At 45.7% G+C, this 129,182-nt stretch overlaps 6 protein-coding genes across 16 annotated transcripts; 3 read left to right on the forward strand and 3 right to left on the reverse strand.

Annotated features, from left to right (window-relative positions):
• The first annotated feature begins 5,884 nt into the window (after nt 1-5,884).
• Nucleotides 5,885-18,503, forward strand: JOSD1 (Josephin domain containing 1). 3 transcript variants are annotated; one of them, XM_037160261.2, is made up of 5 exons: nt 5,885-6,218; nt 6,522-7,353; nt 15,395-15,523; nt 15,659-15,853; nt 16,457-18,503. In XM_037160261.2, exons 2-5 carry the CDS (start codon nt 7,169-7,171, stop codon nt 16,554-16,556), a joined length of 609 nt encoding a protein of 202 aa, XP_037016156.1. In that variant the 5' UTR covers nt 5,885-6,218; nt 6,522-7,168; the 3' UTR covers nt 16,557-18,503. The 3 variants fall into 3 exon arrangements, with proteins under 3 accessions (XP_037016156.1, XP_037016158.1, XP_037016159.1); XM_037160263.2 differs by having other exon boundaries at nt 5,885-6,202; XM_037160264.2 differs by having other exon boundaries at nt 5,885-6,153.
• A 200-nt stretch (nt 18,504-18,703) lies between these two features.
• On the reverse strand, nt 18,704-20,719 carry TOMM22 (translocase of outer mitochondrial membrane 22). Its single transcript, XM_037160269.2, has 4 exons — nt 20,568-20,719; nt 20,169-20,287; nt 19,594-19,711; nt 18,704-19,365 (listed from the first exon to the last, which is right to left on the reverse strand). Exons 1-4 carry the CDS (start codon nt 20,682-20,684, stop codon nt 19,291-19,293), a joined length of 429 nt encoding a protein of 142 aa, XP_037016164.1. The 5' UTR covers nt 20,685-20,719; the 3' UTR covers nt 18,704-19,290.
• A 382-nt stretch (nt 20,720-21,101) lies between these two features.
• CBY1 (chibby family member 1, beta catenin antagonist) lies at nt 21,102-26,759 on the reverse strand. 4 transcript variants are annotated; one of them, XM_037160265.2, is made up of 6 exons: nt 26,627-26,759; nt 25,674-25,747; nt 25,040-25,154; nt 23,905-24,010; nt 23,703-23,821; nt 21,102-21,933 (listed from the first exon to the last, which is right to left on the reverse strand). In XM_037160265.2, exons 2-6 carry the CDS (start codon nt 25,739-25,741, stop codon nt 21,853-21,855), a joined length of 489 nt encoding a protein of 162 aa, XP_037016160.1. In that variant the 5' UTR covers nt 25,742-25,747; nt 26,627-26,759; the 3' UTR covers nt 21,102-21,852. The 4 variants fall into 4 exon arrangements, with proteins under 4 accessions (XP_037016160.1, XP_037016163.1, XP_037016162.1 ...); XM_037160268.2 differs by lacking the exon at nt 25,674-25,747 and having other exon boundaries at nt 25,040-25,149; XM_037160267.2 differs by lacking the exon at nt 25,674-25,747.
• Nucleotides 26,760-27,028: 269 nt separating this feature from the next.
• FAM227A (family with sequence similarity 227 member A) lies at nt 27,029-77,458 on the forward strand. Of its 3 annotated transcripts, XM_053661877.1 has the most exons (19): nt 27,029-27,317; nt 31,118-31,353; nt 33,146-33,228; nt 38,227-38,296; nt 39,693-39,769; nt 41,577-41,723; nt 43,503-43,604; nt 44,078-44,182; nt 46,339-46,462; nt 51,922-52,029; nt 52,556-52,635; nt 54,761-54,848; nt 55,482-55,576; nt 60,777-60,933; nt 62,132-62,285; nt 63,855-63,992; nt 67,976-68,101; nt 71,530-71,588; nt 73,759-77,458. In XM_053661877.1, the coding sequence occupies exons 2-18, from the start codon at nt 31,230-31,232 to the stop codon at nt 71,567-71,569; spliced, it is 1,818 nt and encodes a 605-aa protein (XP_053517852.1). In that variant the 5' UTR covers nt 27,029-27,317; nt 31,118-31,229; the 3' UTR covers nt 71,570-71,588; nt 73,759-77,458. The 3 variants fall into 3 exon arrangements, with proteins under 3 accessions (XP_053517852.1, XP_053517853.1, XP_053517854.1); XM_053661879.1 differs by lacking the exons at nt 27,029-27,317; nt 31,118-31,353; nt 33,146-33,228; nt 71,530-71,588; nt 73,759-77,458 and adding exons at nt 37,394-37,548; nt 65,535-65,741 and having other exon boundaries at nt 67,976-68,064; XM_053661878.1 differs by lacking the exons at nt 31,118-31,353; nt 33,146-33,228; nt 38,227-38,296; nt 71,530-71,588; nt 73,759-77,458 and adding an exon at nt 65,535-65,741 and having other exon boundaries at nt 67,976-68,064.
• Nucleotides 77,459-81,260: 3,802 nt separating this feature from the next.
• On the forward strand, nt 81,261-113,397 carry DMC1 (DNA meiotic recombinase 1). 4 transcript variants are annotated; one of them, XM_037160764.2, is made up of 14 exons: nt 81,261-81,435; nt 83,230-83,313; nt 84,561-84,605; nt 85,515-85,661; nt 86,701-86,783; nt 87,661-87,713; nt 88,932-88,973; nt 91,277-91,349; nt 96,786-96,877; nt 97,258-97,331; nt 97,454-97,568; nt 98,406-98,466; nt 106,983-107,099; nt 112,510-113,397. In XM_037160764.2, the coding sequence occupies exons 2-14, from the start codon at nt 83,263-83,265 to the stop codon at nt 112,577-112,579; spliced, it is 1,023 nt and encodes a 340-aa protein (XP_037016659.1). In that variant the 5' UTR covers nt 81,261-81,435; nt 83,230-83,262; the 3' UTR covers nt 112,580-113,397. The 4 variants fall into 4 exon arrangements, with proteins under 4 accessions (XP_037016659.1, XP_037016660.1, XP_053518133.1 ...); XM_037160765.2 differs by having other exon boundaries at nt 81,261-81,376; XM_053662158.1 differs by having other exon boundaries at nt 81,271-81,282.
• On the reverse strand, nt 111,310-114,742 carry LOC119060570 (protein FAM50A-like). Its single transcript, XM_037160766.2, has one exon. The coding sequence runs from the start codon at nt 114,623-114,625 to the stop codon at nt 113,606-113,608; it is 1,020 nt and encodes a 339-aa protein (XP_037016661.2). The 5' UTR covers nt 114,626-114,742; the 3' UTR covers nt 111,310-113,605.
• Between the last annotated feature and the right edge of the window lie 14,440 nt (nt 114,743-129,182).

Genomic DNA, 129,182 nt, shown 5'->3' on the forward strand with positions numbered 1-129,182 from the left:
TATTTTAGCTGGCAGAAATGACTCCACTTTACTTTGTATACTTCATGCTATCTTAATCGGACCGATGCCATTTTATTGGTCCTGCTCTGCACACAATCCCTGGAAGACCGAGGTCAGATCTGCTGGCAATCTCCAGGAAATTTTTTTTTTTAAGATTTTATTTATCTTTAGAGGGGAAGGGAAGGAGAAAAGGAGAAAAATATCAATGTATGGTTGCCTCTCAAGAGTCCCCTGCTGGGAACTGGCCTGCAACCCAGGCATGTGCCCTGACTGGGAATTAAACCGTGATCGTGTGGTTCTCAGGCCCGTGCTAAATCCACTGAGCTACACCAGCCAGGGCTAATCTCCAGGAAATTTTGATAGTAGAATCGTATTGATGCCTAGAATATTACAGCAGCCAGAACAGGGCAATTAATTAAATGCTGACCTTAAGGAAAATTCTCCATTCACTACCTCTGCAGAGAGAAATTACACAACCAAAAAGAGGCAATCAGCTGAAATATTAATAGGAGCAAGAAGCACCTGCTAAAAAGAAAGACCCCAAATGGAGTCACGGTGGGAAGCCCCACCAAGGCTCAATACCTAACTTTTTTAAAAAAGATTTTTTTAATTTATTTTTAGAGTGTGGGGAGAGAGAAGAAAGAGAGGGAGAGAAACATCAATGGGTGGTTCCCTCTTGCATGCCCCCTGCTGGGGACCTGGTCCCCAACCCGGGCATGTGTCCGGACCTGGAATCCAACCAGCAACCCCCTGGTTCTCAGGCCAGTACTCAATCCACCGAGCCACACCAGCCAGGGCTCAATACCTAACTTAATTGCAGTTTCATTCTCTCTCAGGAGTGTAATCTTAAATCTATCAATCTGCAATTTCCTGATCACTTATGAGGTAAACTGCCTGAAAAGACCTCATGCCGTCTCCTAAAGGAAGGTGACCTTGCCTGAAATGAACCACTCTCTTAACCTCCTTGGCCCACCCTCTTTCTGCCCATGAAAACCTACCATCTTGTACAACTCCTTGGACCTCCCCTCTATTTGCTGGGTTGGTTGCTTCGGCCAACTCATGAATCATTAACAAAGCCAATTAGATCATCAAAGTTACTTGAATTTTTGTTCTTTAACTGACGCATCCCCATGTTTGTTAACTGTGGAGCTGAGATCCAGCGAGGGTCCGTTAAGGCAGTTTCCTGCTGATGATTCTTTCGAGTGGCATCTGTTGTGGAAGGTCCTAATCTAAAACACCATCAGCCCAAGTTTTAGTATCTTGAACTCCCGTTTCAAAAATCCGAAGAGCTTGATGAAATTAGGGATTGGCCACTCATCTCAGGTAGCAAGAAAGAAAGCCATTTGAGAAGGTGACATGCCTAAGATTTAGGGTTTGGAACACAGGATTTAGTGAACAAAAGGCAGGGATCTACCTGACAGGAAAGAGGCAACCTTCTTTTGGTCCTGTTTTCAACTACAGTCAAGTCTTATGTAAAAAAAAAAAAAGCTGGGAACCCTGGACAAGAAGACATCCAACTCCAAATAGCTTTTTTAAAAAAGATTTTATTTATTTATTTCTAGAGACAGGGGAAGGAAAGAAGAAAGAGAGAGAGAGAGAGAGAGAGAGAAAGAAACACCAGTATGTGGTTGCCTTTCACATGCCCCCAACTGGGGACCTGACCCATAACCCAGACATGGGCCTTGAGTGAGAATCAAACCAGTGACCCTTCGGTTTGCAGGGGGGCGCTCAATCCACTGAGCTACACCAGTCAGGGCCAACCCCAACTATCTTTCTCTTTTAATTGTTATTCAAGTACAGTTTTCTGTCTTTTACTCCCATCCCAGCCCACCCCCAACCCTCCCCACCTCCCTCCCATTTTCACCCCACCTTTTTTTCCCCATGTGTCCTTTATACTTGTTCCTGTAAACCCATCCCCTTTTCCCCTGAAATCCCCTCCCCTCTCCCCTCTGGTCACTGTCCAACTCCAACTATCTTGATAATAGTTCTTCAAATGTGTTTTTTTTTTCCTTTTTTACTGACTAAATTGCTCACCACTATCTTATATTTCTCTATGAGGCAGTTACAAATATTAACATCTTGATTTGTCAGAAAAACCAAATATCAAGGCATTGTACTCCAGAATAACAATTGATATTTAGTATTTTACTAACACAGAGGCTGGCTTTTCTAGAAGGAGTTAAAGTTCAGAATGTCTGACACTTGATGAGATACCAAAAAGCATACTCTTCTCACCATAGGGCTTTGTCCAGAATAAATATTCTGAGTAAGAGCTTCTTGAATAGAGAAGTCTTAAAATCACATTTTATAAAGGGAATTCCCTACCCATCTTCACATCCTCTTTCCAAAGACACATCAGAGCCTGCGTTTCAAACCCCAAGTCCACTGCTTACTAGCTATGTGACCTAGAGCAACTTAATTAACCTGAGTGTCAGTTTTCACCTCCAAAAAAAAGTATCCACCATATCGGAAAGCAGTAAATAAGTTGGTCTTTGTAAAGCACTTAGAACAACACTTGCAAAGCCTCAGTAACTAATCTTACATAAATAGAACTGTAACCCTTAGCAAGCTTACAAATTACAAAAATTTAAGGTAATTCAAAAGTTGTCTGGATTATCCCAGAGGACTCCAAACCATGCCATGGGCACTCAAACATGTGTTAAGTGATGATAACTCTGTTGAGCGTATGGGTGTTAAGAATACTGTTGAAGCAGAGTTAAAGACCTGACAGGGACTTCCGGTCAAGATGGTGGGTAGGTAAACATGGCTTGCCTCCTCCCACAAGCACATCAAAATTACAACTAAATTATAGAACAACCATCACTAGAACCAGCAGAAATCAGGTGGAATGGAAGTCTGACAACTACGGAATTGAAGAAACCACATCCATCCAGATTCGTAGGAGAGGCAGAGAGGCAGAGACGCAGAATGGTCTGGTCCCACAACCACATGTGATGGATAAAAATTAGGGATGGATATCTCAGGAGCGAGGAGTCCCAGCCCCACCCCAGGGTTCCAGTACCAGGAAGGTAAGTCCCTGTAACTCCTGGCTGCAGAAACCAGCAGGGATTGAGTCAGTGGAAGAAACTGCTGTGGTCCCAAGCAGTTCCACTTAACAAACCTACACACAGACTTACTCAGACTCATTCTCTCTGAGCTAAGTTTGAAAGACACCAGTGGCACACAGAAAGGAACTGAAGTGTCTGGCATCAAGGTGAGAGCTGGGGGGACAGCTTTCTCCCAGACAGAGGCAGGCAGAGCAACAGAACCAGCAGGGCAGTGCCACATCTGAGACTCCATCAACCTGTTTGCCCTGCCCTCGAGGTTCCCTAAGACTCAATCCCACCCAATTTACAGCTGTTGACAGTAGCTTTTCCATATGACTGGCTAATCTTGGCTCATACTTCACAACTTCCTAAATCCTCTCAAACAAGCAATAGCTGGCATAATTGAGCCCCCAGTCCCCATACCTCTTGCTAGGTGGCCCCTGGCAGGGCACTAGCAGCAGCAAGTCTAGATTCACAGCTTGGCTTTTGCCTGTGCATCTCCAAGCCCAGCACAAGTAGTAGCCAACTCAGATTGCTTTATATAGTTCAGGCAGAGTGGTCCCACGAAAAACACAGGTGGGGGCTGACCTTGGCCTGCACCACTGGGAAACCCAGGGCTTGCACACCCAGTAGACAACTACAGACCGCCCTGGAGCACCACCACCCTGCCCCTGCACAGCTAATCTTCCACAGAGGTGGTCAGTGGTCACAGCCAATCCTTGCAACCGACTGGCTTGGATAAATCCCTCCCATTCACTTGCCAACAGCAACCAAGGCTCAACTGCAAGAGGAGGGTGTATTCAGTTGACACAAAGGGCACACCTGAAGTACCCAGCCTGGGTTATAGGGGAGGCTGTGCCACTAGACCCTACAGGACACCTACTTCATTAGGCCATACTACCAAGACATGGAGTCAAAGCAGCTCTACCTAATGCATAGAAACAAACACATGGAGGCTGCCAAAATAAGGAGACAAAGAAACAGCCCAAATGAAAGAAGAGATCAAAACTCCAGAAAAAGAACCAAAAGAAATGGAGATAAGCAATCTATCGGATTCGGAGTTCAAAACACTGGTTATACGGATGAGCAAGGAACTTAGTGACGACCTCAACAGCACAAAAAAGATCCAGTCAGAAAGAAGGACACACTAACTGAAATAAAGAACAATTTACAGGGAAACAACAATAGAGTGGATGAAGCTGAGAATCAAATCAATGATTTTGCACATAAGGAACAAAAGACCAATTAGAACAAGTAGAAAAAAGAGTCCAAGAAAATGAAGATTGTATAAGCAGCTTCTGGGACAATTTCAAGCATCCCAAAATTTGCATCACAAGGATGACAGAGGAGAAGAGAACAAGAAAGAAATTGGACACCTATTTGAAAAAAATAAGGAAAGAAAACTTCCCTAATTTGGTGAAGGAAATAGACATGCAAGACCAAGAAGCATAGAGTCCCAAACAGGAAGGATGCAGAGAGGCCCACTCCAAGACACTTAATTAAAATTTGAAAGGTTCAAAATAAAGAGAGAATCTTAAAAGCAGCAAGAGAAAAAGCAGTTAGCTACCCACAGGAGAATGTCCTTAAGACTGTCAGCTGACTTCTCAAAAGAAACTTTGCAGTCTAGAAGGGACTGGCAAAAACTATTCAAACTCATGAAAAGCAGGGACCTACAGCCAAGGTTACTCTATCCAGCAAAGCTATCATTTAGAATTAAAAGGCAGATAAAGAGCTTCACAAAACAAACAAACAAAAAAATGAATGGAGTTCATCATCACCAAACCATTACTATATGAAATATTAAAGGGGTTTATTTAAGAAAAAGATCAAAACTATGAATAATGGCAATAAAATCTATCAACAATTGAATATATGAAACAAACTAAGCAAACAAGAACAGAGACAGAATCATGGATATGGAGAATGTTTTGATGGTTGCCAGGTGGGAGGAGGGTGTAGGGGAAAGGGTAAAAAGGTGAGGGGATTAAGAAGTACAAATAGTTATGGTAGTACAAACAACAGCTAGGGGGATGTAAAGTACAGTATAGGAAATGGAGGAGCCAAAGAACTTATATACCTGACCTATAGATGTGAACAGTGGTGTGGGGATTGCCTGTGGGGGTGCTCGGTGGAGGGGGGTAAAGGGTGAAAATCAAGACAACTAATAGCATAACCAATAAAATATAACTTAAAATTTAAAAAAAGGAAGTGACAGAATTGTAAGCATGATCTCGTTTTTTCCATTTTTCTGAATAAAAATCCACAAGGAGGGCAGCTAAAGTGAATAGTGAATATTTGTTGATGCCTTCCATATGCAGAATGGGTAAAGCGGAGGGGAGGTCCACTCGGGACCAACACACTGCGCTTAGGTAGATCTTAAGAAAACCCGGAGGAAAGGTCCATAGGCAGTCACCCTAAGGGCGAGAGGACAGTAGTTCGTGTATAGTAAATAGAAATACGACTCCAAGGAACTGAAATAGGGCTCTTCACCCTGCTTGAAAAGAGGCTCAGCCTCAGTGCTTCGGCAGAGCGCGGAGCCGTCGGGCCCACTAACCAAAAGAATGTGCGCCCGACCGAGTCGGTCAGGTGTTTTGAAATCATCTGGTGAACAGCATGCTAGACTAACAAGAAACGGTGAACGCAAGAGCGGCTGGTCCAGGTTAGCGAAAGCCCTCAGCTGGAGTAACACAGCCCAGAGCAAGGGGCAGGGTGGGGAGGGCCGCTAACTGCAGCCGCAGGCAGGGTCACCGCCCGAAACGGCGGCGACGCCCAGAGGAGGGGTGGGCGTGGCGGGCATGGAGGCGGGACTCCCGCTGGCCGCTCCGCCCCGCGCAACCTGGGGAGGAGCAGAGCCGGGGTCCCGGGCTCCAGCTCTACTCCTGGCCGCTGCCGGGCTCCGCAGCCGGGCACGCGGAGGCCCTCTGGCCCGCACCCAAAGCTATCAGAACCCAGCCAACAGACGCGCGGCAGCCGAGGCCCCCGAAGCCGGCGCCGTTGACGTCAGGCCGACCTCAGACGTGACGCCGCGGCGGGGCGGGAGCCCAGGCGGTGCTGGAGGGCGTTTCCGGAGCACGCGCTGGGCGAGGGCCGCTGACGTCGGGCTCAGGTGCGCGCGCTTGGTGGAGCACGGCCCAGGTGGTGGCCCACATCTCCAGGTAGCACCCTGCCGCGGTAAGGGGGTGACCTGGGGCGCGGACGCGGGGCGCTATGGGGGCCGGGTTTAGGGAGCGACGGGAGGGCTCTCCGGCTTGCACTCACATGACTGGCGGGGAGGTTTGAGTGGGGGCGGCGAGACGGGTGGGCCCTCGAGGGCGAGGCGGATTGTGCGGCCCCATACCTCGTGAGTCTGCCGTCGCATCGATGGGTCTTCCCTCGGGCTGGGGCCGAACTTGCAGCGCCACTTCCCCGGCCAGCCTGGTTTTCTGCGGTGGTCCGTCTGACCGCCAGAGCTGACTGGGGTTGTCTTCCCCGCAGGGCCGCGACAAGAAGGTGAGAGTCCACGCTTTCCGAGGGAGCTGTGCCCACCTCGGTCCGCTCGCTGCTGGGCCCCACCGCACCCGAGGGGATGGAGAGCCGCCTGGGAGGCCCCAGCGCTACCTGTGATCCCACGCTGGTCGGCCCTCGCTAGCTGCTCGAATTATCCGTTTTATCCACCACCGAGGCCTTGTCTCCTGAGTCAGTGGCGTTGTGGTTCGAAAGAAATGGAAGAAAAGGAGCGATGTGACCGATTCTGTTCGGTCCTCCTGCATTGAGGCCTGGTTGGCTTTTGCAGAGAGGAAAATATAGCAAGAAAATCGTGATTTTTTTTTTTTTTTTTTGGTTCTTGGAGGGGAGTGGGAGGGTAGGGTAGGAAAAGGGAGCACGGTTTTAGATTTTTTTCAAAATCTGCACTTTGACAGTGGTGGTGAACTACGCTAATCCAAAAGTTATTTTTTTTTAAGAAGAGATGGATTGTGTTTCCTTTTGATTCCAATTGTTTTTCCCCATGACAAAGCGTTAATCATGGACACCAGAAAATAAGGTGGACCTCAGGAATCCTGCAAAGACTGAGAAGGTCGCATTCTTCCTCTGGAGGGAAGGGTGGGGTGTTTTTAGCCCTCTCTGGAACCTAAAACGAAAACATGAGTTGCGTGCCATGGAAAGGAGACAAGGCCAAATCTGAATCACTGGAGCTGCCCCAGGCAGCTCCCGCACAAATCTACCATGAGAAACAGCGCAGGGAGCTTTGTGCCCTGCATGCCCTCAATAACGTCTTCCAGGACAGCAATGCATTCACCCGGGAAACGCTGCAGGAGATTTTCCAGAGGTAGGGGGCCCCTTCTTGGTTTCTTGATACTTTGTGCTATATCTGAATTTCTGTGGGTGGGGCAATGTCTCAGTTCTGTACACCTTCACACTAACAGGTATGATCATCTAGATGATGTTCTGAGCAGGTATGAGGGACACAGAATTGGAAAGATAGTCACTACCATTTATTGAGCACCTGCTATGGGCGAGGCACAGTGCTAAGAGCCTTGGTGCTGTCATGTCATGAGGATTTGGAGTGTTCCCATGGAATACGTGTTGTTACTTCCATTAAGGGATAAAGACAGGGCTCAGAGAAGTTCGGTAGTACTCCCAGGTAACATAGCAAGTGATGGAGCTGAGTTAGAATTCAGGCTTGTATCTGTGCTATTGACCACGATGCTATAGTGCCCTCAGGACTTTGTGGCCTAGGAGGGAACGAGGGACAAGATAAGTGCACACTCAGTCACCTGACATCGGAGGTGGAGTGGTGGCCTTGGTGCTTTTCATGCATTGTCTGGTGTAGCCTCCCAGCTGTTGTGCTGTCTCTGTTGTACTGACAGAGACACAGGCAGAAAGCTCGGGTAATTTGTCCCAAGAGCTTCGAAGTAGCTAGAAGTAGCAAAGCCGTGTTGGAAAGCGGACTCTTGGCCCCCTCCCTTTTCTACTTCATTCTAGATACCCTTTCTTACCCACTCGGCCGGGTGCTACCCACTCAGCCAGGTGCTACCTGACAGGTGGATGGAAGTTCAGTATTTTTCTCTCTGCTCTGATGCTCTAAAATTCTTTTTTCAATGGCTTGAGAAATTAATTCTGCGGGAACTAGTCCCCTTCAGCAAATGGAGCCCTGGCAGGTGAGGTGATTTGTCTCAGATCACCGAGTCATGTCAGCACGTCTGCAGCCCGTAGTGGCTTTGGCAGTGAGCCCGTCGGGTTCCTCCAGCCAGGAAGTGTTGGGCCTGCTTGGTTCTCAGTGCAGAGAAAACTCAAGAATTCTTCAAGTAGTGCATGTTGGCAGTTCCAGAAGACCCTTTTCTGACTCCCTTCACCCAACGATGAAATTATTGTCCCTGAAGGACCTGAATTACAACCGGAAACAGCCTTCTTGGGGTGATTTGTGAAGCCATAGGCATGGACCGTTTACCCTGAAAGAAACATAGTCCTCTCTTAGAAGAATGTTAATCCCAGTGTACCGACAAAGTTATAATGAGGTAATTATTTTTCACTGCCAAGAATAACCATAGTTATGCCTCAGCAGGGTGGATGTGTCATTTGCATTATGCCCATTATCTGGCAAATAGAATTAACTCTTCAGGAATCGGGGCCCTGGCAGGGGAGATAATTTGTCTCATATCACCATGTCCTGTATCTGAAAGGAGCAGAAAGGAGGCCCATCCACTAGACCGCTTCCTTTTGACCAGCCATTAATATTTCTTCTAAATTGAATATTTGCACATTATTTCCTAATGGAAGACTAGCAAGGCGAGGACTTAAATGTGCTTGGTACTTGGTAATACGTAGCAATCTTGCAATAAGGTAATGTGTAGCAATCTTGCAAAAACCTTATGATTCTGTTTAAGCAATTTGCCCAGTTTCACTCGCCAGTAAATTTCAACAGTCAAGGTTTTGTGTGTTCATAAGTTTTTCAGGACTGTAAAGTTGGCCCCCGGTCTTAAGACGACAGCGATCACTAACACAGGTGAACACTCTGTGCAAAGCACTGATTCCTGTGGTAACTCATTCCTCACACTGATCTTACAAGGTAGATTCTGTTACCTGTTCCCCATTTTTCCAAACGAGAAATCACAGCACAGAAGAGTTAACAGAGCCATCGATGGCAGGATTGGGACCCAAGCTTTGTGACTCCGGGGCCTGTCCTCCTCGCTGCCCTGTTGCTGAGTACCGGAAAGGCATGTCATGACGGTCGTGTCGTCGGTAGCTGTTCCCCTGCCAGTAAGCTGGTCTGGGTCTGAAGATGCGGGCTGTGGTTGTTGGCTGTGAATTACAGTGGGGGCCCTCTCGGCTGTGTTTCCCCTCAGTGAAAGAATGTTCAGTATTTGCTAAACACTCACCTGGAACCAGCGTTCTATTCCTGGCTTTTAAAGCTTTAGCAGGTTGTATTACACTGCCCTGTTCCCTATCAGCACAATGTAAAGATCCACCTTAAAGTCGCAGCAAACCAGTGCACAAAGGGAGTGTACCCTGTCCCCGTTCCCATCTGTATTCAGTGCTTTGTGTGAAGGGATTCTGTGGGGATGAACAGAAACAAAGGAACAAAAAGAAGCCAGAAAGGAATCAGAGGAAAAGCAAAGGGAGAAGAGGTGAGACAGGAAACGGAGTTTTTTAAGCAAGCATTCCTTGGCCGCCTGCAGTGTGGCAGGCACCACTAGGCACTGTCTGGAAAGGGCAAGGACTCCACGGCTGAGAAGAACGCACATGTCGACCAGGCCTGGAGGACAGGCTCGAGTAAAGTTAGAGCCAGGGGATTTAGAACAGTCTGAAGGGAAAAGGCGGTCTCTGGATCCTAACGGAAAGGACAGTAATGATGGCAGCTTCAACTAGACCATCTGAAATTCTACGACCTGAAGTTCTGTGGTTTTTGAAGATGTGCTAATGAATAGTGGAAATGAGGAAAATTTTTACTAATGTCATTTGTTGAGAGGAAATTCATCCTGGCAGCTGAACTTCAGCCAGATAAAAGAGAAACACAAAGCAGGGTGGAGCTGCAGTGCAGCCGTGAGAGGGTGACTCATGTTGGGAATGGAAGCGAACGGGGACTTAGGGAGAACTGAGCTCGTAGCTTGGCAGCGTGGCGGGGACGGGAAAGAAAGAGGAGTCGAAGGTGTGGCAGGCCCAGTCCAGGGTTGGGAGGTGGTGGTAGTGCCCCCTGTGATGGCAAAAAGAGGTTGGAAAATGGTCAGGTTTTGATGTGAAGTTAGAGAAAAGGTTAGAAAGAGGGCCAGTGGCATCACTGCGCGCATGTGTAGATAGGGATATTTCATCATCTCAGACGTTTTAGCATTTGCGTCTATACATCGAAAAAGAAAGAACTTAGAAGTTAAACAGTATGGTATCAGCTTTGCAAGGTTGTTTTGAAAGCCCTTGGGTGTCAAACATTTTCACTACATTTGTCTCAATTTTTCAGTGCTCAGATGTTCTTGTAGCTAGGTATGTGTTCCTTTCCCCACTAAAATAGCTATTAAAATCTAAATAGATGAAAACTAGCTTGGTACTGGGGGAGAGACCTCGTGAGGTGGGAGGGACAGAGACCGATGCACAACCAGCACTCTCTACCACAGAGGGGAAGTCCTCCCGCCTGCCTGTTAAAAGGCCCTGAGCAGGTGGCAGGGGCCACGCGTTTAAGGCATGTGGTTCTAAGTTGAGAAAAGGTGGTGGTGAAGGCTAACCTGTAGAGATTCGACGTGTCTCTCCCCGGGTGGGGCAGACGCCATCACTCGCATAGCCAGCATCTACCGGCTACTTCTGAGTGCCTGGCCCTGTGATCTGTACTTGATGTACACTTCAGTGGTTTACAGGCACAGAGAGTTCTGAGCCGTAGTTCCTAATGTCACTACATCTGTTCAGATCTGATAAAAAGGGAAGTAATTAGAGGAGAAAGGCATGTGGATGAATGTCTACACATCTCCTTTTCATTAAAGTCTGAAGTCACCAGCAGAGCCAGACACGGTGGTAACCACGGGAGAGGACCTGGATTGAACTGGGGCGTGAGACCTGGACTGGAGCCCATCTCTCACCTGCAGATCCTTCACATCTCATGGCTCTAAGCTCTGGCTGTGACGACAGTGAGGAGCCTGCTTAGTGGTCCAGAATATCCAATGAATTCATTAAGAGAGTCAGTCCCGAACAGGAGTTTGCCCAGGAGTCTCAAGAAAACCATCCGTTGGAACAGAACAGGATCCTATGGAATTCTGTGGGACCAGTGCGTCACAGTGTCCAGGAGGCTGTTTGGTGTGGCCTTATCTCTGTTCAGAGTTAGGAGGTTGCATCCCGGCTCTGCCACTCACTAGCTGTAGGTGGCCAGCTGCTTACTGTCACTCCTCTGCCCCTAGTCTCCGTAATTACACTGTGGGGTCGATCTCCATCTCAAAATTGTTGGGGGAATTAAGTGGTAAAGCTGATCAAAGTAGCTGGTACCATGGGCTCTTAATTACTGTTGACAGTGGGCACACTGGTGGGCCCCACTTACGCAAATGACCACTCTGGAATTAGAGGGAGGCCATTGTCACATGTCCCGTATTGACCAGTTTGACCCAGCAGATGTTCATTCAGCCACCAGTGCCGACCTGTGAGGGATACAGAGGAGAAGGGCCATTTCCTGTTTGTCTGGGCACGTGAGAAATAACTGAGTTCTTCAATGGACCTGTGAAATAGGAATTACTCCCATTTTTACAGATAAGCTGATAGGCATGGAGATTAAATCTCACAGTTAGTACTGATGCTGCCTGGGTATGAACTCAGATACAGTCCTCCCAGTCCCCCTCCTTTTCTACTACAAAGGAGCCAGACAGGATTCCACGGAGGAGGCAGTATGTGAGGTTGAGCCTAAAGAAGCGACAGGGTTTGACTTGGGACAGGAAGTGGGACGGAGGAATGGAGGCCTCGTGGTCGCAGTGCCTGAAGTGCACTAAAGCCCAGTGAGGGAAGCAGCAGGCCGAGCAGGGCTGCAATTGGCCAACCAGGCACTTGGCTTCATTGGCACTTTTCTTTTTGCTTTTCTTTTCTTTTTTTTTAATTTTAGAAAGAGGGAATGGGAGGGAGAAAGAGAGGAAGAGAAACATCAGTGTGTGAGAGAAATAATGTGTTGCCTCTCACGTGCCCCCACTGGACACCTGGCCCGCAACCCAGGCATGTGCCCTGACCAGAACCAGTGACCCTTTAGTTTGCAGGCTGGTGCACGTCCACTGAGCCACACCAGCCAGGGCTCCATGGGCATTTCTTATATAAGAGAGTGAACTGACACCTTGGTGTCCATGGCAGGAACACGTAGGTAAATTGGAGAAGGAAGAGCTTGAAAGCAAGGAGGTCAATTCAGGACCCTGTTTAAAAGTCCAGGCGTGGAAAGACAGACTCAGAGAGCAGGCTCACGGCTCTGGGGTGGTGGGGTTAGGGAGTGGAGGGGTCGAGCGAAAAGGAAAAGGGACAAGGGTGTGGCGATGGGGGGCGGGGTGGAAATGGAAGAGGGTGTAAGAGGAATGAGTAAATAATGGTAGTGGGAAAAAATACCAAAAAAGTGTCCAGGTGAGGGGCCTCCAGGTAGGGGAGAGAGTGAGAGGAGACAGGAAGGGACATGAAACTGAGCAGGTGTCAGACAGAAAAGGCCCTTGCAGGACACACCTCCCAAAAACTGTGCGTGTGGTTGAACATGTTTGAGAACTGAAAGATGCCCCCCACTTAAGGCTCCAGGTGGTGGGAGGAGGTGGGGGACGGGGTGAAAGATGGCGGAGGGGTCAACTGGAGAACACCGACGCGTCACCCACGGACACAGAGGACCTAAGTGAATATTACTGCGTCAGGGGTTCCGAGAATTCTTGCAGCAAACCTGTTTTCTTGATTTACGCAGCCATTGTATTGAATGTTTTCTCTAGCACACTTGGGAAAGCACAGCCGTGAGGTTTGAGCCTGGGAGGGACTTAGGTGGTGAAAGAGGAGGCAGACTCCGCAGTTTCTTTCGTGGCGCCTACATGAACCTACTGGCTGGAGACTGCTCTGGAAGTAATGAGAAAAGGGGGCGAGGGGACGGGAGCCTGGTGTGTGTTGAGCTGGGCTTCCTTTCGTGGGCTTCCGCATTTAATCCGAGTGCCTGAGCCTCGGTCCGGTTAAGCCACATTTCAGCCCAGGCCCCAGGGGCTCCACTGGCCTTCGTTCTCATCACCTTGCCACTGCCATTCCGATCGTGGATCCTTGCTGTAAGACAGGCACAGCGCTGGCTGCATTGTAACAGGTTTGCATTTGAATCCTAGCACTGTCACTTGAAAGATAAGTGATCAGGCCTGGCTGGTGCGGCTCAGTGGGTTGAGTGCCAGCCTGCAAAACAAGAGGTTGCTGGTTCAATCCCCAGTTGGGGCACGTGCCTGGGTTGCCTGATCCCCTGTTCTGGGTGTGCAAGAGGCAGCCAATTGATGTTTCTCTCCCCACTTTTCCTCTCTAAAAATAAATAAAATCTTAAAAAGAAACAATATTAATAAAGAAAGATAAATAATCAGGGACAAGTCATTCAAACTTGAATTTTTTAAACCTATAAAATGGAGATGATTCATAGCCTCATAGGCTTATTTTGAGGATTAAATTAGATGCATATGAAAGCCTGTCATGGGCTTGGCACAGACATTTTCAAAAACTGGTAATTATCGTTACAGGGAACGCACGTTTTGGTTGCAGGTTGGGACTTAGTGTCTTCGGATACCTTTGCTAGCTCTGGGGACAGGAGCGCAAGCCCTTCCCACTTTAAGGGCCCTACTGCTGTTTTCAGGGAAAGAGACAGAATGACAAACAGAGCGTTTCCACAACATTCCTTAAGCACCTGTCATGTGCCAGGCACCCTGTGGGCCCCGGTGATGTGGCATCAACAGGACGGAGAAGGCCCCTGTGGTCCCTGCTGTGCCTCTGGTGTGGAAAAACACAACTGAGAAGATGTGTCAGGTAGTGACAAGGGCTGGAATGTAACTGAAGGAAGTGCCTGGGAGAAACCTACGGTTGGGTGGTCAGAGGAGGCCTCTAAAGTGATAATACTTGGGACCCAAATGATGAGCAGACCAAGTGACGACCTAGGGGAGAGTATCCCAGATGGTGGCAACCATGGGCGGGTACAGAGGCCCTCGGTGAGCCAGAGCTCTGTGTGTGCAAGAAGCTGAGGAGGTTGTGTGGTAGGAGGTGCGATGAGGTCAGCAGGACCCCGAGGCCTTGGCAGGCCAAGGGGAGGTAGTGCAGATTGCAGTTCAGTGTTTGGGGGCCATTAGAGGGTTTAAGCAGTGGCAGGAATATTTTCTATGTTGAAGAATTACCTGTCTTTGTTGTATATAGAAGTTGTATAGTTTTTATGAGATTTCTTTAGTTTTCAGAACTGACCTAAAGTCTCATTCTGGACACAGCATTGAGCAGCCTCCTGGACGCCTCTGCTTCTACTGCCCACTTCCCTTCCTCCGCACTTGCAGCCCTGCCCATCAGGGTGGCTGTTCCTCGGGCCCTGGCCTGACAAGCCTGTGAAAGCAAAATGCAGGATTGGAAATGCCTTTGAACTGGCCTTGCCTTGAGATGAAGGCGTGGCTAAGAAGCGGGGCCAAGAGTGGCTTTTAAGCGGCTGGGTGAGCGAACCAGACTGCAGTGGGGTTTTGTTTGTCTGGCACCAACATTTTTTTCAGCCGATTCTCGGTGTTTTCAGGTTTTAAAAAATTCTCATTTATTTCACACGTGGACGTATGCATTCAGCATGCTTCCGGTGGGTCACACACCCCACTTTAACATAGGCCTTACTTCTTTTTATTGCTTTGCATCTGGCCCCAGCTTGCATTGAACATTTAGGCTGCCTGCCTGGGCCCCTGTAGGCCTTTGAGCATGAAACAATTAATTATCATCAAGTGTGCAAGCCTTGAATAGAAAGCATTTGAGCTTTAAAAAAAAACAAGAGTAACAGATACTACCCATGCAGATATCAAATACTATTTTCCATTGTTAAAAGAAAGGCTTGTATCATGGCCGGAAAATCAGCAAGGAAAGAGACTGCAGAGATGAGTGGGCCCGGGATTTCACAAAGGAGGTTGTTCCATGGACACTGTGCCCATGGACTCCACTGTGGACATGCTTTCTAAATGAAGGTATAGACCCCATCTCTGTGAACTACTGTTTTGCATAAAAAGAGGGCTAATCCCTAGGACAGTAGGAGCCCAGCCTACAGGAGTTTGTTGAAAGTTGGTTACAGTTGACTTGAATGGAGGAAACGAGCTTCCAGGGGACAGTGGCACAAAGGCCGTTTCTGTCTCTGGTGGTGCGGGCTCACGAGGTGTTAGGCTGATCAGCAGGGCTCAGCCCTCCTCTCACATCTGTAGGTTGTCTCCAAACACCATGGTGACTCCCCACAAGAAGAGCATGCTGGGAAACGGGAACTACGACGTGAACGTCATTATGGCAGCACTGCAGACCAAAGGCTACGAAGCGGTTTGGTGGGACAAGCGCAGGTAACTTTAACGAGTCTTGACTTGGGAACCGGCAGGCAGGGTATGAGGGAGGAGGTAGGTGGCACTTACGGTGTGACAGCCGGGAACCTTGAAGGGTTGGCCGCCTTGGGGCCTGACACTGCCCCTCCTCCGCAGGGATGTCGGTGCCATCGCTCTCACCAACGTCATGGGCTTCATCATGAACCTGCCCTCCAGCCTGTGCTGGGGCCCGCTGAAGCTGCCTCTGAAAAGGCAGCACTGGATCTGTGTTCGAGAGGTGGGCGGTGCCTACTACAACCTTGACTCCAAACTGAAGATGCCCGAGTGGATTGGAGGCGAGAGCGAGCTCAGGTGCCTGTGGGGGCTGATGTATGGGGAGGGCTCCTGCTGCATTGGGGAATTCCAGCTCCTCTTTGGTTGGCAAAGGAAGTGCAATTCCTAGCTTCTTGGACCTCTCTCTGCCTTACTTGGAATCATAAGGTCTCAGACTTGAAAGACCTGAGTCTTTGATGGCCTATGGAGTTCCCAATCTGGGATGCTGGCCTTCTGGTCTGGTGGTACCGGCATGGTAGTGTCACCAACACTCAGACAGCAGTGACTGCGAAGCTGCCAGGTCAGAGGAAGGAAAACGTTCAGGCCAGAGAGGGTGAAATTTTTGAGACCAATGAAGGAACTTTTTTTATTTTTAACAGTTGGAAGTCCTTTAGAGTACTTTGGGCTGGCTGTCACAGAACTAGCTGCCTTTGACGATATGAGGGACATCAGAAGTTCAGGCTGAAAATCTAACTGGACAGACTGAAGGGATGGAAGACTTGGAGGGAGATCTGTTCCTCCAAGAACAGATCACTGCGAATGTTCTTTAGGATTGCCAGGAGTACAAATAATGGTTACTGGTGAACGTAGGGCACCAAGACTGGAATTTGCCATTTTACCAGCTTCTTTTCCCCCCCATAGGAAATTTCTAAAACACCATTTGCGAGGCAAGAACTGTGAACTCCTGCTGGTGGTACCAGAAGAGGTGGAGGCCCGTCAGAGTTGGAGGGCAGACCCGTGACAGTTCTGTCCAGCCTCCGTCCCGTCTGCCCGAGCCCTCTGTGATGTGCTGTGGCCTGTGCAGTGGGTCTGCCCCCGCCACTCCCCCAAACATCTCAGGGGGTCTCTCCCCACAGATCTGACAGTGCAATAGGCCAGATGTGTGAAATGTCACAAGAACCAAGCAGTGTTCCTTGTTCCTAGGAAGGGAAAGTAGGGGCTTTCTGTGTACGGCAAGTGGCTTTCATTTGAAGAGAGGAGGGGGAAAGGTGGGTCCTAGCTTATTTCTCCCTTTCCTCTGAGGACTTGACAGAGGCTCTGCTGGAGTTCACTGCCGCTCTGACCTACTTGGAGATGCTGCCTCCATTTCCCCTTTCCTGGCAACCAGTGGGTCTGAAGACACAGTACATGCAAAGCCCGTGTGACTGGTTTAAAGGACCCAGAGCAAAAGGGCCTCTCAGGAAACGGTCTTCACAACCCCAGCAGCAGTGCAGCGTGCTGTCTCCAGCCCTCAGTGCCACCCCTCACCCTGTTTTTAAGGGTGGTTTGTGGCCACCCTTGTGGAGTTTTTTAACGCAGAGTTCTCTAAATTTCATACGGAGTGGTTGAATCCTGCGACGTGGGAGTGTGACAGGGTGAGCTAGACCCCTAAGAGGACTTGACTAAACCTCGGTGGGTGTGGCCACCCCGGCTGCCTCACTCCAGCATTGTCCCTGCCACTTCACTACAGTCATTTGGGAGGCTCTGGGGCACAGATAAGCAAAGGGGCAGTTTTCCCAGTGGCAAAAACTGGAAAAATATAAGCCTGCCTTCAACGTCAAGTTCCACTAGTTGAAGCAGAGTTGGATGAGGAAAGTATTGTGAAGAGACTAGCTAGAGTCGGAAGTCCTGGGCTCCGAGTCATCACAGTGACAAGCAGAGTCCTCAAGTCAGGTGGTCATGTGCATTATGTTACAGGACCTGGGTTTGTCATCTTGCTGTGATTTCCTTTACAAATCAACTGAGAACCGACCACCCCAAACCTCTTTTAAGTAGTTGCAGGCCACTTTCTTCCTGTAACTTTGGAAAACAGGAGGGGGGAGTACATGCCACACACATTGCATGTCACCAAAATGGTTATAATTGCCTCAAGGCAGGTGGGCAGGCAGAGATGACCTGTCTGGCCCTTGCAGATTGATGGTCTCGCCAGGCCTGAGAGCTGCTGACTTCTCCAGCAGTAAAGCCAGCCTGCGGCTTGCACGTCAAACGTGAGGAGGCCAACTGGGACGAAGCCGAGGCTTTCTCCTCCCCACTGTGACTGGAGTGCATGTTTACACCAGCACTTTTTCTGCACATGTATCTTCAACACGGCTGTTTTCTATGCTTAGTAAGAGGGCACTAAGCAGCTACTGCATTACACCATCTAAGCAACTGACTGCAGTCTCTTCTGTACCATTTTCTACATCTGACCTGCTTGGCACCACAGAGAGCTCTTTACCTTACCCCTGCACAATGACATTCTGACCACCACCAGCCAGAAGTTACAGCCAACCTTGCTGATTGTCGCAACCAGGACCTTGGCTCCACCGGCACTGTCAGGGACAGATAGTCATTTCCTGGGAAGAGGGGGAAACTCCTCCAATCTGCTTGGACCTGTGCAGATGGCACTTCAAAGGAGTCCCTGTGTCCTTGGAGTCTATGAGCCAATGGGATATGCAAAGACGCTTAAACATTTCAGGGCTGGTTTCTCTGTTCATATCCAATTCTGGTGCTTAGAAACAGGGATCCATGCTGATGCCCAAGGGTGAAAGCCCCATTTCCTTTGAAGAAAGGGGCAGGCCTGACCCTGATGCCCAATGAGGGGCGATCCTAGGCTTTTTGTTTTTCTTGCTTTTATTCCCCACCCTTTTTTGTTGGCCTTGTGCTGGGTTTGTTTACAAAAGATGTATTTTGTTTAACCAAATATTAAAAATGGAAAATCCGTAATAAACCTCACACCTCTGAATTCTGTAATTCCGAACTTAAAGGAACAAAGGGTCAACAGTGTGATGCTGCACAGTGTGAAGGAGGAATTCACTCACATCCACAAGCCACTTTAGAGATACACTGTGCTCTGGTGCAGTTTGTGTTTCTGCCCTGAAATGGTCTAACTTCGAGGTATGTATGTATTAGAAGTACACAACATAACACTTTGGGCCGGAATCATTTTTAATATTTAAATACAAAAGTGAGCATTGACTCTTACTGTCTTACACACACAGGGGTCTAACAGCCAAAATGTGCAGCAGAAGGAAGCTGCTCTGCCCTCCCGTCCCCATCCTGTGCTTTAAAGCTGCTGCCAGCCAGTCATCTTTTCCAAAATACAGAGAAATTCACAGTGGCTTTTACACTGCAGCTATAAAGTGTTTGTGTTTCTTACGGTGTGCATAGCAACAGTCAGCAACGGTCAGGGGTACGTCCTTCCCAATGGCCCCCACATTGAACTACTGAGATCTGGTCAGGAGTCAATTAGCAAAAGACATGGGATGGCCAGAGTGGAGGACCCGTCTGCGCTGCCGCACTCTGCTATCAGAGTGAGGACAGAAGTAGTAAGTCAGGACAGCTTGGAGGGCACAGTTGCAAGTAGGGAGTCTCCATGAGATGACATGGGGAAAATTCTCCCAACCAGGTTTGGATAGGTCAGTGTACCCAAGTTAAAAAAAAAAAATCAGGAGTTCAAACACTATTGAATTTTCAAACTTCTGCCAAGACAGGTCAGGTCAAATAGCAGTAACAATCTAGATCTTCCCAGGAAGTGAAGGTAGAGCCCCTGGCATTCCTCCTGACAGCCCTGTGTTAGGCCCTAGAAGTATCTGGAACAGAAAAGGAAGGATATAAGGCACTGCACAGGCCCAGGGATCTCAGTTTTCCTCCTACATAATGGGCATACAAGCGCTACAAAACAATGCTGATAACACAATCAAGAACATGGAATAGATCCCAACCTCTACCCACACATGAACTGCTGATCCACCCAGGTGCGGGAACCGTAACCAAGTTGTGGCTCCATCGCTGGCAAAAAACCCAGGGCCTGGGCTCACCTGCCGTTGCTGCAGTTGCTGCTGCTGTTCCATCTGCAACTTCTCAGTCTCAAAGACAACAGGAAGAACGAGGATCATGAAGGAAGTTGTCCCGATCCACAAGGCTGCCCTGGAAAACCTGCAGGAGTATTTGACAGCACGATGGTGAGGCAAAACCAGGCACCTGCACCAAGAAGGAACAAAGTTTCTCACGCTATGTAGGCCAGTATTTTTGATAATCGTATTCTATCTGACTCTTGCACCATACTCCGACCAGAAACAGGAGCAGCAGTGCTGGTAGCTGTGCATCTAGTGAGAGCGGTTTTAACATTCTCCTGAGTTCTTACAGAGATATGAATACGTTAATTAACTCACCTATTCTAAAACGACCCTAACAAGGCCCCTGCCCGACAAGAATCCCTACTTTATAGAATAGCTAACTAAGACTAAGAAAGGTTAAGGTACCACAAGTCCAAGGTCACACTCAGTGACCTTAGGTGGCAGGCTGGCTCCCAACCCAGGTATGCTACCGCCAAAGCCCGTGTTCATTCATGGCACCCCAGGCACACCCCGCCGTCTTTGCCCTTGTCCCTTACCTGTACATTTTTTGAGCCACAAACAGGGAGAGGTCAAAAGTGGCTCCGGCCGCGGACCGGATCCTCTCCGGAAACATCTCCGTCAGACCCCAAAGTCTTTCCAACAGGGTCTCATCCGGCTGTGGTGGAGGAGGTCGGAGTCTTGGCCAAAGCGGCGATTACCTCCTCCCGACGCCCGGACACGCCGAGCCGCCCCCCACCCCCACCCCCACCCCGGAGCTAGGGCACCCTGGGCCAAAAAAAGCCCCAGCCTCCGCTTCTCGGAGAAGACGCTCGGACCTCGCCAGGCTCAGCTACGCGCTTTTGCCCCGGTACCGCAGCACGCGGAGCTCAAACTCCCAGGCAGGACGCTCCCGTCCGGAATCCCGCTTCCCGCCCCGCCCTGCGGGGCCCCAGTACCTCCTCGTCGTCTTCCTCTTCCAGCTCCTCCTCAGTCCTCTCAGCATCACCCTTCGGAGGCAATTCGTCTGGGGACAGGGGAGCTCCAGGGCCAGCGGCGGCGACGGCGGCGGCCATGGCTGTAAGGAGACACCGGAACCGGAAGAAAGGCGTGTAACGAGGAGCGAGGGATAGAGCGCCCTTCCGGGAGCTGGAGACTGGAACGCTGCGGGCGAGCGACGCCCTCTGGCCCGCAGTCAGAAGGCGGCTGAAATTTCAGTGGAAATGGGAACATCGGGGAAACTTGCTAAATGATGGAGTAATTCTGCAGTAATTTTGGCTAGGGGGTTTCGCGGGTCCAGAAACCTGCATTTTTTAACACACCTCCCACGGATCTCATTTATTTTATTTTTAATTATAGATTAATGTATTTTAATAGCAAACTTACAGGAACAGCCCAGAACACATTAAAAATGTGCCTGCATGTAGACAACTCAGAAAAGTATAGTGAATGGATGAAACCGACTGTGTGATAAAAATGCTACAAACACCATGTAATTGCCATCAATAAGAAATTTACTTGTTTTTAAAGATCCAAAGCTGACATCATCCAGAAAAATGTAGCAGGGTTATTTATTTATATTGTCATCAAGTTGAACTTGTAAAATTGTTCACTGGAACATTTTGACTTGTATTAATGCGTTATATCCCCACACTTATATTTTAAAAGTTCATACACAAATGAAAATGGAAAAACTGCCAACACCTGATTTCTGTTCCCTATACTTAGATACCTTTTGACTCCACAGTGGGGGTGCAGGGGGAGAGGGTGGGAAGAGAAAACATTCAGAACTACCAACAACAGGAAGAGAATTTTTTTAAAGGAAATGTTTTCCATCATAGTGGATTTTTAAGCAAGTATGCGGCATGCTAGCTGGATGTCTTTTGGCATAATTGTTACATGGTTGCCACGGAGAGCAGAGCACACAAGTTGGTGTTTTCAAAAAGGCCAGACCAGACAGGCCTCACTTGCCTCCTGCAAAGCACCAACAGCTGCACTCTGGAAGTGCAGACCTGTTTTCAAGTCCTGAGCAATTTCTTGCACCAAACGGCTGGAAGGGAATGGAAGGGAAGTTTGCGGCTGGAAGGGAAGTTTGCGAATAAAAAGTGCCAGTGCCTTTGGCCCCATTACATGGCACTCTCTCCTAGGACCTACTCCACTAGTTTGGCTAAAAAAAAAAAAAATAAACGACTCCCTGATCAGCAGATTTCTCCCTATTCTCCTAATGAGTGTTTCTGGAGGTCTTCACTTCCTTCTCCGGTTGACACTCTTCAGTTCATTCAATTCCTTCTTCATTATTTGGAATTCGGCAGTGGTCTCAGAGAACTGAAAGTAAAGCAGCAGACTGTTAGAAAGGACATTTCTGGGCTCTTTCAGGTTTTCCAAGACTAGCCCTGTGCACTGGAGAAAGGCCCTGGGCATTTCTCTAACACTGCCAGCCAGCCTCCATGACAGGAACCGCTTTGTAACTGGGCAGAACCACTTCAGGTGCTTGAAGAACACAATCTACTCCATCAACGGTTTTTAAAAAATAACTTAAAAATATATATATTTAAGAGATTTTATTCATTTATTTTCAGAGAGAGGGGAAGGGAGGGAGAAAGAGGGAGAGAAACATCAATGTGTGAGAGATGCATCAATCGGCTGCCTGTTGCAGCCCCCCGTTAGGAACCTGGACTGTAACCCAGGCATGTGCCCTGACTGGGAATTGACCAGCGATCTTTGGTTCGAAGGTCAGCACTCAATCCACTGAGCCACACCAGCCAGGGCTCCATCAACGTTTTTGATCACCTAGGATTGCATGGCACTCACTGTGTTAACAGCAGCATACCCCAGGAGATGAAAAAGGCAGACACTGGTGATTCTAAGCTAAAGGAATAATTGCTTCTAAGCTGTAGCTCCCATGATGCATAGGGTGAAAAATGCTTCAAAAAAAGAATACTGGTTTCCTCACCGGAATCTTTCAATGGACTTCAGATACTCACGACAGGGACAGAAAGAGAGAGAGAGAGAGACACTCTCTGAAGTAGAGGTCAGCTTACTATGAAGTAAGAGCTACACTTCCTGAGCAATCCACTATCCTGAATGTTTTCCTTGTATGATTAACTCACTACTAGTGACTCCCACTATCATGCGTAGTTAATTGCTGACAAAACTAAGTTCTTCACACAGATCTCAAAAGTTGCCTAAAGTCACACGACTGGTATGCAGCTGGGCAAGAAGCCAGGAAGTTTAACTCCAGACCACACACTCTTAACCACCCCAGTGTACACTCTCCTGCTTCTCAATCGGACTCCTGTGTATCTCTAGGCCCAACAGGCTGCTGGGCTTTGTTGTTGTTGCTGTTTTAATCCTCAGCTACAGAAATGTTTATTGATTTGAGAGAGAGAGAGAGAGAGAGAGAGAGGAAGCGGGTGGAGAGAGAGGGAGTGGGAGGGGGAGAGAGAGAGAAACATCCATCAGCTGCGTCCCTTAACGTGCCCCACCCGGGATCAGACCTGAACCCAGCTGTGTGTCCTGACTGGGAACAGGACCCACAGCCTTTCTGGTGTGTGGGCCGATGCTTCAACCCACTGAAACATGCCAATGCGGCCAGGGTGCCTGCTGGGTATTTAACAGTCACAGGAAATAGATGCTGGTACAGAGAGCTCCTGGGCAGGTCTGCGCCAGGCACAGGCGAAGGCCTGCACAGGACAGGACACCTCTAAGCCATTAGCAGACAGTCCTCCCTCCCTTTATCCCAGCCTCCCTTTATTGTTATTCCTCATTCAGCTCAACTGCCCCTTCCTGTGTGGCGCCCTCCTGGCTCAGAAGAACTCTCACACACTAACACCAGGCCCTGTACAGACTCTGAATGTCACCTTGACCATGAGAAACTGTCATTGCCTTTGTCCTCCATCTCCCCCCCTCTGCCCCCCACTAGACTGTGAGTGCTTGAGGGCAGGGACTATGTCTGATTTCGGTTTGTATCTTTGGATGCAGAGCAATGTACCTGGGCAACTGGCACTCACAAGGTATGAGCTGCACAAACTGACTTGAGGTGGAGCCTCCCTTGGAAGGAAAGCCCAGGCAGCCCTTCCCATCACCTTCCTCACCATGTCAAGCAGGAGGTCCACTTTCATCTGCAATAAACTGTTCTCTTCTTCCAACTGCTGGTTCCGCTTCCGGAGGCGCAGAGCCTCCCTCTGGTCCACACCTCCACTAATCCCTGCCTCTGGTGGAAAGACAGAGGTGGTGTTACAAGGAGGGTTTCCTCCCACAGTCCTACTACAAAAAAATGGCAGGAAATCAGCACACCTGCTATCCAATGGCCATTTTCAAACTTCAGGTTTTGTCCAGCCAGGTTCATAGTGGGGGTTCCATAGTCAAGGCCCAGCTCCACCTCCCGGGCTGACCGATCCAACTGTGGGTGAGACACTGCGTGCCACTTCAGGTGGCCACGGCCCTCACACCCCAGTCCCAACACCTCTCCTAACCACAGGACCCCGGTAACTCCTTTCTCTCCTTGTTCATTACCCAACACATTTAACAATGTTTTTTGAAGTCAGAAAATCAAGTAATGTGTGACAAACACTTTTAAACTATAAGAGAAATGACACATACTGCTTTATATAATAGATGTTTTCTGAAAAAAAAAAAAAAAAAAAAAACTATATATGTTGAAATTTGTAAAATGAATTATTTCACATCTACTGTGAAAAATCCTTTTCAAGTGTAATAAGCCCAAGTTATCAGCTGCTTTCTGTGGAGGTATATACAGGGTTGAGCAAAAGTAAGTTTATAGTTATGAATATGCAAAACATAGTTTATTCCTGTATTATTACCTATGAATTACTGCATTACTTTCCATACGGACAACTGTAAACATACTTTTGCCCACCCACATCATGGACAAACATAAAATGCTAACACCCTGCTGGTGGTAGCAGCTGTTCTCTACGTATTTTCTGACGTTTCTCCTCCTCACTGAGCACCCGCGTCAGGGGGTGTTCTCTCAGCACAGGGAACATCGTGCTGGGTGTTCAGAGAGAACTCCACCAGCTCTGCCCTTGAGGAGCCTGGACACTGCCTCGGGAGCTGTGACGGAGCCTTCTGCATGCCATGAATGGTGGCAAAACACCGTCTTTTCAGAATGACTTGATTCTTAGACGTGATTGAAATCGATCCCTGGCTACGTCTTAGGAATAAAGTGAAGTCAAACTGGATAATACAGGGAGCCAACGATCACAAGACTAGACTGACTGCCTTACTAGGTTCCTGAACAAGCTCTGACTGATTTCCACAGAGGAGTTAGAAGTGATGTTAGCAAGAGCAGCATGAATGAAGAGGATGCCCCCTCCCTGATGCCTCTAGGGGACCCCGCTCCCCATCCGGGACCAGGCTCGCCACTCAGTCACACGCATACTGGGCTGCCCCTCCTCCTGACACTCACGTTATGCAGGTTGGACAGAGAGGCAGACTTCCGAGGCGGAGTCTTCTTTGGGCTGAACGTGTTCCCAAAGAGAGGCATCTTTGGCCTGACCAAGGAAAGGTCGATGTTCCCTGTGCTGAGAGAAGAACAAGTCACAGGTACAAACAGTGGAGTGAGCGACTTTATGTTACTGCCCTAAAATCACTGCAACATACATCCTCTGTGGCTATTCACAGCCCTGGCAGTGGCCCCCACATGTCGAGTACTCGCCATGTGCCAGGCGAGCAGAGGCTACAACCTCTGCATGGAGATCTCAGCTCTCACAACCAGCCTCTGTTGGCTCCTCTCTTTATTCCCATTTGACAGATAAGGTTTAGAAACACTAAGATCCTAAAAGGGAGCTAGAATTTGAACACAGGCGTGTGTGGCTCTACAGTTTCTGTTAACACAGGCAAGTGCCTGACTTGTCACAAACTGACATCAGATTCGCAGTCTGGAGCAAAGGATGCAATTCTACTTACACCCGTACAATGGCGAGAATCACCCTAGGCAACAGCCTGGGCATAGACTCCGTTTCAAAGAAATGAAGCTGTATTTATACTTCACTTTCAGGTGGATAACAGTGCCCCTCACTCAGTGTATATTCAAAGGTCACCTGTCCTGTAGGTAGGTGAGGCGTCCAGTGGAAGGAGGAGGCCCATAACATGGCAGAGCTGACATCATCAGTATCTAACAGATGAGGAAAAGGAAGGGTCTGCACTCGTCCCCTTTTAAGTCAGATCCCATCATCCACAAACAGCTCTGGCAGAGACCCATGGGAACATTAGGGCGGACCTGGAGGTCCCCTTGGCAGCCTTCTTTCTGGTGGAACTCCCCGGGGAGAGTGGACCCGGTGGGCTCAGCTCAAAAGAAGTGAAGAGAGCATCTGGGTCCCAACCACCACTGTGCGCTCCTCCGTCCCCCAAGCGGAACCCTGGGCCGCAGGCTTCTTTATTTGTGATCAGGGAAAACAACAGAACCAGACCCACGGGTGGTTAAAGCGCTTCGGTGTTTATAAAAAGCCGTGCCGTGTGATGCTTACAGCAACCCAAGGATGTCCCCATCTATAAATCAGGGAACGGAGGCTTAGGGAAGTTTACTAACTTGCCCCCATCAACCGCGGGAAGGTGGTGGAACTGGGCTTCAAAACAAAGCCTAAAGCTCCGCGCCGACGAAGACAATCACTGCATAACTGTGCAGCGCTCTACAGTTTGCAGCGGGCCATCAACCTCATTATCTTATTTTAACCTAACAAGAAAGTGAGCCTTCGGCTTTCATCGGATTCCCAAAGGGATCCGCGCCACCCAGGGTTCAGAGCCAGCCAAGTAATTGCCGCGCAGGTACCCGGCTCCCGCCACACGGCCAGTGGGTTCAGTGGACGGCAGCGAACAAACGTTCGTTCGCGTGCGCTTCACAGCCCACCTACGGGAGGAATTACTATCCCAATTTACAGTCAGGGTCTGTCACCAGCCTGGGGTGAAGCCTGCCTTCGCCCCCGGCCCGGCGCCCTCGGGCCGCTCCAGCTGCCGGGAGGCGCTGGGTCCCCTAGGGAGCGCCCGGACATCCTACCCTTCTTCAGCCCTCCGGAGACACCGGGATGGAGGCGTACTCTACAGGTTCCAGAAATCGAATTTCAAATAAACGCCTATCCCACCCGCAAGGCGCCCCGGCGGGTTCGCGGTCCCCGCGGGCCACGCCACCGCCCGCCCGCCGCGCGCATGTGCAGCCCCGCCTCGGCCTCTACCACCGAGAAAGTGGGGGTGCCAGGCGCGGCAGAGCCCACATCGAGAGCCTTTGAGAAGCACCAGAAACCCTCGAGGAGTGCTCTTGATATGTTAAATGGACTCCACAAAGGGACTGTCTTCTGGAGTCATTTACATGTTTCCTTGATATAGGATAGAACGAGGAACAACACTCGCTCTCCCCACAGACCCACAGTCTGGTCACTCTAACTTACTCAGGCCGTCACCTTGGTAACCGCGTCTGGCGGCCGCGCACGAAGGTTCCATTGTTGTGGGATAGGGGGATATGGAGGTCGCGCCCGGCGTTGCCTGGGGAATGCAGGGGCTCATAGTAGCAAAATGGGCCTCTCCCTGTTTGCCCCTCTGCTCTTCTTCCTTGCGACCGCAAAGCAAAGGGCACCCCTTCCTAGTGGGTGTAAGGGCAACAGGCGTCCGCTGTTGCATGCAGAACTTTGCAGGGTCGCCTGGGGGACCTGTGACTGAACCGGCCCTGAGTTCGCGGGCCACGGCGCCTTCAGGTAAGCCCGACAGAAGAACAGGGACTCACCCTCCCCGCCTGCCCTCGCCGGACTCTCTTGGGTGTCTACAAGCGGGGGAAACAGGCTCGGGGCCGCTTCAAGGCCTCACAGCGAGCAAGGGGCAGGGAACTTCTACAGCATCAACTCTAGATCTCCCGAAGTCTTAACACAGTGTGTTGTTAGTTCCCTTTGATAAACGAAGAAACTCAGGGTGCGTGGTGGGTGCGGGCTATCCAGCCAAGGAGGCGCTCGACCCATGCAATGAGTCTGCGGTCCGAGTGTAATTTTCTTCCAATTACACTGATTGCACGGAGAAGGGGAGAGTCCCAGGTCCTAGAACCAAAATCCGCACGGTCTAGCCAGGCGCTGGCCATGAAACATAATGTGGGCCGCATATGTCATTTAGAATTTTCTAGTAGCCGTATTTTTTTAAAGTGGGGGAAAAAAACCCCAAGAAATCAGGTGATATTAATTTGAATATTTAATTCCAAGGGTCTCGAGTATTATAATTTTAACGTATAATTAATATATTTAGAGTGGTACTGCTTCATTTTCTAATTTTTAAAAAGATTTTATTTATTTATTTTTAGAGAGGGGAAGGGAGGGAGAAAAATCGAGAAAGAAACATCAATGTGTTGTTCCCTCTCATATAGCCCCCACTGGGGACCTGGCCTGCAACCCAGTCATGTGCCCTGACTGGGAATTGAACCAGCAACCCCATAGTTTGCAGTCCATGCTCAATCCACTGAGCCGCACCAGCCAGGGCTCTAAATTTTTTAATTGATTTTATTTTTATTCAGAGGGGAAGGGAGGGAGAAAGAGAGGGAGAGAAACATCCACCGCCTCTTGCACACGCCCCAACGGGGCTGGCCGCACCCCAGCATTTGTCCTGACCACCTCTCTCTTTGTGGGATGACACTCTACCCCAACTGAGCCACGCTGGTCAGGGGTATTGCTTCATTTTCATATTGAAATAAAAAGGTTGCTTGTTCAGTCACACTGACCCAGTTCTAAGGGCTTGCCTGTCACGTTGGCTAGTGGCTACTGTGATGCACAGGTTTAGCCTTTTCCTACCTTTCTGCCCTTGCCTCCCTCTGCTTGGATGGTGTTTCCCCTCTCCTTTTTTTTTTAAATTTAAGTTACTTTTACTGTTGTTCCATTATAGTTGTCCATATATTCTCCCCACCCCTCCCCTTTCCTGTAATTAAATACTGCTCTTCCTCCAAGTCTTGGCCACGCTGACCAGGTCGGTGCCCACTATTACGTCATCTTGTAACACTGTGTGACCCTTTGAAGAAGTGGTCGGCGTTACCTGATAGAATTGTTTGATCGTCCCATGCCTCCTGCAGGGCAGGGTCCAGTCTGGTCCGCTCACCATCCTGTCCCCGGGAGGAGTAGACTGTTAGCTTGTATTAGACACTCTCACTAGACATTGAATTACCCAAGGTTAAACCCAATAAAAGTAAACTTGTTTTTTTTTCCTAAGGTTTTATTTATTTTTTGAGAGAAGGCAGGGGAGGGAGAAAGAGAGGGAGAGAAACATCGATGTTTGTGAGAAACACATCAATCTGTTGCTTCTCACACACACACCCTACTGGGGACCTGGCCCACAACCCAGTCATGTGCCCTGACTGGGAATTGAACCTGCCACCTTTTGGTTCGTAGGCTGGTGCTCAATCCACTGGGCCACACCAGCTAGGGCAAAAGTCAATTTATTTAAGTTAAAACATGTTAACTTAAAACAAGAATGTTCCGGTCTCAGCAGCCAGAATCTGCTCCGTGAGGGCAGGATGTTTTTTCTCCTCATCTGCCCCCCCGCGCACAGCGCAGTGCTGGGCTCGGGGCAGATACTCAACTAATTCCCTCCCCTGTCCTTTGTTCCTCCTTAAGTGCTGACAATGAAAACTTAACATGGTTAAGAAATGCTTATTCTAAAATGGCATGATGAAACATTCAGAAGGGAACAAACTATGTATTGTTAACATTTCTCTTAAAAAGCATAATATTCAATTCTCCCCATTAGACATGAGTGGTAACGTTAAGCTGAAGCAAGATGCTTCATGGCAGGGTCACGCCGAACCCAGCTTCTCAGAGAACATGTGATTCGCCCGTCGTGCTGGAGAGTGGGTGGGAGGAAATCGGGGGGCCCTGCAATGCACCTGCCTCCTCTCGACTGGCTCCCCTTGCCTGTTAGCTAAAGGCTAGGAGTAGGAGGGAGGAAAGAGTATTGACCTGGGCCTGGGCCAGCCCCTCCTATGATCCCACTGACTTGGGATAACCCGAAATGGACAGCCTCTTTGGACTAGAAAGAAGTGTGGCGGAAACAACTATGGAGTGACCCTAATCCCAGTTCCGTGCTCTTGGTATTGTAAGTGCCATGACGGAGTGGTGAACGCAGATCCCTGGGCTTCACAGAGGACAGGGTGGTACCGATGGGCTGGGGTAACTGAAGAAGGTCTTCCAAAAGATGCATCACCTGGCTGAGCTTTGGAGAAAGGAAACAGCACGTGCAAAGGCATAGAAGCATGAAGCATAGCGTGGCGGAGGCCAGGAAGGAGTTCGTGGGGCAGGCGGCTGGGACGCAGGCCTGGGGAGGAGAGGAAGGGAGACCCGGGGAAGGGCCCCTTGGTTGAGTGTCCCACCAGACTCTGCTTCCATTTTCTCTTCTATTCTGAATTTCCTTCTTGGAGGCAGATGGCAATGTTTCTCCCTCACAATAACCAGGCTTCTTCCACCGGGCCGTGGATGTGGAGGGCCCACAGATGGTAGTGGTGAACTCCTGGCCGAAAAGCAAGGACCCAGGAGGCAGGGTAGAGGTGGGGCCAGTTTCCTGAGAAGGAGCAGGAAACCTGGGGTAGATCAGGCCCCTCATGCTGGGGAAATGGACCCGAGTCAAGAGAATCGTAGAGTCTGAGAGCTGAAGGGGGTCTTAGGGACCTCATCTGTATCTCTGGCTTCCCTGGTGGGGCTCAGAGAGGCAAACAAAGTTTGATTTTATCTCTGATTTGCAGACTAGCTTGCTGGGTCCTCTGGAGCCTGAGCCATTTCAACATCCCAGTCTCCTTATTTTTAAAACTACAATTGTCCCTTTAACTTATCATGCGTTTTTTTTTCCATCAATAGGTATAGTACTTTAAATATTTTCTCTTCCTTGTGATTTTTTTAAAATAAATTTTATTTATTTAATTTTAGAGAGAAGGGAAGGAAGGGAGAAGGAGAGAAACATCAATGTGTGGTTGCCTCTCACGTGGCCCCCACTGGGGACCAGGCCCACAGCCCAGGCATGTGCCCTGACTGGGAATTGACCTGGCAACCCTTTGGGTCACAGCCCGCACTCAATCCACAGAGCTACACCATCCAGGGCTCTTCTTTATGATTTTTAAATCATATCGTCTGTTTTCTAGTTCACTTTGTTGTAAGAATAAAGTATGTATAATACATATAACTTATGAAGTGTGTGTTAACCGACTGTTCAGGCTGTTGATAAGGCTTCCAGGCTCTCAGTAATTCAGTTCAGGAGTCAAAAGTTATATGTGGATTTTCAACTACATGGGGGCGGCCCTTCCTCATTCCCTTATTATTTGAAGGTCAAGTGTATAACAATTTCATTGGGGCTGGGGTGGGGGGCACCAGCAGAGAGAAAGGAAACGCGTGTATGTCACCGTCACTTGACAGTGGGCTTCTCGGACCGCAGCCTCTGCCCCCCACGTTGCGTGCAGCACGTGCCTGCGTCAGCCCTGCCTGCCGGAGGGGCGTGGCGGTGCTTTCTAAGATAGTTCCGTGCTCTTTGTGATTTCTAGGAGGCTGGTCGAACAGAGAAGATCAGAGGGAGAAATGGGAGGCTCCTAAAAGTGGAAACTTGCCACCATTTGTCAGTTTACGAGAAACTGGACAGTGGCTTATTGCAAGAAGATGGAAATCATCAATGTCACCGCCATGCCAGTGGTGCCACTGGCCGACCCCCTGGCCGTCTCGCTCACCGCCCAGGACGCGACGCAGAATGCTGCGAGGAAGAGTCTGGAGGGCAGTCCACCCTGTATCCTTTCGTGGTGCTGTTCACGGTCAAGACCAAGTGCACCGGCCGCAGAGGCGTAACCTGCACCGAGTTTAGGACGTGCATTACTTCCTAGCTCGTACATTACTTTTCTTCATGTCTTAAGTTCTTCCTAGCCTCTAAAAGCATTGGAGACTCTGCAAGATTATTTGATTTGAATTTGGCTTGCTGAGATAATCAGAAAGAGCTCAAATACAAGTAGTACTGGAAATACTTATTGAAAGAAGGAGGAAGAAGAGAAAAAAAAGCTCTTTTTTATCATTGTCTCCTTTTCCCTTTACCTTCCAAAGAATTACAATTATAGATAGCAACGAAAAGGTCATTGTCCAGCCTTCTACCCTCAGACAAGTGAACTTAAGACTCAGTTTTAAAAATGTTCAAATTGAGCTTAGAGAAAGAGAGGAAGGGAGACAGACAGACACACAGACACATCAATTTGTCGTCTACTCATTTGGGCATTCACAAGTGCTGTGTGTGCGCATCCTGACTCGGACGGAGCCCACAGCATTGGCATATTGGGGTGAGGCTCTAACTAATGGAACCACTCAGCCAAGGCAAAAAAAATTTTTTTTTTAAATTTCAGTTGATCTCCACTCTTCTCACCTGCCAGTCCATTTGCCTGAGCTCCACCTTTGCCCTTCTGGCATCATCCAGGCTCTGCCAGTATCTTACTTCCCTAGTCCTGCCTTTGTTTATCCCCCTCTCACTTCTGACCTTGAACTATACCCCAGGGGCACACAGAATCCCATCTCTGAACGGCTTAGAGCTTGTCCAGCAAATACCCCTCTCAGGTTATAAATAATCGCAGAGGGTATTTATACGATGGATTCCTTCCATCTCCTAAAGAGCTAATTTTCCTTCAAGTCATGCTGCTGCCAGCCAAACAGCACAAACCCCGCTGGGTCCCCTCCTGTCCCACACCTCTCCGAAACCCGCCTCGAGATGAGCTCACGGGAGCTCATCAGGACCTGCATCAGTGTCTCGCTTTCCTGAGCCTTTTCTAATGCTCCCTCTTTCTTCTTAATCCCACATTCATCTCCTACCCAGCCCGTGGGGTTTGTCCTGTCCCTCCTCAGCACCTTCACTTGTCACGTACCCTCCAGTTTGTAAGAACCCTTGAAGGTAATGGAAGAAAGAGCGAATCCTGCTTTTTGTGAAGGCAGCTAGGAGTGATGGGATTAGGAGGCTCTTACAGAGGATCTGTCCTAGACCAATTGAAGCTAAGACAGAAGGCAATTGAGAGAGAGGGAGACCAGATGGGCCAGGGACGTGGGCAGAGATTTCGACAGTGATAAACAAGGTTGAGATGCACTTTGACCCAGGCATCCGTCTCCTGAAAATCTCTCTTAAAGGAGAAATTCAAAATATGGAAACAGCACTCTGTGCGACTGTATGTATAATTTGCAATTACTTATAGTTGCAAAAAGTTGTAAATAATTTAAATATTCAATAGCCAAGGAACAGTTAAGTGTATTAAGGTGCATCCTCTACAGGGATTCATATAATGCTGTTTAAAATAGTATGAAAATTATGTAGCTCTCCAAAATTCTTCTGGTGGCATAATGGATGATTGCTTTTTAAGTTTTCCAAGGTATTTAGAATGTAATTTTCATTTAGAATTTATAAAGCAACTCATCTAAAACAAGAGAAAAGAAGTGTTAAATAGAATGGAGTGGACAGACGACGTAGTGGGGGGGGAGCGAGCCTGGGCCCTCGCCAGACGGGCGCCATCCTGCTGGCGGTGCCAGGAGGGTTTCCTTAGCCGCCCTCCCAGCCTGCCTCATCGGCTCCATCCACCAGGTGAACCAGAAGATGGCCGAAATAGACCTGAGCTGCAAGCTGTTGGACAGCAGCCTGGTGAGTGTCGGGTGCTGGGGCCGGAGCCAGGCTTCCAGGAAGGAAGGGCCCTGCTGGCCCCCCATTTGCCTAATAGAGGTCTCAGAGATAAATTGTTTCATTGATGAAATTTATTTTTTAGAGCAGTTGCGGGTTCACAGCAATGCAGAGCTGAAGGTAGAGAGTCCTTGCACACCCGTCCACGCATACACATGCACACGCACGACCTCTCCGTCACCAGAGTGGTGCGTTTGTTGTGACTTAGGAACCTAAATTACTACAAACGTTGTCATCACCCAAAGCCTGTCCTTCACATTAGGGTTCTCTCTTTGTGCTGTGGGTTTGGACGGATGTGTACCCACGTGTATCCACCTTGGTGGTGTCTCACAGGATCGATTCGCTGCCCTGAAACCCTCTGTGCCCCTCCCCCCCAACCCCAGCCACCGCTGACCCTGTTACTGTCTGCACAGCTCTACCTTTTCCAGGATGTCATACAGCTGGAACCCTGCACCCTGGGGCCTTTTTAGGTTGGCTTCTTTCACTTAGTGATTTGGATTTAAGGTTCCTCCATGCCTGTTCGTGGCTGGATGAGTCATTTCTTTTTACTGCTGAATAATACTTCATGACCTGGATATACCACCGTTTCTCTGCCACCCACTGAAGGACAGCTTGGGTGCTTCCACGTGTTGGCAGTTTGGAGTAAAGTTGTGATAAACATCTACATGCAAGGTTTCATGTTGGCCGTGATTTTCAGTTCATTTGGCTGAAGACTAGGGAACGTGATTGGTTTGACCGTGTGCTGAGTGTATTTAGGCTGTGAGGCACTGCCAAACTGCCTCCCAAATGAGGCGCCGCAGCAGTGAGGGGAAATCCTCGTCGCATGCAGTGACCGAGGCTCTGACCTCACGCTCTTCACAAAAATTAACTCGCAGCGGCTCGCAGACCTACGTGTACAACACAAAACTAGAAACCTCCTGGAAGGTAACACAGGAGAAAACATCCGCGTCCTGGTCCCCGTCTGGTAGTGTCAGTATTCTGGGTTTTGGCCACTCAAGTCGGCGTGCAATGGTGTCTCATTGTTTTAATTTGAAATTCTCTAATGGTATGTGATGTTAACATCTTTTTTATATGCTCACTTGCCACCTGTATTTCTTCAAAAAAAATTATGTATTGATTTTTCGCCCTGGCTGGTGTAGCTCAGTGGATTGAGCATGGGCTGGGAACCAAAGGGTCACCAGTTCGATTCCTGGTCAGGGCACATGCCTGGTTTGCAGACCAGATCCCCAGTAGGGGGCACATGAGAGGCAACCACACATTGATGTTTCTCTCCCTCTTTCTCCTTCCCTTCCCTTCTATCTAAAAAATAAGTAAACAAAATCTTTTTAAAAATTATGTATGGATTTTAGAGAGACAGAAATGAGGGAGAGAAACGCAGATTTGTTGTTCCACTTACCACACATTCATCGGTTGCTTCTTGTACGCACTCTGATGGGGGATTGAACCTGCAACCTCTCTGTGTTGGAACGACACTCCAACCCACTGAGCCACACAGACAGGGCTGAAGTGAGGTATCTGTTAAGTTCTTTGCTCCATTTGTAAGAAAAATTTATTGCTTTTTTAGAGAGAAGGAAGGAAGAGAGGGAGGGAGAGAGACATGAATTTGCTGTTGCACTTACGTACATATTCGTTGGTTGCTTCTTGTACATGCCCTGACCAGGGAAGGAACCTGCAGCCCTGGCGCATTGGGGTGACACTCCAAGCAACTGAGCCTCCGGCCAGGGCTTTGCTCCATTTTTTAATTGACTTGTGTATTTTCTTATTGTTGAGTTTTAAGAGTTCTTTGTGCATGTTTGATAACAGTTCTTTATTGTGCCTGCCCTTTACCACTGGGTTCTCCCAGCTGTGGCCTGTGTCCTCCCTGTCTTGACTTTGTCTGTTGCAGAGCAGGTTTCAATTTTAATGAAGTCCAGCTACCCACCGTTGGCTTTCACGGATTGTGTCTTTGGTGTTGCATCCAAAAAGCCACTGCCTTACCCAGGGTCATTTCGGTTTTCTCCTATGTTACCTTCTGGGAGGTTTATAGTTTCGCGTTGTATACGCAGGTCTGCGAGCCGTCCCGAGTTCATTTTTGTGAAGAGCGTGAGGTGTCCAGCGGGTGTCCAGTGTCAGCACCGGTTGTCGAGAAGACTGATTTTGCTCTGTTGAATTCCCTTCACCCTTCGTCTGGGTTCAGTTGGCTGTATTTATGTGGCTCTGTTTCTGGGCTCTCTGTTCTGTTCCACTGATTGTTCGTCTGTTCTTTGCCAGTACCACCCTGTCTTGGTCACCGTCGTTTCATGGTGACTCCTGCAGTCGAGTAACATCACATCTCCATCACTGTCATGTGTGTGTTTCTGGGTCTTCTGTCAGTGTCCACACAGTTTAGCGCTAGTTTGTCAATGGCCATAAAATAACTTGCTGGAATTTGGATTTCAACAAATCAGAAAACAAGAATGCATTTACATGTGTCACCTCCGTGACTTTTCAATGACAACTGTAAAACCAGGAAAAAGAAGAACTCTCCTCTGAGAAGCAGGGTCTGGTGGCTGTTCAGGGCGGCCCAGCATGGGCACAGCTCCCTCAAGATGCCAGTCACAGCCAGCACTGGGCCGGGAGCGTCTGGGTCCTCCCATGGCCTGGCAGAAGGGACCCCTTGCCTGTCCTTCCTGCTCCTCGGCCCAGGCAGCTGGTCAGATCTGCCAGAGGCCAACTGCCTCCTGCCCCCTGCCCTTAGAGCCCACCCCTGGGCTACCCCGCCCAGCCTCTGTTGGCCACGGTTTGCCCTTTATACATCCGGCCTTGACCATGTGGCTGCTTCTCCTGAGCCAGCACCTGTGGCCAGATCAGTTCCTCTCGCCTCCGTGCTGCCCTAGGGGACGGCACCGGGGAGCGCGGGGCCCATGAAGTGCTCCCTAGACGCATACCGGTGCAGGAGGGGGCCCTCTCCCGCTGAGTCCCAGACCCTCCTCCCGTCTCCTGTTTCTCTTCCTTCTCTCATGCCCTCCATGTGCGTCTCCCCCAGGCTCTGGCCGTGAACCTTGCTTAGGGTCGTTGCCAGTCTCCCTGGAGAGCATGTTCACCAGCCACCACAGCTTCACCATTCACTTCAGAGGCAGGCACGTTCCTTCCGCTCGCTGCCTTCTCAGCCACTCCACCCAAGATGAGCACAAGTACCCCTTCTGGGCACACTCCTGTCGCCCTGTCCCCACAGCAGCTCCACTCACCTCTTGTTCACTGGCTTCTCCCACCAGTCCCGGCTCATGTAAGGCAGGGACAGCGACACTGCACGCCGCTGCATCCTCGACAGCGGCACAGCGTTCGGCTTTTAGTTTGGCTCCGGGAATATGTGTGGAGTGAATAATACATTTGCAAATTGTAGCCTCTGGCCTGTATCACAGTCTCATGTTCCCAGCTACCTAGAGGAGGGATACCTAACCCTAACTAATCATCTGGGTGCCCTGGGGCTTTCTGAAACTCAGAGTGCAAATTGCAAGGTCTGGGGCCATGTGCGTCTTGTTTGGCCCCCTTTGAACGGAATGGCTCTGGAAGGCTCCTGCAAGATATGAAGGGTACTAGGCAAGGCGTAGGAGGAGGATTTTTTACTGTGCTGTTTGATTTTGTACTGTGACAATTACTGGTTCTTAAACGTTTAAATAAAGAGCTAACTATTCAGGAGCCACAATAAACAATTCGGGACCCGACACAGACCTAAGGAATAAGCCTCTAACAAGTCTGGGTGCCTGAATGATCCCCCGAGAAGCAGTCACCGGCCAGGTCTGGGATCTGCCTTCCCAGGAGCAGCCCCGCTGGAAGGTGCACTGTCACCTCACATGCAAACGCAGCCCCAGGCCAGTCTCATCACTTCCCCTAAAACTTGCTGCTTTCCAGGGTTCGGCTGTTGTTTCTGTGCCCTCGGTGTGCAGGGCCCCCCACCCCCGTCCTCCTAAGGCCCTGACTGTGGTGGCATCCTGGGAAGGAGCAGAGACCTCGCTGTTTTTCTACCTTGCCATCCCCCCACCACTTCACCACCCTCATCCTTGTGCACTTTACCAGAGCAACAGTGTTGACACATGCCTTACTGATGGGACCTTGTCCCCAAACACTCACACCCACGCACATGCCAAGGGGCATTTCAGTGTGTCAAGCCCAGGAGACCGGTGCTTCACCTCTTCCCCCAGCCCTCACGCCTCGCCCCTGCTGGGCAGCCCCGACTGCTCCTGCTCACACCAGTCTCCCGTGGGTGAACCCTAAACCCCGAGGTTGAACGTTCCCCAGGCGCTGATGTGGCTCTCGGCACAGGCTGTAAGTTCCTGCAGGGTGAGAACACCGCAGCCTGCTGCTCTGCCAGCTCTGCGTGCGATCCAGGCACTGGGGCCTCTGGGCGGACGGTCAACACAACTTGTCAGGCTGCCGACACGGGTGCTGCTCGCTTCCCTCTTCGGGCGGGGGTGGGGCAGGAGAGGGGTGTCAGAGATCAAGAGAAATTTCTTGAGAGGTCAAGTGTGTGGTGATCAATGATAGTAATAATAGCCTTTATGGAGTAGCTCCCATCCGGTAGCCTCCCTGCTTATATTTTAAGATGCATTCAATGCATTCTATATGATCCTTGTAAGAACCCTGAAAGGTAAGTGTCACTACCCCTCCTTACTCTCTCTTAGAGAGAGTAAGCGGTAGTGTGCAACCTGTAGGGCTGTGTTGGGGACTGCTTCAGTCCTGTGCTCCTGGGATGTGTAGCCAGGAGGAGGGGCAGTGTGAGGGGGGGGGTTGAGGGACGTATTGGTGGTGTGACACAGGAGGGGCACGAGGTCAGTGGCCACCGAGGCCCTGCCAGCCAGGGAAAGTCCTGAGGCCCTGTCCCAAACTTTGCTGCAGGCTGTTTGCCCACTCACAGGAGAAATGGCCTTGTCCCTGACCCCCCCCCCCCCATCAGCTAGTATTTGTATTAATCCCTAATGTCTCATTTCTTTCTGGTTTTTGAAGGCAATTGAGAGATTTGCATTGGAGAAGAAGGCTTTAACAGAGAACAGTCACGGCAGCTCGGGAGACAGAGGCAAAAACCCTTTCTCGTGGCCTGGGTGGTGGTTTGCAGGGTTTGGCTTTTCAGTATCTGGGATGCATTGAGTAGGAGTCCAGAGTTTCAGACGAGGATACTCCTGTCCTCTTCTGAAGGAGCCTTGAACCTGACTTCTTGACACTGGGCCACAGAGGAGGGGAGGACAGTATCGTTCCGAGACCCACCTACTATGTTGTACGTTGCGCCGGGTGCTCTCACCATGTTCCCCTGTCAAGTCTTCCTGGTGCCCCAACCTGTGAGGCCGGTGCCACTGAATGTACTTTGTAGATGAGGAGCCGCCTGGAGGCCAGAAGTCTTAGCCTGCCTGGCGGGTCCTGGGTTCATCTCAGCCTGACTTCAAAGCCCATGTGTTGTCTGCTTCTCCCGGCTCCTTCTCTGGCTCAGGTGGTCCGATCAGATAAGGAAGGGACTCGCCTGGTAGATTGAGCACGAACCTGCGAATCAAAGGATCGCTGTTTGATTCCCAGTCAGGGCACATGCCTGAGTTGCAGGCCAGTTCCCAGCAGGGGGCGCACGAGAGGCAACCATACATTGATATTTCCCTCTCTCCTTCCCCTCCCCTTTAAAGATAAATAAATGAAGTCTTAAATAAATAAATAAGGAAGGCACTCTTTTTTTGTAATTTTAATTTTTTTGATTATGCTATTACAGTTGTTCTATTCCCCCCTTCATTCCCCTCCACCCTGTACCCCCCCACCCCTACCATTCCCCCCTTTAGTTGATGACCACTTGTCTCAAGTTCTTTAGATTCTATATTTCCCCTACTACTTGCCCTCCCCTATCTATTTTCTTCCTACCATCTATGCTACTTATTTTCTGTACCTTCTTCCCCCTTCTCCTTCTCCCACTCCCCTGTTGCTAACCCTCCATGAGATCTTCATTTCTATGGTTCTGCTCCTGATCTAGCTGTCCTTTTAGTTTGCTTTTTGTTTTAGATGTGGTTGTTAATAACTGTGAGTTTGCTGTCCTTTCACTGTTCATCTTTTTTATCTTCTTTTTCTTAGATAAGTCCCTTTAACATTTCATATAATAAGGGCTTGGTGAAGATTTTATTTTATAGAGAGAAAAAGAGAGGGAGAGAAACATCAATCAGTTGCCTCTCTTATGCCCCAACCAGGGACCGTCCCGTAACCCAAGCATGTGCCCTGACCAGGGATCGACCATGACCTTTTGCTTTGTGGGACGACGCCCAATCAACCAAGCCGTGCCAGCCAGGGTGGAAGGCTCTTAATAAGTCAGCACCACAGGCGGGACTAGGGGTACGAGTGTCGTCAGGAGGTTCAGGGCGAGTGGAAAACCACAGCTGTGATTGCAGTGTAGCAGGGGCAGCCCACGGTTCCTCACGCCCCATCCCTCTTCTATTCTCCCGCAGACACAAGCCAAAGAAAACCACAGGTTCCTTGCAGCAGCCCGGAATCCAGGAATGTCAAGTCTGTCACTGTTAAAAGGGTAAGGGACCTACTCCTGGGTCTCTGGCTGCTTTCTACTGGGCATGAAGTCACTTTCGTTCCTGAGAGGAGGGGTGCCGGGATGGCAACGGCAGAGGAACTTGCAGAATTCTCTGTATGGAGGATCTTAAAGGGTTTTAAGAATGCTAAAATTTCATATAACACCCTGAAAAGGGTAGAATGGGGGGTGTTCCAGAGGTCACTCGTCTGTCTGTTTGCAGAACCTACCAACAATGAGTTCAGATCAAGCTCACAGAGCCCCTGGGTCTCACTGCTCCGAGGGCCCGTTCACACTGCAGGACGAGTCTCGGTCCCTGCAGATGCCCGAGAAGCTGAGATTCAGGCGTAGCTGACCTGCCCGCCCTCATGCATGGTTGATGGCCAGTCCCCACTTCCTGCTCGGATGCTCGGGCCCACAGCCAGTCTGCCGGCCCTCTCCAGCAGCCTCCCCATTAAGATTCTCCTGAGCTTGCTCTTTCAGCTGCTCAGGTGCGATGTGTTCAAGCCCTTCAGTGCTAGAGAATGTGAACAGTACAGTATTGCTGTCTCTTAAAAATCTTTCAGCTTAGAAAATTCCCACACAGCATCAAGTGCAACAGTTGAGAGTCAGCATTGAAACTGTCCTGTGACCCATAATGGTGGCCAACTGGATTTAAATGTCCTGCCCCAGGCAGCACAGCTGCTACATGGTGGAGCTGGCGTCTGAGCCCAGGCTGTCTGACTCGGAGTCGGTGCGCTCAGTCAGTGGTCCCCCAACCCCGCGGGCACCGCACCCATCAGAGAGCAGGTCCGCCCTCAGAACATTCCTGGCGGGTGCCTTTGGCTGGTGGTAGTTGGTTTCCTCTTTCATCTTTTCCAGAGTTTTACATTTTTTTAGTCATATTTTATTTTTACCTTAAAAATTCATTTAATGATATAGATTAAGAACCATAAGGATAGTCATATTCTTTGACCTCATATTGACATTTTGAGAAAGTCATACTAAAATAACCCAAAGAGGGGGAAAACTATATGTTCCCAGTTTTATCATGAACTTAAATATAATGGCAGTAGTATTAATTGGAAGTAATTAATTTAATTATAGCCCATCTTATTAATAGGGTATGTTATTATATTTAATTTACTTTTAGAGAGAGGCTAGGGGACAGGAAAGAGAGGGGGAGACACTTCGATGTGAGACAGAAGCATCCATTGGTTGCCTCTTGTACATGCCCTGACTGGGGACCGAACCCACAGCCCAGGCACAAGCCCTGACTGGGAATCGAACTGGCAGTCTTTCGCCTTGGGGAGCAATGCCCAGTCCACTGATGTGAAAATACCTGGCAAGGCAAATAGTCAGCATTCACTATAAAGTTAGGTGTTTGGGTTTTGTTTTGTTTTTTTAAGTTTTATTATTTTTTTAAAGATTTTACTTTTATTTTTAGAGAGGAGAAAGAGGGAGAGAAACATCAATGTGTGGTTGCTTCTCTGCTCCCCCTACTGGGGACCTGGCCAGCAACCCAGACACGTGCCCTGATGTGTCATCTCAGATAGAAATTTGAAGACGGTGTAGCAATGTGAAAAATGTAAAGTTGAGGAGGACATAAGTGTGTGTAAAGTACAGTCTCATGTACATGTCTGTACACACGTGCTCACAGCCTGAAAGGGAAAGGGAACTAGTGTGAGTGGGTGTTCGGTTAGGGGGGCCGGGGTCGTGCACGCGCCCCGTTCTTTCCAGCATTCGGAAGGTCACGAAGGAAAGATACCCTGTTGTCGGAAACTGTCAAAACGATGGAGCCCGTTTTCATGTTCTGCTTCTTTTGCTTCAGAAAACAGCAGATAAAAACCTGCTGGCAGAGCTGTACCAGTGCACCCAGTTTGACAGCTCCAGGCCGAATGAGCTCCCCAACGGCGTGGTGTTCTGTGACATGGTGGACAACGTGGTCCAGTCCGAGAGGAGCACCCTCAGTGGCAAGGTGAGAAGGAGCGGACGGCTCACCCGTGTGCTCCCCGGCTGCGCCGGCACCCGGCGGCAGACGCAGCTGTCGGGTTTGACACCCCAGGGCGTCTGAGTATGTCACTGAGGGCCACGCAGTTTGCAAGTGACTTAGGTAAGATTAGACCCCAAGCCCATATTACCTCCAAAACCTGGATTCTTTCTACTGGAGCACTGCTCTTCAGGTTGTTTCGGTCACGTATTCAATGAGCAAAAAATTCTGAGTACACACTCTCAGGGTATATGCTTTTTAAAAATTTTTTTTTAAGATTTTATTTATTTATTTTTAGAGAGGGTAAGGAAGGGAGAGAGGGGGAGAAGCATCAGTATATGGTTGCCTTTTGAGCGCCCCCTACTGGGGACCTGGCCCGAAACCCAGACATGTGCCCTGACTGGGAATCAAACCAGCGATCCTTTGGTTCATAGGCTGGCGCTCAATCCACTGAGCCACACCAACTAGGGCGGTATATGTTCTGTTGTCAGTTGCTACACTGTATATCAGTAAACTTAATTTCTTTTTATCTTAATTAGACATTAGTTAGAATATTTTCTTTCCACACCCTATAGTACACCGTGGGGTGAGTGACCCACGCAGAGAGCAGCACACACTGGCTTCCTCAGGGAGGAGGCGGGGAGTTTTCCGAGGCCCCGAAGAACCCATGTCTCATGTAGAGACAAGGCCGGCTGCTCCGGAGGGAGGGACAGTTGTAAGAGGTGCAGGGAGGGAGGAAGCCCAGAAAATGGTCTCGGCCACTCTCCAGGGTGGCTTGTTGCCCTTCACAGTCACACAGCCCGCATGTTTCCAGAGCAGCTGTGGTCATTGTCCCCTCAGCTCCGACTACTCACCCCATCACCGCGCTTGCTTCACATCACCCTGCCTCTGTTTCTCCTCCCTTTCTCTCTCTTTCCCTCTTCCCTTCCCCCCGCCTGATCCTGGCCCTGCCACTTGCAAGCTGTATTAGTTTGAGCATGCGACTTCAGCTCTCTAGTCCTCGGTTTCCTCATCTGTAAAATGAAAATAATAACACATGCCTCGTATGATTATTCTAGAGCAGGAGTGTCAGACTCATTTTCACCGGGGTCCACATCAGCCTTGCGGTTGCCTTCAAAGGGCCGAATGTAATTTTAGGACCGTATAAATGTAACTGCTCCTTAACGGTTTAGTGAGAGCTCGCTGCTGCCACCAGGTAGAAACACGGTGGAGGGAGGATTCGGCCCGTGGGCCTTGAGTTTGCCACCTGTGCCCTTGGGGTTAAAAGAGAAGATGTGAAAACACCTGGCAAAGCAAATGGTCAGCATTCACTATAAAGTTAGGTGTTTGGTTTTTTTTTTTTAAGTTTTATTATTATTTTTAAAGATTTTATTTTTATTTTTAGAGAGGAGAAAGAGGGAGAGAAACATCAGTGTGTGGTTGCCTCTCTTGCGCCCCCTACTGGGATCCTGGCCAGCAACCCAGGCATGTGCCCTGACTGGGAATTGAACCAGTGACCCTTTGTTTCTCAGGCTGGTGCTTAATCCACTGAACCACATCAGCCAGGGGCAGGTGTTTGTGTTTTAAGTTGACTCCAAAGTACGTTGACTCCAAAGACAGCTGGTGGGAAAATGGGGTGATTAGTAACAATGACAAAGTGTGGGACACACAAGGAGAGGAAGGTTTTGAAGTAGAGAGGATTATGAATCTGCCTATGACTCCAGGCAAATAATAAAAAAAGAACAGTAACAGCAACAATAATAATATGAACTTTTGTTTCTTTTAAAGTCTTTCTGTTCGCAGAGAGAATTAGAGAAGTATCTCTCTTCTCCCTCTCTGAGAGCCATATGGCTGGATAGCTTCTGGTGGATCTTTCATGAAAGGTTCCAGGTAAATGCAAATCTGATTGTTTGTCTCCCTTGCTCACTTTATTTGTGCTCCCGCAGCACAAATCCCACCTAACCTCGTTACCACGGGCTGTAAGCCCCTCTGACTCCATGGACCACCCCTGTGGCCTCCCTAGTCAGCCCACCCCTTCCCCTCCCACGCCTCGTCCTCACTCCTGCACTTTGGCCGTTGCCCCCAGTCTCACAGCTTCCCTGAGCTTCAGGAACTAGTCCACTACTCCGTGTGGCAAGGCTGCTCAAGGCTGGGGCTGAGAGTAAAGTCAGGACCTTTCTTCAGCTCTCCGCCCCTCGACACATTTTATAAACTCTATAAAACCAACTGCTATGTTATTTCCTAAATAACAATTTTAAGAATGAGATTCCTAAAATTAAGAGAAATTCTTATTTAAAAACCTCAGCCCTTGGCTCCTTCAACAAGGGACTCAGTAATTCCTTCTCTCTCTTTCTTCCCGGTAGCCAAACAGAGAGATCCAGAACAAGCTGTTCGACCGGATAGCCCAGCACTACGCCCTTCTCCTGTTCCACGGGTCCAGGTCCCACTATGAGGAGGCGATCTTAAAAGTGAGTCACGGCCGCCATTTGGGGGAAAAGATCACACACCGTAGCCGTTCGCTCTAATGCCAGCGGAATGCCTTTCACCTCTCTCCGTGATGGAGTAACTAGCAAGTTGTGTGTATTCACGCACTGAGTTTGAACGTGGCAGCTACAGTGAGGCAGGTCTGTGTGTACAGGCTGGGGCAAAAGCAGGTTACAGTTTTTCAGGTGGAAAATAATACAATGATTAATAAATAATAAGTAATACACAAATGAACTCTCTTTCGGAACGTATTCACAACTGTAAACCTACTTTATCCCACCCTGTAACTGATCAGGAAAGATATAATGTTATATTTTAAGTGAAAAACAAAGCAATTTATGTAAGTCTATGTTAAAAACATATATTTATAGGTATGTATGTGTGCCTATGAATAGAAAAAAGTATGGAAAAATATTTTCCAAACTCTTAGCAATGGTTATGTTCTGGGAAATAAGGTTATAAGTGACTTCCTTTTCTTTTATTTTTAAAGATTTTATTTATTTATTTTAGACAGAGGGGAGGGGAGGGAGAAAGGGAGAGAAACATCAATGTGTGCCTGACCTGGCCCACAACCCAGGCCTGTGCTCTGACCAGGAATCAAATCCGTGATTCTTTGGTTCACGGGCTGGTGCTCAGTCCACTGAGCCACACCAGCCAGGGCTCTTTTTTAATCTATGTATTTCTGAAGCATTTAAATAAGCATATAATTTTTTAAAATTATATGAACATACATACTTTATATATGAACATATGTGTATATGTACTAAAAGGATTAACGAAAGAAAATATAAGTGAATATTTGCCTGATTTGAGGATGGGGAAGGACTTTCTAAATACAATCCCAAATAAAGGAAAAGACTGATTTAATTACATAAAATTTTTTAAAAATTAGTACAAAGTTAAAAGGCAAATGAGAAGCTAGGCAAAAATACCTATACTGTATATGAATATGTCACACAACATAAAAACTCTTACGAATCAGTAAGAAAGAAATGAAACACCCTATAGGCCGATGGGCAAAGTTCATAAACTAGAATTTCACCAGAAAAAGTTCATCCTTAACAGTAATTAAAAATACGAATTAAAAAAATAATAATTCAATACTTTGTACCTGATAGGGCAGATTTAAGGATATAATCCCCAGTGTCGTTGAGGACAGGGATTATAGGAAGGAGCAGAGTCACAATGTGTGTGGGAGGTGAGTTAGCACAGTGACGCTGGGACGCACTTACATCCCAATGATTAGGTGACACAAGTCACCTAGGCTTTCTGTGCCTCACCTGATAATGCCTCCCTCACCGAGTTGCCCCAAGAGTTCAGCGGGACAACATTTGTAAGGCCTCTGGGCGTGATAAGCCCCCAGTGTATCACCACAGCTGCTGCAGTCAGCACTATTGTCCCAGCTCCTGGAAGACATAATTCAATATACAGGAGAAGCTGCTTTTATTCATGCATGTATGCATTCATTTAGCAATTTTGACCGTGCAATATGTGCCAGACAATGAAATAGTTTAATAAATAAAAATAATTATTCAGCACAATTTGTAATGTAAAGTCTTGGAAAGAGGATATTTACCAGTGGGGGTTAAGTAAATTTTGATAAACCCACTCAGCACAAGATTATGAAGGCCAGTATTGGGGGGAGAAATCCCAAAGAGTTTAGAATAATTTGGGGAAGTGCTTATGTTATAATGTTAAATGAATAAAGCCAAATATAATTGTAGAGTCTGAGCTCAACCAGAGTGAGCAAACCGTACCACCCTTGCGTAGAAAAAAACCAGTGAGTAGTGCTGACCGGTACTGTCTCTGGGGGACAAGAAGGTAGGCCGGCCACAGGTGTCTTGTCCTCTTCTGGGCTGCCGTTTGGCCGGGATGCGGACAGGGCTGAGGCTGGACCACCTCCGGAGGAGCTGGAGGAGGGGTGGCCGGCCTAGCGTGTTTGAGAAGTGGTCCCCAGGTAGCGCTCTGGTCCTCCCAACCATGGGGCAGCCACAGGTGGGAACTTCTGCCCTCGTAACCAGGAAGGCAGCAGCACGGTGCCAGGGAGAGAGTTTTGTCAGGTCCGTTCTGACGTCAGGGGCTCTTTCCCGGGGGTGGGAACATCCAGAACAACGTTGCCTGAGCTCTGCTTGCCCCACAGAGGTTGCCGTCACTTTTGAGTAAGGGCCTGTACACCAGCTTCTGCTGCTGCTTCCCTCAGTCCTGGTTCAACTCACACGAGTTCAAGTCCGACGTCTGCAACACCATGAGCCTGTGGATCTCAGGTAGGAGGCGCCTGCTTTCTCCTGGGGAAGCAGTTCTGCACGTGTTTTTTCCGCTCGAGTGTGTTACTCTTTGCCATCACCTCCCTTCCCTGAAGCAGTTGTCCTTTGCTCTCCTTGATATTAAAGAAAGTAAAGTGTACGGTTGGAGCTTAAGAATAGAATTTTCCTGCTTCCTCAAAACAGTTCTGAGACAGTTCTTGTCCCCTTCTTGTATCCAGCCCAGAACTCAGGAAGCCGAAAGCAGTATGCCGGTTGCAACCTCCCGCCCTCCCTCACACCCTGCCCCGGCGCCCCCAGGCGGCCCCACTGGGCGCAGCACACACAGTGCCCATGTTACGTTTGCTGTTCAGCTGGTTTTCTGTGTCCTCCCTACCTCCCCCATTGCAACCCAGATATTTTCTGAGGTCACAGGAAAAGTGACCATTTATTGAGAGGCTCCTGTGTACTGCATACTGTGCAAATATAAGCACTTCTTGTTTTAAGATCTTACATATTTTTAGAGAGAGGGGAAGGGAGGACAAAAGGGAGAAATACTGATGTTTGAGAAAAACATTGGCACCTCTCGCACGCCCCCACCAGGGACCTGTCCTGCAACCCAGGCATGTGCCCCAACTGGGAATCCAACCAGTGACCCTTCATTCTCGGGAGGGTGCCCCACCCACTGAGCCGCACCAGCCAGGGCAAAGGGAGCACCCCAGTCTCGGAGACAATCCCCACGTTAGGAGACTGGCAAAGAGAACTCACACGTTGTGCTCATGGCTAAGATTCATTGCCTTGATGTGGTAAGGATACACAGCTAGTTCACAAGGGGAAAGACAGGCAGAGTCTGGGGGAGTTCCCGTGCAGGCTTCCTTACTCCCTCCCCCTGTGAGGAGTTAAGCAGAACTCTCTCCTTCTGCAACAGAAATGAAGCAACGCACATGTGGTATTTCTGCCCAGAATCTCACTTGAGAAGCAGCACCCAAGATTTTTCCTGGGTACTGGTCATGTAGACTCTGTGTCATGCACCCCAATGTCTGGAGGGCAGGGGTTCAGCATCAACCACGTTGTTTCACAGTCTGCACACAGCGAACCACTCTTGCCCACGGCGGAAGCGACCTCCCCCGGCTTTATGGAGATGTGGTAGACATGTGACGTTGTGTGGGTGTAAGGCTCAGTGTGATGCTCTGATAAATGTATACACTACACCGTGTTGACCATAACACGGTTGGCTGACACACCCTTCACCTCACACGATCCCCATTTTTCGTGGTGGCTGTTATGGTGAGGGGCTTTAAAGAGTGCTCACTCTCGAGGCAGATCTCAAGTAGACAGTACGGTGCTGTTACCTGCAGCCACTGTGCTGCACGTCAGATCCTGAGCCCCTGTCCCTCCTGTAACTGGAAGTTGGTCCCTCTGACCGTCAGCTCCCTGGCAGCCACCGTTCTGCTCTCTGCTCTGGCTTCAGCCTTTTTAAAAATTAAAAAAAAAAGTTTTTATGTTGTTCAATTACGGTTGTCCCCATTCCCCGCCTCCATTACTCTCCCCGGCCCTACCCACCCCCACCTTCCACATTCAATCCTCCCCCGACCTTGTCTTTGTCCGTTATGCATGTTCCTTTGTCCTTTGTTCTTTGTCCTTTATGCATGTTCCTTGATGACCCTTCCCCTTCTTTCCCCTGTTATCCTTCTCCCCCCTCCCCTCTGGTTACTGTCAGTTTGTTCTTTATTTCCATGTCTCTGGTTCTGTTTTGCTTGCTTAAGGAGCTCCTACCCTTTGCGACAGCATGGATGGAACTGGAGAGCATTATGCTAAGTGAAATAAGCCAGGTGGTGAAAGACAAATACCATATGATCTCACCTTTAACGGGAACATAATCAACAAAGCAAACAAGCGAGCAAAATAGAACCAGACGTGGAAATAAAGAACAAACTGAGTTTAGCTTTTTAAGTTTCTAAACACAAGTGAAATCATACAGTATTTGTCTTTCTCTGTCTGACTTATTCCCCTTAGCATAGTGCCCTCGAAGTCTGTCCATGTTGTCGCAAATGGCGGGACTTCCTTCTTTTAGTGGCTGAATAACAGCCTGTGTGCAGGCACCGCATCTTTGCCCACCGCCCACAGGCGGGACTCCGGGTGGTTCGTATGCCTTGGTGGTTGTCGGTAACCCCGCGGTGGGTGTGGAGGTGCAGGGGTGTCTTCAGGGTAGTGATTTCATTTCCTCTGGATACGTATCCAGAAGTGAGGTTCCCGGATTGTGTGGCAATTCTGGTTTCAATTCGTTGAGAAACTTCCATACTGTTTTCCGTAGTGGTTGTGCCACTGTGCATTCTTGCCGACGGTGCAAGGGTTCCCTTCCCCCGCCCCTCCCCAGCATTCGTCTCCTGTCTCTCTGGTGATGGCCACTAACGGACGTAAGGCGACATCTCACTGTGGTTCGGATTTGTATTCCCTGATGACCCGTGGCGATGTTGAGCACGTTTTCATGCACTTTTGGTCATTGTATGTCTTCTTCGGAAAAATGTTTGTTCCAGTCCTCTGCCCACTTCCTACTTGGGTTATTTGTTTTGCTATTGAGTTGTATGAGTTCCTTACGTACTTTGAGTATTAACCCCTCATCCGATGTCAGATGTATGGTTTGCAAATGTTTTCTCTCAGTCAGTAGGTTGCCTTTTCATTTTGTTTTTTCTCTTGCTCCGTCCGTAGAAGCTTTTTAGTTGGATATAGTCCCACTTGTTTATTTTTACTTTTGTTGCTTGTGCTTTGGTGTGATATCCAAAAAAAGTCATTGTCAAGACCAACGTCAAAGAGCTTTTCCCCTGGGTTTTATTCCAGGAGTTCTGTGGCTTCAAGTTTTACACTTACATTCTTAATCAATTGTAAATTGATTTTTGTAAGTGGTCTAAGATAGGGGTTTAATTTCATTCTTTTGCACGTGAATATTGAGTTTTCCCAACACCGTTTATTAAAGAGACTGTCCTTTCTCCATTGAGTATTCTTAGCGCTCTTTTCAAAAAGTAGTTGACTGTATATGTGTGGGTTTATTTCTGGGCTTTCAGTTCTGTTTCATTGATCCATATTTCTGTTTTAATGGCAATACCATACTGTTTTGATTTCTATAGCTTTGTAACATCATTTAAAGTCAGTGTGTGATGCCTCTAGCTTTGTTCTTTTCAAGACTGTCTCAGGAGTTCAGGGTCTTATATGGATCCAGACAGATTTTAGGATTTTTTTCCTACTTCTGTGAAAAATGCCTTTGGAATTTCAATAGAGGTTGCATTGAATCTATAGATGGATAGGGTAGTATGGACATTTTAACGATATTAGTTCTTCTGATCCCTGAACATGGGATATCTTTCTGTTTATTTGTGTCTTCAATTTCTTTCATCAATGTCTTATAGTTTTCAATATATAGGTATTTTAATTTCTTACCTAAACTTATCCCTAAGTATTTTATTGTTTTTGGTGTTATTGTAAATGGATTTTTTAAAATTTCTTTTTCAGATAGTTCTTTGTTGGTGTATAAAAACACAACTGATTTTTGTGTATTGATTTATATCCTGAAACTTGACTGAATTCATTTATTAGTTTTAACAGTATTTATGGACTCTTAAGGGTTTTCCGTATGTAATAGCAAGTCATCTACATATAGAGACTATTTTACTTCTTCTTTTCTGAGTTGGATATTTTTTACTCTTGTTCTTGCTCTGGCTAGGACTCCTGGTCCAGTGTTAACTGGGAGTGGGAAGGGTGGACAACTCGGTTTTGTGCTCCTGATCCTGGAAGATCTTTCGCCGTTGAGGGCGATGTGGCTGTGGCCTCGTCACAGTGGCCTTTGTTATGTTGACATATGTTCCTTCCGTACTCAGCTGTTTGAGAGTTTTTATTATGAAAGGGTGTTGAATTTTGTTAGATGCTCTTTCTGCATGTATTGAGATGAACGTGTGGGTTTTACCTTTCATTTTCACTAACGTGACGTATCGTGTTTACCGTTGTGTGCATGTCACACGGCCCCGGCGTCCCAAGGGTAAGTCCCGCTTCACAGTGACATGTGCTCCTCTGACTGTGCCATTGAAGTCTGTTTGCCAGTGTTTTGTTGAGCATTTTTCGTCAATATTCATCAGGAACAGTGGCCTGTAATTTTCTTTTCTTACTGTACCCTTCGCTGGCTTTGGTATCAGTATAATGCTGGTCTCCTAAAATGAGTTTGGGAGTATTCCCTTCAATGTTTTCTGAAGAACTCGAGAAGGATTGGAGTGAATTCTTTAAATTTTGTTAGAATTCATCTGCGAAGCCATCTGGTCTTGGGCTTTTCTTTGTTGGGCAAGGGGCTTAATTACTGACTCCGTCTCCTTGCCCATTATTTGTCCGTCCAGATTTCCTGTTTCTTCCATGATTTAGTCTCGTAGGGTGTATGTTTCTAGGAACGTATCCATTTCTTCTGGGTACTTAGGGAAAGTTTATATCGGTGTAAGGAAATATTTACCAGCCAAGGTCCCAGGTGCCCGCCGAGGGCCAGTCTTGCCCGAGGGCCCCTCTACCCATAACGGTCTGCCGTGCCCCCGTTCTCTGCACACCCGTTTAATCCTCTCACCGTGTTCCGGATCAGAGAAACTGAGCAGCAAACAAGTGAGAAGCAGCTGTTCAGACCCTGGCGTCGAGACTGAGTCCACACAGAGCTTGGTCCCCGGCTGCCCTGCCGTTCTGCCTCCTCTTCTCTGTTTCCCTTTCCTGTTCCCCTTTTCGTCCAGGGCGGAGCCTCCTTCTCCTAATTCATCCCTGGTAACAACAAGCCTCCTGGCTGCTGACTTTGTCCAGCAAATGGCTTTCCTGGAGGCTCAACTGTCTCGACCGACCCTTGGTCTTTCCTTTCCTAAACCAAAGAATGAGGGAGACAGTCCCTCTGATGTGTGACGGTTCAGGTTCTAGGAAGCCAAGACCCGGAAACACTCGGTTTCCTTAAAAGAAAAGCATTAATCCCATAAGCATCTCCATCAAATATTTAGGGTGAACCTATTTCTGGTACTTAGCTTAAGTGTGATAATAGGTTAAACAAAATTTACTAAGTACAGATTTGTTATGTTCTGGGCAGGTGGAAAGAGAAATAAGACCTGTGTTCAGCAAGCTCAGAGTTCAGTAAAAGCAGAGGAGGTGGACAGGAAGACAGATAACTGCAGGGCCTTTGCATCTGTGTAGCACGTCACAGGTTCACAGGTCCCTGGGGTGCGCTCATCTGATCCTCACACCCATGCCGTCCGGAGGGCAGAGTGGGCATCACCTCCTGCATCTTCTAGATGAAGAAACCGAAGCCTCCTAGAGAGGAAGGGACACCCAAGACCACAGTGCCGGTGTGGGGTGGGGATAATGCTTTGTTGGAAGCCCAGACTCCCCACGACCAGCAGGGGGCGTCCCAGAGGCCTCTGTCTTCTGCCTCCTGTTCTCTTCTGAAGTTTTCATGATGGTTTCTGACTCCCTCTTAGGTATATATCCTTGCCCACAGAGCTATGACAGTTGGGACTACTCAAAACTGGATCCAGAGAGATTCTGGAGAGAAGAATTAATGTCGCATAGAAGAAAACCGATAAAGGGTAAGGTACCTCTCACGGACTGGGCAGAAGTGCCCGGGCTGCGCCCAGCCACCGTGTAGCTGGGGCAGGGAAAGGCCTTAGTACTGAAATCCTCAGGCCAGGTTCTGTCTCCTGTATATCCCCAAACTAGTTTCCAGAATGCCTGAAACGTTCATATGTTAACTGTAGTTAGAGTCAGCATGGCATCATTGTTGGGGTGCGGGGGCAATATTTTATATTATTACAGTGGGTGCCAGTTATTGCGTATCTGCTGTGTGCCAGGCAGCATGCTGAGCTCTTCACCTTTGGGAAATGCAGGCAACACAGTGATACTGCAGGGGACCGGGTGCTGTGGCAGGGATTATGGGTGCTGAGCGGCCTGGGAAGGGGTACCAGTCCAGCTGCTCAGCGGGTGCTTCTGGTTTGCCTGGGGCCAGTTCTCTTGCTGTTGCTGTTGCGTCCAGGGAGGGGGCCGCTCAAAGCTCAGAGCCTGCAGTGCCACACCAGGACAGGAAGGAACTGGTAAGCAACTCTGTCTCTCCCCTAGGAAGAGAGCGGTCCTTCCTCACTTCTAAGACACCCTCTTCACAGAAGTCTACCCAGAGCAAGAAAGTCCCCGGTCTTCAGGTGAGGAGGGAGGCGCAAACCCAGGCCCCTTGGAGCCCCCATAAACTTCCCTGGCTTCTGGTCAGCCCCGCATCTGCACTCCCTACCCCGTCATCTTGCACCCTGAATTTTCCCGAGTGCCAGAGCACGGTACAGCAGGGTCAATGACAGCGCTGACCCCAGTCCCTCCAGCCTGTGCCCATGCCCACCAAAATGAGACCTCAAAGCCCATTCCCCTTTCATGTCTCCAGGCATGCCCCTGTTGAGTCTCACCCCGGCTCAAACACAGGCTCTCCTGCTGCTCTGCCCCACCGCAGATAAGTTCTCGGCATACAGAATCAGAGCTGCAGGGTGACCACATGGGTAGAATGGTCCCATGTCCCCTGTGCTGTGGTGGGGAGGGGCCCCGAGCAGTCTGATTGTAGCCACCATCCCAGCGATGGTCGCCCAGCCTCATACACCTAGAGGGTGGTCGCTGGTCATAACACGAGGCTCGATGGAAAAGTATTTTGGGGAGGCCACCCCGTGCAGATTTTCTTCACATGTATCCTCGCTGGTCCTTTCCAACATTCCTGTGAGGTCGGCGATGGTTATCTGCATCTGGCACAGGAAGAAATACTTAAAGAGGTGAAGCACTCGCCCCAGGCCACACAGCTGACTTCAGCAGATGTGGGGACGCTGTCAGTCTGAGCTCTGAGCTCCTCCTGCATCTTCACGCTGCCAGAGTCTAATCCACATTCATTCTCTGCTCTGCTGTAGAGCTGAGAGGCCTATTAAGGATGAGCATGATGCCTCATTGAGCCCTGGGAGTGTTTTCTCTGTAACAAGTCCCAGTAACCACTTCAACACCATAAACATCAGTAGCTGTCAGACAACCAGCTGCATGGTGTATGGGAAGTCCGTTCGGCCTTCTTCCTCCTATTCAAATACATTTATATGAAAGCCAAGCCATGCTTGTTGAGACTGGTAGACTGCTCGTGTGCCACTGGGTGGGCCATCTGTTTAGCATCACTAAACTCCTACTCATCCTTGAAGGCAGAACAAAAGTGTCTTCTCCGCTTGGAAACCCTCCAGCCCTCCCCCAGACAGAATCAAGCATCCCCCACTCCACCGCCTTAGGATACTCTGCTCATGCTGCTTCTGGCCTACTATTAGTTGTGCCGCAGTGTCTGCTGTCCCCTTCCTCTGCAGAAGGAGCACCTCTGATGTTTATCCGGGCACGTACCTAGCCAGATAAAAGATTCCATTTCCTGGCCTCCCCACCCCCCGACATCTGTGTGTAGTCCTGTGACTAAGATCCAGCTAATGAGATATAAGTGGATGTGCGTGTGGCAGTTTCTGGGAGCCTTAAGAAAATAGCTCATATGACTCCCTTTGCCTCTTTGCCATTTTCTCCATTCTGCTGCCTGGAAGGTGAACGTGATGACTGGAGCTCTGGCTGCCATTTTGGACCCTAAGAACAAGGGTTCTGTCTTAGCAAAGGTGGGACCAGGATGTGGAAGAAGTCAGAGGCCCTAAGGACTTATCCCAGCAGGCTCGAATGTGGGAAGGAAATTTCTATGTAGTTCGAGCCACCGTTATTTTGAGTCCCTATCACTCATATACAAACCTAATCCTAATTTATACTGCCTCTGTAATAAATTTGTGGTACTTTCTACACCATATCATAATTGTCTATTTACTGTTATCTCCCCTGCTAGATGAGGATCTCCTCTGGGCAGGGGCTAGGTCTCAGGGTCTTCCCAGTGCCAGACACGTAAGTAGTGGCTCAGTGGCATGTTTGTGGAGAAGGCGTGGTGATTGCATGAGCAAAGGCTGCGGTGCTTATGGCGCACTTTGCACATGTTCGCTGACTTCATGAGAACCCGTGCAGGAACCCAGGCCAGTGAGACATGCAGTGACTTCCCCAGGATTGGTAGCTGCTGTGCGGAGGGCTGGGACCTGGACCGCCGCTGGCCACAGCCCATGTGTTTTCTCCCTCGGCCACTGCTCTCCACCACACTACTGGATGGAGGGCTGAGTTGTCCAGCTGTGCCTGAAAGCTGTCCCTCTACAAGGCCGATCAGAAGTAGCGGGTGTATTTGTTTGTATCCCTCTCACTGCCACTTGGACTGAGTTTGCTCTGTTTTTTTCCTCTCCCCTGGAGTCTACTAGTGCAATTTCAAACAGCGAGAAAGACTCTGTATCCAAGAAGACTTCAGAGGACACCTCCCAAATACAGAATGCCATGAGAGGTACATTAATTGCCTAAAAGAGAAATGTAAGCTTTGGACTGAGTTATCTTTGAATCCCTTGTTTCTGGGGTTTATTTCAACATAGTTTGTCACCCTAGTTTACACCCAGTTTCAAGCCCGGGCCTTGGCACCACGTCACATTTTGTGCGGGGACGCACTTGTCTTTTCAGTTCGGCAAGCTCTAATTAAGTCCCGCTTCCGTAACGGGGAGTGCAGGACGGCGCTGATGTCTGTGGGGAAGCGAGGCTGTGGGAGGGGAGAAACTAAATCCGAGACTGGATTACTGCTCCTCTCCCCATCAGAAGCCAGCATTTACTGAGGCAGGAACTGATTTGTGCCTGGCTGTTGATCTATAGTGGTGACTGAGTGACTTCTCAGGGTGGCCAACGCTGTTGTAAAAGTTTGTTGTTCACAGTTCTGCTGGGAACAAGAGGCATGGCTTGCCCCACAAGGCTGCGGGGTCGAAGGGGGTGAAATTCTGTGACTTTACCTGAGCTGCTTCCTCTGGAATCTCCCAGTGGTCTCAGCGCACCCAGGCCTTTCCACGCTCAGGAAACTGAGGTCTGCCAGGTACTCTTTCATGCGACAGCCACCGGCTCCAATGATCCTTTTCTGCCGACATTGCATTGACAGAGCATTCTGGTCAGCCTCGGGTCTTGAGGAGAGCTACACAGCAAGTCTTGAGGATATCAGAAGCAAGACTGTATGAGATTATGCATCTTAAGAAGGTGGGCACATGATGGGAAATTTATTTATATATTTTTTAAGATTTTATTGATTTATTTTTAGATAGAGGGGAAGGGAGGGAGAAAAGGAGAGAAACATCAGTGTGTAGTTGCCTCTTGAGCACCCCCTACTGGGGACCAGGCCCACAACCCAGGTATATGCCCTGACTGGGAATCGAACCTGCAGCCTTTTGGTTCACACGCCAGCACTCAATCCACTGAGCCACACCAGCCAGGGCTAGAAATATAATAGTCAAGATGATTTAAAAGGGGGTAGGGGATATGGCTATAAAAGCCAGCACCATAGAGATGTCAGCATAAGAACTGGGGTATTTCTGATGTAGACTCAGGTGATGGTCAGGAGATCTCCTAAGGGAAGTTCCTGGCTGAGGTAAGTACAAGTTGAGTACACACTTTGTCTGAATTTCTCCAGGGATTTAAATGACTTGCTTGGAACCCGGGAGCCTGGGTGTAGTAGAGTGGGAACACTGAGTCTGTTTCCTGCTCTCTAAAGTGGAGACGGTCATTTGTAGGCCGCAGCACGATGAGGTATGTCTGAGGCAGCGATGGTAATGGCCGTGTGATGGACTCACAGTTCAAGCGCTGCACCAGACCTGTGCGTGCAGTGTGTTTCGTTTGACTGCCACGGTCCTCCGAGATCACCACACCTAGCGCTCTGTTTATCTGCGAGGAATAATACACGATGCTCAGAGCAGGTGACTCGTTTGTCCAAGTTCACAAAGCAAGTGAGCGACAGAGCCGAGACTGCAGGCAGATCTGCCTGGTTCTGGGCCTGAGCCCTTAACGGCTGAGCCTTGTCACCTGCACAGCCTGCGAACCACGGGACTCACTGGACGATGCGTGTTCTCCTCTCCTCGTCCCCCAATGTTCCCCGCAAGCCTCAGCGCTTGGAAGTTTGTATCAGTGGCCCCGACACTCTCGCGTGGTAGGGGGAGGCCCTTAGGACCCTGAACGGGCAGGAGGTTGTGGGGCTTTCCTGCCACGTCCTCTTCCAACCATGCTGTCTGAGCAGGTCCAGGCATAGAGGAGTCGAGTTCAAGGAACTCGTCTCCCCGGAAGAGAACGTGGCTTCCAAAATGGGTTAATAATTGGCTGTTTTATTTTAATTATTTTACTATTGCTACTGAATATAGACGTTTTGTACTGTACTTACTTATTCCTGTGAAAGTCACCCAAGAGGAAGGGACAGTCCAGGGGAAAACATTAGTATTCCCCACGGAACTGCCTGAAAGGATGGAAAAATCCCCACAGATTCCCCTCTCCCTTGTACAGGGTGTACGACAGCCAGGGCGATATAATTATTAACCACAAGGGAAAACATGTCCAGTTGTATAAATGACCCTGGTCTGAGCAACTTAAAGCGATCAGGACCGCCATGGTGTATCAGAAATAAGAAAAACAAGTTAGATCTCTCAAATCAACAGTTAAGGCCAGTTAACAAAGAACCAGGTTATTGTTGCAAACACAGGTTGTGCCGCCAACAGTTGAGGGAATGAAAGAACAGATTAGAGAGACTTTCCCACGACTGTTCCTTACCCACAGATACAAAGGGTCTTCCAAGAAAACAAGTAAAAACTATATAGACCCCTCCCCACTGCCCAGGGATACGGTCAGGACAGTTGAGATGCATCTGCAAGGCAGAGGCAACTGTGGCTGGATTTCCTGGGTATCTCTCCTTACATGTTTGTTTGGGTGATCAAAAGGTGTTGGGATTGTTAGACATTTGTATTTCAGGTTCACTGATTTGCATAATTCCAATGAAGTTGTATAAAATAATTTCTTGACCAGAGAACAAAATCCCCTCTAATGAAATAGCTCCTGAATGCCTAAAAGTTGTTAGAGTAATAGCTCCTCCTTTATCTTGAATAAGAATATATATCAATTAGACAGGCAAAGAAATAACAAAAGCTGGCTAGTTATTACAAACTAAACATGTAGAAACAGTTACTAAAGAGTCAGAGTTTATAGTACACAGAGAAAAATTTTAGACAGAAAAAATAATTAGACATCACAAAGGCCCTATAATAAATTTCCTAACCTCTGCTCAGTCTAGCGTACCTTTTGCCCAATGCCAAATTCTAAGACCTTTAATAAACAATAAGACATTCAAACTCTGTACATAGAGCTATTTCAAATTGTCTGATTAATGGCTCTCCTGGTCAAAACAACTTTTGTTTAACATAACTGAAACTGTGGAAATTCTTGTACTTTTCCTGGTTACCTTTGTATTGATTTTTTTGCTTAACTGATCATACCACGCTGCAAATGTTAATCACTACCTAAAAGGAAAATATAAAAACCTGCTTGTACTTGCAATAAATGGAACAGAGCTTCACTGTCCTTTGAGGCGTGATGTCGTCTGTTACCCATCGCCAACGCCTTACCCACCTTTGGGAACCCATGGACCCTGCTGCGCCTGGTCTGCGGCACTTTCCCAAGACGCCAGCTGCCAAAGGAGTCGGACCGTAGAGTCTGGGCCAGGTGCAGCAAGTGTTGTGGGAGATTTCTTGAACCTTCTTCATTTCTCCATGTTAATTACCACTGCCCATTGTCTGCCAGCTTCTGGCACGAAACTTTTGAGAAGTAGCAGGGCGTGGTGGGAAAACAGACAGCTGCGGACTCACATCCCGGTGCTGCATCTCATCGGTGGGTTGTTTAACGTCCTCAACCTGCTTCTCTAAAACTGGGAACACGAAGCCGGGCAGTGGTGCCGCGGCCCCACTTTTATTTTTGGCTTGAAGCCCCCGCCCCCGAGTGCAGCAGAGGGTGGGTAACCCCCCAAACCCCTGAGTCCCGGGGCTGTCAGGGAGGAAATGGAAACTGGCAGCCAAAAGGTAATTCTCTGGTAAAGTCAGTGGGTCCTAGGTCTGCTTAGATTTTTCTAGACTTTGAAAATCTTTGTTTTTCTAAATGAGTTCACTAAGGCCAGATAGCTGCTATCTGGCATCCTTATTTCATGAAAGAAAAGTCACCAACCGTAAAGAAGTAAAGAAGACCATCTCAGGACAACAGAATCCTTAGAGTGAATGACCTGACTCCGTGTCAGATGTGTTATGATGTGTTTTTCCTTGCTTCCCCCATTTCAGTGGCGACCGGTGACCACCAGTGGGCCCTGTTTGGAGGAGGGGTTTCGGGATCATTGGACTGAATGAATGTCTTCTAAGTTCCCTGCTGACCCCGCGCTGCTGTGGTTCCAGAATCTTGCTGGTTTTGCCCGCTCAGAGATGTCTGGCCGTGGCTGGAAACACTTCTGGTTGTCACAGTGGGGGTGGAGTGGTGCGGCCTGTCGTCCAGCAGGTGGACGCCAGGGGTCACTCAGTGTGCACCCTGCGCAGGGTAGGGTCCCACAGTGAAGCATTATCTGGCCCCCAGGGTTAGGTGCTGAGGTTGAGAGACCCTGCTGCAGACAGAAATCTCGTGAGGCCGTTAAATTGGGGAGGATCAGAGCACAGTGTGGTCAGGTGCTGTCGCAACCCTTATTCACGAGATGAAACTTTCGTTGGGTTAAATTATAGCCACTTTTTCAAAATACAGCGTATCGGGGTTTTTTAAATATTTTATTTTTAAATTCCAGTTGGTGCTAAAGTCTACTGTTTTTTAAATACAAAAGTGGTGCATAATCATTACTGACATTTTTAGAAAAAGACAGAGGAATATAAAAATAGGAGGCAGATCGCTGAGCCCCAGCCTGTTCCTTCCGGGTTCGTTTCCTTCCGGTCGTCTGTGGGCATCTCCAGTGTAACACGGCACGTCTACGTGAGACCTCGATCTCCCCCCGTTCCTCCCCAGGGCCCCCCGGCAACTGGCACCGGAACCTGTGGGGCATCCTTGCCTCCTCCCTTTTCCACACATACATTGAGTCCGTCAGCAAACCCTGCCAGTTCTGTTTTCACTATATACTGCATATTTGATCACTTTTTAAAAATGATTTTATTTATTTTTAGAGAGAGGGGGAGGGAGGGAGAAACAGAGGGAGAGAACCATCAACCAGTTGCTTCTCACACACCCCACCGCTGGAGACCTGGTCCTCAACCCCAGCACGAACCCTGACCCGAAATCCAATCTGGGACCTTTAGGTTTGCTGGACGACGCCCAGCACACTGAGCCACCCCAGTCAGGGCTGTATTCGATCACTTTTCACTCCCTTCCCACCACCCACCAGCTCCCCCAGCCCCTGCGGAAGCCTCCCAGCCGCCCTTCTCACGTCCACTCTGACCCACTGCCATCATTTCTCCACATGCCAGTCAAAGGGATCTTTAGGAAAATTAATCATCCTATATTGTACCTGGATCACGATTTTCCAGTGGCTTCCATCACTCTGAGAGAAGATTCTAGGGCCCAGAGCCCCGCTCCCTGCTCAGCTTCATCAGATTGGAGCCACACAAGCCTTGCGTGCGTCCCCCTGCCACCCTACGCTGCTCTCATCCGCTCAGGCCCCCTTGCCTGGAACCTGGAGCAGCTCTTCCTCCCACCCATCCCTCAGGATGTGCTGGGGTCGCCCCTCCTCAGGGCAGCCCGCCCTGCCCACCCTGAAGAAGGCTCCCCTCCTCTCCAGCCTCCCTCCCCTCCACACCGTGCTTTGCCCCTTGCCCTGCCTGATTCTTATCTGAAGCGCTTATCACACAATATCTTGGTATTCTTCTGTTTCTTGGTTTGTTCGTTGTTTTTCTTTCAACTGTGAGTCCAGCCCTGCAAGGACCGGAATTTGTCTTATTTTCAGCTGAACGTCCAGTGCCTAGAACAGGGTGCGAGTGGTGGTCGCCCCTCAAATATCTGGTAACTGTGCTTCCAGTCTCTCACCTGTTTTGTTACCCAATTATTTCATATAGTTATATTTATTTCATATATGTAATATGTGCTCAATTTTGCATCTTGTTTTAATCTGTTATATCTGAAACGATATATTTTAATGCCAGCTCTTCATAAACATTCGAATAATGGCATACTATATACCTTTGGTTAGGGATATTAATAATTTTATGACTGTTATTCTGATACTTCATTATAGTAAAAATGTCTGCAGTAAACATCTTTGTGCCTAAACCGTTTTTATTTTGTCCACCTTTCTTAGGAGAGCGCCCTAAAACCGGAGGTACCGGGTCAAAGGACAAGAGTGCCTATACACTTCCTAACTCGTGCTGTGAAATGACAGGACTCTTTTTTTCTCCTCTCTTCTGCTCAGTCTCACCCTGCTTGCAAAAACCCTGAGCTGACTTCAAGCCTCTTCAATGTTTACGGGAAGAGCCCTCTGATCGTGTACTTCCTCCTGAACTACGTCACTCTTCGGCGTAGCGGTCAAGACGTGTTGATAACCCGGAAGGAGAAAACCAAGACCATCCCATATCCTTTCCTGCACGGGCAGGGCGCGCGTTACTCCGGCTTCCTCTGCCCGGAAGCAAGGGTAGCGGAGCCGGTGGGGGTGAGGCATCCAGCCCTCAATGCAGCGCCTGGCACAGAGCAGGTGCCTCTCAAGGACCATGGTTGATAGAAGCCTCAGGGTCAGCATCTTGCTCATTTAGATCCACATCTGCCTCAGGAACTGGCTGTGTGGGACCTGGGCAAGTTGAATGACCCTGTGTGCAAAGTTTCTTCCCATAAACCAGAATGAAAGCGTTAACTAGATATCCTCACATACCTTGCAACCCAGTGATGCCTCCCAGGTGCCCAGGGACCCTGGAGTATGTATTGAGCAGGAATTTTGGTGTCTGGGTGTGTGTTATTTTCTAACACCCTTTTCACACCCACCCCTCCCCCAGACACACCAGCACAGTCCTGGCCCCACTGGCATTTACCCTGAAGATCTGGTAAGAAGCTCAGACCTTAAGAAAGCAGGTGTGACATGTTGGTGGCCTGAGTCTTGGCAGCTTACCACAGAGGGTCTGCCATGGCCTAACAGGGACTCAGGAACCCACTCAACTGCTTACCAGCTGAGTGATCTTGGACAAGTTCTAGCTTCCCTCCGAGCCTCACTTTCTCATCTGTAAACTGGGGATGACTGTCCCTTCCTCATAGGACTGTGTCTCAGAGTGCAAGCACAAAGAGGTCAAGGCTTCCTATGGTGCCTGGTGGGCAACAGGTGCCTGAATGGTCCCAAGGACCTATAGCTCTGACCTGTCCAGGAGTGCGGAGGGGGCAGCGGGAGGTAGAGGAAATCTTTCGACAAACAAACATGAGCAAGGCAATGAGTTGGACCTGAAAGGAAAAAAGAAGTTACAGTTCCTTCCTATTCATCACTAAGAGAACAGAGTGAGACTTTTAGATGACAGTCTTAAAAAAGCATCACCTAGCCCTTCGGTCAGCGGGAAGAGAGAAGGGCTTTATTCAGAGCTAGGGAGCAGCCTGGCCGCAGAGAGGATGGCCTCCTTCCAAAGCGGGCCAAGGTCAAAGAGCAGAGAGTCGCTTCCTGCTCAGGCTCCCGTTACCCCATCCACAGAATTTCCCCACTGTGCCGACTCACTGCCCCTCCTCCCCATGCTCCAGGTGCACCCCAAGTCAGTACCGACCAGCAGAGTGGGTTCTCCTTGACCGTGAAGGCCACTGAGTCCAGCCTGACCTATGCTGATATCATCAGCACAACCCTGTGCAACATCAAGAGGCGAAAGGAGACCCTCCGGCAGCTGAACCTTCTCCACTGGAGCGAGTGGACTTACTTTGACGAGTACCTGAAGGAACAGCAGGACACCTTCCTCAGGTATTTCGGGGCCCCGGGGAGTGGCAGGTTCCAGCATGCGTCTTCTGCAGCAAGCACATCAGAGGAATTTGCATTGTGGGGCTGGCCCTGTAGCATCTTAAGTACATTGAGCTTTCTTATGGTCAGAATGTGAACTCCACAATAACAGAAACCAGATTATTTTTGAACATCGACTGGGTTTTAGATGATGTTAAGGAATTCCTTTTATTGCTGTGTTCCCATTGAAAGGAGATTATAATCGTTTTGTAGTTATTTTCAAGGGGTCATCTTAAAGACGGACATAATGAAGTGTTTATGGGTCAAATGACATGGTGTCTACCATTTGCTTTAAAATAACCCATTTGGGGTGGGGTCGGGGGGCAAAGGGAGCAGTAAATGAGTCCAGATGGACCGCCTGTTGGTAACCATTGAAGAATGGGTAAGTAGTGTTCGTTATACTACTTTCTTTTATATGTAAATTTTATATGTTTTCAAATTTTAAGAGTTGTTTTAAATGATAGACATAACAAACTGAAGGCAACAGCTGTCGATGTAGAACATTACCTGTAGATGGGCCAGGGCCCTTTGGGGACATCAGTCACACTTAGTTCCCCAGTGGAGCACATCAGTGAGCGGGCTCGCACCGAAGCGGGACGGACCTCAGGGCGTCGGACCGCAGCGCCAGGCACAGCTGCCTCGTTCTCTGTGAGTCAGGTCCGACGGTCTGCCCCGGGAGGCCTGCACACCACCTGCACACTGGGGACACGCCCAGTGGTGCTCACAGAGTGGGCGTGGGAGTGAAAAGAGATGCCTGGCTCAGCGCCTGGCTCGACCTGGCGGTGACAGAACCTGGGGTTGTGGGGAGGACGGTGTCACTGCAGGCTGGTGACCACTGGGTTCTCCCTTCTGGCAGAGGAGGGGCCGGTTTGCACCTGCAGGTGGAACTGCACCCAGCCTCCTACTCCTCTCACATACATAGTTATTGCTGTTTTGTCGACTTGAACACTCATGACCTGCTTCTTCATGAAGTAAATGTGCACTCACACTTCACAAGTCAGCTGGTGCATTTACCCAAGTCAGCGTTCCCTGTTCGGTGCACCCCAAGCTTACCGAAACACAGCCCACATTTTGGAGCTCTCGCTGTGTGCCAGCTCCTGACCTGTGGTAGCCCCGCCCCCTCCCCAGCCCTGGGCTCTGTTACCATGGTGCTGAGACAAGTACACTGGCACAGAGAGGTCACACGGTTTGCCCGAGGTCACAGAGCAGGCGGCAGAGCCCAAACTTGAATTCAGCTTGCCCTCAAAGCTCACGCTTCAGCCTTCTCTCAGACTGTGGAGTTCCTCACCTCACTTCCTAATTTGGATATGTGCTCCTTGAATTCAGGGACCGCCCGCTCTGTCCCCAGGGCTGCCAGGACCCCCAGCGCACAGCAGCGGTCGTGTTGCTGCTGTGTGGTCCACTCTCGGCTCAGTTTCTCTGCACGGACGCAGCAAGTGACCGTAAACATTGGCCTCTCTCTGCAGAGATGAGAGAGGAGAGGTCATGCTGGCTCTCCTGTCTTTTCCTTCGTGTCTGTGTGATTTTCCACAGGGAAGTGAAGAACGTAGACCAAAGAGAAGCAGAGAAGAAGAAGGCGAACCACATGTTCATCCACCCTTCGGTCCTCAATGAGGGGATGACAAAGAAATCTAGAGGAAGCATTCAGAGGGAGATTGCATTCCTTTTAAGGTTGGTTTGAAAAAATACCGCAGGAAAAGTAGAAACGTGAATGAACAATGGAAGAATTCTTAGCATATGGAAAAGAACACCTGAAAGTTCACTCACTTTTATGTGTGACTCACTCCATTCTCATTTTATTTTTTTTTATTAGTGGTAGTAGAAAGAGGCACCAATGATTCTGTACTCCCTCTGTGCTGAGCGTTTGTCCTTTATAAACTGTGTTGGTCAGAGCTCTTTGGCTGCAAGGGCCAGGAAAGCAGCTCAAAGGAGCTTGAGCGGAGGGTCAGGTTAGTGGCTTCAGTAACCAGGCAGCCTGCAGATGAGCGGCCGCGGGCACGTCGGCACCAAGGGCTCAGCAGTATCTCCAGGCTCTCTCTCCCTCCCTGTATTGCCCTCTTTCTGCCCGCTGGCTTATTTTTGCAGCTGCCCCTTCTCCCAGAGAAATAAAGAAGGCCAGAGATAAGCCTATGGTGTGACCTAAAGGAAGGGTTACACTCCTTTCCAGCCTCCAGGCACCAAACCGAATCGAAGTCTCTGCTTGCTCTGCTTGGCCCCGGCCCGCCTACCTGGTCTGGATCAGCACCGAGTGCAGAGAGAAGCAGGCTGTGCCGAGCCAGGCCTGAGAGAGCAGGGTGCAGTCAGTGACGTGGGGTAGAATGGGTGACATGTCATCAGACAAAGACATTGTGCCCACTTTATTTTATTTGCATCTCATCAAACCCTATTAGACAACATCACTCCCATTTTACTGAATAGAGAAGGGAGGCACAGACATGCTAAGTAAACATTGACTAAAGACCTTCTATGCCAGGCACTTAGGATACAAAGAAGGAAATAAGTTAAAAGTCCTCGCAGTCTGGAAGGAGGAAGAAAATATGTAAATAGGTAACGTGCCACAAGTTGTGTAGGTCCTAAGACAACACTGCAAAAGGGAACACGGCAGGGAGTGGTCAGCGCTGCTGGTTTGCTGGGGTGGCGAGGAATGAATGGGCTGCCACTCTAGCCAACTCGAAGAGCTCCGAGTTACCAGCCCGCCCCTGCGTCTGGCTGGTCGGGAGCGAGGGAGAGCTGAGGAGGGAACGCAGGGGCCTCGGGGGGGGTCTCACAGGCCACACCTGAAGTCTGCTGTCCTGTGGCCCCGAGGTGGCCTTCCAGGAGTGTCCTGTACAGAAATCTCCGTCTTCGGCTCTGGAACTTACCTCCATTCTTCTAAATAACATGCTTACCTTGTGTTTCTTGATTTTTTTTCCTTCTGTGACATAATCTGTTGATCGTTTCTGCCAGATTGTTAAGAGCTGTCAAAAACTCAGCTGCATCACTTTCCATATTTTCAAACATATCATACATATTCTACGTATATTCTATTAGACAGTGTGGTCGTTACAGGGGCAGATGCGGTTTGCTGCTTGTTCTGTTCTCTCCACTACAAGCATATGCAGCCTTCGAAGGCTAAGAAAAAGTTGTGGTGGAAGATCCTAAAAGTGGGGAGACATTCTAATAATTTCTCCTGCTTCTTTCTTTTCTTTGTTTTAATTTTGGCGTTCTTCTCAGGCCCTCGTCCTCCACCGGTCTAGCCTGGCATGTTCTGCGTCTGCTCACAGTTACCGCCTGGGAGCCTTGCCCGCCATCATCCTCGGACTTCCCTTCCTCGGCTCCACTCGGTTGGAGTCTCTTGTTTCCGGGTCACGTGTCTTTTTCTTTCTTATTTTACTTCCTCGTTTTGTTGGAACGCATCTTCTAGTGGTTCTTCGAGAAAAGGTACATGGGAAGGTTTTCCTAGTCATTACATGTACAAAATAACTTTGCTCTTGATGAATATTTGACAGATGCTTTGCTGGGAATAAAATTCTACTAGATTAAAAGTCCGTTTGCCATAGAATTTTGAAAAAAAAAATTTTTCCTACCTTTTAGTTTTTGTTGAAAAGCATGATACCGTTCTGATTCCCATGGCCTTGACTGTTCTACGACCTACTTTTTTCTGTGGAAGGGTTTAGTGGATTGTCTTTGTCCCTAGGGGTCTGAAATTTCACAGTCATGACCTGGGGTCAGTCTTTTTGTTACTGTTTCACTGGGATTGGGAACCCTCAGACTGGAGGGTTCTAACAGTTCTTATTATTTAGTTATTTCTCTTCCTTTATTTCCCTAGCTCTGCTTTTCAGGATTATATTGGCTATTGGAGCTTCCTGGACTGATTTTCTAATTTTCTTATCTTTATTCTCCTGTTGGCATCAGTATGAATTTCTGTCTGTATTTTATCTTCCAACATTTCTTTTAATTCTAAAAATTCTTACTTCATTATGAATTTCCTAGAGTCTGCTCTTATATTCTGGCTGTTCCTTTTTCATAGCATTTTCTTCTTTTTCTAGATGTGATATTTTCATCTATAACTGAGGCTATTAATCTTTTTCTTTAAAGATTTACTTATTTAGTTTTAGAGGGGGAAAGAGAGAGAGGGAGGAAGAGAAATATCAATGTGTGGGAGAAACATTGACAGCTGCTTCTCCCAAGCCCCCAAATGGGGACCTGGCCCGCAGTCCAGATATGCGCCCTGACCAGGAACTGAACCAGCAACCCTAAGACTCACAGGTTGGCACTCAGGCCACTGAGCCACACCAGCCAGGGCGTTATTTATTTTTTTTAAGTTGATTCTGACTCCATTATTTCTATGGGTATCTTTCTTGGGCATTTTTGGGGGGGGGGGTCTTGTTGTCTATTTGCCTGTTTTAAACTCTCACTTTCATCTTTGAGTTTTTCCTTAAATTATAAATGATCCCGGGCTGTCTTTATACATGAGAGTAAAGCTCTAAAAACTGACAGTGACAGGAAGAATCAGAGGCACAGCTTTTCGGTTTGTGGGCTTGCTCTCTTTTAGGCAACAGGAAAGAAGCCAGCTTTCTCACTAAAGGACCCTCAGGTATCAGCATCTACATGATTTTCTCAGCAGTAATTCTTTCTGTAGGAGAAGAAGAATCCTCCAGTCGTTTGCCTACGGGGTGTATGCCTGGCTGGAGACATTCTGGAAACAGAGGAAAGAAATGGGGGAAGGGATCCTGCGTTTAGTAGACAGACTTCCACTTAACTTTATTTTCTACCAGTCTGGTATCCTCAAGCCTGAAATCAGTTTATTTCCATTTCTCTGGAAAACAAAAGCAAAACAAAATCTTCCTAGCCCCTGCGTTCCTCCCCCCGGGACCCTCAGAGTCCATTATGTTGGCTGCCGGAGTTCCAGCTCACGGTCTGTTTTCCAGACCAGCCGCTCTAACAAGGGAAAGAAAGAAAAGGGCAGCCCCATTCCCTCTGTCTCTGTCTGTCTGTCTGTCTTTCTACAAATCCATCAGTCAATTAATCAATCACTAAAGAGAAAAGCAGGGATGAGGGGGATATCCTTGCCTTGACCCTGACCTCAGTGGGAAGGCTTCAGACTTCTCACCGTTGAGTTCGACATTAGCGCCAGTTTGTTGGTAGATATTCTTTATCAAAATGACGTCGTTCCCCCTGTTTTTAGTTTGCTGGGTTTTTATCATGAATTGTTGGATTTTTTTTTAAAAAGATCATATTCATTAATTTTAGACAGAGTGGAAGGAAGGGAGGGAGAAAGAGAGGGAGAAATATCAATGCGTGGCCACCTCTCCCACGCCCCCTGTAGGGGACCCGGCCCACAAGCCAGGCATGCGCCCGATCAGGAATCGAACCGGCGACACTCTAGTTCACAGGCCAGCACTCAAATCCACCCTGAGTTAAAATATTAAAATTTTTAAAAGATTTTATTTATTATTTTTTTTAGAGAGAGGGAAGGGGAAGGAAAAAGAGAGGGAGAGAAACATCCATGTGGGGTTGCCTCTCCGCTTTAGTTGTTTGCGATTGCCAGCGTCATTGACTGGTTTGCAAACCTTTTCTTTCCACACCCATCAAGATGCCAGTGAAAACTTCGAAGAAATCACCCTGAGTTTTTTGAGCTGATTGCTGTTGATGTCTTGTTTGTTTCCCCACAGAAAGGAAAAGGCAGAGAAAGAGAGACAGAAGTTGAACTGTCCTCCCATCCCACTTCCGAGCCCCAGGGAAGTCCCGTCCCTGGAACTAGGAAGCTCCAGCAGCTCTTCTGACGTTCCCGGTTCCAGGTGGGTAGAAGAACAACAGGGGGAAATGGCGGCCAAAGACCGAAAAATAAAAATGACGATTCCCGGGACAGAGGAGACAGTTCATTATATTAATAATCCTTCCTAGGCTGAGGGAAAAACAGGAGTAGGGGGGGTTTTGTAGGGTGACAACATTCATTTATGCATTTACTGTTTTACCTATTATTTTATTTAAAATGTTATAACTAACAATATTAAATTATAACATGATAATAATGGTTATCATTTATTAACTGGTCACTCTGCACCAAGCATTAAGCTAAACACTTTAGGAACATGACCTCATTGTAACCTTTATTTACTATTTTTTAAAAGATTTTATTTATTTATTCTAGAGAGAGGAGAAGGAGAAAGAGAGGGAGAGAAACATCAATGTGTGGTTGCCTCTCATATGCCCCCCACTGGGGACCTGGCCCGTAACCCAGGCATGTGCTCTGACTGGGAATCGAACTGGTGACCCTTTGGTTCCCAGGCCTGTGCTCAATGCACTGAGCCACACCATCCAGAGCTCATTCTAATCTTTGTAACAGCCATGGGAGGTGGATATTACCTAGTGCGTTTTATATAGGAGCAAGCCCCGGTGTGCAGAGTCAGAAGCTCCTTGCTGCAGACACTGGGTGACAGCGGTAGCCAGAACACAGTTCCTGTTTTCAGAGGGCTTACAGTCCGGCCGAGAGGAGGCAGGCGCGTCAACCAATAAATGCCGTCGGTTCCAGGGGTGCTGTTTGACAGGGTACAAAGGGTGCAGCAGCCTGGAGCCACGCAGAAATACTTTTAAAAAATATGTTTATTGGTTTTGAGAGAGAGAGGGAGGTAAGGGAGAGAGAAACATCGATGTGAGAGGAAGACATCGATTGGTTTCCGCCCATCTGTACCCTAACGGGGTCAAACCAGGTATGTGCCCGGACCAGGAATTGAACCTGCAGCCTTTTGGTGTATGGGATGACACTCCAGCCACCTGAGCCACGCCGGCTTTCCAAAAGCGGTGTATCTTGACCTGAGTCAGGTGTGTGCCGGGCAAGAGGCAGGGGATGAGAGAAGAGGCTGGCCTTCTCGGTGGGTGGGGCAGTGGAGGCCAAGGCTCCGAGGCAGGAGGTCGAGCAAGAGTGTGGGGGGCTTCCGGGAGAGGCGAGCCTGGAGGAGGTCCCTGGGGGTCATGAAGGGATGTGCATGAAGCACTTTATTTTCTAAGTCACGGAGAGCCCCTGAAAGATACTCTGTGGGGAAGCCATGTGGTCATATTTGGATTTTAAAAGTACCAATGGCAGATGGAGGTCTTCACAAAGGGAGCGTGGGTGTATTTGGGGGGATTTGTAAAGTCTCCTGTGAATATTTACCTTTATACGGAACCCTGGCCGTGCCTCTAGGTCAGTGGTCCCCAAACTTTCTCGATCTCATCTCTCAGTTAAAAAAAACATTTAGGAGCATCCAGCCCCTAACAATACATTAATTATTTAGAAATCACATCTATATTTCTATACTAGTGTAGCATGTATACTATAAAACATACAGAAAGTAGAAATTAAAAAGGATAAGAGAATCATGTATAAACAAACTCCAACACCTTCTCCCTTATAACAGCCCCATGGGGGACCCACGTCGTGAAAGGGACGACTGCTCTGGATGGGCCCCAGGTTCAAATTCATCAGGTAAAGGAGTCACTGTCTAGTTTCCCCCACGGGAAAAGATGGAGCAGTAGGAGGAGCTTTAACTGTAAAAGGATCTGGGGTTTTCGGTCTTCGCTCTGCCCCTCTATGACTTCAGGTCAAGTTCCCGAAGTTCTCTTGCCTGTTTTCCCTGCCATGAAACATATGGATGGTGTCGTGTATGAAACAGCCAACCCACAGAAAGAGCCTGGCATAGGAACTGCCAATAATTAATAGTCTTATTTTTTCCCTAAGACTTCTGACGTTCCTTAATCCAGCATGCCTGAGAGCACTGGCCAGCCCAGCCCAGAGGGACTCCGGGTTCTCCGGGCCCTGGGCCAGCTTACCGATTAGGACTGTGTTCATATCCTGCTCACTCACCGCTGGCAACTGAGATGGTGAAGCTCGAGAAAACACGCCAGTTCTTAACCCGCAGGAAAGCGCCTCCAAGCTCCAGGAGTTTCGTTCACATTTAGACAGGGCACAGCCTGGGTCCGCAACGTCCTCCTAGACACCTCTCAGAAGTCACCGAGGGTTGGTGAGCCCAGACGTCTAGAGCAGGCTTGCTCTTCCCGCTGCAAACACCGCGAGAGGAGTTGAGAAGTGGTCTTCCCCCGTGCTGGGCGCGGTCCATCGGTCATCCCATTCAAGTCCCAGCACAGCCTTCTGAGGACTTGTGTTTCGTTCTGTTTCTCAAAGGAGGCAACTGAGGCGCTCTGGAGTCTAGGCACAGGCTCCACCTCATGGATCTCTTTAAAAAATCCATATCTCATGCTGCTCTTTTCCTCAAAACCTGCAGCTTCTCCTCCTCCCCTAAGGATCCTGGGGGTAAAATCCAAACTCTTAGACAGGAGCAAGGTGTTTGTGAGGTGGCCCCTGCTCACCTCTCCTCCCTCCTCTCCCTCCACCCCCCGCCTCTCAAACCACACCGAGCCCCTGCAGCTGCCCGAAGAGGCCAGGCTCCTCCTGCCTCCAGGCCTTGCTTGGCACAAGCACCTCCTCTGCAGAAATGCTACTACCTCTCCCACCTTGGCCCTCCTTCCACAGCCTGCTCCTGCTGCTTCTTCAGAGTCAGGGCAGAGGATGTCTCTTCCTCCAGGAAGCTTTCCCTGATACACACACTGAAGATCAAGGTTAAATGCTTCTCTAAGCTCTCAGACTTTTGTTAACATGAAAACCTCCTGGGCCCAAAGCAGTGCAAGAAGCTGCATCAGAACATCTGGATTGGAGGATGTAGAGCAGACCATTTTGGAGAAAGCAGTCCAGCAGTTGTCTCACCGGGCTATGCTCTAGGGTGGAGGAGGAGGCCGGCTCCAAGCGCAGATGGACTGAAGGGTGAAGGAGCAGACGCTGACACACTCAGGGTTTCTCCTGAGCTCACGGCCTCATTCTCCCATCTGTCGGGGCGAGACAGGCAGAAGCCGTAGTGGAAGCCCATGAAAATGCTATCGTTTTAAATTCTGGTGTCCAGTAAAAGATTATTGAGTAGTACAAAATACGAATTTTTAGTACATCGGCAAAGTTTGATATGTTAAAGTATCCCATAATTTGTTAAGAAACCACAAGTAATATGTTTCCTAACCGTAACGTTTACTCGTTCATTAGTTTTCGTCACCTGTGCAGTGGCAGGCAGCGGGGTTTCCCACAGCCGGTTTACTCGGTGCTCGTTTTGGCCAGGTCCTCACTCCGTGCCAAGCACGATCTGTGTATTGTCTGTCGCAGCATTCCTGTGAGGTAATGGGAAGTTTTGTCCTCATTTTACAGTGGAGGCAGCCGACGCTCGGAGAGGCTTAGTGACTGCTGACCCCAGGCTCTCTCATTTGGTAAGTAGTTTTAGACCCCAGGGCCCGAGCTGCGGCCTAACTGTTCTTAAGATAAGGCTGAAGAGGTAAGCTTCATGTGAAGAAAGTCTTATCGGTTTTCTGGGAGGCGATGGAATCCTCCAGGTTAGGAGTAGCTTAGGCACACTATTCTTTGTAACATCCATTTTACAGTGGAAGGGAGACCAGTCAGTCCAGCGCATCTTGAGTAGTCGTTGCTCTTCCCTCTCCCTGAACATGTTATAGACACATGTTCATCTGGCTGATTCTCACTCGACCCTTACAGCCCAGCTCAGCCATCACTGCCTACTTTGTGATCTGTGCTTTATCAACCATGCTCCACTGAATAGGTCTGGGGACGTCTGTATTCCTCTCTCTCCTGTAAGTCTTCCAAGTTCGGGGACTTTGTCCCACTCAGCATCGAATGTCCTGCACCTGCTCCTGTGGCTGGCACATAGTAGGGATTTAGCAAATCTGTAAAATGGTGATAGTAATAGTATGTACAGCATAAAGCTGTTACAGGAATTAAATTGGTCAGTATTTGTAAAACACTTAGAATACTGCCTGATACAAATAAGTAAATGTTTATTAAATTAACCAATTAATAGTTCTACAAAGCTTGTTACAAAAGACTGCCCTCCCCTGCACCCCCTCCCATTCCCCAGAAACAACGCTTTCTACTTTAACTGATTGTTTTAGTATTTGTTTTCCTTTTTATGTCTCAATATCATGCTGCTCTGCTCCTTGATTTTTTTAAAGGAAGGTTTTTATTCCAATGCAGCATGATCTGGGACAAGGGGGGACTCCCCGTCTCAAAGCTCATCTCCTCCACAAAACCCAGCCGTCCTCAGCAAGACCCAAACAGAAGGCAGCGCCCAGAATGCCTGTTCCACCTTAAAGTCCTGTCCTTTGGAGTCCGAGGCAACTTCTCAGCCGTCACCCAGGCAGCTTAGCTTGTTGTCAGCTGTTGTCGTGCTTCAGGCCCCCTCCTTGGAGGTTGCATGCAGAGCCAGTGCTGCTGTTGGCTGTGTGGCTTCTGGGCCACAAGGTCCCATGCTCTCTGGCTGGTGAGCACACGAATGCTCCACCAGGTCAGCAGGAGAGAAGGACTCCCTCCCAGAGGCGAAGGGGACACGCGACAGGGCAGTACACCATCCAGCCTGGGTGCAGGTTCCGGGCAGCAGCCACGATCAAGAGCTGCTCCTTGATTTTGCACTGTTAGACTTGATCTATCGAGGTCTCACTAGGAGGGGGGGCAGGTGCTCTCTCACATGCACACACTTCCCAGGCCCCGTCCTTCCGATGTGTTTCTGTCGTGATTGTGATGGGTCGTTAATCAGCGTCGTTAGGCCATCGGTGCCATCACCATGCGCCATGTAGTGCACTGTGGTTGTTATTATTATTATTTTTTTGCAACACTGTTTGATGTCCCTGGAACTAAGTCTCTCTCTCTTTAAATCGGCCTGTGTTCTCATTTTTTTCTTATGTATTTATTATGATTTAGCTTCAAATTCTCCCTTGGCTCTATAAATCTCCCCCAGTACATTCAGACACTTCACATAGTCTACAGTTTCACCTTCTGACCTGCTCCACTCTGGGTGGTTGATTTCGAGGCTCCTTATATAATCTTGGGGATTCCTTTCTTCCTTCTCTTGATCACACTGGTTTTTAAATCTGTTTCTGTTTGCTTCTTTATGATCCATCCATAGAGAGGTCAGTAAGAAGTTGCAGAAAAATGAAGTGTTCTTGCCTAGCCCTGCGCCTTCCAGCTCACCTGGAGGAATCCTTGTCCAAGAATTGGGAGAACGTTAGGGACAAAGTCTACGCTTGTTGTTGCGTTTAATCTGAGACAGGAACAGCAAGGCAAACGAGAAGATGATACTGCAGCACCTCTGGTCACTCCCAGATGTGGGGCAAAGACTGTCACAGCGCGCTCCGCCCACGGCCGAAGCCTGGGTGTAAACTGAAGTTAGTTCACCTCATTCATCCATGCAGTTACTAGTAATTCTTTCATTCACTTGTTTATTAGTAACACCATGGAATATATAATATTGTGTAACAATAATCATAGGAGACGTAATTTATTGAGCACTTACTATGTACCGAGTGCTCTGTTAAGTCCTTTTTTAATTTTTCAAAATCCTCATCTAAGCACCTTTTTCATTGCTTTTAGAGAGCAAGAAAGTGGGGGAGAGAAAGAGATGTTGATGTGAAGGAGAAACATCAATTGGTTGCCTCCAGTACAGACCCTGACAGAGGACAGAACTCAAGACCTTTCAGTGCACAAGACAATACTCCATTCAGCAGAGCCATACCACCAGGGCGACATCCTTTTTAGACATCATCTCCCTTAATTCCCCAAGATGGCGCTGTTACCTCCATTTCTTCCACCGGGGCTTGGAGAGGTTGAGCAATATTCATTCCGTGTCTGTTGTGTGTCCTGCCTGCACTAGTTCTGTGGTTACAGGGATGAATAGAGACCCCGTCCCTGACCTTACAGGGCTCACAGTCTACAAGACGGGGTAGGATGTATAAACGAAGAATGCATTAATACTTTGCCAGAAATCTGTGTGGAATCCAAGAAAAACCCAGGGGAGAGAGACTTCACTGAGGCTCAGAGGTACAGGGGCCAGTGTGCAGAAGGACGTGCAGCTGGGCTGAGAGGCTCAGCCAATGTCACTTTGGCCTCATGGTCCAAGGAGTGACCTGTTCTGGGTGACAACAACCTGCTTGGCACAGCCAAAAGGGAGGAAACCATGCCAGTGGCCGTGTGCCTGAACCAAGAAGCAAGTGAGTGCATTCTTAGGACCTGTGGTGTCTCCAAGGAATATGGCTCTTCTCCTGAACCTGAGTGTCACTCCTGGTGACCACCCCTAGAGATACTACCCAGGTAAAGAGGTGCAGGACAGGTGGTAGAGAAGGAGCCCAAGCTTTGGCCCCAGAAAATTCAGGCCTTGGAGTCCCCACCCTGCTGCATAATGGATGTTGACTTCAGGCCCAGAAGCACTGAGCTTGTGCTCTTGAACACAGAGAAGAATGCCTGCCTGCCTGCCAGGGTAGTGTTGTCGTGAAGATTAAGTGATAGAATTTATGCCAGGTTCCTGGCACAGCGTATTTCACTTGGTAGTTGCTACCAACTATTATTATTTTTGTTGTTGTTTTCATTGCTATTGTAAAGCATGCTCTTCTGAAAGCAGCACGTGCTGAGCACCTGCCATCCATGTGTGAGGTGCCGTACGGCTTAGGTAACCAGAGCAGTCTGTCCCTCCCCTTTGTTACCTAAGCCACAATCAACTCTTTTTTTACATTTACTAAAGCTGGGACAGTGAAACCAGGAAGGGCTTAGGACAGAAGAAGGAACAGGAGAGCCCAGGCTGGGCTGCTCGGCTTACTGAGAGGTCAGAGAAAAGGGGGCCCTGGAGACAGAGTCAGGGGGTTAGCCCAGGAGGAGCTGCTCCTGCCCATGGCCCCCCTGGTTGCAAGTCTCAAGGGGACCCTTAGGGTTTAGGAGATGCTGCCTTTTGGGGAGGAAGAGGAGAAAGGGGAAGGTGCAGGCACGCTCCCTCAGGGACCGTGCCTGCAATCAGCTCTTTACTTGCAGTTTTCTCCTGAGGAGCCACGCTCACCCTCCTGTTTATGGGCCTTTTGCCTATTGCTGCTTCAGGACCTGGATCCCCCCCCTTTCCCCTCTTAACTCACAACATTGCTAATTCCTGCTCCTCCTCCAGGAAGCCTTCCCGGAAACACCACCAGCAAGGTGGACAGATGTGCCCCTCCTGCTCCCACAGCCTTTCGTGCACTCCTGTCGTGAGCAGTTCCCACAGGTGTGCTTACCTGCTCACCTGTCCCTGCCACTGGCCCCTGCTCAGGAGGAAGGCCACCTGGTTTTCAACATCCAAGATGAATTGCCCTACCGTCTTTCAAGACAATCCTTTGCATAGTGCTTGAGTTCAAGATCATCCTTGCATGGACCACTTCCCAGAAATTCCTGAAGACTCCTAACCATAGGCCTCTCAGGAAGGTCAAGATAAAAGACCTATTTTCCCTCTTTATAAATTATGGGGAAGAATTTTTTACCCTTTATAAGGGGAGGGGCATAGAGCATCAAAGGAAACTAACATTTAAAAAGCATTTACAGTAATGCGTGATACAGCAAGTAACCGTGTGACACTCCAGCTCTGTCATTCCCAGTGTTGCTGCGAACGAGTACTCTGAACATGGAAGAGAGGAAGTCCAGATGTTACATCAGAAGAGATAAGAGTCCTGTAGTCCTGGTTTTTAATTGATTATGAACTGAGGGTATATTTTGTCTTTAAACAAACAGTTGCCTAAGGAAGGGTGGTGGGGGTGGTTGGGGAGGGAAGGGGGGAATGGAGGGAATTACAAAGAGCCCCGAAGAAACTTTTGGGGTGATGGATAGGTTCACTATCTGAATGTGGTGAAGGGTGTACAGATAAAGACACAGCATATGCCCACATTTTAAAAATTTTAAAATTTTTAGAGAGAGGGGATGGTGGGGAGAAGGAGAGGAAAACATCGATGTGTGAGAGAAATGTTAGTCGGTGCCTCTTGAATGTGTCTCGACTGGGGACCCACAACCCAGGCATGTGCCCTAACTGGGAATCAAACCGATGACCTTTCAATTTGCAGGACAGTTGGTTGAGTGCTGGTCTGTGAACCAAAGGGTCCCCAGTTTAATTCCCAGTCAGAGCACATGCCTGGGTTGCGGGCCAGGTCCCCAGTAGGGGACACATGAGAGGCAACCACACATTGATGTTTCTCTCCCTCTTTTTCCCTCCCTTCCCCTCTCTTTAAACATAAATTTTAAAAATCTAAAATAAAAGAAAATTAATGGGCCACCTTTGAAGGATACTAAGGAACCAATTCATTATTTTGAGGACTGGTAAATAAAGGAAATGAATCAGTATTTATCATGTCATTCCCATGTGAACTGTATCACTAGATAAGCAAACAGATAAGGGGAAGTTTCTCTTCAAAATATTCCTAATATTTTGAAGAGAAACTTCAAATAAATAAATCAGAGATAAATCAAGGAATGATAGAATTAAACTATCACCATTTGGTAACACCCGATGAATTAATGAATCTAGGTTGATTATCAACAGCCGCTAACATTGGTTGCCTCTTGCAACCCAGGCACGTGCCCTGACAGGGCATCACACCGGGACCTCTTGCTTTGCAGGATGACACTCAACCAACTGAGCCACACTGGTCAGGGCGATCTCTGAACCTTTTAAACCCGCACCCGCCAGTGCCCTCCCATTGGCAACCATCAAAATGTTCTCTGTATCTATGAGTTTGTTTTTGGTTTGTTTGTTCATGTATTTTTGCTTTTAGATTCTACATATAAGCGGACTCATACAGTATAGTCTTTGACTTCTTGCACTCAGCGGACTCAATGTTTTTCAACGAGTAGGTTGCAAAGGAAAAGAAAGAGGAAAATCTGTATATTAAAAGACACTTAAAAGGCATCAATAAATTGCACTGTGTAGATATTTTTTGAGTCCCAGTGGAAACAAACTTTAAAAAAGGTATGACGTTTATGAGATAATTAGATGTTTGAATGCTTCCTGGATGTTTGATATTAAAATTTTTATTAATATTTAGGTGTGATAATGGTACCATGTTTGTTTTTAAAAGAGTTTGAGATATACACTGAAATATTTACATAAAATTATATGATGTACGGAATTTGCTTCAAAATAATATGAGAGAGGAAGTGGTTGGAAGTATACATAAAGCAAGATTAGCTATGTGTTGAAAATTGTTGAAGCTGGCTGATGGGAATATTATACTGTTTCACTTTTGAATGTATTTGAAATTACCCACAATAAAAATGAAAGGCATACACTATGGACTAGACACTTTCAAGCATATTATTATACATTATTTGTCTTGTCCTGTAGTCCTGTGAATGCGTAACAGTTTTCTCCATTTCAAACTAAGGCCTTTCTCGGTTGCAGCCACCGTTCCCCGTGGCTTGGATTTTTACGGCGTTCTCCCAGGCGTTCTTGCCCTCTCATACCCACTCCAATTCATTCTGCACACAGCAGCCCAAATACTCCGAGTGTATTGACCCACTTAATTCTCACAACCACTCAGTCCTAATACTAGTCTTGGTTTTCCGATGAGGAAACTGAGTCACAGGTTAAGTAGCTTCCCCAAGACCACACGGCCAGGGTGGCTGAACTGTCCTCCAGTAGGCTTATTGCTTCTCCTGTATGTGCTTATGCCATACTTCTATAAATGTAAAATAAAATCCATACGAATAGAGTCTGTCATATGCTGGTTTGGCATATTGGTTAAGAACCTATACATGAGCCAGACTGTGAGCCTTGGGCAAGTTATTTAACCTCGTGGTGCCTCCGTTCCATCACCTCTAGGAAGATGGAACGGCATCACCATATCGTCATCCTTGATACAGTGTCCACCTCGGGGTGCCTTTGTGTGGGATGGATGTGTTCATCTGTGGCAAGCAGTACGTGCTGTAAATGTGAACTGTCGCCAGATGTTACCTTGGGCTTTTGAGAGCTCATGTCTCCCTAGCACCTTTCACTGTGGCAGAACCCCTTGCAGCTCCCTAAACAAGCCTCCATGCTCCCGCTGCCTTTCCCAGGGCCCTGCTGGCATAGCCTTACTTATCCTCCCAGCCCCAAATCAAAGCTTACCACCTCTGTGAGGATCCATCCCCAGGGGGAGGTCTGCTTGGTGCCCACCTGCATGTGCGTATAATCTGCTCTTACCTTGCCCCGTGTGGATCTGTCCCTGTATTTATCTTCCCTGCTACACTCGTGGCCGGTTTTTTGAGGTCAGAGAGGTGGGGCCATGTATTGAATAAATGGTGGTTAAGTAAACTGTCAGGGGCAGGCCTCTCTGGGCAGCTATGTGCCAAATTGGGGAGTTTTTCAAAGTCTTATATAAATCTAAAAAGCCCCGAATGACTGATATATACAGGGTCCAGCACAAATAATGCCCCTTGTTTATGAGCTGGCAGTCTATTTCAAATCTTTTATTAGAAAATCATAAGCATGTAATTCCATGACATAACTATCACACTGAAGCACACCATATGGCATTTTAGGTGAAACGTTCAAATTGCTGTCCATCTCATGTGAGACATCCACATACCCTGCCAACCACACTCAATGGCATTACTTCTGCCAGACCCTGTATGTTTGCATATGCGTGTACATATATGTATATATGTAATATGTACACACATATATTACTGTATTTGCTTATATACTCATCTGGAGCCCCTGCTAGGGTTTGTATCTTATTTGTGGTGAATCCCTTGCATCCAGCACCTGCCACAGAGTCTGACAAAAAATCAATCTTTTGAATGAGTTAAATATGTTTAAGGGGAGGTGCACCCACTGAAATTCTTTTGCGATGACCCTTCATTCTTTAGTTGTATTAAACCATTTCTCAAACTTGAGCTTTAGAAACTCTAAGAACACATATCTGTAGGCACCAGTTTGAGGAAGCTCAAATATATGTAGTGAGGTCATACACACACATTTGATTGTAAGGTGGTCGTCCACAGGGGACAGTGAAGTGTACGGCTGAAAAGTCAGGTCTTCACTGTAATCCCACTGCATTTTCGAAAATTCCTAGAATATTACAAACATTACACAAAATTTTTAATTTTATAGAGAACTTGTGGACTTGCTGAAGGATTTGAGAAGTTGTGAAAACTAATTGACACAATTACTCATTGGTTACTAACGGACAAGGAAGTTCTGGCTCACCATGCTCTAGATCTGGGATGGAAAAGCAGGATTTTGTTAAATGTAGTCACTTTTATAAGTCTTTTATGGCTTTGGAGTTTCATATCATACTTAAACAGATTTTCTTTTTCTGGAATAATAGAAATTTGTCTCATTTTTTCCTAGCACTTTTATTATTTTATCATTCAGATTTAATTTCCTGATCCATCTGGCATTTATTTTGGTATAAGGTGTGAAGTATGGTTCCAATTTTACTTTTCTTCCAGATGGGCACCTAGTTGTTCCAACACCATTCATTGGATTCATGATTTCCCTACTGGTCTGAAAGGTCACCTTCATCATACTCAGAATTTTGTATGATATGAAAGACATCTTTTTTTATTCTGATTTCAATGGGGAAAGTCTTCAAGTATACTTTTTAATTACCCCAGGGTTTCTGGTTTGTTTTTTAAAAACATTTTAAAAGTTGTATATAACCACCGATATCCCATTCAAACAAGATTTTTATCCTCACTTCACGAATTTATTACCAAGCTCATTTCAGTTTCTTTAAGTGTACCACACAAACCTTCAAATATTTTGAACATTTCTCTCTCCCAGCTGTCACTACATCAAACTACATATGTTTTATTTTCCTAAATCATCTCGTTGTGCTCTTTGCAGCTCTTCTGTGCAGCTGATGTCTCCATCTAACAAATTGCTCGAAAGTCGCTACATTTTACTTTATTATTTTTGTAAAGAATGCTAATTTAATATTTCCCAATATTTTTAATAAACCCAGCTACCAACTTGGCATTCAACGTATTTTTATTTAACTACTGTTCAAGTACAGTTTTCTGTGTTTTACTCCCATCCCAGCCCACCCCCCAAAAGTCGCTATATTTTAAGTAAGTCCTCAAAGTGAAAGCCTATTATCCCTACCCAGTTCACCCCAAAAATGGGCATTCATTTTCATTTAACATCAAGGACAGGCAGTGTTTTTGGAAAATAACGGATTTGGAAGAGCTGTGGCATTTATTGGCTCTTTAAACAATCCACCTGGGGGCGGGGAATGCCCCACGAAATGTCAACTGCTATTGTGGGAATCTTTTTGCTATTTATTCCAGCAAAATGATTCAGACAATGAAGGAAAAGGGTCGCCCTGTACTAGGTCTTGAACTTAAAAAACTGTTAGCACAGATTTGCATCCAAAATACATCACAGCCTCCACCTCAACAGATGCTCGTTCAAATGTTTCACGACTTTCAACCGTCTCCATTTAAGGGGAAAAGGAAGGCGCTGCCAGAGGCGGCAGCTCTGCTGACATGAAAGCGAGCCTAAAATTTGTTTAAAAGCTGGACCAAAATATGTTTGGCTTCTGTTGTCTATTTAAAATTTCAAGTTAAGACGGAGAAAAAATTACTCTCCATCCTGAATGGGCCCTGGATGCCTCCCTCGCAGAACAGAGTGGCAAACGGTAAGAGAGTCAGAGAGAAGAAAGAAATTAGGATCGCTGGGACATCAGTGAAGCCACCGATATATAAAAAACTGGGAGTGAAAAGGGAAGCCTTGAGCAGGGGGCAAAGGGAGAGCCCCATATTCGCCCTCCTGGCCCCCTGAGGGTCCTATCGCCACTCAGCCACCCTCCCGCAGCACCCGGTCTCTGCCTTGAGGTCTTCCACCTCTCGTCCCTAGCCCGCGGTCTCGCCATCGCGGAACAATCCCCACCTCAGGGCCTTCTTTGTTGCAGCTGCCGGACCTCACCTCCGCGCTCACTTCCGTGAGTGCACTGGGTGGGTATCAACGCAGCTCCTCAGGGAACCCTGGGCCCAGAGCCCCCGGCCCCCAGTTCCGCCTAAGGCCCCGCCCACTCTCGGTCCGCCCCCTTGGCCTCGCCCCCATCTACGCCCCGCCCCCAGGTCCCAGAGGAGTCTCCGCCCTGAGCGCGTCCAAACTGCCGCGAACTGGTATCAAACCTCCTGCTCTGGGACGCGCGAGGCCCCCGTCTCCGAGTTGTGGTTCCGATTCCGAGTCCGAATCCCTGAGGACTGGAACGCCCGGGTGGGTGGGCGGCGGAAAGAATTCACCTTGAAAACCTCGGGAGGCTGGGCACGAGCGGGGTTCGTAGCAGAAAGGGGAGCGCGCGAAGGGTCTGAGGGGGAGCGCCAGGGTCCCTTCCGCAGTGACGCGGCCGGTCGCGGCCCGCCCTCCGCTGGGGCTTTGCGCGCCCCGCCCTGGGGGGCGGCCTCCGTGGACTGGAGGGGCTTCCAGCGTCTGAGGGTCAATCGGGGCGGACCTCAGCCTGGAGAGCCGCCTCCTGAGGGAATCGGGTGTCGGGAACACGCCCGCGCGGCTCGGCCCGGCCTCCCACGGCGGGCTCGGTCCCGGTCCGGGCGCCTTAGACGGGGGCGTGGGAACAGTGTCCGTTTTTCCAGGGGGAAGAAATGGGTGATCCCCCGCCCCCACATGAGGACGGTCAGTGTGGAACTTCCCGGTAGTCATGTACAGGGTCCCACACAAATAACACCCTTCTTTTATTATAAAATTAATGGTAAAATCATAAGCACGTGATCTGTCCTATAAAAATCACACAAGCCCACATTTTAGGTGAAACGTTCAAATTGAAACTATAAATCGTGCCACCCAGATTATTACCCAACCAACCAGGCTCCAGCAGGCGCTAGTTCGGGGGACCCTGTATCTGAGTAAGCAAGGGGCCTGTTCTAGAAGGTTCTGTGTACACTGGCCCCCCCTTTGCCTTGGTTACGTAGCCCTTCAGAGGTACCGGTGGTGGAACCGCGCCTGCGTCTTAGTCTGTTCCCTGTTAGCTGGGCCCCAGCCCCTCACTTTGTAGTAAGTGAGAAGGAGATGGAACAGATCAAGAAAACGAATTAGCTGGACCACATTTTACCCTCACGCATATGGCCATGGCTTGTAGATTCCTGAGATTGTGAAACGACTGGGGCAGTGTTCAGTCATGGACTGTTTGATACTGTTCATTGCTCTTAATATTATTATAGTAGTGGGTGACTTCCCTAATACATTTTTTAAGATTTTACTTCTTTTCTTTTTAGAGAGAGGGGAAGGGAGGGAGAAACACCAATTGGTGGTTGCCTCTGGTAAGTCCCCAACTGGGGACCTGGCCCACAACCCAGCCATGCGCCCTGACTGGGAATGGAACTGGTGACCCTTGGGTTCGTAGGCCGGTGCTCAATCCACTGAGCCACACCAGGCTGGACACTAGTTTTAAATCTTAAACAAAACCATGCAACTAGTAAAAACAAAATACATCGAATGTTCTATGAAGCAAAAAGATATAAGCTGTAAGAGGCATTTCATAATGAGCAAGCAGAAAGGCATTCATATTTATGAGAAAAATAAAATATTTATTGAGGGCAGACAGGAAGAGCGACAAAGTTCTTCGAGTGTTGTTGACATGATCACATAAAGTTAAATAGCAATATGCACTTCTAAATAACATTCCAAGGTCATAAAAAAGGTAGTATCAGGCTATCATAATTTGCTGTGCTATAGGAGGTCAAAAGATATTTAAAAATGACTGGTTTTGGGGAGAGAGAAGAAACTCAGTCCCACAGCCCTACATATATTCACTCGCAAAAGAAATAACACCACCTGCTCAGCAGAAAGAAGTTAGGCCAGCCACGCCATTCCTAACTACTGCATTTGCCATGTATAATATGCACTGTTGCCCAAATTTTTGAGGGGAAAATAAGGTATGCATTACACATGGGAATTCTTGTGGGGATGTGGGTGCGCATTATACAAAGTGAAATATGATAAATGTTTTTCTGATTGTCCTTCTCGTCCTTGGACACTTTGAAATGAAACCAAAGGCAAAGGATTTTGTACCGTATAACCTATGACTACTTAAATAATATTTCTTATTTTTCCAGAATTGTTTCTTTTTCTGCCGCTCACCTTTCAAAATGAAGGAGGATCAAGTTGTGCTGGAGGAATCAGGATTCCAAGATGAAGAGGTATGACAAGAATAATGAAAGATACATTGTAGACATTTAATCAGCCACAAAAGTGAAATCCCTTCTCTGTTAGCTACTAGTTTTAGAAACTGCTTAGAAATATGGTTCCAGAGAGGCAATATTCCAAATATCTAACAACTTGCTGAGCAAGGGGTGCTAACATTAGCTGCTTAGGAACTGGCATGAAATAAAAGTTCACCAAATTTATATTCTCATTTTATTCATACCATGGTTAAATATTAACATCTCATGCTAGGCCACAGCTGCTCCTGAATGGCTGGCCCATTTTTATTTGCTTCCACTGATGTCACTCATTGTCAGTGCTACTGTCACTATTACTGTCACAGGCCAATGCAGTCGGGTGTCCAGGGCTTCTTTTTGATCCTGGTTGATTGCAGTCAGCCACCGCTCTCTGGGTGAGGCCCTCACAACTAGGTAAACTGAAGGCACACGCCAGCTCAACTCACTATTCCAATGGCCTGGGCAGGGCTCTCGGGTGCTTTTGCACTATTTATAATTTCATTCAGTGACTTACTTCTAAAGATCTTATTATACTTCCTAAAAAGCCCCAACATTTTCCATTCAGTGAGTCCTAAAATTATGTTATGAAGATGGCATGAAATTATTTAAGTAACAGCTCGTATGGCCATATTGGTCCCTCTGCATGCTGGTACCAAACGCAGAGGGAGGAGTGCAGGGCCTGGTAGGGAAGAGGTCTGAGAAAACGTGAAAAACAGGTTACATGTTGTTCCCCTCCTTTGGGTCAAGCTCTTAAAATTTGGGGAGGCCACAACAAAAGTACTGGACTTCCTAGCCCTTTTGGCATTAGCTCTACTAAATATGTATTTAAAGAAAGTTTGTTTGTTTTTTTTAATCCTCACTCAAGGATATGTTTTTATTGATTTTAGGAATAGGGCAAGGGGGAAGAGAAACATTGATTGGTTGCCTCCTGTATGCACCCTGACTGGCGATAGGACCCAAACCTAGGTTATTTGCCCTGACCGGGGATTGAACCCACCACCTTTTGGTGTACAGGAGGATGCTCCAAACAACTGGGCAACCCAGCCAGGGCTAAGTGTGTACCAATGTGTTTGTGGAAGCATTATTGATCCTACTATTGATCTGTCTGGAGGAGTCAAATTTGAGGAATTTGGAGAGACCATAATTTTGAATTAAATCTTTAAAAGATGCAAAACAGTGGATATGAAGAATCAAAATTCCATTTTTTCCTGTTCCATCTCCTTTAGGAATCTTTGTTTCAAGACATTGACCTGTTACAAAAACATGGAATTGTAAGTATTTTTTTAATGCTGTGTGAAATTGTCCGATTCAGGGTTTCTCAGCCTTGACCCTTTGAACATTTTGGACTGGGCCATTCTTTGTTGTGGGGAGCTGTCCTGTGCATTGTAGGCTGTTTAGCAGCATTGCTGGCTCCTAACCACTCACTACTTGCCGGTAAGTAGCACACCTCTGCTTGTGGCAACTAAGATCTACCCAGATACTGGGAAGTGTCTCCAGACATGAAACTGCCCCATTTTGAGAACCACTGGTTTGACTGGAGGCATTCAGAGCCATCCACATCTACTTTATTCATCAGCATAAAGTCAGTTCTGTGGCAGGTGATTAGAGCAAATGATACTTTCAGAAATCCAAACTTCGAATGGCAAACTAATTTCAATGGCAGTAATTGATGTTAAAACTCTGACATTATCTTTTGAAGCCTCACATTTGATCTCTTTCAGTTGGATTTAGAAAATAGAAGTAAGAGAAAATTCTGGTCCTTTGGTGATGTAGTTATTTGCATTATGCAAGGGTAGAGGGAAAAAAGTCTTTAAAAAATTCAAAGAACATAATGGTAACGAAGTTCTATAGAAAGAAGGAGCTGAACTGAGGGGGTGAATGTGTGATAGATAAACTTGCTAGCTTTTCTACAACAGACCTTCTTTTTGAATTGTTACATTGCCACAGTCTCACTCACATTCTTGGGAAATCAGAGCACAGCCAGAACATTTGGCAGGATGCTGGGCATGTTCTACTCAGATATTTCTAGAACATTTGGCTACATGGTGGGTGGGTCCCACCTGGTTGCTTGTCTAAAATTGGCATCATGGTGGAAGGAGATGGACACAAAAGCGCATGACATAGTATGGGAGTTTTTCAGGCTGGCATTTTATCAATCTGTTCCGTTCCTTTATTTACAGAATGTGGCTGACATTAAGAAACTGAAGTCAGTAGGAATCTGTACCATCAAAGGGATACAAATGACAACAAGAAGAGCCCTCTGCAATGTCAAAGGGCTCTCGGAAGCAAAAGTGGACAAGATTAAAGAGGCAGCCAACAAACTTATTGTAAGCAAAATCCATTCTTTGTTGTTTTAGCTTAGAAGGGCTCCATGAGCCTCTTTCTCATTAAGAACGTTAGAAAGGATTGTGGGAGCTCGGAGTTCCCGTGGGTCACAGCATGTTGTTCTCTCCTCGGAGATGAAATGCAGCAACAGTTAATTTCTGAAAGGTTGAGGCAAGGGTTCAGAGACCTGGAGCACTATGGAGGCAACTATTTTTACCAAAACTTTTCTTTTTGCCTCCTTTTACATTTCTTTTTCTTCCTTTTTCTTTGCTGTTCGTTCTCCTTTTTATTTTTGTTGTTTCCTCCTCCTTATTTTATTTTTTTGTCTCCTCAAATGTAGCTATGGCTTTTGCAAAGCACTCAGTACCAAAGGAGTTACTCTCTCCTGGTATAGACCAGTTGATAAGAGAGCATTGGGTTAGAAAAAGACCATCTGTGGCTGGGTCTGTATGCGTGGGGGGAGATAGATATGAGCAAGAATATGCTCAGTGTGGCAGCTGAGCTAAAACTGAGCCACGCCCATACCCTGTAGCTGGGCGCACAGACCATGAGAGGTCCATGCAGCTGACAGGCTCCAAGCAAGAACATATGTATGCTTTTTAAAAAAATTTTTAAATTTATTTATCCTTAGAGGGGAAGGGAAGGAGAGAGGGAAAGAAACATCAATGTATGGTTGCATCCTGTGTGTCCCCTGCTGGGAACTGGCCTGCAACCCAGGAATGTGCCCTGACTGGGAATCAAACCTCAATACTCTGGTTTGCAGGCCCGCGCTCAATCCACTGAGCTACACCAGTCAGGGCAAGAACATAGGCATGCTTTGATTCAAGCTTTTCTGTAGAGCTTTTGGGGCCACTGAACCTCAGTAGGGTGACTCAACAGCTTGTGTTCTTAACTATGACCTTGTGCTGCCTTCAAAGACAAATGAACTGTAGCTTATATCAAATAATGATTCTGATAACCAAATATATAGTTTTTGGCAACATTTGAATCTAAAACCATCATCTTATACCCTTTTTTAACTTTCCTTTTGTCTTTCTGTAGGAACCAGGATTCTTGACCGCTTTTGAGTATAGTGAGAAGAGGAAGATGGTTTTCCACATCACCACTGGGAGCCAGGAATTTGAGTATGGACCTCATGTTGTACTTTGTAGTCACTAAGCATAGTCTTTGAAATATTATATTTCTTTTTCTCTGTAGTTTTTCTTCAAAAGGCAACTGAAGCAACTAAATTCTAAACTACTTGTAGAAACAGGATTAAATTTCTTACAAGAAATTCAGACCCAGAATATAGTTTCTGAATCATCCTGTATTATTCCACCAACAATTTTTTTAATTAGTTTAACATAATTTTTTTCTTCTATTTTTCATGTTTCTCAGTATACATATCTTTACCCTCACCCAAGGGCATTTGTTTTTCATTGCTTTTAGAGAGAGAAGAAGGGAAAGAGAGAGAGAGAGACAAACATCGATGCAAGAAAGAAACATTGATTGGTTGCCTTCCTCTATGTGCCCCAGCCAGGGATCAAACCCACAACCTGGGTGTGTGCCCTGACTGGGAATCAAACCTGCGACCTTTTGGTCTACAGAAAAACGCTCCAACTGAATGAGCCACCCCGGCCAGGGCATGGTATATTTTTAAAAAATTGGATATTCAGTTGATTTTTAGAAACATGGTTCCAGCACAATATGAAAAACTCAGGAAATAATAAGACCATTTATTCAAACTCCAGTTCTAAAGAGCAGAACTGAGACATAAGGCCTATCTAGCTCATTTCCTGTTGGTAACCAGAAGCAAGAAACGCAAGGCTCACCTTGTTCGGATGATCCACCAGCCCGTACACAGTACAACCTATGATCTAAACAGGTGGAATACCTTTTGTTCCGCCAAGAATCCCTGTTCACATTGGATAGAAAGATAGAAAAAGAAGTGATATTAACACTTCTCCTTTCTTGAAATCTCTATTTCTGTTCCTGTTACTAATGCTTGCTTTCTATTTCCAGCAAGTTGCTAGGAGGCGGAATTGAAAGCATGGCAATCACAGAAGCTTTTGGAGGTAGGCAGAACCTCAATATTTTATTATTGGGAAAAAATTATGTATATACACACACATATATTTGTAATTAAATAAACAACCAATAGTAAATTGTATCTAATTTGGAACTCAGGATGACATATCAATGATCATAATACAGGATTATTTTAGGCTACAGTTAAAATATATTCTAACACTAATAGATGGATTGGGTCTTACTGGATTTTTTCACTGTTTTATCTCTGACTCCTATAGAACAGAACTTTTTTTGCATTCTTTAAACAGGTAGTTGAATAGTGAAACAGATCTTATTTCAAAGAAAGGCATGTTGCATGAACGCAGAAAGTAAATTTTCTCTTCCCTGCTTATATTCTCTAATTTTCTTCAAAACAATTCATGCATAACTATACTACATTGCTGTGCCTGACACTTCCAGTATTGGCCATCCTTGGGAAACTAAATCTGTAGTTTTGTTGCTGTTTCTGTTGACTTAGAGAAATAAATCTGGTTTTTATTATTTCTGTTTTCATTATCTCAGTCTTAGTGGCTTATCATCTTGTATATTCATTGATATTTGTGAGATTATTTCTTGATTTTAACCTGTGGGAGTTCCGTGGGCCAAAACTGGTTGGTGAGCAAGTTTCCCTTCAGAGACAATTTGCTTTTTTGGTGCCAAGTATGTGCTACCAGCCTGAGACAACTTCAGCTCTCCCGTGAGGGTTTCAGTCCAGTGGGAGAATCCCAGGCTCTCTTTTCTGTAGTAGGATCTTGAACTCTCATTGCTATGACTATTCTTAAGGAAAACTTAGTTTAACTTAAATTTTATCTAAAGGACAACTCTGTGGGAAAAAAAAATACCTTTAAAAGTTATTGTTAGCCCTGGTTGGTGTGGTTCAGTGGATTGAGCACCAGCCTGCAGATTGAAAGAATGCTAGTTGGATTCCTGGTCTGGGCTGCAGGCTGGTCCCCAGTAGGGGGCGTGCAAGAGGCAACAGATCAATGTTTCTCTCCTCTTCCTCCTTTCCCTTGTCTCAAAAATAAATAAATAAAATATTTTAAAGTTATTTTTACTACTAGTATTCATATATACAGAATCCATTTATGATGTGCTGGTACTTTATGTGTAAGATTTGACAGTCAGAAAAGCAAATTATATTCTGGGGCCATATTTTATTTTTTATGAAAATATCTCAAAATTAACTGTGGGTTTTTTTTGTTTTTGTTTTCTGTATTTCACAGAATTTCGCACTGGAAAAACCCAGCTCTCTCACACCCTCTGTGGTAAGGATGTGTAACAACAACAATAATAACAATCATAGCTGTCATTCACTAATTTAATTTGTGCCTTGTACTTTATAGGAGGGGGACCCCAAAACACTGAAATTATCTGCTGGAGAGCAGGCCCCTTGTAATACAGGCTTCCCCTGCTACATGAGTGTTCTAGGAACCCACCTATATTAGTGTACCAGCTGGCCTTGTGAGAGGCTGCATTCAGCTTCAGTGAAAATTTTTTTTTTTTTTGAAGACCCTTTCAACGTACTTGCCCATTTCAGGATGGGTGATTACAAGCCCACCTGCCCACACTGCGCTGAGTGTTCAGCAGTGTTTGATCTAAAACGGCAGGACCCCCATGCCCCACCCGCCCTATTCGCCCAGTCTAGCTGTGAGCGACCTTTTTTTGTTTCCCCGGATGAAAAAAGTCCTTAAAGGGAAACGTTTTGCCAGTGTGGAAGAGGTGGAACAAAAAATGGCAGAAACACTAAAAAGCATCAAAGTTGATGAGTTCAAAAACTGTTTTGAGCAGTAGGAAAAAGGTCTCCATAGGTGTATTGCATCAAATGTAGAGTACTTTTAAAGGCGACTGAAGTTTAAACATAAAAGAATAAATACACAGTATTTACAAATAAATTCTGATTTTTGGGGGGTCCCCTCTTGTATAATCATCTCATGTAATCTGAACAAATTTACAAGGGAATTAAATCTCAAAGCGGTTAGGTAAACTGCCCACAGGCACACAGACCCCAGAGCTAGTCTTTGAATGTGCGATGCTGGTGGCGATGTGCTGCACTCTGAACACCTGGAAGGAAATGGGGACGAGATAAGTGCGCTGTGTGAGTGTGGTGGGGGAGACAGGCTTTCACTCTCTCGGCTTTCCCTTTCCCTCTTTTCTATGTCGTATCTTCAAGAATGTCACAGTCTTACTGAGACCTATGATCCCTTACCTTCCATGGAATAAGGTGGGCCCTGAAAAACAAGTAAAAACAAATTTTTCTAAAACAAAGTAAGGAAAAAAACCTCCTTTTGCACAAAGAAGTTACTGTGCATTTCTTTGACTTAGGTAGAGGGAGCATGGCAGAATGGTTAAAAAAGGGATTCTGGGATCAAAAATACCTGGTTCCAGTCTTTGCTGTACCACTAACAGCATTGTGACTTGGGCAAATTGCTTCACCTTTCTCATTGTCCCTGTCAGTAAAATAGGAATAATGATAGTGCAAATGTAGAGTTGTTTTGAAAAATAAAGAGCATAATGCACGTACCTAATATAAAATAATTCCTTAGTATGAACTATTACCACATGTAAAGAAAATGTGTTTTAAAATTGGACATGAATTTTGTTGATTAGGTTCCTGTTAAAGGTGATATCCTAAGAATCCTGAAACACCAATCCAAAAGAACCTATGCACCCCAATGTTCATAGCAGCACAATTTACAATAGCCAAGTGCTGGAAGCAACCTAGGTGCCCATCACTAAATGAATGGATCAAAAATCTATGGTACCTTTACACAATCAAATTCTATGCAGCAGAAGGAAAGAAGGAGCTCCTATCCTTTGCGTCAGCATGGATGGAACTGGAAAGCATTATGCTAAGCAAAATAAACCAGGCAGTGAAAGACAAATACCAATAAACTTTCTTTACAAAAACAGATATTGGGTTAGATTTGGCCCATGAGCCATAATTTGTCAACCCTTGGTTTAGAATATAGTTCTTATACCCCACTATTACAAGGTTCCGAGTGAGATTTATAACACAGTTGTACCCCTTACCAGTGGGGGATGCCTTCCAAGGTGTCCAGTGAATCCCTGGAACAGCAGATAATACCAGACCCTATGTGTACTGTTTTTTCCTGCATGTGCATATGTATGATAAAGATTAATTTATAAATTGGTCACAGTAAGAGGTTAATAGTAAATAATAATATAATGAAGTAATTCTGACTATATACTGTAATAAAGTTGTGTGAATATAAAAAAATTAGAAACAAATTAATCAAAAGTGAGTTATATAGCATAAATTATATTTGCAATTATTTCTCATAAGAAAAAAGTAAATTCTATCTGTATTCTTTAGGAGAACTAGCTTTCGTGACTTGTGAGAGATACTGACATTCTTTGTTGAATTACTACTCTGCTGACAGAATACTTATAATTTTGTTATTGGTTGGTAATATAAAAATGTAACATACTCTTTGCTAGCTTGACTAAATAACTGCAACCAGCATAAATCCCATGTTAATTTATACATTTATATAATTGTATACATTTATTCAATGTTAATATTAATGAACTTTCCATTGCTTCCTAGTGACAGCTCAACTTCCAGGAGCAGGTGGCTACTCAGGAGGAAAGATTATCTTCATTGATACAGAAAACACTTTGTAACCTTTTAAAAATATATTTTATTGCTTATACTATTACAGTTGTTCCATTTTCCCCCTTTATTCCCTTCTGCCCTGCACACCCCTTCCCACCTGCATTCCCCCCCTTTAGTTCATGTCTGTGGGTCTTACATATAAGTTCTTTGTCTTCTACATTTCCTATACTATTCTTAACCTCCCCCCTGTCTGTTTTCTACCTACCATTTATACTTCTTATTCTCTGTACCTTTGCCCCCTCTCTCCCCTTCCCACTCCCCCACTGATAACTCTCCATGTGATCTCCATTTCTGTGGTTCTGTTCCTGTTTTAGTTGTTCGCTTAGTTTGTTTTTGTTTTTAGATTTGGTTGTTAAAAACTGAGTTTGTTGTCATTTTACTGTTCATATTTTTTATCTTTTTCTTAGATAAGTCCCTTTCACATTTCATATAATAAGGGCTAGGCGATGATGAACTCCTTTAACTTGACTCTACCTGGGAAGCACTTTATCTGCCCTCCCTTTCTAAGTGATAACTTTGCTGGAGAAAGTAATCTTGGATGTAGGCCCTTGCCTTTCAGGACTTTGAATACTTCTTTCCAGCCCTTTCTTGCCTGCAGGGTTTCTTTTAAGAAATCAGCTGATAATCTTATGGGAACTCTTTTGTAGGTAACTCTCTCCTTTTCTCTTGCTGCTTTTAAGATTCTCTCCTTATCTTTGACCTTGGATAATGTAATTATGATGTGTCTTGGTGTGTTCCTCTTTGGGTCCAACTTCTTTGAGACTGAGCTTCCTGGACTTCCTGGAAGTCTGTCTCCTTTGCCAGATTGGGGAAGTTCTTCATTATTTTTTCAAATATGTTTTCAATTTCTTGGTCTTCCTCTTCTCCTTCTGGCACTCCTGTGATTCAGATGTTGGAACATTTCAAGTTGTCCCAGAGGTTCATAAGCCTCTCCTCATTTTTTTTGAATTCTTGTTTCCTCATTCTTTTCTGGTTGAATGTTTCTTTCTTCTGGTCCAAACCATTGATCTGAGTCCTGGTTTCCTTCCTGTGACTGTTGGTTCCCTGTAGATTTTTCTTTATTTCACATATTACAACCTTCATTAGTGCCTGGGTCTTTTTTATGCTGTTGAAGTACCCAGTGGAGTTCCTGTAGCATCCTGATAACCAGTGTTTTTAACTCTGCATCTGATTGGTTGGTTATCTCTTTGTCACTTGTATTTTTTCTGGAGCTTTGATCTGTTCTTTCATTTGTGTCTCGGCACACCTGTTACGTAGTAAGGGGCAGAGCCTTAGGTGTTCACCAGGGCAGCGAAACCCACATCACCGTGTTGTGACGCTGTATGTGAGGAAGGGTCCAAGTGCTGCTTGCTCCACTTTCTGCCGGCTTTCAGTCACTTCCCCTGCTACCCACAATCAAATTGGACCCTTCTGGTGCTGATTCCCGAGTGGGTGGATTTGTGTCCATTCTAGGACCCTGTGGTTCTCTCCAGTGAACTCTCCTGTGAGGCTGGGAGTTTCTCCCACTGCCTCAACCCCCACAGGCATTTTCAGTCAGAGGCTTTGAGGCTTTATTTCCCCGCACTGGGGCCCTGGCTTGCACATCTGTCTTGCTCCCCAGTCATTTCTTCCCGTTTATCTGCACGCAAATATGGGACCATCTAGTCTGCAAGCCACTGCTTCGCCCACCCTGGTCCTCCAGCCACCGCCTTGCCGAGAGTCCTCTTCACCCCGTAACCTGTCTCCACCCATCCTACCGGTCTGGATGAATGTTTCTTCTATAACTCCTTGGTTGTCGGGCTTCCATACAGTTCAATTTTCTGTTGGTTCTGGTTGTTTTTTGTTTTCAAATTTGTTATTGTCCTTCTTATGGTTGTGTGAGGAGGCACAGTGTGTCTCTACCTATGCCTCCATCTTGGCTGAAGTCCCCTGTAACCTTTTTATTTAAACAAGTTGTGAACATAGCGGTGCGATATAGTAATATCACTATAAAAGAGTTTGTTTGAAATATATTATTTTTATAGTCATCCTGTAAACTAGCAGTAATGAGGAAAACCAAGTTTCAAATCACTTCTTATTTTAAAAGGTTTCATTTCCCTGAATGGATTTGGTATGAAATTGACAAAAGTACATGAGAGGAAATTACATTTTATTTATTTTTTATCATCTCCTCCAAAGATTTTACTTAAAATTGTACAGGAAATTCTGACTCACTCAAAGTTATGGTCCAAAATCAGGGGAGGGATGACAAGAACGAAAGCACAGAAGGGAAAAGGGCCGAGCCTGTTTGGGTACCAGAGAGACCTGCAGTTTAGTGGAAGGGGAAAGGTATTCCAGAATGTAAGGTTGGTAAGATGATTTGATTCTTAGACAAGAAGGCTTTAAAACTGAATGATGAGTGTTAATTATATATTTTTGCAATGTTCTAGGCAAGTAATGAGAACCTGATGTAGGTTGGAAGCTGTAGGAATAAAGAAGGACAAGGAAATGAGGGAGAAAAATGGACAGAACTGGATGACTGCATTTGGTAGACAAAGATGAAGGGTTTGAGAAACCACACCAGATTTTGTCTGGAGACTGGGAGAACAGTGATACCAATGAAAGAATCAAGAAGACCATGTTTCAGAGAAAAGGTAGTATTTCATCTTAATGTGTTGAATCTGAGGTACAGGAAGACATCCATTTGGCGGTTAGAAATGTTGGACTCAGCTTGAGAAAGGTATGGGGCCCAGAGAATTGGATGGAATAGCCAAGGGGAAGAGAACTTCTGGAGAAAGAAGAGAGGAGAACTGAAAACACCACTTTGTGTTTATTTAGAAGGAAGTGTTTATTTAGAAGGAAGACTGAAAAAAGGGACCTGCAGATAGAGGAAGTTGGAGGTAATCTGGATATGAAAGATGAGCAAAAAGGAGGGTTTCAAGAAGAAAAGTTAGTCAGCAATGTTCCACAAAAAGAGACAGACAGACAGACTAAAAGAACAAACCGAGAAAGATCATGGAGGTTTGAAATCCGGAGTCCAAGAGAACGTTTGCAGTAGAGCACGATGATGGAAACTTTTTGCAGATAAACAGTAAGGCGTTGAGGCAGTGTTTTATTCAGCAATGACTAGAAGAAGCAATACAGTAATTGAAGGAGGTATAAGGGTCAGAGTAATTTCTTACTAACAATAGAGAAGATATGCCCAAGGTCATATGGTCATTCACAATGAAGGCCAGCCTAGCTCTCCAAGCTCATTACTCACTGTTGTCACAATTAGAGGCAAGAAGATCAGTCTGTTCTAGGTCAGGTATATTGCCTCTAAAACATGCTTTGCTACTGAAATTTGAAAACATTGTATATCACCAATGAATTAGACTTCACTATAAAGTTTCTCGTTTTCTTTATTCATTATGGTTTCTTGCATCTCAAATTGTCTCCTTTCCTGTATTTCTTTTTTCCTGGAATACCTACCTACTCAAGTCATTTTTTCAGAAAATTAATCCAAGTGGTAAACTTTGAGCCCTGGCATTTCTGAAAATGCTTCATTTTGCTCTCACTTTTGAATGTTCATTTGGCCAGCTGTAGACAAATTTGCATGGTGTATTTCTATCCCATTGGGTGTTTGCTCCCTCTATACCCACCTTACAGTCAGTCTTTTGAATCACACAAATCCTCTAAGCCTCTCACTCCAAGGCCTGCCTTTTCTCATCTTTCTTAATTACCCAACTAAGAAAACCTTGTTCTCCTTGATCTGTTACAGAATTTACTATCCAAAATACTCTAATACTTCAGTAGAAGAGAGACAGCCAGAGAACTGTTCGCAAAATACTTTATTTGGAAATACTGGGCATAAGACTCTGAAGAAAACTTCTAACTCAGTGAAGGAGGGTGGAATGTTATATCGGGCTGTAGCAAGAGGAGCTCAGCTGGAGTCCAGCCACTTCCAGAAGTAGCTGTTCAAGGATGCTTCTTGTAGAGGGAGGAATTGTTCTTACAGAATAGAAACCACTGTTTGGGCAATTTGGTCCTTATCAAGAATGGTAGAAACAGGAGCCAAGTCCTACGCAAGAGGGAGTAAGGAGGAACAGGACATGAGAGGGTCTCAGCAGAATGTTCTCATTCCTTCAGTCTCTCACATGTATTCTGTTCTCTTGATATTTTTCTTTTTCTGTGTTTATATTTTGCCTACTTAATCACGTTTTATGCTTATTTTTTGGTGTGGATTATCTTATGACTCCTTATATTCCCCATAATGTCTTGCACTGGTAATTGATTCCATATGGTATTCAGTTAATAAATATTTATAGATGGATTTGAACTTCCCTTCAGCATAAGTACAATTTTGGTCACATAGTAACCAAGTTTTGTGAAAACAGACCTGGTAAGAAATGTTTACTGCCTCTTCTAATTCCCTGACCTCTCTGACACACCCACCAAAACCATCTACTGGGTGTACTCAGTAGCAGAGGAAGATTTTAGTGGCTGTCACTGAGGCTCTGAAGAAAAGAACCTGTGTAGTGCATTAGGATCTATAGGAAATACTAAAGACAATTCAATATTTACTAAACTAGTTGCAAGTGCCACAAATAAGATTATACATGGCCCTTGTTTTATGATGACTTACAGTGCAATAGGTATTATATGAACGCAAAGGGAAGTGAGACCACAGACATGCCCTTTATTTTTCCTCACTTCACTTCATACCGTGGGACATATCATTGGGATCACCAAAGGCCTAAAAATGTTTTTCTCCTTTATAGTTTAGATAGATATAAGTGATTATTAGCATCTTCCACAATCCTTTTGCAGGTATTCTGAATTTGCCTCCCTATGAATTTATTAATTTCAGGAAGCTAACACAACCCCTTTAGGAGAAGGTTGGTAATTCCCTTCTGACCTTTGAAGTTACTTTTCTGACCCTTTCGTTCATAAATCTATCTCACTGGCAAAACGTGATTAATGGTATATTAAACTATTCCATATTGAACAAATAAGGAGTATGAGGAGAGTGAATTCACTTTGAAGTGACTTGAATTATAAATTCAAGTGATATTATCTTCCTAGAATAGATCTATTTTTATAGAACTGAGAACAAAAGAGATTCACAAGTCTCAGTATCTCGTTTCTCTCTTTGCTGTATAATCCTGAGTCATTTGCCTAATCTCTGTCAGTGTTCTCATCTGTAAAATGTATTACAGGCCAGAAGAACTGGCTTCCATGGTTCAAGATTAGATAATTTAATATTTAAATGCATTACTGCCTCACCATGTCTTTAACCATTATAACTACCTAAGGTATCCATTGAGGCACTTGCAAAAAATAAAATCTGGTACAGATTTGAAGTGATTATTAGTATCCTTCGGAATACCTTTGCAGGTACATTGTTTTGCCTCTCTGTTAATTGCCTTGTGATATTATTTTTCATAGTTGTTGTCTAAACTTTTTTGGAATTGGTTGGTTCCTTAATTTTGGCACCCTCCAGCCGTCCAGATCGTCTCCGGGACATTGCGGATCGCTTCAATGTGGACCACGATGCAGTGCTGGACAATGTCCTCTATGCACGTGCATATACCAGTAAGAGCCCCCAGGCAGCTGGATGCTTGGCAGCACTGATTCACTCCACGAGTGATACAACATTCCCACACTGTTCTTTTCTCTCTGTTTCACTTTTCTCCAAATTAATTCAGTCAGTCCACAAATTTTATCATCTGGTAAGTCCTTAGATATTAAAATACTCTCAAATTATTTTATTCTTTATCTTCGAAATGGAGAATAACATGAATAATGTTGCATTTGGCATGTATGCTAAGGTAGAATATGAAATCATTTAATAAAGTTACAAATAATGAAGAAAATCCTTCAAAGACTTTTTTTTGCCCTACTCCCAAGGACGCAGCTGATCTCAGCCTCTGCTTCTGCCAGCTTTTATGTTTTCTCACTGCATTTCCCACCAGGTGAACATCAGATGGAGCTACTTGACTATGTAGCAGCGAAGTTCCATGAAGAAGCTGGCATCTTCAAGCTGTTGGTACAAGCTTTTAAATATTGCTCACTCACAGAGCTATTTAGTATATGACTTCTGTTGATTCTGATTCAAATTAACTTCTTCCTTTCCAAACGCATGTTTATTTTTACATTAACTCTGTGCAGATCATTGATTCAATAATGGCACTTTTTCGAGTGGATTTCAGTGGTCGTGGGGAGTTGGCTGAACGACAACAAAAATTGGCCCAGATGTTATCACGCCTCCAAAAAATCTCAGAAGGTAGGTTTTTAAAATAAAATGGCACCATCAGAATGGGTTTGTGAATGTTTGCTGTGAGAATTTGCAGAGAAGCTCAAAATAGCATCAGGAAGCAATGCATTTTCACAAATCAGAATTACCTTCATGGGAATGCCATTCTTATTTTAAAAATAAAAAATACTGATTCTAATAAAATAAGGCACCTAAATAATAACAGTAATAACTTTCAATCAAGTTGTTATCAAACTAGGAATATAGTCTTATTTCTCTTTTTTTTAAATTTTATTTTAAATTTGTATTTATTTATCTTTAGAAGGGAAGGGAAGGAGGGAAGGAGAGAAATATCAATGTATGGTTGCTTCTGGTGCATCCCCTGCTGGGAACTGGCCTGCAACCCAGGCATGTGCCCTGACGGGGAATCAAACTGCGATCTTTTGGTTTGCAGGCCCATGCTCAATCCACTGAGCTACACCAGCCAGGGCGGAATATAGTCTTATTTCTAAAATAAATTCATGGTACAATATTCCCAAACTCTGAAATCTAAACAAAGAATTTTTTAATTAAAATTTTTTAAAAAATTATTTAGTTATTTTTCAAGTACAGTTTTCTATTTCTCCCATCCCAGCCCACCCCACCCCGTGCTCCCCACCTCCCTCCCATTTCCACCCCCCTTAGTTCTCGTCCTTGTGTCCTTCATACTTGTTCCTCCAAATCCCTCCCCTTTTTTCCCCTTAAATTCCCTCCCCTCTCCCCTCTGGTCACTGTCCCCTTGTTCTGTATTTCAGTGTCTTTTAAACAAAGAATTTTTATATTTACTTTGCCTTTATCTTAGTTTCTTAATTTTATTTCTTGATGCAGAATATAATGTGGCTGTGTTTGTGACCAATCAAATGACAGCTGATCCAGGAGCAACAATGACGTAAGCCCCAAAATTCTGCTTTCATATTTCACAAAGGTTAATAACACAGGGTTAAAGTGTAGAAGAGAAATAATTCCGATATAATCAGTCTTGATGTGGGCACAAATACATCACAAATCTCTCTACTGCAGTGTATATTACTTTATAACTGCAAATATTTCTTTGTTATCCAGGACCTACTTTTCTCTAGTTCTTTATAAAATTAAGCACTAACTATTTGCAGAGATACTTGGGGCTCCACTTGTGTCTATAACTAAAAGGATATTGAAGGATAATAAGAAAAAGATCCCAGAGAAATAAAAACTTATAGTCCAGTTACACAAATGTCTTTTATTGCACTGGTAAGCTCTTATCCTCTAAAAAACAAAACAAAACAGAAAAAAGGCAGGCTATTTTTTTTTAAAGATTTTATTTATTTATCTTTAGAGGGGAAGGGAGGGAGAGAGAGAGAGAAATATCAATGTATGGTTGCCTCTCATGAGTCCCCTGCTGGGAACTGGCCTGCAACCCAGGCATGTGCCCTGACTGGGAATCGAACCGCAATCGTGTGGTTCGCAGGCCCGCGCTCAATCCACTGAGCTACACCAGTCAGGGCAAAAAGCAGGCTATTTATAGGATATATGTATTTATAAGAAGTCTGATGAGGGAAGTCTACTTTCGGAAGAAACAATTTTAGTCCATGTTAGGCATATGCACAATTTGTTGAGATATTTATCCACATGATGGCTCTGTTTGAAAGACAGCAGTGAATGCAGACACAAAGAGAATAATGAAAACAGAAAATTTGAAGACAGGTTAGTTGCCACCATTTAAATTCTGAGGATTATGTATCTCAGTAAACAATCAAAATAACCCTGAATCTATAATATTGCTTTATGAGATATTTTCAATAACTTTATTTAGAAATTTTTTTAGCCAGAAAAATCACAAGACCAGTATAGTGAATACACATGTATCTTTCACCTAGGTTCGTCAAATTGTTAACATTTTGCCACTTTTTTCTTTTGTGTGTGCGTGCACATACATAAAATCTTTGTGGATGTGTACATTTGTTGATGAAGATTTGAGAATTTTTTTCCTGAGCCAGTGAGAATTATTTGTAGACATCAAGACACTTTACCTCATAATACTTCAGCATATCTCTTCTAAGAGCAAGAACATTCTCCTACATAAACACAATATAATTATTACAATCAAGAAATTTAATTTTGGCATACCAGGGTTATCTAATTGTATTCAAGTCTCTCCAATTGTGCCAATAATTTCCTTTATAATTCTTGTCATTTTTTGTTTTGCTTTAGATTTGGGATCAATGGAGGATTATGCATTGCATATAGTCATCAAATCTCTTTAGGCTCATGTATTTACTTAAAGATTTTATTTATTTTTATTTTTAGAGAGAGGGGAAAGGAGGGAGATAAGAGAGGGAAAGAAACATCAATATGTGGTTGCCTCTTGTATGCCCCCTACTAGAGACCTGGCCCACAACCCAGGCATGTGCCCTGACTGGGAATCGAACCAGTGACTCTGGTTCACAGGCTGGCACTCACTCCACTGAACCACGCCAAGGCTCTTTAGGCTCCTTTAATCAGAACAACGCCTCAACCTTTGTTTGACAATTATGACACTGACGTTTCTGAAGAGCACAGGCCAACTGTTTTTCAGAATGTCCCTCAATTTGGGGTAGATTTTTTTCTCATTATTGAAAGTGTTAAACACTTTTGGCAGGAAAGCTATAGGGTGGTTTGTCCCATTATTAGTGATGTTAAGTTTGATGATGTGATTAAGATGGTGTTCACAAAATTTCTGCATTGTAAAAGACCTTTTTCCTTCGTAATCAGTGAGTAATGTGTGAGATGAGACTTTGAGACTGATGTAAATACCTTGTTCTATGATAAGTTTTCACCTATTGATTTGAATATTCATCAAAGATTCTTGCTTCCATCAGTTATTACTCTGATGGTTGCAATAAGTGATATTACTGTAAAACAGAGTCAGTACATCAAATAGTAGCAGATAAATTAGTTGTTGGCGTATGTTATTTTTTATTACTCTTAACTATAGTCACTTTGCTGTACATTACATCCTCAAACTTCCAATTATAAAATAAATAAGTCATGGAGATTGACATATGTATTAGAAGGTATTTGATACACTAGTGTAAATTCTGCAAATTGTACTGAAATGAGTGTGTCTCTCTTTAGGCACTTCCTAAATTAATGCTAAGAATGTTGCTGCATCTTCTGCAGTTTGTGTACCTCTAATATTCTCTTTCCAGTATTCTCTAGTGGCTATTTTCTACTTAATCACAGCAGATTCCAATGTGAAAATACTAACTACACAAATGATATTAAACAAGTTAAAAAGATTGAGGAGGGGAACTCCATCGTTTAATTCATTCAATAAGTATTTATTGAAAATGTATGTATCTAGATTCTGGGAATTCATTAGTGAATAAAAAAGACTTGTGCCTTGCCTCCAGAAAAAAAGAAAAATAAATCATGTCTATTTAACTCAAAATTTTCAAGTCTTGGCAGGGCACACATCATCGGCAATCCTTGAGCAGTCACGGTCATTGCTGTTTATAGGGTACTTTATATGTGGAACACAGAGTGCTTCACAAACGGGGTAATTTTAAGCTGAAGAGAAATGAGAGATTTTAAAGGCTTGCTTTAAAAAAGAGAAAATGACTCACCGGCTCAGTGGGTTGCATTCAAATAAAACAGTTCGAGTTAAAGAGCAGTGTACTCTCTTCAGGTGAGGGGAGGGGACATTGAAGAGGCCAACACTGTCTGGAGTTAGAAGGAAAAGGAAATCAGTGGAAACTGGGTCACAAATAGGGGTTCTTTTCTATTTGTAGAAAGTTTCAAAAAGGGTAAAACCATTTTGGATTGACTCCAGTGAGATAATGACAAGAGAAATAGAGCGGTGACCGAAAGGAAATCACTGAAGGAGTGAGAGAGGAGAGGAGATTATAATGAAGGAAACCTAGTAAAGAGCCAGAGAAGTCAGCAAAGCCCAGTATTTTTGCTGGGTGATTCTGCTTTGAAACAACTCCCCCACCCAGCTGAGCTGGAAGGAAACAGGGCTCGCCATAATTAGTGTACTCTGAAGTATTTTATCTTATAACAATACAAATTAAATGCATGTCATATGAAGCACATAATTACCATACTAAATGGGAAAAAAAGACAGTTTAAACTAAAGGATTTCAAACGCTGTTAGAAAAGCTCCCATAAAGAAAATACCTTTGTTTCTCAGTGTTGAGGAACTCCAAGCTAGAACTTGCCTGAGCCTGTCAGAGAAATATCACTGTAATTGGTATGAACCCCAAGTACGCTGACAATAATTGGGGCTTACATCCCATCTGGGTGGCACATTGTATTAGCAGGAACAAAATTATAGAGGCGAGGAGCTGCCATATGATACAGCAGAGTAGGAGCTCCTCGATGAGACTCACAGATACAGATTTTAGAGCTGGAATGACCCAGTTGATGAAGGTCTGGAGATAAAAAGTCGGAGTCAATACCAGGGCAAATAGTAAAATGAGCAGCAGATAAGACAGTAATGTCACCTACTTCATTTATGTATTTGTCTTGCTGAAACTAAAACAAAAGATCATCTTACAATATTTGTAATCTTGTAAATATGAAGTCACTTTATTCTCTAAGGATGTCACCTAGTGACTCAACATGAGTAGCATAAATTAAAAGGCAATATGGTTAGAGAAAAAAACATTAAACCAGGATCACTAGCATGGTGACCTTGTCCAAGTCACATGAACTTATATTCTTCCCCATCAAAATTAAGAGAACTTATATTTATTGATTGCTTACCAGGTGCCAGGTGCTTTCATGCATTATTTTTACATACTTATGTCACCTCAACAGAACTCCGCCTCCTGGGGCCTCCCCGTTCTTCCTGTGAAGTCAGTCTCCGTGTGTCGTTCCATCCTTCTGCTGCTCCCCCTAAAACCCTAGAATTCCACCTTCAAACTCTTGCAAAAAATGTATGTTTTTCTGCATACTGTGGAAGGAAACAAGGTGTGGGGGGTGGGGGGCGGGAATTACTTAACAAAACTTATTAAACACACTCCTTTTTTGAAACCATCTCTTCTCTTTCCCCCAGATTCTTCTCTTTCAGCAGTACTCTTTTCTCTCCATCTTCCCCTGATCGCTAAGCATCCTCCTCATTCTTGGGCATGCCCACTCAGTCTTCTTCTCCTCAGAGGACCCCTCCTCAAAAATTCTGTGAGCTTACGCCTCAGCAAGTCAAAAGTCCCCGGAGTACCCTCGTCCCTCAAGCTTGCCCTCGTCCAGCCACTCCAAGGTCCCCACTGCAATGAGTATTTCAGGCAGATACTATTATTATTTCTAATTTATAAAGGAGGAAGCAGAGGCTCACATCTAAGTACTTAGTACTTACATGCTCAATCACACAATTAAAAAACAGCCAGGCTTTTTAACCCTCTTATCTTCTACTTCAAAGTTACGCTCTCACTAACCCTAATCCTAACCCTCACCCTCCTCATCCCATTCCCAGAAAGATACCATGTGCCTTGCCCTCATCATAACCCTCTGCTTTATGACCCCATCACTCTAATTCGAAGTTGGAGGGTCAGGCTGTTCTGGGTTTTACCCTCGGTGATATGACAGGCTGTATTCTGTTCAACCAGAGGGGGACAAGTAAAACCATCTTTCCTGACACCTCTTCATTTCTAATATCCACCCTCATTTCTTCCTCTTGGTCATCACTCTCCCTCATCCCCCAAGAAAAGGAGAAAAGAAGAGGAAAAGAAAATGTAAAAGAAGGGGCTATAAGAGATCAGGCTGAAGGAGGAGAGTGGGTGTGTTTCTGAAGCTGTTTTTACTTGGTCAGAAATAGAAGTAAATTAAAGCCCTCTAAAAGAATGCAGAATGTTATAACAGTGTACTTTACCTCAAGACTTGGTTCAAAGGAAGTTCAAAGAAACTTTAAGAATTTGTTGGTCTACTTGTTTTATCTGAATCGTTTAGTTAAATAATAATAATTACCACTTATTGAATATCTCTTATGTGCCAAGATTACTGTAAGGGTAGAACTCATTTGGCACAATTCCCAGCAATAGTAGGCTCTGGGTGAGTTGTACTAAATATATCTTGAATCCTCACTGCAGCACTGAGAGATAAGATCTTTTTGTTCTCTTACAGTCAGAGAAAAGGAGATTCACAAAGGTTAAGTAACTAGCCCAAGGTAATAGGTGTTTGAGTCAGGATTATGAAAGCAGGTTATTGTAACTATAGTCACTGGGCTAGTACCTCACCTAATGATTTTGTTTTATTCTCACAACTACCCTGCTAGTTAGACACAGTTATCCCCTAGTGAAAATAAAGAAATACATTTAGAATGATTAAACAATTTTCTTGAGGTCACATGTCTGGCTGATAAGCCAAAATTTGAACCCAGATCTAACTCCCAAGTTCATAAACCACACAGTATACAGTATATCAGGGCTATAAATGCCTGGAGAAAGGTTGGCACACTGTCAGTTGAGAGACTTTGCAGGGATATGTAGCCATTACTCTGGTGAACTGACCAGAGTTCAGAGCCCCCGGCCCTGCAGGCAGAGATTTCATTTGGTGAGCCTACTAAGAACAAGTCTGTCTCTTAGGGTCCGACTCACATTAATCAAGCTCATGAGACTCAAAGTCAGAGGGCCAGTTTACTGATGCTGAAACATGTAAGTACACTTGGGGTTCTTAGGACCGGTGCCATCTCCCCTCATAGGCAGACCCCTGTAGGAATTCAAATTTTAATTCAAAGTTATTTACTAACTATGGAATCCAAACAGAGGGAAATAGTTACATGAGTTGGAATAGTAAGAGCTGCCACACAGTAAGGACTGAATAAATCTCAGTTGTTATTATTATTATTAATACCTAACTATACCAGAGGGTGAAGAAACCATGAATCTCCTAAACATATATGCAAATTTTGGTATATGTACATTTTTCTGGGAGAGAGCCTATATCTTTTATTAAATTATCAATGTATTAGTGACTTATCAAAAAAGTTAAGAGCCATAAATTTGACCCAAAATTCTACTGAATACTTTGATGGAACAAGTAAAATTTGAATTGGCTTGACATTCTCCCAAAGCTAAGGCTGTTGTTATGCTATATTGCAATCTGTTTGATTGAGTTTTACCTCCTAGTTTATGACTCATTTTAAGTACTTCTTTCTGCCCATATCTTCCCTATATATTTTCTTAGTACTTTTGCAAATGCTATCATTTATTTCCGTATGTAGTTTACTCAAAATCATTTTCCTATGGAGATGACATTCTGAACATTCAACTTCTTCACAAATAATCCAGAACAAGCAATACTAACCTATTTCCTTTTGCGTGTAGCATACCGCGTTAGAAACAGCAAATCATAGTTTGCCAACAAAACACCATGGCTCTATATCTGAGTCCAGCTGCCTGCTCTTCTTTAGATGATCTGTACTAGGGTTGGGAGATTACTTTAATTAGGGAGAAATTCTCTCCTTTGACATTTGTCTTTCTGTCAGGACACCCTTCAAAATTCCTTGAATTATAGCCCTAGCTGGTGTGGCTCAGTGGACTGAGCAACTGACCTGTGAACTGAAAGATCAGTGGTTCAGTTCCCAGTCAAGGCACATGCCTGGGTTGTAGGCCAGGTTCCTAGTTGGTGTGTGTGAGAGGCAAACAATTAATGTATCTTTCACACATTGATGTTTCTCTTTTTCCCTCTCCTGTGTCCCTTCTCTCTAAAAGTAAATAAATTAAATCCTTTTTAAAAAAGTTTGGAGAATTTTAGCTTCTCCAAAGATGTGTCACAAATCTATGTCCAAAAGGATCTAGACTAGGGAGACCCAAACTGTCTTCTCTTGTGTATTTATTCAAAAATATTTATTGAATGCCTTCTGTGGTATATTATGGGCACTTTTCTAAGCACTAGAATTACAAAGATGAACAAGAATTTAGAATATGGGGGGAGTGAGTCCCATGAATTACAAATTGTAATTTAGTGTGCTTTCACAGAGGAGTCTATGCAGTGGTTTGAGAGTGCAGAGGAGGCAGTTTCTGTTCCATTCCAGGGGATCAGGCAAGGCCCCCAGGAAGGGATGGCACATGATGGATGAGTAAGAGCTAAATAAACAGACACAGTGGGAAAGGGGCTTTCATTTCAGAGGAAACCTTGTGTGCAAAGGCATCGAGGTGTAGGAGGAGTTGCTGAAATAAGAAAAAAGTTTGAGAGGAAGGAGGAAGAATGACTACAACTGTAAATAAGTGTGTAGGTGGCAGATAAAAAGAAGGACTTGAGAGAACATCGTCCTAAGAGCTTTCATTTTCTTGACGAAGAAGCAAGCAGTGTTGTCAAAGATGGGACAAGAATAGAGATAGGACTTTGGGAGATCACTGAACGTTTAGAAAAAAGGAGGTGAAGCTAACCGTGCTCACATAGAATTATTAGTCAGTATCGAGAGACCATCTGTTCATAGCTGTTAAAACTTCTCTCTGCCCATAGAGCTGACTCTGACTATCCTTTCCTGTCTCCCCATTGATAGGATCTTCTAACTGGTCTACCTTCTATGGAATCATCAGTCCTTCTACAGCCCAGATATTTTCACTGATATTTTTATAAGTTCTGTATCTGAGATTATTCTCACTACAAATTCATAACCTGTGCAATACTGAAGGCTTCCAACATACAGTTAACACATAAGAAGGACGTTTCTCAATCTTCTCAATCTGCTGTCACTTACATCACAGCATCATGAAGGAGGGTTGGGTGTTGGGGTTGTTTTTTGTTTTAATTTTGAAAGGAAATTTATTAAATTGGGACAGTGAAACCAGGAAGGGCTTAGGACAGAAGAAGGAACAGGAGAGCCCAGGCAGGGCTGCTCGGCTCACTGAGAGGTCAGAGAAAAGGGGGCATTGAAGACAGGATCAGGGGGTTAGCCCAGTCAAAGCTTCTGCTGCCCATGACCCCCCTGGTTGCTAAGCCATGGGGATCCTTAGAGTTTAGGAGATGCGTGCCTGTCAGGGAGGAAGAAGGGAAAGGGCAAGGCGTGGGCACGTTCCCAAGAGGGAGAGAGTAGGGTGGGAGAGTCTTATTCATTAGGCTAGAATTGTGCTTGGCACATAGTAGGCTATTAATAAATATTTCTGATAAATGAATGCCTGAATAAATAAATAAATGTATTTTGCAAAGAAAAAAACTTGCTTAACCCCAAGAGTTATCCTATGACAATGAGTAATATTTTATTTATGGGATTTTTTTCTATTTAAAAAAACAAACAGAACATAAACTGTTTCTCACAGGAATCTCAGAAGCCTGAACTGGATGGCCCCAAACCTTACCCCACTCCAAAGTTAGCGGACAAACCTCTGTTCAGAATACACACCTACTCCATCCCCTGCCATCCTCTACCAAAAAGTGGCCTTGAAATTGCTGATATGACTCTATATAAACCATATATTGTAACATGAAAAGGTATTTTTTATTTAGTTTTCAGGCAGACCCCAAAAAACCCATCGGGGGACACATTCTGGCTCATGCTTCAACAACAAGAATAAGTTTGCGAAAGGGAAGAGGAGAGCTGAGAATTGCCAAGATTTACGACAGGTAAGTATTTTCTTATTCTTAATCAGATCCTTGGACATATGGTTTTAAATAAAATTGCCTCTCCCGAAAGACTTTAATTGTGTCACTAGAAGATGCTACATGTTTGAATTTCCTTCTCAAAAAATACTCAATTCATTGGGAAGTCCCTACTATGTACTAGGCTCTAGGGATCCAGGGATTATATTGACAAAGGGCTTAGTCCTTGACCTTCCAAAGCTTACAGTGAAGCTAGGTAATGAGATAATCAATTCCAAAGAAATGTGGTAAGTGTAGGAAAAGTACAGGGAGTGCTGGGAATATGTTCTCCTCCTTTCTCTCTGATGGTTTTCTTTAAGTTTCAATTTATACCTCACTTCCCCTGACTTGTGGTCTAGGTTATACCCTATATTATACTTATGTCTTTCACAGTACTTTACTTATTTGATTAAGAATTATGATCAGTAGCCCTGGCTGGTGTGGCTTAATGGAGTGAGTGCCAGCCTGCGAACCAAAGGGTCTCGGGTTCAATTTCCAGTCGGGGCACATGCCTGAGTTGCAGGCCAGGTCCCCAGTGTGGGGTGCACCAGAGGAAACCACACATTGATGTTTTTCTCCCTCTCTTCCCCCCTCCTTTCTCCTCTCTGAAAATAAATAAATAAAATAATTTAAAAGAAAGAATTATGAACAATAAATTTTAAAAAGAAACCTTCTACATATCAGCTATTCTAGGTTCTAGGGATAGCAAACAAACAATAAAACAAGACCCTGTCTTCATGGAGTTTAGGTTCCATTGGCAGTGACTTATAGTACAGCATATGGCACCATAATTAGACATTAAATACTGTGAAGACAGGGATGCTCTGCAGGGACATCACAGACACGCATTGTTTGTAACTGACTGATTAGCCACCCTGAGCAAAAAAGCAAAGATGTGTAATAACTCCTCATCCTAGGGAAGGGGGAATCAACCAAAACAGAATCAGGTGAGCTCTTAATTTGGTTTTTGCTGTGAATCACAGTACGTATTACTGTGTGTTATCATTGAATAAATAGTAAATAATCAGTTTCCACCTCTGTGTGGTTTTTATTCAGACCATTTTGCTTTTCATTACCTGCCTTGCGGAAGACTACAATACTCAAATGCTATGTTTATGAAGCATCAGCAATCTCTAGAAATTTGCTACAAATTTTTTTTGTTAAATAGGTAATAGAATTTTCATGTTTTTACTAAAATTTCTTCATCTATATCTTGGATGGATTGCTGTGCTTAGGACTCTCCTCCCGCTCTTCACTCTGAGTTGTAATCAGCTGATTACATGTGCATCTCTCTCACAACAGGGAGCTGGTTTGGTCCTTTAATGTCCCCAGTACCTAGCAAGATATACTTGGCACATAATAGGAACTCAGTAACTATTTCTTAAATTAATAAGTGAGTGGACCTTCGTGTTCGATCATTTGTCTATTTCATTAAGGCCTCCAATGAACAAACAAGTCTTTCATTTCGCACAGTCCTTAGAGGATACTAGGATTCTGCAGACTCAGTGAAGGATAATTAAAGCTATCATAGAGATTAATTATGTCAAATTTTCATAAATTTCAATGAAAACAGCAAAACTAGATCAGAGCTTAAAATGTCAAAACTCTAAGTTCTTAAGTCAGAACTTAAAATGTCAAAACTTCTAAGTTTCTAGTCTTGTAGTACATACTGTTTTCATTCTGGTCCCTAAAGATTTCTCACCAAGAATTCTCCTTGACCTAGAACTTTTTGGAAGAGATGTTGCTAATAGTAATAGCTAACACTGATTGAGTGGCTACTATGTGCTAAGCTTTACACCAAGTGCTTTGTATATTTTACTATTTATAACAACAACCCTAAGAGACAGAGGTCATTACCCCCATTTTACACGAGGAAACCAAGGCCCCAAGCAGTTACTTAACCATTGCTCCTCTACAGTCTATTTTAAAACACAGTAGTGAGAGCAATCCTTTGTAAAACTAAGTCAGATCATATCTATTCCCTACTTCAAATGCTCCAATGGCTCCTCATCTTAACTCAGAATTAAAGCCCAAGTATCTGCGGCGGTTTATAGAGCACTGCATGAATGGCCCTGTTCCTTTTCCTCCTGCTCTCCCCCTTGCTCAACGCTGCCACCTGAGTGGGCACCTTGATGTTCTCTACCTGTCAGGCACACTCCTACCTTAGGGCATTTGTGCTTATTGTTCTCCCTGCCTGGAATGATCTTTGCCCACAGTGCCCACTTTCTGGTCATGTCCTTCACTTCCTTCAAGTCTTTGATCAGATGTTACCTTTTCAACAATGCCTATCATGATCTCCCTATTTAAAATTGCAACTAGCCTCCTCCCAACCTCCATACTTCCAACCTCCTTTACCTAGCTCTACTTTTTCTTTCCCTAAAACACATCATTTTCTAATATATCGTATAATATATGTATTATGTGCATTATTTATTGTCTGTCTCTCCTTCCCCCCAAATACAGTTTCACAAGGGCAAGGGTATTTGTCTATTTTTTTCATTTGTAGACCTCAAGTGTGTGCAACAGGGATAGGCAGGTGCTCCATAAAGATCTCCCTTAATGAGTAAATGAATGGACCTGCCCCAAACCATAAACAAATAAAGGACAGAGTAAGATTAGAAACTATTCTGTCTGAATCTAAGATATGCACTTTTAATCCTTATACTATTTCTTAGTTTATGTGGGATGATCTATTTAGGCTAGTCACAGCTAGTCCACTATAGTTACCCTCCACATCTTCAACTACCACCTTATACACATGTAAGAGAAAGACATTTCTTGTTAAAGAAAACAGTTCCCCAAGAACTGAGTAGAAAGGTATTCTCAAGAGTTCCCAGGTATACAGGAATGACTACAAAAAGGCACCAAGCCCATTTCCTAGAATTCACATAGTAACTGCTTCTGTTCCTTAGCTATAGTTGGCTCTCAAGTGTATATTTTTCTCCTTTTAAAACCAAAGTGAATAAAAACCCCATTTATTTTATTCCACTTAGCATATCTATGATCAGTGGACATTAAAAGCAAAGAACACTACTGAATTCAGAGGAAGAACACATTTTAAATAATTACCAAAATGATGAAGACATACAAATCATCACATGTCTGAAATTATTGTTTTTTATTGTTTCTAGAACAAAACAAACAAAAAGCCTGCTTCAACTTTGCAGGTACCTTGCTTGGCTTCCCTCTTAGCTGCTTTTCTTCCTACCATTTGTAAGAGGCCAACTGAGTATTTTCCAAGTCTAAAAGGTTATTTTCTAATTCCATTCAGGGCCTCCTACTCAGCTACAGTTTTAGTCTAGCAAAACCTACCTTATCTGCAGCCTATTATCTGAGCTGCCCTCAGGGTAGACCTCTCTGCTATTTCCTAAAGCAAGTAACCTTACCAGCAGGAAAGTTTACTGCCTCATCTCCTCCCTCCCAACAAAACAAACGAAATTTTTAAAAAACACCCAACTTTGAAAGGCAGTATGCCTAGTAGCCTAGAACATGAGCTTTAGAATTAAAAGCTTCGGGAGTCGTTACCTTTGTCTCCAATCCTGGCATTTTCACTTACTGGCAATGTGACTTTGGGCAAATTATTTCTGTCTGAACATCAGTCTTCTCATTTGTAAAATGTGGATAATACATACCCAGCAGGGTTATCATAAAGCTTAAATGAAATAAAGTAAGGGATCCTGACACGTAGTAAAGAGTACCTACTTAATAAAGGAGGCTTTTAACAGTACTGTAGTTGCCATTACCTGGATATAATAATAGCACAAAGTGGCAGTAGTCTTTCATGATCAGTGATTTTGAGATTTCTATTTCTAGTCCAACCCTTTACTCAAGTTTTATTCATTTCCAACTGCTGGCAGAACTCATATATAAATATCCCAAAATACCTTAAATGAAATGTATCTAAACATAACCTCTTATTCTTCTCCTCTTTCTTATACACAAAAGCAGCTTTCTATTTTTTTAACGCTGTCGCTTCTACCTAGATTACTCCCATTTCTGCCTCAAAGACCCTTCAAATGTTATCTGTGAAGTTTTTCCTACTCAACCTACCTGGCATAATGTCTCCTTTCTTTAATTTTTTTTATTGTTGTTCAATTATAGCTGTCCCCATTTCCCCCCATTACTCTCCCCTGCCCTGCCCCTCCCTCCTCTCCCACATTCAATCCTCCCCATTCCCCTTCCTTTAGAGTTCTATAACATATATGCTGACTTTATGAAACAGCTTAATTTGAATATATACCACATGTCATAGCTCACCCGTTAGACTTCTTGAGAGTAATGACTGTCTCATTTTTGTAAAATCTGTAGGGTCTAGTACATGCTAATCTGATTTCCAAAAAGTTAAAAACATGACTTTCTTGCAAATAAATATAAAATGAATGTGTCAAAGATTTATTCAACTCCCTAATTAGTGAGGATACCACTGAGTGAGTCAAAGGATCATTTGAGGAAAAGTTATGTAGTCAAATGAATGCTGAAATAAATTTGCTAGTAAATGCAAAATTGGTTAATATCAGGCAATAAATTGTAACATTTCAAGTTTTTCTACTAGAGGGAAATCCGTTAGTTGCCTTTCTACACAATGAAACTCATTTCATTCCCATTGCTATAGATTGGAATCATCTGCATTGCTCTTAGTTTTCTACAAATTAACTCTACCCTACAGTTTTAGAATAAATTAAAAGATAAGTTTTAAAGAGCATATAAGCATGACTGATATACAAAATGTCAGTTTATTCAACTCATTAATGCAGCAACTAATAAGATTTTATAACCAGATCAAAAGAAAAAATCAAATTACCACACATATGTAATCAGATAATGCTGAGATGAATTATAAATTGATCAAAAACAGATCACAGTATCTATAGAATAATCAATTACACACCTCCTCACAATTTACATTTCTATGGACAAGAGTAATTGTATTACTCATAGTTTTCTACAACTTACAGAGTTGTAAAAGAGCTCAATGAAAAGCACAGAGTCCTCACAGAACTGGATAAGCTGGGAAGACGTGCTAGTCAGCCTGTTTTCCTTCACTGTCAGTTTCCCCTGAATTGGTCTAGGCACTTTAGCATCAGATAAGCCCCTAGGGGCTGCTGCAAAATGCCTGACAGCACACTGAAAGCATTGAAAGCATGCTGTTATCCCTTTTGCCTATTTCCAAATTTGGGTAATTTTTCTTGACATTCAGAACCTTATATATAAAAACTTGCTCCATAGTTTATGAGGGTTGATAATACTTGTAAATTCTGTAGTCCACATTTAGCTGTACCAACTCTGAGATGTCTCTGGAGACTCACCAAGATAGGAGTGTGATGTCTGTAACATGAACATAGTATTTATAGAAATAGAGCTTTTTATAAATTTCTGTTCCCTTGCATTCTGTTAGCCCTGACATGCCTGAAAATGAAGCCACCTTCGCAATAACTGCTGGAGGAATTGGGGATGCCAAGGAGTAGGTGGTGAATTGATGCAAATTGCTTCTTAGTGCTTATTAGGAGATGAAGAAATAGAAAAGCAGTCTCACATACCAGATCTTGAAGTAAGAGTTTGTTTCACATGTTATTAAAGTCAGCATGGGATTTAAGTCTATATTTACCTTAAAAGTTCCTGATTTATAACTTTACATTGTACGTGGATTCAGGAATATATATGTATATGAGTGAATAAACCTACTGAAAACTACTTGGGAAAGTAATACATGGTTCTAACTGCAGATTTTCCTTTAATTGTATGATTTCATTTATGTGAAATTTCCAGAATAGGCAAATCCATAGATAGATTTGCCTATTAGAAAAGAGGCAAGGAAGCCCTGGCTGGTGTAGCTCAATGGATTGAGCGCGGGCCTGCAAACCAGTCAGTTGCGGTTCGATTCCCAGTTAGGGCACATCCCTGGGTTGCAGGCCAGTTCCCTGCAGGCCAGTTCCCAGCAGGGGATGCACGAAAGGCAACCATACATTGATATTTCTCTCCCTCTCTCCTTCCCTTCCCCTCTAAAGATAAATAAATAAAATATTATTTAAAAAAATAGGCAAAGGAGTGCCAGGGGAGTGCCTAATAGAAAATAGACTAGGGAGTGCCAGGGCCTGGCAGGCCCTGGGAGAGAGACTGCTAGTGGGCACAGAGTCTCCTTTGGGATGTTAGAAATACTCTGAAACTGTAAGAGGTGATAGTTGCACAACGTTGTCAATGTACTAAATACCCCGAATTGTACACTTGTAAATGGCCAAAATGGTGAACTTTATTATGTGAATTTTATCTCAAAAATGTTTTTTTTTTTAAATAAAGCACAGTGCTCTGACTCTAACATGTGCATTTCTTTATCATAAAAGAAAAAGCAGTAAACGACAGCAGCAAGGGCAGGGGATGGTCAGTCACGTCATAGGATCGGGTAGACCATGCACCTGGAGTCCTGGAGTCCCGGAGACCCGGGCCCTGGGGAGTCTGGGGGGACCCGGGGAAGTGAGCCTGCTCCACCCCTGCATTCACCGGATCGTGTACTTGTCCCACTTCTTCTCGGGGTCATAGGGTTCCCAGCGGCTGGCGGGGAAGATGTGCTTGTTCTTCTCATACCAGCTCCTTAGCACCACCTTGCCCGCATGTGACTCGTCCTTCTCCACGGTGGCGTCACTGAGCAGCCGCACGTCATCATGAACGTCGAAATTGAAGAGGGGCCCGCTCTTGCCTCGGGCCTTGGTGACGATGAAATCGTAGAAGCTGTGGTGGTGGGGTATGATCAGGTCCTCCTTGATGTACATGAGCTGCTCCACCCCGGCCGACCTGAGCTCGCTGAAGTCTTTGCGCAGGATCTCCAACGCCTTCTGCAGGAACTGCTGCATGGTGTTGCCTTTCTTCATCTTGACGGTCCGCCGGTGCCCGGAGCCATCCCAGTAACTGAAGGTGATTTCAATCTCCTCGCTCTTGATCTTCTCCTGCTTGGCTTCCCACTCCTGCCGCAGCTCTTCCCGCAGCCGGTTCTCCTCCTCCTCGCGGTCGCGGTCGGGCAAAAAGCTGGTATCCACGTCCGGGTTCTTCCCCAACTTTCTCTTCTTCGCGAGGGCCTCTTCCCTTTCCAAGTCCTCCTCAAGCACGGCCGCCTCCTCCTGCTCCTCGGGCGCCTCCTCCTCTGCGTCCACAGTGAAGGACAGGCAAGAGATCTTCCGCTTGGCCTCCTTCTTGCGCTCCTTCTCGCGCAGCTTCTCCAGCTGCAGCTGCAGCTCCTTCGACTGCTCCTTCTTGGCCAGCTGCTTCTCCCGTTCCTTCACCAGGGCCTCCTGCTTGGCCTTCATGTCATTCAGGGTCACAAGTCCCACCGTGCTGGACTTGAGCTCCGCCTCCACGGCATCGTAGTGCGCAGAGAACTTCTTGTCGATGTTGGATTTCATGATGTTCTCCTCAGCGATGCGCTGCTTCATCTGCTCCATTTGCTCGCGCTGCTTCTCCCGCTTCTTCATCAGGTGCATGGCGCGGCCCGCCTCGCTCGCGGCGCCCTTGTACTGAGCCATGGCGGCAGAGGCAGCAGGAGCGGCAGAGGCAGCAGGAGCGGCAGCAAGAGCAGCGACCACAGCCCCGGACAGTCAACCGCTTAGGCGACCAAGGCGTCTCTGCCGTCAGCCGGCGCCGGCGCTGTGACGTGCTACTAGAAGATGCGCAGGCGCAGCGCTGCGCCCCGCCCCCTCTTGCGTCAGCTTTTTAAAGTGACCACCAGGCGAAAGGGAAGTTCCAGAGTTCAGAGGTGTCCTACTTTCCTCCAGTTTTCTCCTCGAGCAGTTACAGAGGATACGTTTCCGAAGGCGAGAGACCTTTGAGGAAGGAAAGTTTACGTGACACACACAAAAAACCTTGTTTTAAACTTACAGTGTCAAACTGCATTCACCTTTATAGCAACAGAAAACAAACATTAAATTAAGCTAAATTTTAAATCATTTGACTCTTTGACAAGTTAAGATTACTTTTTAAAAATATACTTTTGATATATGAATTTTATTGGAACAATGAAGAGCTTTACAATTAAGTAAGTAGCTTTACAATTTGGGGCGATAAAGGTAACACGACTTTAAATTTGTTTTTGTTTTTTTTTTACTTTAAAGTTTTGCATGGAGAATTAAAAATCTTTTTAATATTAAAGTTAAATGTAAAGTTCCCAGATACTAATTTAGAAATGTGTAAAAATATCTTTTTTAATTGTTAAACAAAAATAAACTAATTTTTAAATGTATATGTGGTAAAAATAATATTTTTAAATTAAAGTAATATGTACAATGATAATCTTTATAAACTTAAAAAAGAAGTAACAAAACTCCAATCTCTTATATTGTAACAACTTTTATAAAAATTTAAGTATTGAAAATACCATTTGTTACCAAAGGCATTTGATTATCCATTAAGTCACTTACTTACCGATTGTATATTGAATACTAAGTGCTAAAGAATATACAGGGAAAGTATAGTTTCTGACCTCAGTGTATTAATACACTAGTTAAGAGAAAAGGCTAATATATGAAAGAATGAGAGAGCAGATGATTGTATAGCCAGTAGTGTGATTTGGATGATAAGTTCTAAAAATGGGAGTGAAAAGGATAAGCTTCAAGACAGCATGCCCAGAGTTTAGAAGCTGGGATTTGGAAATAGAAACTAACTAGACAAGTGGAATTGTTCACAGGGTGGGATTCTGGGAAATAAGCTTTTTTTTTTTTTCCATTTTACATTTCTTAAGCCACAGAACTGCTTCTCTGAATATATAAAGTCATCTAACAGCAGATTTTTTATATTCTTCAGGGCCATTTAAGAAATGGCTTCTTGCCCTGACCCATGTAACTGTTGGGTGGGCATCATCTCCCAAAGTTCACTGGTTTAATTCCAGGTCAGGGCACATGCCTGGGTTGCAGGCCAGGTTCTAGGTTGGGGCCCATGCGAGAGGCAACCAATCGATTCTCTCCCTCTCTTTCTCCTCCCCTTCCCTTCTCAAATAAATAAATAAATAAACAAACTCTTTTTAAAAAAGAAAAAAGAAATGGCTTCTTTCATAGAGAAAGAACATTTGTTGCCCTCAAGTAAATCAACCCCTGAAGAAATCAGACTTACAGTACAAACACAACCAAAGCCAAGGAAGGAAGGAGGGAGGGAGGGAGGGAGGGAGGACCTCTTCTAGAATACAAATATAAATGCATATTTTTTGTCCTGGAGAAGGGAAAGTTTTGTTATTTGAGCAAAACTGAGCATTTCCTAGCAATACCATTGTATGCCAAGCCCTGGAAAGGGAATGGACTAATTCATATAGGATCCCAGGGCCTTTTGGTAGGGAAGGAAATAAAACTCCCAAGATTTGAGATTCAGAAAATCTTTCTGGGTTGAGTACCTCCTGGCCAGGAGGAGAATTTACACAGAGGTGAGTTGTAAACCAGGGCTTGACAAGGGCCTACAGCTCTGTGAGGAGGGTTTTAATATGGCATGTGGCTGAAGATAGAAACCTCCCTGGGTCCAGGCATTCCAATACATCCTACTTTGGAGGACAGTAGCTGAGCATGTGAATGTGAACTAAAAAACTGTAATCTTGGGGCCTAGTTTTGGGACAGCACAGCAGATTGTGCAGGGCCCATTGGCCTTTTCTAGGCCAGCGTTCAATTTGCCATCAGTGACCAAAGCATCAGGGTTTTCCAGTCCTCCTTCTCCTCCAGAGTGTAGAAATGGCCCTGGTCACTTATTCTAAGAGGGTGAGAGGGGCTCAAAGACTTTATGGCTCATGACTCTTGTTGCAAGCCACAGAAACTCAAATTAGCAAATGCAAGACAGGAATTTACTGGCTCATGAAACTGCAAAGTCCAGAAGTAGCTGACTTAAGCCACAGCTGGAGCCGAGATCTCAGACAGCATCATCAGATCTTGTTCTCCTTGTTTCCGTGTCCTGCTCTGCTTATCTCCATGTTGCTATTGTTCCTAGGCTTTCCCTGCTTAGTTGCCAAGATGCTGCTTGCGGCTCCAGGCTTACATCCCACCAAGTTAGAAAACACACTAGAAAAAGCATGTCTTTTTCCTCCATAGATTAGTCATTCTGTGGAAACAAAGACCACCAAATGAGAACAGAGGCTATTTATTCAGTTTGCTACAGCAAGAGTCAGAGACCTTCTTTTGCTCTTGGTAGAGACTCCAAGTTGGGCAGAGTAATGGGAAAGCTTAGAGGGGAAAAATAAGGAAAAGTTTCGGGCGTGCTTTCACGGAAGGTTGTTGACATGGGGAAGCTGGAGGAGTAATCTGGTAGAGACACAGTAAAATGGATAGAGGACAACTGTAATAACATAATTAATAAAGCATAATTTAAAAATGGGTAAAGGAACTAACATTGGCATTGGGAAGACATTTCAGGAAACAGTTCTAAGAATTCAATTGTGAGATGGTTAAGAATGGGACTGGGGTGGTGGCAATCAGGACCCCAGGCTTCTCTTTCTGCTTGGCCATGCTAGCTTCCATCCTCAAGGTCAGCTCATGGCCTCAGATGGTGCCTAGAACTCTGGTCAGAGAAACCATGTTGGGGAAGCAAGATGAAAGGCAGAAGGACAAAAACAGATCCTTCCAGCTGAGTCGGCCCCTGTGAATCAGCCCTCCCGCACAGCACTTCTGCTTACCTCTCACTGGCCTGGGCTCGGCCACCTGGCCACATCTCTGTACAAAGAAGGTAGGGAAATAGTCTTTTCTTCTAGACGGCAATAAGCCCAGCTAAAATCAGAATTCTGTAATTAAGGAGGAAAGGGAGAATGGTTGTTGGGTAGGCAAGTAGAAGTCTCCACCACATTTTCTTTTATTTCCTCAGCAGTGACAAACTTACTCAATGTCTGTTATATGCTATGCAGGGCATTTCAGGCATTTTGCACTTGTACCAGTAAAGCTGGCTGAGGAATGTATCAGTTAAAATGTCTTCGGTTTCAAGTAACAAAAAAACCCATGAGGAAATATACTATCTTATCTAATAAAAAGTCCAGAGGTCAGCTAGCTCCCTAGTTGGTTAATTCAGCAACTCCATAATATCAAGGGCCCGGGTTCTTTCTTTCTCTCCATTTTCCTTTCCTCAGTGTGTGGGTTTTGTTCTTTAGTTGCCCCACTTATGGTCAGAACGTGGCTGCAGCAATTCTACCTTCGCATCCTAACAGGACAGCACCTAGGAGAAGACGCATACTTTTCACAGCAAGGTAGCATCTCACTCATGCAGCTTGTGGGTTGGCTGGAGAGTCTAAGATGGCTGCACCCACGTATCTGGGGTCCAGGCAGGGATTGTGGAAAGGCTAGGGCTTCTCTCCGTCCTCATTCAGTAGTCTACCCTTAGCCTCTTTACATGGCAGCTGGGTTCCAAGAGGGGAAGTGCTCATCAAGCCTCAATTCGCTCCCTGCTTGCTAATGCCCTCTGGCTGAAGTAAGTCACACACTAAGTGCACAGACACTGTGGGAGGGGATCCCACGGGGGGTTGGATACCAGGAGGCGTGGCCCCTTGGAGGTCATCAGTGTAACCATCTTCTGCATTGTGCCCTTCTGGAGAGGGAAGAGTTTATCCTCAGGAGCTCACATTATGGTCAAGGACTTGAGAATTCTTGGAAAGTAAAATAGCAACACAGGACTAAAATATTTAGATAACATTTTTAAGGCTATGTAAGTCTGAAGTCAGGCACAGAGAGAGGGGTGTCAGCCTGGGAGGGCTAGCTGGCTTCTTCCCTAAAGGTCTCATATGGGGCGAATGTTCCGTACCTCAGGGTCAGGCCTTCAGCCTTGGTCTTCAATAAGTTTAGTTCCCCAGTATTGATTAATTTTTAGAAAGATGCCTCAGTGTGGCTAAGAACACAAAGAGAGTATACCTGGATGCCAGTGACATTGAGGAATAGAACATAATGTCAAGCAGACCAGATAGAAAGATTGATCTAACAGCCCGTTGTCTCAGTGAGCAAGTTTGTCAAATAGTTCCATACATATCTTTATTCTTACACTACATATATTTATATGTATCCCTAAGTAACAAAGCACATTCTGCATCCGAGCAGTGTTGAGGGAGCAGTTAAGTACCGAGTACAACGGATAAAGTAATGACCAATCAAGACAGTCCCTGAGAAGTGGAGTTACAGGAGAAATCACCAAATAGCCAAATGTGGTTAAGTGCTGCAAAGCAGAAGCACGGGCAGCTATGAGAGTACCCACGGAGGCGGCTGCCTTGTTTCGGGCTGGGCTGACCAAGTTTGGAGAAGAACAGCCAGGCCCTGAACATTCACATCGTCTTGAAGAGGCACCTCTCTCTACCATGGGTAGCTTTTGTATGGTTGTGTTGCCAACCTCTCCTCCACCCCCTTCTCTGAGGAGTTTCACTCCTTCCCAGAGAACAAAAAACCTGTTCTGCACCTTTCAGTTCAATTCACAAGTACTGCCAAGGGAGTCGAATTCCTTACTTCCCAACCTAAGAACTGGTCTCCACAGCAATTCCAGTAAGCAGAAGAAGTAAAGCCAAGTGAATCTGCTTCCGTTGACTCACTCCGAGCCAGTTTACAGGAAATAACAGGCCTGTAAAAACCCCACAAATTCTCAAGCATACATGCCTAGAATTACATATGTATATAAAAGCTAATGCTCTTCCTTTTGACTCCACCTGATTTTTCTACCCAGCACCGATCTGAAACCACCCCCAGGTCAATCAGTGTGTGTGTGTGTAGGCCCAGTATCCTTGTTTGACACAGTACTTCCTCATCCTAGTTGGTTCTCCTTCAAGTGTGTGTAAACTACACTTTGCCTCTAATCAAATTATGTGGATACCAGAGTTTTCCTCTTGTTATGTAATGTCGTAGAGACGCCGGTAGGTGTTTAACCAACCTAGTGATATTTCCACTGTCTTCATCCTTATGTCCCGATTTTTGGTGTGCCAGCTGGTTTTTCTTCACATTATTAAGTCTATGTATTTCTTTTTTGAAGCATATACAGCATTTTATTTTTGATGTTCACATTTTTATATTATGTAACGTTATACTATAGAAAGTCACATAATGAAAAAAAGTAATTCCCATAATAGATCAACTTCTGGTCTAAAAACTTTCCAGACAAAATCCAACATCTGTTCTGATGTCAGTGTACACCCATGGATATATGTTCTTTTTAAAATAATTTTTTAGCCTCACCTGAGGACGCGTTTACCAATTTGAAAGTCTCTCTCTTGGAAGGGAGAGAGAGAGAGAAGCACTGATGTGAGGGGGAGATGTCGATCGGCCGCCTCCTGCACGCGCCTGACCGGGGATGGATCAAACCTGCGACCTTCTGGTGTGCGGGAACCACATGCTAACCACTGAGCACCCGGAGGGGCTAAAATAATGTTTTATTTTCAATTGCAGTTGATTATAACATATACTAGGTTCAGGTGTACTGACTAAATATTTATATAATTTACAAAGTGCCCACCCTGATCAAACTAGTACTCATCTAAAACCACATATAGTTATTACAATAGTATTGACTATATTCCCTATGTTGTACTTTACATCCCCGTGACTGTTCTGTAACTACCAACTTGTACTTCTCAATCCCTTCACCTTTTTCACCCAGTCCCCCAAACCCCTTCCCATCTGGCAAATGTCAAAATGTTCTCTGTTTCTATTCTGCCTGTTCATTTATTTTATTTTTTAGATTCCACACATGAAATCATCACATGGCATTTGTTTTTGTCTGTAAGTTTACGTCTTTCTGAAGTACAATAGACTGTAACATAGTTATGCACTTATGGTCAGTTCTCCTCCTTTCTATTCCATTCCTCAGCAGGATTTGATCAACTTTCGTTGTCAGCTTTCCTCTCTGACTCTCCACTCAGCTCCTCTCTGATCAACACCCCTCTACCTGTCTGGGGAACACAGAAAAATCTATTTAAAAGCATGAACCTGCCCCTCTCACCTTGCTCAGCTCCTAAGGAGTTTGTTCTCGACTTCGGCATATCCCCATGGCCTCCCCTCCAGCCTGGGGGGGCTGACTGTCCCTCTTTACATTTGTCAAAAGCAAACTGAGGATCCCAATCACATGTTCCCCCGGATGAAGAAAGACTCGTTCGTGTCCTCAGCAAAGACCAGGCCCTGCTGCAGTTCAGGAGGCTGCGAGGAGCTCCCACGCGCACCAGCAGCCACAGTCTCGCAACCCTGGGGGGCCTGATCTTTCCCTTTGGAGCCCCACTCGAAGGAGAACTCAGAGACTAGGGCCATGCAGGGGACACGACAGAGGGTCCTTGGCCACAGTGAGCCAGCAGTCTGCTTGGGTTGGTTTTAGGGCTTCAGCTGAACTGAAAAGCTGCCAACTGACTGAAACGTCCTTGGCCACTCGGCCTTTGGTCAGTCCAAGCCTATGATAGTTGTTTTTCCACTACTAGCAAGGAAGGAGGAGCCAGCAGGGTCAGCTGCATCTGGGCTGCATCTGCTGAAAACCCTGGGAATCTTAGGGAAACGACACCCTTGTGCCTTAAAATCTACTGGAACATCTCCATTTTTTTTCTGGACTGAAAACAGTTATCTTCACTCATGGCTGTGTCCCCACTGACAGGCTCGTGCTGAACTGGCATCTGTTTTGAGGTGGAACCCAGGACTCTGTGACATTTTAATCTCACCTGCATTAAACAAACATCTCTATTAAGCACTAGTGGATGTCACTGATTTTACTGAGGGTAAATCACTGCCTCATTGCCTCCTTTCACCCTGCTGCCCTGCAAAGATTGTTGACTTTATCTGGCTTCTCAGATTTTGCACTCCGATAGCCATTGTTTAACACTGTGTTTAAATTCATTTATGGTCAGCAAACCAAACAGCCTCCAGCTACTGAGATCCATTAATTTATCTATTTTTAATTTTAAAAATATATTGATTTTAGAGGAGGGGGAGAAAGAGAGACAGACAAAATGATGTCAATTTGTTGTTCCACTCATTTATGCACTCATTAGCTGATTCTTGGGTGTATCCTAATTAGAGGTTGAACCCGCAGCCTTGGCGTGTTGGGACTAGGCTCTAACCAACTGCGCTTTCCAGCGAGGGCTCAAGACCCCTTGATTTAGATGGCTTCTAACATATTACAACAATTTCTCCTGTCACCAAAAAAAGTTCTTCTTGTCCCACCCTAATTAGAAAGGTTCATTTGCGGAGGCAAAAGGGAGAATGAACGTATCATCCTGTGCACAGAAGGCTGGTGAGAGGTTGGAGCCAGAACCCAAAGACCTTGAATGACAGGTTATGGAGCTAATGCTGGGTCCTGGGAGGTCACAGGGAGCCACAGACAGTTTTTAATCAACACATCTGCGCAGATTAGCAAAGGTGAAAAACAGAGAGAATGAGATTCCATTCTTCTACTCTCTACTACAGAAGTCCCTCACACATTTGATTAGAGTTAACACCTCTGGGCCTAGATTTCTTCCTGGCAACAACCGACCGAACAGTGAGATGCCACTTCAGATGGAACAGGGCTCACCAGCTCCCTCAGGCCCCCACCTGGTGTGCGTTCACCTGTTTAGATTAGCGGTCTTCACGTCTATGGCCATGCCACCCTGAATGCACTCACTCTCCTCAGATCAGCGGTCTTCGAATACTCCCCTCCGCCAGAAAATTCCGAAAATATATTTTAAGCTAATGCCTAAACCTTTTCATTGTAAGTTTAAATTGTTTGAAAGGATGTAATTTATGATATGCTGAAGTATTACCATTTTAAATATTTCATGTAACTTGAAAAAGAGTGACTGTCATGTCACTCTTTTAAATGCATCCTAATGAAATTTAAATGCCATATAAATTTAATACCCAACATCATCCTTTAAAAATATATGAATAAGGGCTCTTCTTTAAGGGCTGAATATTGTATATGTTTCCATTTTCTCTTTGAATTCTTATTTTCTTTCCCAAATTTTATCACATATTTTTAAATCAGTTTTAAAATTTTTATTGATTCCAAAGAGGGGGGAAAGGAGAGAGAGAGAGAAACATTGATTTGTGGCTCCACTTATTTATGTATTCATTGTGTGACTCTTGTACCTGCCTTGACCAGGAATCAAACCCACAACCTTGGTGTAGTGGGATGGTGCTCTAACTGACTGAACAGCCCAGCCAGGGCCTCTATCAAATGTCGTATTCATCACTTGTTTTATTTATACACACAGAACTTTAGCACAGAATTAAAATATTTTTATCTCACTCTCTGTGACCCAAAGGCTCTATGTATTAAAATTTCTTCTGGATTAAGTTATCATTATAAATATTATTAGAACATAATTGAACAAAGTAATATAAATACCTTACAATTCTTAATAAATGTTAAACATAGAAAGTAAATTTTTGCCATGGCTGGTGGGGCTCAGTGGATTGAGTGCCTGCCTACAAACCAAGGGGTTGCCGGTTTGATTCCTGGTCAGTGCGCATGCCTGGGTCGCAGGCCAGGTCCGGGGGCGGGGCGAGTGGGAGACACAGCCACGCATTGATAGGTTTCTCCCTCTCTCCTTCACTTCTCCGTCCTCTAAACATAAATAAATAAAATCTTTATTAAAACAAAGTAAGTTTTTTATTGGAAATGCATCCTTTAATAAGACAGAGGGAGATTAAGGGATCATGCATTCATGGAAGACTATTACTTTTGGCTATTCTTTTTGTTTCTCTTTCTATGGCAGTCAGTGCTGAGAAATTTTGATCATATAATTTAGTAGATGGGAAGAGAAAGAGTTTATTACAGCAGTGTCACTCAATTCTTTAATCTCCTTCCAAGTTATATGCCAAAATCCAGTAATTATGTCAAGTTATTTTCAGTGATGTATCAACAGAAATTCCACGTGGCCCTCCTTCCATTTCGTTGGAAGCAAAGACTTGGAATGGTCTTATTTCGCAAATAGATATGTTAACAAATGATTAGAACCATTTCCTTTTTTTCAAGTTGTCAATGTTAGCATTTCTAATGGTGCCTGAATTTGGCACCTCTGAGATTTTCACTTCCATATCCAAGTCCGTAGTTATAGGGAACTGTTCCACATGGCGTATGGAATGTAGCCCACCTCTGACTCAGGAAATGAGTGGGGATCGAGTCGGCACACAGGAACCCACCCACGGATCGGTTCTCCCACGGGGAATTGGGCCTGCATTGTACCTAGGCTGCTATGAGGCTTGCTTTTCGCTAAAACTCCCTCACCCCGAATTGAGGCAGAAAATGTTTACTGTGTATCTTTAAAGCATCTTCCTAAAGTCTGTGCTAAACTTCTCAAGTATGGAGTGTAACCAGTTCAACCACTTTTCCCCTTGCATCTGAAACATCCTTCTCTTTGAAGGAGTTAGCAACATTCTTTTCTTTGTTATCTGTAAAAGATAATCACCTACAGCACCCGTGCATAGTACGTGAGGACCATCCTCCATGTAATGTACCCAGAAAAACAATAAAAGCCTGTCCAGGCAGGGGTCGGGCCCTCTCTCATTTAGAGAGTGGCCTTGTCGTCCCTTTTTCTCCACAGGACTTCTGTTGTCCGTGTGAATTTGTTCGTCGCAGCCACAACACATGGACCCCATGGGCCAGGGTCCACATCACATAGTCAGATTTAGGGTAGAAGAGAAATATTCTTTTCATTTGTCAGTCATATCAGTTTTAGAAAGGATTATATATGAAAGTTGAAGTCCTGGAAATAGATTTCCCGAAGTCTGTTGGTATGTGTCCCTTGCACAGCACAGCTTAAAGGCAGCTGCTTTAGCGCCTCCGTATTCTCAACTACTTGTATCTAAAGTACAATAAACCAAGACATCAAAGAACCAACCTGAATCCTATCAAGACAGAAGAGACACATTGTATTTCACACTTGGTGGGTTTAATGACTACAAAAGTGCAGACTTGTGACAATGTGACGAGAAAGGTATCTACAGGACTTAGTATAGGTGGTTCACAGTAAAACTAGCTCAAGAACAAAATCCTATGATTTTAAATTTTAAACAAAAGGAACCATTTTCTTAGTGGTTGGAAATTGAGTCATAAGAATAAATCTGCTATAATAGATAAAATGAAAAATGGCATTGGTGTCATTGGTAGGTGGAATCTGCAGAAAGCAAACCACATCTGCAGGAAAACTTGACAATGGAAGGAGAATGATATTGACCCTCTGAGCCACAGGGATATAATACAGCGCAGTGGTTCCAGAGCAGTGACTTTCAACTGGGGTGGTTCTCAATGCCCCACGGGAGACATTTGGCAACGTCTGGAAATATTCTGTTGTCACATCATGTAGGAGGAGGTAGATTCTACTGGCATCTAGTGGGTAGAGTTCCCGAATGCATTTAAACATCTTACAACATACGGGATAATGCCCCGCCCCCCAATAACTTACCCAGTCCTACAATGTCAATAGGGCCAGGTCAATTGTCTTAAATTTATTTATTTTTAATATATTGATTCTAGAGAGAGGGGGAAAGGAGAGAGAGAGAAACAGGGACCTTGCCAGAGCCCCTGGGTTGGAGTCCCAGCTATGCCAACTGCTGCACGACCCTGGGTTAGCTACTTCATCCGAGCCTCAGCTTTCTTGCTTTCTTACCTGTAACTTGGAGAGATGATAACCACTAGTATCTGTGAAGTGTTGCGTGCCAGGCACCACTCTGAGTGGTATTTCATGTGCTCCTTCCAAAAATCCCTATTAGGTACAGTTATCTCATTCACAGATGAGGATGAAATATAATAAAAGCTCATAGCACATGCCTGCAACACGTTGAGTGTGAGCACTCAAGAGCTGTCAGTCATTAGTGCTTTTTCAAGACCGTTTTTGTTCACAGCGAAATTGGGTGGAAAATACAGAGTTTCTGTATACCCCTTGTCTCCACACACGCATCGCTTCCCCCACTATCAACATCCGTTGTCTCGCTCAGTGAGACTGCAATGACACCAAAGTCCGTGGTTCACGCTGAGGGTCACTTGTACATTCTCTGTGGTGGGAAAATGTGTAATGGCATGCATCTGTCATCATGCTATCGTACCAAAGAGTTTTCACTGCCTTACAAATGCCCTGTGCTCTACCTACTCATCCCTTCCCCCCTCCAACCCCTGGCAACTATTGCTCTTTTTACTGTCTCCATAGTTTTGCCTTTTCCAGAATGTCGTGTAGTTGGAATCATACAACAGGTAACCTTTCCAGATTGGTTCCTTTCACTTAGCAATATCACATTTAAGGTTTCTCCATGTCTTTTTATGGCTTAATAACATTTCTTTTTAACTCAAAATACCATTTCATTGTCTGGATAGACCACAGTTTCTTCAGTCACTGACTGAAGGGCACCTTGGTTGCTTCCAGGTTTTGGCAATCATCGATAAAGCTGCTATGGACGTTCAGGTGCAGGTTTTGTGTGGACGTAAGTTTTCAGATCTCTCGATAAATAACAACAAAGAACGTGATTTCTGGATGGTGTAGTATGCTGAGGTGCGGTTAGGTTTTCAAAAAAGGATGACTTGAGAAAAACATATTTTCATTTTTACTAACAACAGTGCTTGTTACTAATGAAATTCCTAGGTTCTCTGACAGCCCAACTTAATGAGAATTTTCCTCTGTATTCGGGAAGATGTAACAGGTTTCAACCATCATTGGGAAGAAGCAAAGAGATATATCAAGAATGAGAAATGCATACGATGGGTTCACTTTATAATCAGAAATTCATCTGCCAGAGGAAGGTAAAAGTTTACTACTTTTGAAGGGCAAAAAAAAAATGACAAATATGTAGTTACATACTATGAAAAGTTTTAGGGAGACAAGGAGTTATGAGGTGCTATAAAACAGGGACCTGATCTAGTAGCAAAATGTGACTTATTTTCCCCTGGCAAAATGTGTGTGGAGGGTGGGCTTTGATGGACATACCCTACTTTATAAAGCACTTCTTATTACAGAGAGAGCCCAGCTTAAATTGCTTAGCATATATGATAAATAGGCAAACCAGCCCAAAAAACTCCCTCTGTGCCTATACAGTGCAAATCCCAGCAGGGGCTTAATTGTTGGCTGACTCCTACAAGACTCCTTCTTCCCTCTTCTGTCCCTTATATCCCACCCATCAGCGGATTTTCAGTCTGACCTTTTCTTCATTACTGGTCGAGATTAACCTGCACCCGGCCTTGTCATCTCTCACCTGGATTACTGCACCAGCCTCCTGATTAATCTGCCTACTCCTACTCTAGCTCACTCTCAATTTACTGCCCTTTCTGCAGCTGTGGGGGTCCTTTGATTACGTCACCCTGCTTAAACCCTTCTGGGGATGTCCGATTTACTGAGAGAAAAACAAATGTCCTTACAGTAGCCAGCCCTTCATAACCTGGCCGGTTCCCCTGTCTTTCCTCCCTGCTCTACTCTAGCCACATTCTGCCTCGGGGCCTTCGCTCCGTCAGCTGGAGGTTAGCTCCCTCACTTGAGGTCTCTGCTCCAACGTCACTTGATCGGAATGGCCTTCCCAGGACACCCTATGTAACACAATGTCGCCAGCATACTCTCCTCCCCCAAAAGGCCCACAGAAGAAAGCAGGCACACTGCTTTCTTTTTCCCCTTTAGTTAGCAACCCTGGCACAAACATTAGCCTACCTCCCCCGCTAGAGTGAACTCCATGGGTGCACTAACTCCTCTGTTCGCTGCTTTGCCCCAGTTCCTAGCACAGTGTTTGGCCCTTCAGGCATCTGATGACTGATTACTCCTGTTGATATAAGAAACGTCCAAACTTGTAAGAATTTTTATGCATTTATTTGAGTCATACTGACAATTGCCAGGAAGCAAAACCTCAACGTATTGAGAAATGCTGTGAAAAAGCTTTCCCTCTTATTTTATGCATTATGTCCAAAAGAGGAGGCAGAAAGGGGTTGCAAGAACTCTAGGCCAGAGAAAGCAAAGCGGGAAACAAGACTGGAGAGACACAAACTCCTTTTACCCTGGTGGGTACCTAAGACCCTTAACAGTCAACAATTAGCATGATAATAACGAGGGGATTTGTAGTCTGTGCTCAGGGGTGGTGCTTGTGCCCTGCCAGGAGGGGTCCGGGAAAAGGAAGGTTACTTTGACATTCCAAAGGTACCTAATTTAGATGCAAAAAGACAATAGACGGGCTCACTTAGGGTCAAGACTGACTTGTCACGGAAGAGTCTAGCCTAGTACAGTGGCTATCCACCATGACCTGCTTTTAGGCAGAAAGCATTTCATTCCAAATCATATTATGTGGATACTTTAGGTCTCTGAGTAGTAAGGCTGCCAGGCAGGCCTCCCCTGAGCTTGTCAGGGTTAGTCCGTGGCCTCTTTTCTTCCACGCTCATGTGTGTCCATGGCCCAAGAGACACCCGAAGGGCTTGTCAGGAAGCTTCTTTCCTTATGCTATTCTTGTACTAATTTTGGAAACACTCACAACTGAGTAAGAGACACCAGTCAGCCCTCATAAGGAACCTCAAGTCTCCCCTCTTATACCCAACTACAGAAATAAATGAGATGTTGGATGAGCTGCTCTCTTAAAGTCCTAACAGCTGGACAATTCTGTGCCTCTCTCTGGCCAAGTTTGTGAGACTTCCAAGTGCAGTTCGAGGGAGAAGCAGGCAGGGAAGGGAAGACAGCTTAGAAAGAATTGAGGACGCGGCCTAGGCTGGTTAAAAACGTGACTTCATGCCTTCACCTTTTTTGGGTTTAAAGACCACCTTTTTAACCTCTCCTCTCCGGAGAGCGCTAAGAGCACGGCATGGGCCGCCTGGAGCAGCGCCGAGTAACGGCTTAATGGCGGCCGAGGGGCCTTCCCGAGACGGCTCCATTCATAGGCGGTTAAGGGATCCGGGCTGCTCCTTAAAAAGGGGCTCCACCCATATTTTAGGTTTTTGTTAGTCAACTGTGCTCAGCCGGGGGCAATGTAACTATTCTGTTGACAACAAGCACCTGAGTGTGAACTAAACGCAGCACAGTGCTTTAACCCACCCGGGACATTGCTGCCAGACCGGCTCGGAGAAAAAAAACGGACCAGGGCCACCCATCATGGCTGCCGGCGACAGCACAGCGAAAGGCAACCGCAAGGAAATGGCGCCAGGGCGCGCGGCCAGTCTCGGCAGGCCTCGGGCTGCGGA

The sequence above is a fragment of the Artibeus jamaicensis genome, unplaced genomic scaffold, assembly GCF_021234435.1.
Source record: "Artibeus jamaicensis isolate MK-2021 breed Jamaican fruit bat unplaced genomic scaffold, CSHL_Jam_final contig_233, whole genome shotgun sequence".
NCBI lineage: Eukaryota > Metazoa > Chordata > Mammalia > Chiroptera > Phyllostomidae > Artibeus > Artibeus jamaicensis.

Coding starts and splice junctions, on each gene's coding strand:
- JOSD1 (XM_037160261.2), top strand. CDS start 7,169: ATGAGTTGCGTGCCATGGAAAGGAGACAAGGCCAAATCTGAATCACTG. Junction 7,354..15,394: donor CTGCAGGAGATTTTCCAGAG/GTAGGGGGCCCC, acceptor TCACATCTGTAG/GTTGTCTCCAAACACCATGG. Junction 15,524..15,658: donor GTTTGGTGGGACAAGCGCAG/GTAACTTTAACG, acceptor CCTCCTCCGCAG/GGATGTCGGTGCCATCGCTC.
- TOMM22 (XM_037160269.2), bottom strand. CDS start 20,684: ATGGCCGCCGCCGTCGCCGCCGCTGGCCCTGGAGCTCCCCTGTCCCCA. Junction 20,288..20,567: donor AAGAGGAAGACGACGAGGAG/GTACTGGGGCCC, acceptor CCTCCACCACAG/CCGGATGAGACCCTGTTGGA. Junction 19,366..19,593: donor AGCAACTGCAGCAACGGCAG/GTGAGCCCAGGC, acceptor TTTCTGTTCCAG/ATACTTCTAGGGCCTAACAC.
- CBY1 (XM_037160265.2), bottom strand. CDS start 25,741: ATGATGTCAGCTCTGCCATGTTATGGGCCTCCTCCTTCCACTGGACGC. Junction 24,011..25,039: donor CTCTGTCCAACCTGCATAAC/GTGAGTGTCAGG, acceptor TCTCACCCACAG/TTGGATCGGTCAGCCCGGGA. Junction 21,934..23,702: donor TGGACCTCCTGCTTGACATG/GTGAGGAAGGTG, acceptor CTTTACTTTCAG/TTCTCTGAGACCACTGCCGA.
- FAM227A (XM_053661877.1), top strand. CDS start 31,230: ATGGAAATCATCAATGTCACCGCCATGCCAGTGGTGCCACTGGCCGAC. Junction 39,770..41,576: donor AGTCTGTCACTGTTAAAAGG/GTAAGGGACCTA, acceptor CTTTTGCTTCAG/AAAACAGCAGATAAAAACCT. Junction 52,030..52,555: donor TAGAAGAAAACCGATAAAGG/GTAAGGTACCTC, acceptor TCTCTCCCCTAG/GAAGAGAGCGGTCCTTCCTC.
- DMC1 (XM_037160764.2), top strand. CDS start 83,263: ATGAAGGAGGATCAAGTTGTGCTGGAGGAATCAGGATTCCAAGATGAA. Junction 97,332..97,453: donor CTGGCATCTTCAAGCTGTTG/GTACAAGCTTTT, acceptor AACTCTGTGCAG/ATCATTGATTCAATAATGGC. Junction 107,100..112,509: donor ATTGCCAAGATTTACGACAG/GTAAGTATTTTC, acceptor GCATTCTGTTAG/CCCTGACATGCCTGAAAATG.
- LOC119060570 (XM_037160766.2), bottom strand. CDS start 114,625: ATGGCTCAGTACAAGGGCGCCGCGAGCGAGGCGGGCCGCGCCATGCAC.